This window comes from Saccopteryx leptura, chromosome 13 (assembly GCF_036850995.1).
Source record: "Saccopteryx leptura isolate mSacLep1 chromosome 13, mSacLep1_pri_phased_curated, whole genome shotgun sequence".
Taxonomy (NCBI): Eukaryota; Metazoa; Chordata; class Mammalia; order Chiroptera; family Emballonuridae; genus Saccopteryx; species Saccopteryx leptura.
The window spans coordinates 8,975,511-9,117,647 of NC_089515.1; the positions used below are offsets into that span (position 1 = coordinate 8,975,511).

At 49.9% G+C, this 142,137-nt stretch overlaps 1 protein-coding gene across 12 annotated transcripts; it reads left to right on the plus strand.

Moving 5' to 3' along the window:
- Nucleotides 1-1,433: 1,433 nt before the first annotated feature.
- Nucleotides 1,434-104,683, plus strand: FGFR2 (fibroblast growth factor receptor 2). Of its 12 annotated transcripts, none has more exons than XM_066355711.1 (18): nucleotides 1,434-1,919; nucleotides 5,823-6,102; nucleotides 27,332-27,598; nucleotides 28,659-28,736; nucleotides 39,147-39,316; nucleotides 51,112-51,235; nucleotides 66,764-66,954; nucleotides 68,033-68,180; nucleotides 71,671-71,873; nucleotides 80,781-80,932; nucleotides 83,770-83,891; nucleotides 86,447-86,557; nucleotides 89,544-89,734; nucleotides 96,662-96,784; nucleotides 97,566-97,636; nucleotides 99,285-99,422; nucleotides 100,964-101,069; nucleotides 104,383-104,683. In XM_066355711.1, exons 2-18 carry the CDS (start codon nucleotides 5,940-5,942, stop codon nucleotides 104,545-104,547), a joined length of 2,523 nt encoding a protein of 840 aa, XP_066211808.1. In that variant the 5' UTR covers nucleotides 1,434-1,919; nucleotides 5,823-5,939; the 3' UTR covers nucleotides 104,548-104,683. The 12 variants fall into 12 exon arrangements, with proteins under 12 accessions (XP_066211808.1, XP_066211810.1, XP_066211809.1 ...); XM_066355713.1 differs by having other exon boundaries at nucleotides 71,671-71,867; XM_066355712.1 differs by lacking the exon at nucleotides 68,033-68,180 and adding an exon at nucleotides 69,444-69,588.
- Nucleotides 104,684-142,137: the final 37,454 nt, after the last annotated feature.

Sequence of the window (142,137 nt, forward strand, 5' to 3'; positions counted from 1 at the left end):
CATCTAGGTTTAATGACCTTTTCTGAGGAAAAATAATGAAAGGTTTTTCTTTTTTTCTTTTTCTTTTTAATCTGTATTGTCTTGAGTTTAAGCACCACTATTTAGGAGCTAGATGAGCGAAGAGGGAGAGAAAAAGTACATTAAAAAATGAATTACCCTGGCCAGGTGACTCAGTGGTAGGGTATCGGCCTGGTGCGTGGAAGTCCTGGGTTTGATTCCCAGCCAGGGCACACAGGAGAAGAGCCCATTTGCTTCTTCACCCTTCCCCCTCTCCTTTCTCTCTCTGTCTCTCTCTTCCTCTTCCGCAGCCAGGGCTCCATTGGAGCAAAGTTGGGCCGAGTGCTGAGGATGGCTCCACGGCCTCGGCCTCAAGCGCTAGAATGGTTCTGGTTGTAACGGAGCAATGGCCCAGATGGGCAGAGTATCGCCCCCTAGTGGGCATGCTGGGTGGATCCCGGTCCGGCGCATGCGAGAGTGTGTCTCTTTGCTTCCCCACTTCTCACTTCAGAGAAATACCAAAAAAAGGAAAGAAATGGTCCCACGGACACAACCAAGTGTAAAAAAGGTAATGGAAAATATGAAATTTAACCCGTTATAGCTGGGCGTTCAGTTGAGGAATCTAAGATTGAGGGAGGGATATTGACTTGCTCAAGGCCACACAGCTGTTTATAGCAGAACTAAGTCTTTAGAATCTTTCAAATTTGTTTTTATTAATCCAAATATACATTACTATGCAACACATTTTGGGTTGCAGTTTTTGACTTTTTCTAAGAGTCAGGTCCAAAGTCAGGCTTCGCCAGTAACCAGCTCTGTGGTCCCGGGCAAATCATTTATCCTCTCTCCTTCTCAATATCCTCATCAGAAACTGAGACTACAGTTCTGCAGGGTGGTTGTGCGGATTAAAAAGTAGAACCTACTCAGCGTGCCCTACCCCTAGTAGGGCCTCCGTGAAAATTCATTTCTTCTCTCATTGCTATTGTTTTGAAGGGCAGAAAAGTGCAAGGTCCTGCAAACATTTCCAAGTTGCTTCCTCTCCTCCCAAAGTTTCAGTTGCATTCAATTTCTCCCTCCAATACCGTGTAGAAGCATTTTAAAGTCTCCTTAGGGGTAGGACAGGCATTGCCATTTGTTTTCTGACTTGAACTAAAATAACGTAACGCAATTATTCGGCAAACCGTTGGTCAGTCTAATTCCAAAGGAATGGAAGGGACGAGGCCCGATTCACAGAGGATGCTACTGCATCTCTCGGTCCCGATCGTAGCCCGGCCCCTCGTCTTCCCTGCTGGTGTCTCGGACGGCTGGCAGGCACCGGGAGCCGCGCGGAGTTGGGGCAGCCGGCGCACGGCGCTGATTGGCAGAGAGGGCGCCGCCGTCCAGGAAACGGCTCGGATTTCAGCGGGGGCGTGACCCGCCGAGAGGGGGCGGCGGCGGCGGCGGCCACAGCGGAGAGCGCCGCGGAGAGTCGAGCGAGCGGGCTGGCTGGCGGGCGGCGGGCGCGGAGCGGGCGAACGAGCGAGCGCGGCCGCCACAAAGCTGGGGCGCCGCGAGGTCTGCGCGCGGCGTAGCTGGCCCGGCGCAGCGACTCCTCTCCAGGCTGGCGGGGCCCGGGCGCCCCGAGGCCGCAGCGTTCCTGCGCGCTCTGAGCGTTTGCAAGTTGCGAGCAAAGTTTGGTGGAGGAAACGCCAAGCCTGAGTCCTTTCTTCCTCTCGCTCCCCAAATCCGAGGGCAGCCCGCGGGCGTCATGCCCGCGCTCCTCCGCAGTTTGGGGCGCGCGTGAAGCTTCGGAGCCTTGGCGCCGGCTTGGACACCAGAACCACTTTTTCCTTTTTGGACTTTCCCCGGAGCTCGTCGCTGGCTCCATCCCGATCCACGCCGGGCGCGGGGACAGGACCGATCGCCCAGGAGCGTTGCCATTCAAGGTAATCGCCGTGTCGGGCGCCTCGGGGAGCCTCGCCAGCGGGGGGCATGGGCTCTGTGGGAGCCTGGGACGCCGGGTGCACGGTTTCCCGAACTGAAGGAGCGGGGGACTGGCACTAGAGGCTGCTACCTGTCCCCCTTCTTAGGCTGCAGAGGTGATGGGGGACCTGGCTGCGTGCTGGCGGCTGGCGCTTGGGAAGTTCTGCCTCTGCCACCCCTATCTAGATGCTGACATCTCCCCCTGCTGCTGACGACCCCCTCCCTGTCAAACTCCCCCGGGCTCCGTCCCGCCGGCCGGCACTATCCTCCGATCCAAGAGCCAGCAGGCGAGCAGCAGGGCTTTATCGCTGGTGGCACAGCCCCGCAGGTCTGGGGCTCAGAAGGGCATCTTCGGGGTCCTGTCCCATCGAGGCCCTGGCAGGGGACCCTTCCTCGAAAAGGAACCACTGGAGTGGGGCGGGCGACGGCGCCCTAGGGCTGATGATGCTCGGGGGTGGCACCTTTGGGGAGGGGGCTGCTTTGGTTCTATGATTTCAGTGCCGGGCTCTCCTCGTCCGCAACGCGCCTGGGGCTAGGGGGCGAACTGGACCCACTTTTTCGAGATCGCTGCCTGCTGCTGCTCGGAGATGTCGAAAGCGCAGGCGAGTTCTAACTTGCGCGCTCATTCTTTCAGCGACCGGGCTGCGCCGGGGAGTCCGCCGAGGGCCCTGCCAGGCGCTGGTTCCGACCCTCGCGGCCAGAGGGCCGGGCACAGGGCTCCGGCCCGGGGCTCCGAGAGGCTCCGCCGCTCCCTTCGCAGCCTGCTCCCTAGCAAATTCTTCTCCGGCCTCCTTCTTCTTGCCCTATTCAATAAAACCTGCCCTTAAAGGCAAACCTGCTTTCACACTCGGGGTGCCCATTCTGTGTTTGGTGTGAAACGCTATGAACATTTAAAATCCTATTGTCCCCTTCGGTCCCAAATCCCTGTAAATCTTCCTCTGGCCTCGACTCATTTTCATCTGAAAAGCCTGTTTAGTTTGAATAGAAAAGCAATCAGGCGCCCCTCTCCCTTTCCCTGGAATGTCAATTAAAATGCAGATTTCTTTGAGCTCTTTAGCACTCGGAGACGGGAGAAAAACAGGATATTTCAGGCAAAGAAATGAAGGAAATATTACAATGAAACTGGGTTGGTGGTGGTGACAAGTTCCCTCGGAGCTGCTGCAAGTGGGCTTCTGCTTGCTGGCGTTGGTAGAGAGGGGACTGTGGTCCTGCGGCAGCCTGTAGTATGTATTTTTTGAGATTTTAGTATGTTGAGTCCCACCCTCCAAATCTGACCCGTTGATAGCACCCTCTCCTACTCAGCCCTGGGGAGAAGGGAAGTGCCTGGGAGGCTTTGAACCTGGGGATAGATCTGCCCCTTTGGAGTGGGAGGGGGATCCAACCCCACTCAGGAGACACTGTTGACTTTCCTGATGTGAAGTCTACGCAGAACAAAGCGCCCAAGTGCTTAGCTAGAGCGGGCAAGCCAGCGGAGGACCGACAGATAACTATCATACTTAGAGATGGGAGCGAATTAAGGCGGACACTGTATTGGCTTGCCTCCTTGGAGCAAGCAGTTTGAGAATGTTCTGGTAAATTGAGGAACCCCGTATAGACCCGGCATGGGGATCACTCCCCAGCCAGGGGCTCTCTCGACTGTCACTGTGCCTGTCTTTGGGGGCTGGCTTGTGTGGAGGTGAAAATGGGCCAGGGGAGCCGGGTGGTCACGAGGAGCCAGCCATCCATCACAGGGAGGGTGACAGCTCCTCCCACGGCCGGGCTGAGAAGAGAGTTCCCTTTCAAGGGGAAAAATAAACACGCTGGGGCTTTCACTGAGGCTCCGACTCCGGGAAGGATTATGGTATTGAAGGCAGGAAGCCGGGATTGTGGCCGCCGCGGCGTGCTGGGCCTGTGTTCCCAACACCGAGCCTCGGGACCTAATTACCCTGTCTAGGAGGTCCCCCCATACTTTCGTCCACTCTGGTGAGAAGCTGGTGCAGACCCACCACCCTTGGCCTCCGCCTTCCAGAGATTTTGGGGAGAAGGCTGCCATGGGGGCCCGGACCTGGGAATGGCTATAATTCAACTTTCTGGTGAAATCTGATGGGACGAATGAATGGTTTGATATGGAGCTGAGGTCACTGTCCACCTTCCTCTGCCTGAAGTGGAGGAGGCCCCCCCTGGGCTGGGACTGGTGGGCAAGGAGACTGGAGAAGCAGCCTGGGTTGAAATCTACTAGGATTGAAGTTTGTTGGTGAAGTTGTCAGAGGCAGAAAATTCCCATGCATTCTGGAAATGCTTAGTAAATCAACGAGAATGCTTGTGTACTTACCTCCCACGTGTATGTAGAAATAGATATGGAGTTATCTTTGGAGGCTTTTAATTTTAAGAGTAAAGAAAAGTTAGGAGGGGGAGTCCTTCAAGCTCTCTGAGAACACAGGGTGCGTGCGCGCACACACACACACACACACACACACACAGATACACACTATGAATCACGGTATTTCACATGTATTGTCTTTGAAGCAGAGATTTTCTTTTCCTCCTGGAAAGGGTGCTGCACCCTCCTTTTTCCTTACCCATTTTAACCTTTAGTTACTGCTAAAAGGAGCACTTTCACTGAGATAGCTTTGGGGAGGCTCAGGCAGTGTTGAAATCCTCTGTCATAATTTGAAACACAAGTTACAAGTTGGCATGCAAAAAGCACCGGGTTTTAAGATATTTTTATATTAAAAGTCTCACTCCCCCCTTCCCCCCCATCCCCAGTCTTATAAAATATAGTTCATTCATAGGGTTCATAGAACCTGCTTGTTTTAATCAAATCCGCTAAAAGTTTGTGCCTTTCGACTCTATGCTTAGTAATTGAGGATACGTGAACAGCTAAGTTCTTTGACTGCTTTAAACTTGGAAAATTCTCTTTGCCTCTGGATCAAATGGATGAACAGACCAGTATGTTGAGCGCCCTCTTGTAAAATTTCTACTCTGAAATTTTAGCCAGTAGGTTAGCATATTGAAAGTTATTGGCCCAGTTGCATACCATGACTGTCATTTACATGTCATTATCATTAATAAACGCCTGCGTTTACCGGAGTTCACGGAGGCGTTTTTAACCCACAGTGTAGGCCGAAGGCAGTTACTAGGCCTGGTCACTAGCTGCCACTGGTCACAGCGGCGGGGCATTCAGGCTTCGTGTCTCCTTTTAGATCAGCTGCTTTGCATGCATTGCAGTTGGGTTCAGACTCTCCCAGTGGCCGCTTAGTGAAAGAGTGCAGTCCATTTCTGCGTTCGAAAATGAGTCTTGACAAGTGTAAACTGGTGGGAATTTTTGGTAGCTTTCCTGGGATTCTTTTCATTCTGCTACCGTCCTTTCTCGGCCCTCCAGAGAGGGTGGGGTGCTCCGCTGCGCTCCGGCCCCACAGGAATAAGCCTGTTACATAGCCCCCCCACCTCCCATTCAACTTTCTGAGGCCCCCTTGGCTGAGAGGAAGTTATCGAGGCTGGTTATGTCAACCCGAGCATTGTTAACTTGCTTTTCTAGTTGTCCTTGGAACTAAGGGCATGTGGCTTCTGCATTTTGAGGGCGGTGAGGGGAATCTGGGATAGGAGCACACTCTGCCTGTCTGGCGTGGCTGCGTGGATCTGTGTCCTGTAGCTATGCTTTTTATCTGTTTCTTAAAAGTATGTTTTTACCAAGGTCAGCCTCACATGGTTCATGGACCCGTCTGGTGGAAACAGCTGGGACTCTGAGACGGGGAGGGAAGGCATTTGCGGATAATGGAAAAACACCGTTTGCCAGTAGTTGGGAAGCCGACACTGGTCTGACACCTGGGTTTGATGAACGGGCATTAGGGAGGATGGCACTGATTCGCCGAATCTCTTTCCTCCAGAGGCTGCAGCGGAAGCCGCGGCGACACCATCAGCGGCAGTAGCAGCACCGCGGTTGCTGAGCCCACCGCAGGCCGAAGGCATTGCTGGCAGTCCATGCGCGCAGGGGAAGTGTGCAGATGGGATTAACGTCCACATGGAGATATGGAAGAGGACGGGGCGTTGGCACCGTAACCATGGTCAGCTGGGGCCGCTTCATCTGCCTGGTTGTGGTCACCATGGCAACCTTGTCCCTGGCCCGGCCCTCCAGTTTAGTTAAGGAGACCACGTTAGAGCCGGAAGGTAAGTTATTTAATCTCACTTTCCGGGTAGCAGGTTGGTTTGGGGAGTTTGTCTGGGGAAGTGGCACTTAAGTCCAGGCCTGTTTGAGAATCAGCTGCCCTTGCGAGGGGAGGGTGCTCCCTCCTCTCCACCCCCCCCCCCCCCTGAGTCAGCGATGACCAGAGGCGGTCCTTTGCCGGCAGACTGCAGGCAGAATGGGATGGCCTGGTGTGTTCTCGGCGGGAGTGTTTCTCTGTGCTGGTGAGGGAGGCTGGCAGTCCACCCTCGTCCAGTGCTCTCGTCCAGTGCCCAGGAGAGCCGTGGAAGGGAGCGCCACCTCGGGCTCCCTGCTGTGGCGGTAGTCTTCCCTGACGGAAGGTCTTGCTCACAATGTAAAGAATTGCTATTTCCTGACAAAAGGAGCAACTAAGAGAAGCTGCCAACATCTGAAATGCTGACATTTTACTTTCATTGTCTCAGGACAAAACCAAGCTTCTCAAGTTCAGCCCAGAGATGCTTGACATGTCCGATTGTTTTTTTTAAGCCATTGTAATTCATAACACTCAAGCTCCACGTCACAGCGGCCAGCAGCCAACTCTGTTTTAGGTAAATTTGAAAGCACGTGGACCTGGGCGTCTCCCACACTTGTGAGAACTTCCAGACCTAACCGCGTGCACTGGTTGACTCATCATTGGAAATTCAATCGGAAAGGCCAAAGGCCCCTTGTTTTGAGCACAAATTGAGGCCGAATTCGTCCGCTGGGCAGATTGGACCCACTCTCCCAGGTCCTTCCGTGACGGCGGTTAGCCGGGCCTCTGCTTGGTGCAGCGTGGAAATCTGTCATCAGTAGGGAATATTGGTAGCCGAGTTATTTTTCGAGTGGTAATCCGAGACTAAAATGGCAGATCTCAGCACTCATCGCCACTTAATGAACCTGTTTGCTGTGAGCCCACCTGGTGCCTGCTCCGTGCTGGGGGCCCCGCCGCGGTCCTGAGTGGTCTGAGGTCAGCTCAGCGGTTCTGGGAGAGCACCCTGTGGGGCAGGTGGGTGAGGACAAGAAAGCCCATCCGGGGGCAGAGTGGGAAGGCGGGGCAGGTTCCTGTGGGGGTGAAGGTGCTACGCTGAAGGGCACCAGCCCCTGCGCGTGGACTGTGAAAGGATGGGGCAAAGCTTTTCCTAACACAGACATACTTACTCCCAACCTGGTCAAGTCATCGTGAGTGAGACCCTGCCCTTTCCCTAACACTAAAGCATGGAGGCTCCATAGCGAACAGGAGCGGTGACATCACAGTGGTTTCCAGGTCTTCCGGAAGGGGCTCCGACATTCAGAGCTGTGACGCCTAGAGGGACCGCCGCTCTGGCAACATAAAGCCAGCACAAATGTAACTGGCCACGGTGGTGCATTTTTTTTTTTTTTTTTTTTTTTTTTTTTCTTTTTCATTTTTCTGAAGCTGGAAACAGGGAGTGACAGTCAGACAGACTCCCGCATGCGCCCGACCGGGATCCACCCGGCACGCCCACCAGGGGCGGTGCTCTGCCCCCCAGGGGGCGATGCTCTGCCCATCCTGGGCGTCGCCATATTGCGACCAGAGCCACTCTAGCGCCTGAGGCAGAGGCTACAGAGCCATGCCCAGCGCCCGGGCCATCTTTGCTCCAATGGAGCCTTGGCTGCGGGAGGGGAAGAGAGAGACAGAGAGGAAAGCGCGGCGGAGGGGTGGAGAAGCAAATGGGCGCTTCTCCTATGTGCCCTGGCCGGGAATCGAACCCGGGTCCTCCGCACGCTAGGCCGACGCTCTACCGCTGAGCCAACCGGCCAGGGCACGGTGGTGCATTTTTTAAAGGGCTTAACAGGTTCCTGGTTTCTGCACGTCATGCCTGTGCTCCTTTAATTTCGCTAATAATCAGAATGGATGTTTCCCTAATTGCTGGTTTTCCCTTGAGTGCGTGGCTCAGCGCGCACGGAGGCCACAGAGCTGGGACTTCCAAGCGTGCGAGCCCAGCCACGGCCCAGGTTGGGGAAAAACTGTCATTCTTCATTTGGACTTTGAGGGCAGCATTCTTGGGAGTTGATTTCAACATAAAGTGTAAAATGGTCCTGGAGGACTTCTTTTATCGTGTTTAATTATTGAAGAAAGTCTAAGATATGTGTGTACATGCAGGGAGAAAGTGGTGAGGCAGAGAGGGGAGAACAGTGGGCAGGGGTGGGGTCCCCCCTAGTGGGTCTTTGCATAAAAATTTGTACCCAGCAATACCTTGTTGGAAGCAGATCTTCCCCACCAGGGAGCTGAGGGTGTATTGGGGGCGGGGGAAGTCCGGGAATTCTCTGAAATTGTAGGTCATATTTTGCAGAGATCTTTCTGTGCATTTTCCTGGGTTCACAGCTTCTGTGAAGTTAGCATCTGGGGTTGTGAGAGGTTATTAGAAAAAGGGGGGCTTAGTAGAAAGTGTGTAAAGCCTGCAAAGAAACAGCTCTGAAAAGCATACAAAGCCCTGGACCTCAGTTTCTCTTTCTGTTATCTGAGGGCTTGATAAAGCCATCTCTAGGGTCCGTTCATTATTGTTGGATGAATACTTATCTCCCCGGAAGCCTCTGGTTATCTTCTCGAAGGTTGCTAGAGATACAGAGCAGTGAGCCCCGGGACCTGGCGTCTAATACACACCCAGGGCGTGTTCTCATTTCCCCAGTGCGCCGGCCCCTGCGTGCCTTCCCAGTCCTGGGCACTGGCCCTGTCAGTTGCCAGTGTCAGGAAATATCTAGGCTTTTGGAGATCCCTGAGAAGTTGTCATAATGGAGGAGCCTCCCTGGTCCGAGGCAGCTGTGTTTGCTTTCTCTAGAGTCCGCCCTTGGCCTCTCGCGCTGTTATCCCACTCCTGGCAGCCGATTGGAGTCCTAAGGTGAGCTCTGCCGTGCAGGAGTTCTGCTTTGGTGTCAGCTTGTTAGGAAGCAAACCTAATTATCGATGAGAAAAGAGTTTTTAAGGATTGGAAGCAGACCACTTAAGCCTCCAGCATAGGCCGTGGCCATGCTGAGTTGGGGGGAGAGGAGAAAGAGGCACTGACCCCATCCATGTATGTCCGTCGGTGCCTCTTGTCCTCCTTGGTACTACAGTTGTAGCTCTGATGAACGGGAACTTCAGCCTTGACCTCCCATTGCACAAGGCCTAATCTTGGAAGGCTTTGTGCTTTGCTCTTTGGGAAGCTTAGTTTAGATCCTGTCTTTTGGGTTGGACCAGAGGAAAATATGTCCAGAGAAAAATGGGGCTAAGTTCCAGAAAGGGGCCTGAACCCTAACACCAGAGGATCCTTTCCTGTTATCTTGATCTTATACAATATCATATATCATGATATCATATCATATGATATATCATATCATATCATATACCATCATATATCATATCATATATCATATCATGTATCATATCATATGTATCATCATATCATATCATCTGTCTTCTGGACACTTTCTGAAGTGGTCACAGTACGGTTGGGTCTACTCAACTGATTTAAGAAGAAAACCATCTCTGCAAGATTTTAATTGTTAATGTTCCAGATTAAAAATGCATATTTTCAATTGGTCATTCATTGGAGGGGACCAGCTGGAGGGTATAAAATTCAGTTTTTAAGGCAATGGAGGACAGTCCTCAATGCCAAGTACTGTTCCGTTGATTAATATTCTAATTATTTAAAGGATAGTCCAAGCTTGATTACCCTGGGAGGAGGCAACTCTTGCTTTCAAGTTCTTCCTGACTTTGTCACCTACTCCTGGTTAATTAAGTCATTGTTGACATTAATGACATCTTTGTTTACACCAGCCCAGTAGGAGCTAAAATAAAAGGGCTTTTCCAAGCCCAAACCTTCAATTACTTTCCCACCCTCCACAAAGTATGGTTCTGAAAAGCAACAACCTGGGAAGAAAGTCGTTTGCACGTTTTATTTTGTTTTTAAACCACTTCTTTGTCACCCTTCTAAGAGGTGATGCTGTCCTCAACTCACGTTGGTCCAAAGTCCATTAGTGGAGAAGTTCAGTGAGGAATCCACACAGGGCCACCCCTCCCACCCCCACCCGGCTCCCAGATCATCCCAGTATGGTGCTCGTCTTTTGTGAGGGTATCTAAATGCTCTACCATCAGCCATACGCATTTAATCGCAAGTCAAGAGAAAAGAAAAGGAAGAAAGAAAAAAAAAAAGAATATATCCGCATACCAGGAGTGAATGATTTAAAATAATCTTCTGTTTTGTATTATCTGCATCTTTGTTCCTCAGTGTGAGTGTTAATATTTAAGAGTTGACTGTAACTTGATAGTTAGCTTAGGAACAAGGACTTATTCTTGGTCAATTAAACCAAATGCAGGCTTATGCAGTTAAATACACAATGAGGTACACATTCTCTGTTAGTATATAAAGTATTTCACAATTCGGAGACAAAGAGCTGTGTTTAATATTACTTCTACAGCAAAAATTTGGCAAGCCTGGGGAACTGGTATTTGTGTGTTTTCTATACTGGTTCCCTGTGACCCGACTTCAGTGTGTGGGTGTTTTGCTTGTTTATTTTTAACCAGAGTACCTACTATGGGACCAGCCCCCCACCCCCCACCCCTTGCCCCAGTAGGCTATAAATTAAGGACTTCCAAGTTTTCCTGACCCAGTTAAGAGTGAGAATTCAAATAACCAGAGCAACCCAATCTGAGATGTCGCCAGTATTAGACTTAATGAATAATTACATGGTTAGGAAATAACTGAGGTGGTGTTTAAACAGGCAAAGTTTTCTTTCATGTTCACATTCTCCATAAAATGTATCTGGTAGCCCTCGCTTGTGCAGTCTGTTTGGGTATTTGTTTATCCAGGGTAATTGTTAAATGGCTACCACCCCCTTGAATCAGACTGTGGCTTCGTTTTACATTTCCATTTCCGCTGTCTGATTTTAGCCTTTAAAGGAAAATGTGGGAAATAGATTTTGGGGTGCCGGTGTGTCAGGGAGGAAGTGCAGTAGGTAGGGGTGCTGCTTCCCGCAGGACTGGTTGGATTCTTAGCAAGGTGCTGTGTCTGGGCAGGCGATTCGGGAATGACTTGCTGAAGGTATTTTAGACTCTGCCCAGACGGCTTTGATCCAGTGGGTTCTCTGTGGCTGTGCATAATGGTCCTCATTCTTGTTGTGCTCTCCTTGAGGGGTGATGTTAACCTTAGGTTTTACATTCTTTTCATCCTTTTGCTACAACATATCCAGGTGAAATTTACAGATGGCTCTGCATTTCCAGCTTCCCTGGCATGGCAGTGCTTGATGTTGCTAACCAAGCCACACCCTACCCTACCTCTTTCTCTCTGTCTTGCCTTTTTTAGTGTAGTTTCTTTTAACTTTTGGTGACAGTGTTGAAGGTTCTAGCAGGCTGTTATATAAAGGGCTGAAAGTTTGGCCTTAGCCGAAGACATGGGTTTCTTTCTGATCATTATATCCAAGATGAACAGACCGCTAAGAACTCAGCTTTGACCTGAGTAGGGGCTCTTGAACTTGGGTTTTTAATGCTATGTGTAACACGTGTTCTGTGTTGGGGAAAACATTTATCTTCATGGGAAGGCTTAAGGTTTCCTGGCATCCTTAGAGTCTCCATGAACTAGCCACTTTCTTCTGCTTATCTAGGTAAACCAGGAAGAGTGACCAGCCAGGTATAGCTCTGGCTTTGTTGGATTAGGGCAGTGGGAGTCAGCCTGGTCCCTACCGCCCACTAGTGGGCGTTCCAGCTTTCATGGTGGGCGGTAGCGGAGCAACCAAAGTATAAATAAAAAGATAGATTTAACTATAGTAAGTTGTTTTATAAAGATTTATTCTGCCAAACTTAGTGAAAATCTGACATAAAGTACTTGGTAAGTAATTATTATTATTATATGCTTTAACTTGCTGTAACTCTGCTTTATAAATTTTATAAAGTAAAGTTACTTCCCTACTTTATAAATCACCATTACTGTGGAACCGGTGGGTGGTTAGAAAATCTTACTACTAACAGAGATACAAAAGTGGGCGGTAGGTATAAAAAGGTTGACTACCCCTGGATTAGGGGGTCGCAGAAGAAGGTAGAAAGGGAGCCTGAGGCTGAGTTCTTTAACGAAGTCTGCTTGGTCGAGCTGCTGGGCATGGGCACTTCTCGCTGATGGTCCAGCATGTCTTGAAGATGCCTCCTTCTGAAATTAACAAAGGGTACTTTCCCCAAGGTCGTTCTCTCTCTCTCTCTCTTTCTCTCTCTCTCCCCCCTCCCTCCCTCCCTTCTTTCTTTCTTTCTCCCCTCCCCCCTTGATCTGTCACTATCCCCTTTTAGGGCATGATAGGAAACCCAACTGGTAGCCTCACCGGTGGCACGTGGTGTTTGCAAACTTTCTCTGCCCCCCATTTCTGTTAACTTCAAGCTTTTACTCTTTATATATTCATGCAGATGGATATTTAATTATTGGGGCAGACCGAGGCCATCTGTGAAGACTGCCTGTCAAGTAAAATAGGCACATTCTAGGTCCTCAGTAATTGTGGTTCTGGGAACTTGCATCGTGACAGAGTTCTCACACGTTGGGAGGGTGCTGCCACCATTCACCCCACTTTGGAAGACTGTACGTGACTATGCCCCATCCTGGACTTCTGCCATTTCATGTGCACTGAGTATTAAAAACTTCAGATTCTTTTTGACTCGACTGAGTCAGGGAGCCACGCAGTGGCATACTCTTTCCTGTAACTGGTTGTTCAACGGAAGAAGGGTAAATCCCCAAGTCGTGTCTGAGCAGAATGCAGAAATATAATCGAATTTCAGGTTATGGTGAACACGTTTTGTGAGGAGGTCAAAAGATAGCCTGTGAGGAGATACAGATAGATTCAGAATGAGGACGATGGATGTATTTCTTGGTACGATTTATACAACTCCTTGCCTTGAAAGAGAACTGAATCTATATCCTAAAATGTTATAAATGTTTCAAATTTAAAAAAGACCAAGAATCCCGTATACAATTAACCTAAATTCTGCATCTGACATTAAAATATATATCTAAATGAATACAGTCATTTTTAATGGCAGGCAGTATGCTTTCTGGGGACATGAGCTGCACAGAAGGAACTTGGCCTCTGGCTCTAGGCAGGTCCGGCTTGAATCTTTTCACTCTCTCTGGGTGCTGTGACCTTGGACAAGTCCCATAACCTCTCCGAGCCTCCCTTTCTTTATCGAACACGGGGCTGATAATATCTGTCTTGAATGGGGGCTATGAAGATTAAATGTAAATGGCATAGAAGGCCCTGGTGGTGTGTGTGCTCAGTAAGTGATCATTTCCGCTCTGCCCCACCCCATTTCCTTGTCAAGGTAAAAACCTGATAATAGGAATTAAAACCAACCTTTCCAGGATGTTTACCCTACAGAATACAGTGATAAATCTGCATTTACGTTCATTGAAATAGAAAGGAGCTCTAGACCTTTGGTTTGTCTAACCCTTTTTATCATCTTGGGCGTTTACAAGTCTGAAATTTAAAAATGTGACCGGCCTGCAGTCTGCAGTCCACATGGTTCAGGGTTGACATGTTCCTCCCCCCGCTGAAGAGAGTCAGTTGCATCTATACAATAACAGTGGGACACACAATCTTGAGAGGCAGTGTATTTTGGCAAGGAGAGGGCATTCAGTCTGAGGCACCCCACAGACTGTCCTCAGGCCCTGGGAAGGCTTGTGCAGAGGAGGTTACGGGATTGGTTGGGGGTGAGGTGGATGTGGCGTTCTCTGCGTTTGTCCTGGCCAGTGAGAGGAGCCCATGGCGTGTCGCAATCATCCCCACCATGTTTGTTTGGAGTGATTTCCCCTGGTCAGTCTGCTGGCCGCTCCTTGGCTCACAGAGAGCTAGGCTTCTAGTCTGCATGAAAGGGAAGTCAAGAAATTGTTCCAGAACCCACACACAGTACTCCGGGGGCGGGGCTGGGCCATCATTTGGATGCTACGCCCCATGGGGTTACTTACTGGACAGAATGGGGGAGGGCAGGGATGCAAGTGGGGTGGTCAGTATGGAGGGGGTCATGTTCCTTTAGCCCATTCCCTGCGAGGATGAGGACGACTGGGCACAGTAACTCTCATGACCATTTATTAAGTGTGTGCCATGTGTCAGGGACTGGGCTGGGTCCTTGGACATATATCATGTCCAGTTTTAATAATCCAGTCGACTCCAGGTATTTCTAGTTCCATTTTATGGATGAGGTAACTGAGACTGATTGGAGATAAAATGATTCCTTGAAGACACCACAGTTAGTGAGTGTGGGCCCGGGCCTTTGGGTGAATTTCTTAGGGCAACAAACATTTCCCAGTTGACTCCTCCTCTTTCCTGAGTCTGGGGGTAGGGGGGTTATGGCCCTCTCTTTCTTAAATCTGTCCCTTCCCCTGCATAGCCCCATGGCCCCCCTAAAGCTATCTGAAGAAGGGTCACAGGCAATGCAGACGTTCCAGTAATAATGACTCCGTGATTCTTCTCGAATGGCCTCTCGTGGCATGAAGCTGATTGGGAAAAAGCTGGTCCTCTCGGCTGCCCAGGAGACAGGAGGGAGACTGCTCCTGCCCCGTTCGTGACCCAGGCTAAGCCACATGGCAGGAGTTCAGGGCCAGAAGGACTGGCCACTCGCTCACAAGACACCTCAGGGAGAACAGGAGCAGGTTGTCCTCCCGTGTTTCCTAATGGAGGTTTGCCCTGGGCCCTCCTACATGCTGTTGGCCCTTTTGGTTGTCACTCTGATGCCACATCAAGCTGTGACCCTCTGTGATTTGCAACTGGATCAGGCTCCCCCCCCCAAAAAAAAAATCAAGAAGGAAAGGGCAGAAGCAGCGACACCCACACGTCCTCGAGCCTTGGCCAGGAAGGGTGTCCCCAGGGGAGAAGGGGCCATTTTCTATAGTTTGGCAGAGAGGAGATCGCAGAATAACGACTGTGGCTTCTTTGAGTTTGTTTCCCCAGATGAGTTTTTTGAGAACCTACTATGTGCCAGGTTCTGGGGGGTGGGGGATGAATGACAGGCGGAAAGCGGTCTCAGGCCTGTTGGGTTGGGGGGACACAGGCATCGGTCACAGAGCGGCAGGGGGCAGGGCCGCTGCAGTCCCAGGTGAAGGTGCTTGGGAGGTGGAGCATGGCGTGTGGCAGGGAATGGGGGGCCCTCGGGGGAGCCAGCCTTCTGGGACGAGGGGAGGGGCTTGAGAGAAGCCTGAAGGAGAAGGCCGGGTCAGGCCGGGGGTCTGTGCGCCCTGTTCCTCTGGGAGCTCCCATGAGGCTGGTCTTCCAGGTGGTGGGCACACCCACCTTGACTCTTCAGCAGACCCACCACATCGCATCAGCCTTAGTCTGCACCAGTGAGACGTGCCACCTTGGTTGACCTGTGTGCCCAGTTAGGGAAATGCCCAGCGCCTGGCCCCTCTGCTGCCCACTGTCACTTGTGACGGAGAGGTATCCACTGTTAACGGCATGGCAGGTGAGGAGGTGGGCACGGGCGGCCCGCCCTTGCATGAGCCATTCCAGCCTGCTCCTTGACGGACTCTTTGCTGGGCCTGCAGTTTCTAGTCAGGCCGGGGAGGACTCAGGGAGGTGGCCCGAAGGCAGGGTGGGGGGGGAGGAAGCCAGGTGGACCTGGGTTGGGCAGTGATTCATCTCTGTTCTGGGAAGCCTTGCCTGGGGGCACCCCTCTCCCTGGAGAGACGGGCACCGTCTTGGTTTAAGAACGGCCAGGCTCACCCTGTCCACAGGAAGCCCCCCCCAGCAGCCCTTCTAGATCAGTGCCCCTCGGACTGGACAGGTTTTGAAAGGGGCTCTGAGGAGAGCGGAGAGCAGCGAGGGGCTCTTCAAAGTTTGTTTTGTTTCTTGAAGCTTTTACCTCTATGCAAATATGAGGCTTAGGGCAGGGGAGAAAGGTTAACCCTGGCGGTGCCTATCTTGATTTGGAATTTCCTGAATTAATGTGGTTGTGGTCCTCTGGCTCAGGGTCCCCCCAGGGGGAACTTTTCTTTTCTCTGCAAATCACCAGGAGAAAGAAAAGCGATCCCTGTGGCCTCTTGGGGCCCAGCGGGGCAAAGCCAGCTGGGGCTGTGTCCACTCCGCCTGCCCAACTTCGATTCAGGGAAGACTCTCCAAGAGGTCACTCCAGCTGAGAGACCCCTCGGGCTGCAACTCGGTGCCTCCAGCCCGACAGAGCTCAGCGCAGCCAGCCCCGAGCAAGCTCCTCGCAGAGGCCAGAGCTGCCAGATCTAACCCATTCAAATGAGGAGGGCCATCTGTTTCCCAGCGTCCAGCTGCTGTCCCTTCATTTGCAAATGGCTGGGATGCTGGTGGTGGGGGGACCAGTCGGAACGTGTCTGCAGGCCGGTGAGTGTTGGCGCTGGGTCCTGCTGAGCGGAGAAAGGCTGAGCCCTTTAAGTAAACTTGCTGAACAATACCCCCCCCCCCAGTCCCCCGTTGAAAACGCTGGAGGCATCCTTGCCCTCCTGGACTGGCTCTTGCCCCCTCCCCCCTTTTCTTTTGTCTCTGGGGCTACTTTCAAAGTACTCATTTATTCAGAGAGTTCTTACCGGAGAAGGGCCTGTTCCCTGGGCTTAGGGAAAATGTCAAGTAGGATTTGGATGTCAATCTGACCTCTGGGGGCTTAATAGGGAAAATGTGTCCACCAGGTACACATCCTTTACGGACTCTTCGCGTCAGCATCTGGGAGGCGAGCTGGTCCCAGCCGCGGCTTCTGGGAGGCCCAGGTAACACCAAGTACGCAAAGGTGACTGTCTCTGAAAACCTGCTTCTGGAATGTGATCGGACTGCCGGCTTGGGGCACACTCTCCAGAAAGCAGGCCAAGTACCCCACTTGCTATATAACCCAGGTCCTGCAGCCTGGGAGCTAGGTGAGGGCCCCTGGCCCCCCACTCTCCAGGGTTTGGTGTTTAGGGTTGTTCAGGGTTATGCTAGGCATGCCGTCGGGCTGTGATAAGTCACCCCTGAGCCCTGCTGGGATCCTGTTCTCAAGGGAATTCTGTGGGGGTTACCGTGCTCCATGCACAGATATCATGTATCTCAAATTTGTTGGATGGGTAAATAGAATGCACTTTAACAAGCCACAGGCCTATTTTCTTACTAAAATGATCGAACAGGTGTTGTACATGGGTCCTGCTAATAGACGACTCTCATAAGATCCTTGGATGTTTAGTTCTATTTGGGAACAATCCAGAAATCTCCACTTAGGTAACTTACATATATTTGATGTGACAGGTTTGTTCATTTGAAAGAAAACCGTGTGTTTTAAAGTCAGAGGAATGCAAATTGAAGTTCCCATGTGGTTGGAAAAACCAGTCTGCTGATCAGTTAGCATTAACAGGGACCCCGGCTGAGGTGAGCGGTGCTTTCTCTCAGATGTGTCCTCCCCATTCCCAATAGAGGGTGTGCAGAGGCCTTCCCAGGCAGCCTGTGGTTTTGTCCTTGGGGTGACCTTGACCGGCAGTAGGCTAGCCTGTCGGTGTTTTCCTGTTCTATAAACCTGGACCCGAGGTTCAGCGATGTGTAGGGACCGCCCAAGTTGATGTGGCTCGTCACAGACCCTTGTCCTTGGATACCGGAGCTGACCTTCTCACCACGTGGCCCTTGGACCAGCACCATCAGCATTAGCTGGGAACTTGGGGGACATCCAGATTCCCGGACCTCCTACCAACCCAGAATCTTTGGAAGTGGTGCCCAGGACACAGTGTTTTAACAAAATGTGCCGATGGTCTTTATGCAAAATTAAAGTCCGAGAGCGCTGCCCCGGCCCCCCCTCTGGAAGCTCTCAGTTGGAATAGGTGGGTGGGCGGGGGCAGGAGCCTGAGTTTGTCTGTGCGTGGACCAGATACGGAGGCAAGAGCCAGGGCACCTTGAAGATGGGAGCAGTGCGGTCTGTCTGTCTTAATGGGACTCAGGGACTTTCACAGAGGAGGTGAGATTTGAGCTGGGCTTTGAAGGCTGAATAGGAGCTTGCCAGGCAGAGTATCCAAACAGGAGAGGCAAGTAGAGGCAAGCCCAGTATGTGAGGGAGGGGGGTAGGGATGGGGGGGCAGAGCATCCAAGGCCTTAGTGCAGTGGTGCTCCTGGGTTTTACCTGTCAGAGTGTGGGGGCTCTGTGCCCTTTCTTTTCTCTCTCCTTCCTTTTGTCCTTCCTTCCATCCTTCTTCCTCCCCTCCCCCCTCCCCTTCCCTTTTCAGATCACTCTGGTGGGCCATGGTGGACCCTTGGGCTGGCCCACGGGGGCTTGCAGAGGTCATTTGGAGAGATGGTGGAGGTGTGGCGTAGACCTCGCCCGTGCTCTCTTTAGAAAGCTGCTTCAGAGGCAGAATGAGAGGGGGCGGGGATGTGGGGACTGATGGGATCTGTGGCGAGAGGGGCCTTCGAGCCGCTTGGGACCTTGGGTGGATATTACGTGCCACTCCTGCAAGAGACCAGAGGAGGAGGAGGAAGGAGGAGGAGGAGGAGGGTGAAGGTCACTTGCTTGTTTTGGATAAGGCTCTCTGGAGACATTCAGGTAACACGTTCCCTTGGGCAGGTAGAAATGTGAACCTGCAAGCAGCGACTTGAGTGGCATTGATGTGGAGGGGGTGGGGAACTGTGGAAATGGGGAAGATTAGGGCGCAGGGAAAGGAGCAGGTTGCTGGGGTGGAGTTCTGAGCACACCAACAGGGACAGGACAGGTACGATGGTTCCCAGAGGGGCAAGAAGACCTCCGGGAAGCATTCCTGTTCTTAGTACATGCACGCACACGCAGAAAACAGGGTGACGCTAGGTAATTCAGCACTCAATTCGATGCCGAGGCTCTAGAACTGTCGCAGAAGGTTCCTCTTTCTAACACCTTCCTCTTCCCGTGTAGAGAAGAGCTGGCTAGGTGGCTTTTCTGCATTCCGAGCCGAGTCCGTGTCACCAAAGGCTGACAGTTTCAGCTTCCCGGTGCCTGATGCGTGTGCCACGTGGGTGCTTTCTGAGCGCGATCTCATTTCTTATTGTTCCTGGTTTGCAGGTGAAGAAACGTGACCTGATGAGGAGACCTGTCCCAGGTCACACAATTTGTCAGTGGCCCCTTTGGGACTCAGGTCTGTTCTGAGCCTACCCTGTAACTTCCCAGCCATCAGGGAGGGGACCAAAATGAGACGAGCCCTGACGCTCCCGTCTCCGTGAAGGGCTCAGGGAACAGCTGTTGGACCCGAAGGAGCTTGTGATTAGAGAGGTGGTGACCACAGCCTGTGCAGCGAAGAGAGATGTCATCAGGGACGGGGGGTGTTTTTGAGGATGAGGGTTAGGTTTTTCAGACCCCGTCTGATCTATGTTCCTTTTACACTGGATACCTCTGGAAGGCCACCCTTGACCTTAAAGATTGTGTTACTAAAGGCCAGGCAAGTCCTGTTCATCTCTTCAACAACTTGTGAGGCCCACTCTCTGTCCCCAAAGTCCTCTCCCGCTTGGGGTGACACTGGGGTATAGAATCTCCCCACCAAGAAGGAGATTCCCAGTGGCCCGTGGAGGTCTGCATGGCCAGCTCTTGGACGATGGGCTGTTCCCTAGAACGGGGTGACCTAGGATGCCCTGAAGAGGCCGAGAAGTGCCAGCTTCCTCTGCCATGTCTGGCGGGCGTGTTTCTAGGAGGCAGGAGGCTCGGGGCGTGGATCAGCAGGCAGCCAAGCACGTGGGCTCCTCATTGCGCACTGGACCGGGGGTGGGGTGTGGTGGGGGTGAGGGTGGGTATGGGCCCCTTTGACATAACTTTGGAGTACCAGGTTCTGTGTCTTGGGCACCGGGTCATCTCATGGCCTGTCTCTTGGGGACGTGCTTTGCAAACAGAGGGCTCAAGTGTGAAGTTCTTGCTCGGGCAAAGCGATGGATATCTAGTTTTAGGCAGACGACACTGGCTCACTACCTGCATCCTAGTGGTCCGGTGGGAATTGTGCTCTGGCGAATATGAGAGTCTGATGCAAGGATTGTGACCAGGGAGAAAACCAGCCTTTCTGTTCTCTCTCTGTCTCCCTCTCTCCCTTTTGGAGAACAATAACTAACGTCCTAAAATGTCAGAATCGAAAGGAGAGGGGAGCTGGCAAAACAGGGCGGGGGCCCCTCTTCGAGGAGCGTGCTCTGCAACACCACACTGTTCTTACATTTTTATTGTCTCCTTTCAGACTTGAAGAGCTAGCTGCTCACCATGCTTCTCAAAGACAGACCGAAATTATATGAGGGGTGTGCCTAAATATGTAATTTGTAATGGTTACCATATTGGAAACATTAGCCATTATTCCATCTGATCATCAGGAATGCGAGCCAGGCTCCAGTTTCTGGAACAGTCAGGCTACTGTGGCAGAGGTAGCTATTAGCGGTGGTTACGGCCCCGTGATCCTGACAGGGAGAGTTCTTAAGTCCTGACGTCTGTCCGCAAGACATTCTGACGGTGGGGTTGCGGGGAGCAGGCCGCGGTTCAGCCCCTTCACCGATGTGCATTTCATGCTCCGACTTCTTCTTTTTTTGTCCCCCAGCCTGATACTGGCAGGATTTCTTGAGGTAGAGACCTTTCATCTTTTATATTGTGCAGAGTACTGCCCCCCGCCGCCTCCCCCTTTAAGAACAAGTAGTACCTAAGCCTTATAAGGCCGCCGTTTGATGTCAGGGCTGTTTTCTTCTGCAAGTCTATTCTTGTAAAGGGGAAGCTTTGAGGATGTCTGAGCTGAGACAGTGGCCACCTTCCTTGTCCGTGTGTCTGCAGAGCCCCCGGCTAGCGGGCACGGCATGCCAGGGTGGTCCTCTTTGAGTCGATGGCGGGGACCTCAGTACCTTTGTCTCTTTCTGCTGGTAAGTTTTGATGCCAACTAGGCTGAAACTGTGCCAGTGAAAAGTGGGGGTTCCTCTCTCCCAAAGCTCTGGCCCTGTAAAACATTGACAAGCTGCTGTAATGCCAGGTGTCTGTCTGTCTGTCTGTCCAGGCTCCCTTGATTCAAGCTTGTGAAAAATGGCTCCAGGCGTGCTGGGTCCACGAGGGTTCTGTATTCTCTTCCCGTGGACAGAAGGTGGCTGCTGGCCCATTGAAAGTTCTTACCAGGACTGTGGCCTGGCCCCTACAGGCCACCAGAAGGGTGAGTTCAGGTTTACCGGAACAGATAGGATCAGCTGCCACTTACTTGCCATGGGTTTCGTGTACTGTGACATTGTGGTGACATTTGCAGCTTCACTCTGTGTTTCTTCTGTCAAGACCTTGGCAGTCCCATGGCCGCGATGTTTATTTCTCTTGTCCCAGGTGGCAGAGTACCAGGGAGGCACCAGGAAATGGGGCTGTCTTACTGCTCTTGCCCCAAATGTTCAATTAGAGTTCCCGTGGGAGCCCCGAGCTATGCCAAGAGGTACAGGCTTGTCCCTGCAGCCCACACCTCCAAACTGGACGGGCCTCTGCTGCAGTCACACACCTGCCTGGTGTTTCTCCTCTCCCCTCCTCTCCCCTCCCCTCCCCTCCCCCTCTCCTTTCCCCTCCCCTCCCTTCCCCCTTTCCTCTTCCCTCCCTCCCTCCCAGAGTAATCCATTTCTGGGTTTCTCTCTCTTTCTCCCTTTCTTCCCCTTTCTGCTGGAAGGAGTTGAGGGCTTGAGCACCCCTGACTTTCTGGGAGGGGAAAGCCTCAGAGGGACATGTTCCAGGGGTGACCCACTGTGTCCTTGAATCCGGGGGGTGGGGGTTCCCATTTCTTAGCAGAGATTAATCTTGACATTTGAAAAGACACCGTCCAGAGGAAGCCCCAGAAAAGGCTTAATTTGTGAAACGTGATACGTGAGTTGTCCCCTTGGCACAGACCGCCTTTTTCTTCCTTAACAGTTTAAATCTGTCGTCTGCTCCCCACGAAACGATTGGCCAGGGCAGGACGCGGGTTTCCCATCTGTTCTCTGTTTGCATTTGGGCGCCATTTCAAAAACCACACGGGAAAAGTTTATAGGCAAACATTATAAAAAGTGACAGTCTGAAGCACTGCTATCGCTGGTTTGGCAGCACCAGGTGTTACCTGAAATAGCTCGCGGTGCCAACCCCCCACCCCGCCCCCGCCCGCTGTCTCGGGATGACAGTGGCGAGGTATTCGGCGGGACGTGTGCGGCGAGGTCCCACAAACCGCAGCCTTCTCCGGATCTCACACGCGTTCCCGTCAGGGCTCTGCGCCCACACACAGCGAGAACTGGTTTCCCTGCGGGTAGTCACCGAGAGGCAACTTCACGCACGTGGCGTGGGGCTAGTGACGTCGGTGTGACGTCACGCCAAGACGCATGGCGGTGACCTCTTCTACCTTGATCTGCTCAAGGACTTGGAAAGTAGCCCCGGCCTTGGGTCCCTCCTCTTTCCTGTTGGAGGCCCCTCGGTTCTGAATCCCGTTCGCCTCCCAGGAGTGACGGCCGGAGGAGTGTCCAGGGAGGGCAGGGGACCCAGCTCGGGGCAGGAATTACACACGGAATGTGCAAGTGACTCAGACCTGTCATTTTAGACCAGCTAGGAAAGCGCCCTTCCCTGTCTGCCGTGTGTAAATATCAGAGTAGTCGGTTTGTTGAAGAGAAGCCGTGAGTGAGTCTGTGCTGCTGGCTCCCACCACGTGCTTGGAACCCCCGGGGACCAAGTTCAAATGGGTGCAGCCGCTCGCCGTCTGCGCAGCTGTGCTCCTCCCCGGCCGGCGGTAGCGAGACGAGACAGTGCACTGAGCCCTCCCAGAAGGTCAGTGCTCGGCCTTGTTTGTCCAGCAGTTTTAGGGAACGGAGAGACGGCGAATGTCCAACACGCCTGTGTGTGTGTGTTTTTCTGTGTCCTTCCTTTCAAATTTCAATTTATACCTGTGTTGTGGGAGCCTCTGAAAGAGCAGTTGCTGTGTAGCAAAGTGGCTTCTGGAACCTTCTTCCCTCATTGTGTTTTGGCAAGAAGGGCCCAGGGAATTGTCAGAAGGTGCGCTTCAGGGCTTCTCTCTGCTCCATGCTTCAGAATGGTGGAAAGCAGGACATGGCACCAGGACAGAGAAACCCAGGGACTGTTTGTATCTCTGTAAAAAGGTATCGTTTAACATCGTTCAGGGGGTGCTTTGCTCTGTGTCGGCTGTCGGCTGTGACAGAGCCAGGTGTACACCTTGGCAGAGGCGTGGAGAGGCCCGGCCTGTGTCGTCGGCGGGAGGCCATCGAAGTTAGGGAGGTTGTCCCGGCGCCCCACAGACCTATGGGGGTTAAATCCTGCTGCCCATGCAGGGAGCGGGCAGGGAGACACCTCGCAAGGGGTCAGGCACAGAAGAGAAGCCTGGAGGGGGAGGGCAGAATGGCCTCGCCTGCGCTGTCTGGGTTCCAGGCTACTGTGCCAGCGTTCCTGGCACCTTGGCCTGAGTCATCTTGGATGTGGGAACCTGGAAACTGGGTGACGTTCTGCCCCTCCCCCTATGTGTCCCACACACTCTTCCTGACCCTGCTCTTCCTTCTCTTCTTGGTATTGTTTCTCTTTACCCCCCCCCCTTTCAATTGCTCTCAGTGGCCCACTTGCCCTCCCCTGCAGGGTGCCCCCAGAGTCCTCCTGAGAGACCCAGGGATGTTTCTGGGTTCTGCCGGGGTTTCACAAGGACACCGACCCCCGATGAGCCTTTTGTGACATGATCACTCAGGCGAGACAAGAGCGTACACTCTCTGAACTTAACCACGGCAGCAGTTGCTGGTTTGAGACTTTGAAGGTGGATAGCTCAGTTTTGTGGGTGAACATCGTCTAATTGGAAAACTGGGCAACACTGTTGACCTGGTTCTACTGGAAATAAAAGCCACCTTTAGTACATCAAAGTCAGCTTACCGGGCCACTGGGATGCTCATGTCCTGTTCAATGCCTGGGTCCTTCTCGGGGCCCTTCTTGGGCTGTGTGCCTTTGGAAGTGTCCCCTTGGAAGCCCTAGCCTTCCGTGTTGGCTGTGGATGGCGGCGGTCAGCAGGATTTCTAGAACCTGGTGGATCTGTAGAGGTACGAATCCAAAGACCCTCTGATCCTCTGAAAAGATTGGTGCTCAAGGTCATGGTGAACGTCTTCAACCTGGAAGAATTGGAAGAATGACAGTGATAGTGACTGTCATGGGCCCAACGAGTTGTAGTTTGGAAGATCAGGTTCTTATCGGTTGCCTGCCCTTGAGATATCACAGTACTGTGCTCCCCCTCCTCCAACCCGCAGGGGGTGGTGTCCTGTTGGCGACACCAGTCCAGCAGCATCTCAGACACACTGGTTTCAGCAAGGCTTGGCGGTTTACTTGTTGCAGGTGAAGGAAAAGATTCTCGGAACAACACCTTTCTTTAAAAAAGGGAGAAGTCACAGCTCCACCTTTGTTGGGAGAGATTTCTCTGCATCATAATTGCGAGTGTCTTCCTTCTCTTTTATTTTTTTCAACAGTCTTAGAGCATTCCACCACATCCATGACATAAGGACATGGCTTCACCTTATCCGAAGGCCAGGACAGAGCCAGGTGGCCGCACGGGCCCGGTCTCTCCTGGAAGGGAGGGAGGGAAGCGTTGCTTCCTGGTCAGTCATCTCTTGATGACCAGTATTCCATAACATTCTTGGAGGCTTGCTGAGCACATCACATAGCCCCAATAAATATTGTTTTATGACCCGGGCTAATTATCGTAAATTGACTCTAACATTGTGGCTGTTGTTTCAGTAATTAGTTGTTGGAAATGGGGGACCCAATGACATCTGATCTTTGCTTAAACCAGCTGCAAAAAGAGCCAGGCCAGGTGGCCTTCGGGGCCCTGTCAGTTCTAATGTTGTATGAACCTGTGATTCTGGGATGCTGAGAGATGGCCCGGGAAGTGGGGTCAAACTGAATTCATTCTTCCTCCTTCTCTTCCATCCGCTGCCCTCTGTCCCGTTTTTGTTTCCCTCTCCCTTTTCTGCTCAGAATCCAAAGTTCAAAATATATCTCGTTAGTCACTCAGTTCAATTGCGTAGGGACCGAAGTGGCTTCGGGAGGTGTGGCCCGAGGGCCTTCCAGCTGAGTTCCCAAGAGCATCGCTTTGCCCCTCACTGTAGAGAAGCCGACCCTGACCGTCCTGTGCAGAAGGTGGCAAACTTTCTGTCAAGGACAAGGCTGTAATTATTTTAGGGTCTCTTGTAAGGACAAGAGCCCCGCTCAGTGACAACAAACAATTTTCATTATGCAAACAATGAGCCTGGCTGTGTGCCAGTCACTTTGTTTACAAAAAACAGGTCCACGTGGCTGGGGTTGGCCCAGGCCGAAGTTGGCCAATGGCTGCTCCTCACCCTCTGAGTCTGCAGGTGCCCCTGTCTGGCTGTGGTCTTCTTAAGACCAGCTCACATACTTTGTTGTTGTTTGGTTGTTATTTTTTGTAGATTATTTATTGCCTGTCACCCCCACTGAAATGAAGGCCCTACAACTTAAACTGCAGGGGCTGGTTTTGCTTCTTGTTCTTGCCTGAACACCCAGAATGCAGTGCGACCCATAGTAGGTGTTCAATAAATCGTTTTTGAAGGGGAAAAGCAAACTTGAAACTTAACCGGCTGGTCCACTGGGCTTTCAGGCCCTAGTTCTGAGGTGTGTTTGTCCATGTTCAATTTGACTTGTTTTTTTGTTTTGTTTATTTTTTTCACTGGGGTTATTTCTTTATGCTCATGTCCCGTTCAGTACCTGGGCCCTTCTTGGGGTGTCCCCTTGGAAGCCCTCGCCTTCTCATGTTGGCTGTGGATGGTGGCGATCAGCAGGATTTCTAGAACCTGGTGTATGTGGCCTTTGCTGTTCCCTCCACAGTGGGGCTGAAACGTGAAGCGACTTTATTCCGATCTTATGTGGGAGATTTGTGCCAACCATACACAAAGGACAGAACAGTTGTGACGTTGCCCAGATTTGGAGCCGCCCCAGCGCTGTGAAGCCTGTGCTCTCCGGGACCTGGGACTCTGGGTACCACTCACGATTCCCGCTGGAAGTAATGAAAGCCGATTGACTCATGGACTCCTGTGGGTCCCAATCAGCGGCTCTGGACGTTCCCCTTAAAGGATCACGGTTGCTTGTTCTGCTCACAGAGGTTGCATGGTCCCATCCTGCGCTGCATATTTGGGGACCGTGGTTATTATGTTCACCATGGGCTACCTTCCATGTATGGCCCTGGGGGAGGGATGGACGTACAAATAGCCCCGAGACCTGAGCCCTCGCTCTAGGATCTTGCAGTCTTCTCAGGAGACAGGACACATTCAACAGGAAGGTGGCATGTCCCCAGGAGCTGGTGTAGTGGGCAGACATAGGAGGAGGGGAGGGGACCATTGCACTCTGGGGCGGGGTGACTGATAGAAAGCATCACTCAGGAGGGACAATGGGATTTGGGCCTTGAAGTCTGCGTTGGGTTTAGGAGGAGGAAGCGGGCCTAAGGAGACGAAGGCAGAGGCCTCGGGAGGCTGGCCCGCAGGAGGTGCGGTGGGGGTGGGCAGGCAGGGACCCCGATTTTAACTTGGAGCGTTGGACAAGTAAGGTTTAGCAGCTTTGTATCAGGGTCAGTTTAAGTACTACAGAGACCTCCTCTCAGCTGTCTGGTAGGCGTTTTACTTTTTGGTTTTGGTGTTAAGGGTGCTAGGCTTGTTAATAAAAACAGTTTGTCCCAGCTCACCCAGCACAGAATTCAGTCTTCAGTCCAGCAAAGTTCTGATGTGACCCTGGGAGCCTGTGAATGCTCAGATGGCAGCTTTGTGGAAGGGCCCATTGGTTTCCCTTGAGTTTGAGGCATTTTAAGAAGCTTGGCTTGGTGACAACAGGCACAGTCTAGCACAATAAATGTGTGTGTGCGTGCGTGCGTGTGCATGTGTGTGGACACATAGCCATGCAGTCGTGTTGAATGAAAAAGTTTGTAAAACACACATTCCTTACACATAAAAAAAAAAAAATAGCCACACTAATGGAATTTCTTCGTGATTATATTAAGCATCAACTGAGAAGTTTTGTTGGTTGGTATCTTCCCCTGCCAGGTTCGGGGTCGCGGGGTAAAGCCCTGCGGTGTGTGGTGACAGAAGTGGGCAGCTCCTGCTCCGTGCATCCTCTGGCTCCTGCTTCGGTGCCCCGCTCTGTGCCTGAGGGCAGCGTCCTGGCTTCCTGGGGTGGCGGGGAGAGGCCAGCCTGCTGGGGCCAGTGGCAAAGCAAGAACTGCTCTCCTGGGAACACAGGGGCCTCCACTGACCTTTGTTGCACGTTCTCTCCTCCTCCTCCCCCTCTGTCTCCATCTCCTCTCTCCCCCACCTTCTCTGCAGAGCCACCAACCAAATACCAAATCTCCCAACCAGAAGTGTACGTGGCCGCGCCCGGGGAGTCGCTAGAGTTGCGCTGCCGGTTGAGAGATGCCGCCACGATCAGTTGGACTAAGGATGGGGTACACTTGGGGCCCAGCAATAGGACAGTGCTTATGGGGGAGTACTTGCAGATAAAAGGCGCCACGCCTAGAGACTCCGGCCTTTATGCTTGTACTGCTGCTAGGACGGTAGACAGTGAGACTGTCTACTTCATGGTGAATGTCACAGGTGAGTTGGCCTGCGGTCCCTCCGTCCACTCTTTCCTCTGTAGCCAATTTCTGGGTGACATTTTACTGGGCAAGTGGGGTCTGCTTGTGGGTGCCAGGCACAGAGCTTCATGGTTTGCTATGACCGCTTTTGAAGTTCTTCCTCGGGACCTGGTGTTATCAGAGAGGCTGGTCGTTAAAAATTAAAAAGGAGGCCTGACCTGTGGTGGCGCAGTGGATAAAGCGTCGACCTGGAAATGCTGAGGTCGCCGGTTTGAGGCCCTGAGCTTGCCTGGTCAAGGCACATATGGGAGTTGATGCTTCCTGCTCCTCCCCCCTTCTCTCTCTCTCTCTCCTTTCTAAAATGAATAAAAAATAAAAAAACAAAAAAACAAATAACTCTATTAAAAAAAATTAAAAAGGATTCTCATGTGCAAAGTACCATTTTTCTTTTAAGACAGCACACTTTTTTATAAGTAAAAGCACATCTCCCCTCCCCACCCCCCCTATACCACCGGCATCCTCGGTATTTAGAATAGAGGATTGAAATTTGGATGCTGAACATTCCCTATTCCTTTTATTAAAATTTGAGTTTCTCTCCCGGATTATTCTTCCATGCAGTAAGTGGGGGGGCTGCACCGGCCCCCTTCTTGGTGGCCGAGTTTAAAGTTTTGTTTTTAGAATGTTAGTAAACGGTTGGAAGGCCACACAGGGGGCCGAGTTTTTCTAGGGACCAATTCCAATTGTGAAGGGGACCCTGGGTGCTGAAACATTTTGCTGGAAAGAATCTTTGGCTAGTGTGCTATCAGTAAATTTGTTGGGGACCGTTTATCCAGTTTTATAGAGTGTTTGAATAGTGTGAAAGCAGAAAAACATTGAGACTCATAATAGAGACCAACTGTCACCATGGAGGGAAAATGGAAGCCACTGAGACCGTCTTAACGGAACACAGTCTCAGACTTACTGCGTGGGTTCCTGGGCTGTTGACGTCCCTCTCCCGAAGGGCTCTGTTGTAGTAGGTGATGGCGGCCTTTTGCTTGGAAAAGAAACAACCATGGGTCTGTTCTTTTGCTTGCACACAGATGCCATCTCATCCGGAGACGATGAGGACGACACAGATGGCTTTGAGGATTTTGTCAGTGAGAACAGTAACAGCAAGAGTAAGTAACGGCCGTCCCCGAAGGTCCCTGAGAGAGGAGAGCCTGGTGGGAAGTGCTGACTCTGACCTGTCTTCCTGTTGACTCTTCACGACGCCGTGCCCGTGACCCTCCCCTCTCTCCACTGTGTCCGCTTTTCCTGACTTTCTGATCTGAGAATAAACCAGTGCTACTGAACACCCTTCTCTACTGTTTGTCCTTTCTTACTGTGTCAGTAGTTAGGACTTTTCTTTCCTTGTCTTCTCATTTCCTTTGGTGTGTGTCTCACTGTGTGGGGACGTAGTAGGACCACATAACACCCTGGTTTTCTTTATAGCCATCGATGGTGCTTGGATTACCCGAGTGGTTCTGCCCTGGGTGTGGGGAGGGCTTCTTCTTCTTCCCCTCCCCTGGGGGACACTGGGACATACTTGGTTGTCATAACAGGGGTGGGAGATGTTGATGGCATCTTGTGGGTAGAGGCCAGAGGTGTTGCTGAAACATCCTACAATGTACAGGACTGGCCCCGTAACCGAGAATGACCTGGGTGGTGCCGAGGTTGGGAAACCATGGCTTTTAAAGTATTCTTTCCTGTATGCTGAGCAGAGATAAGGAAAGTGCCCCTTACTCTGCAGATAGAAAAGGGGGCCAGTGAGTGCTGTTGGCTTATTTAAAGACAGTTAATACCAAGCATGGGCACATAGGAGGCCTCTGCTTGGTGAGTGAGAATGTGGCTGCTCGGAGCTGGGCAGCCTGGGTTCAAATCCTGCACCACCCCTTCTGCGTTGGGTAACCTTGGGCAAGTAATTTAATTTCTGTGCCTTGTGCCTCAGTTTCTTCAGCTGTAAAATGGGAGTAATACAACTCCTGACAAGGTTGTAATGAGGATTATTTGAGTTTGTATCTGTGCAGTGCTCAGAAAAGTCCTTGTGAGTATTCAATAACGAAGATCAACTGTGGAGTTTTACTATTTTTCCGATAACATGACTGGAATGTTCCCAGAGTGAGTTTATGTTAGTCACTGGCATTTGCTGCTTAGATTTATAGTCTGCATTTACTTAGAAGGATTTTTAGTCAGTTTAATAAATATAAACAAGGCCTAAATTGTAAAGGCAATCAGTTACTGAAATAGACCCTGGGCTTTTTAGAGGAAGAAGAGAAAAATCAATCTTGTCAGGCACCTGGGGTAACATGTTTCTTGAGTGGGGAATTGGATTTGTCCCCAAGTCCCCTGGCAGCCTGGGCAAAAAGGGCAATATTTTGGTTTATATAGTCTTTACTTTTGGGCAAGAGAAAACTTGGGGCCTGGATCACTGGCCTTGGCATCACCAGGGAACTTATTAGAAATGAAGGTTCTCAGGCCCCACCCCAGACCCACTCAGAAACTCGGGGGGTGACTAAAGTGTGAGAACCGCTGGCTCAGGGGTTCTCATGTACAGATCTGCCTTGAACAGGAGTTTACTGTTAGAGACGTTGCTCATAAAACTGGGTAATAAGGTGAGTGAAAGTGTTTTCCACTGTGACTTGTCCTAACCTTCTAATGAGGTTATTTGTTTGAACAATTAAGCCTGGTGCATCAGAAGACATCACTCGCTTCTTGTTAGTTTTCTGGCTCCGGCAGGGGAGGCAGCGAATGACCGTGGCAACGAGGAGCTTTGGGCAGGCTCCGTACTGGCTGCTGGCTCAGTCGGGGCCCACAGCAACTCAACGGGGTGGAGAGAAGAGTTATTCCTGTTTTATTGAGTGGAAATACATGAATCAGTGGGCAAAAGCAAAGCTGCGAGTCAATCGTGAACCTCTGGTGTGTCAGATCTTAGTGCATCTCAGCCAGGACCCAGGCCGACGATGGGGGTGGAGTGGTGAGGCTGGCACTGTTGTTTACGGCTCTGATGTGGTACCCACGTGTGGGTGTGATTGCTGTTGATTGGGGGGACATCAGATTCCGTGGGCTTGGTTGTGTTGGCGTGCCTGGGAACCGCATTTTACTGGAGATCAGCGCCATGCTAATGCAATACTTGGGAAATGCTGACATGCAACAGCAAGGTAGAAGTTACGTAACAAGTGGGCTGAGTGAACGGAATCTCTGTCTCCTGATTCAGAAGGACTTACCTGCCCATAAAACCTCCAGGTTTTCATCCTGCTTGCCCCGACCGCCCAGTGCCCATGTAGAAGGGTAGGGGAGTGGGGGGCTCCATTTAATGAACACCAGCCCTTCACTAAGCGAATTGTCATGCCTTCACCTTGCCACTGGGGTTCTTTGTAATTAGCTCTCGAATGACACCGGCTCTGCCCCACAATGGGTGCTCTGCAGTGATTCAGGGCCAGTGTTAGCTGTACCAGGGATACTGCTGTCGGGAGCTGCCTCCGTAGGGTGCCCGTGAAACATTAGACGTGATTTAAAGTGATAGCAGTTCTTAGCTGGCGACTCGGCCCCTGCCATCTGTTCGTGTGATTAGGCTGGTCTGATTCACAGGTGCTGCCCGGGGCAGCTGAGATTAAGCAGCTGTGGCCTGCGTGGACAGAGGAATGCCACGGCCAGGGTAATTGGCAAGGCGGGGAAGGGGATGTTGCCATTAAAACAATTTTTGCCACCTCAAATGTCAAATGCCTGACCTGATTAATAGGGAAAATTGGAGAAGCACTGAATTCTTTGCATTTTCAGCCACCTGGAAAACACCCACGTGTCCAGTCTGATTCTGCTTGTCTGGAAATGCCACCGGGGTGTGTTTGAAAGTTCCTCTTCAGTGAGGTTAACAAATGATGCTCCAGTGACCCTGGGCTGGCGGTGACATTGCTGGGCTTTTTGAAGTTTTTTTTCTCTTTCTTGGTGGACAGATGTTTGCCCTGTAGCTTGTATAGCTTGAAAGCATACTGCAGGTGATTCCTTCTGCTGCACCGCTCGGTGATTGCTTAATTATTTTTGGTGGTTAATTGTAAAAAACGGCAAGCTTATCTGCCAGGTAGAGCTCTTAGCCTCTCTACAGAGTACAGAAAGCATGGTACCATGGCAAAAAGAAAAGTAAAAAATTAAAAGCAGGATTGATGAATTTTGGCCATGATGCTGGTGTCTATTAACATCAGGATCTGATCTGATTTCTGTAGGGATGTTTGGCAGTCTTCAGGTTGATGGGAACTTCTATTTCATTAGATGAAACCCAGGTCAGAAATGGGCTCATCTGTGGTGGAGTTCCTTGTTTTCATTGGCTGGTTGAGCCGCGCTGGGGTTTGAGGATCGTGTCCTGTTCTCTGACTTCACGGGCATTGTCATGCAGTGTCTCTGATCCACCTCCTCTCCCAGCGGGCTGCTTTGGGAAGGCGAGGATCAGCCTGGATGGTGAATAAATGTTTTGTGGAGTTACAGTCTTCACGTACATCATTGAGGGTCTCATTAAAAACGGGCACCTGCATTAAGAGAGTAAGCTAGTCCATAATACTTCTCTGCTAAAAATTATTTTGAAATAAATTTGGAAAATACCTCTTACCTCCCGGGACCCTTTTGTGGAGACTTGCAGGGCCCCGTGGCATGATCTAAGCTCTGGAGTGTTCTGTCCTGAAGCATGTTTAATTTTGTCCTTTCTCAGGGTTTTCCAAGCTGATTGACCATGAGACCTGTTCCGATGGACGGCATGCTTGGAAACCCCTGACATGAGCTGATTTGATTGGTCTGACCTTCCCCACCCTCTGAAGCCACGTTCTTCCATCACAGCTGTGAGAAGGGCATTCTCAGGTCCTATTTCTGCAGCTGACTAGTGATGACCTCACATCTTAAGGTGCTAGATACGTCCCTGAGCAGAACAGTCCTGTGACGGCCAGGAAATAATGCTGCTACCTATGACCATTAGTGACACAGACTTTCTTCTGGACAGAAAGTTGCCATTCAAAAGAGAGAGAGAGAGAGAGATTTGTTTCATTTAATTTATGCCTTCATTCATTGGTTGATTATTGTATGTGCTCTGACCGGGAATCAAACCTACAACCTTGGCGTCATATTGGGATGATCCTCCAACCAACTGAGCTACTCAGCCAGGGCTTAAATGCTAGTTTTTGAAATGCATCCAGGTTGAGGGTTTTGAAAGGTACTGATTTTATCCTTCAGCGTGGGAAAGCTTGATTTAACTATTCCTTGTTCTAGGTAACTTCATGGGTTATCCAGCAGCAAATAAGTAGGTCTAGATGTCCATTGGGGAGTGGTTTTTATTACCTCTGCCTTCTGTTGAAGTGATTCATGTTCCTGAAGGATTGGAGACTTTGTTCTTGGGAAAAGCGTATTGACAGAAAGCTCAGGTTAGCTGCTTAGCCAGAGGGAAATGGGAGCAAGATAGCCGGGTCAAGACTTCGGCTGCTGAAGTGCTTCTTTCTCCCGAGTGAAGAGAAAGACAAGCTAATTTTCTATTTTGGTTTCATGCCTGTTGAGACCTGTAGCAGATGCCCATACCTGTGTCAGGGAGAAAGGCAATTTGTTTTTTGGAAGTAACTAAGGAAAATGAAAGACCTTGGCCTGAGATTTCAAACTCTGTTCATTGATTAATCTGCTGATAATAGTTTATAGTCACCTTTGCTCTAATTGGGATTTTCAGTTTGTAGAGATTCTATCTAAGTTGGTAAATGTTGGTATCTTAGTTATGTTTAAGTTTCCAAGAATTGGAAGAAACCTCCAAACAAAAACAAAAACAAAAAACAACACAGCAAAACCAAAGTGCATGGGCTTCCTGCATTTTTTGAAGTTCCTTTGTGTAATGAAGAGCCCATCCTGAACTAGTGTGGGGGTTTTATCACGAAGGCCAGCAATGGTGTGCCATCCGGGAGCTCGGGTGAGTATTTCTTCTTTCCTGGGTTCCCCTCTGGTCAAACAGCACCACAGACAACTGGAGGGGTTTCTTTTGAAGGAAAGTCCTGGGAACTGTCACAGGGCACCTGGTCTCCCATTGGGCTCTGGCATTTTACACGTGAGTAACTTGCCTGGTTTGGTTTAATGTTTTCCTCAACGGATGCCTGACTGGTCAGCAAACTAGTTGTTTTAATAAGATTTCTCAAATAAAGCAACTCCCCTCCCAACCCCCATAACCACACCCTCACTCATATCTCTGTATTTTGTCAGCTTTGTTTTCTCTTAGTTTTATGAAAAACTGAAAACATATGAACTTCAGTCTCCTGCAAGGATGGGGGAGGGGCAGGGGCTCTCGGAGACAGCCCTCCACCCAAGGGTCAAAGCATTCAAATGCCCTGATTTGTGATATTTTTAAAGGCCCTAATTATAGACTTAAGACAGAGGTCTTAGTAGGGCTTTAGGGAGTTTGTGAGACTTAATCTAGGAGCTGAAATGGGCTGTGGGGTTTTTTGTGTTTTTTTATTTTTATTTTTGCATCAATAAAAATACAGTTGGCAGTCATCAGCGTCCACGGCTCACGTAAATCTTGAACTTTTGACTTAATTACCATGGGAGAGTTCAAAGGGCAGCCTGTAGTGGTTGAAAGAGCCTTGCTCAGGGAGCTGGAGACTTGGTCTCTCCTCAGCCCGGCCTCTGGCTGGGTGACCTTGATCAAATCACTTAACCTTTTAAGTGACATTGATCACATCATCCATCGGGCCAGATGGTCACTGAGGTCGCTTTTGGTACAGTGGTAATATGATTCCTTGTTTTCTTTTAAACTGCTGGGCTGGGTTCTCTCTTTGATTTTGGAGAGAGAGACAGAGACAGAGAGAGACAGAGAGAAGACCACAAACCTTAGATGTCAGCATTTGCATACGTCAGGGATTTTGTAGGGCCGGGCTCAGCAGCCCATTTTTTCTTACTGAGTTTAAATGGCAGGGTCAAAATAAATCTTCTAACCCTACCATTTGTTGACAGAATATCTGCCTAGAATACAAATACCTGGAAAGAATGTTAGAGCCGGGAGGGACCTTCTCAAAACACTCAGTTCAACCCCCTCATTTTATAGCTGAAGCTTTTAAGAGTTGTCCATCTGGTCTGTCCATTTATCCATCCATCCATCCATCCATTCATCTATCTATCCATCCATCTATCCGATACTCCATAGGCTGATGTCAACTCAAGTTGGACCTTCCAGGTGCTGTACTTGTGTTAACCAGCAGGCATCGAAAGGAATATTTTTTGCTATGGAAACAGCCCAGTGATGGAAACTGAGGTCAATAGCAGAGGTGGCCAGGGAAGGAATGATGAGCCTTTGCTGTGGGACAGAGGTGGTGAAGAAAGCATGTGTTGAGGGATCTTTGTGAGAAGTTCCTGTGGGGTTATAAACAGTGGTAGTCAACCTGGTCCCTACCGCCCACTAGGGGGTGTTCCAGCTTTCATGGTGGGCAGTAGCGGAGCAACCAAGTATAAATAAAAAGATAAATTTAACTATAGTAAGTTGTTTTATAAAGATTTATTCTGCCAAATTAGCGAAAATCCGACATAAAGTACTTGGTAAGTAATTATTATTATATGCTTTAACTTGCTGTAACTCTGCTTTATAAATTTTATAAAGTAAAGTTACTTCCCTACTTTATAAATCACCATTACTGTGGAATGGGTGGGCGGTTAGAAAATTTTGCTACTAACAGAGATACAAAAGTGGGCGGTAGGTATAAGAAGGTTGACTACCCCTGGGTTATAAATCTCTTGTTTAACCAGCCACATCTTAAGAGACGTCTGTTATATGAAAGTGTGAAAATGGTAATGAGTTAGGGATACTGCACTTCGTTGATGGGATTGATTAATTGATTGATTGATTTTGGCAAGTCTTGCTGTTCCTTTACCCTCATTATTAGTCTTTCGTGATTAAGGGCATCATTCTTTTGCTACATATTCCATCAGAAGATTCACAGAGGTCAGAGCAGAGCGGGCAATACCTGTCACCTAGGTCACCTTGTTTACTCCTGATTTAGTACCATTCATTTTCGGTGCCCTGGAGGGTTATCTCACGTTCCTCCTCTATTAATTGGCTTTAACCCACTCCTCATCCATCTCTAAAGTTATGGCAGGAAAGGTATACAACATGGGTGCCACACATTCCTTTCAAGGAACGTGATGTGACCTTGGCTTGCAGATTCATTTTAAATAATGTTGTTGAGGAGACATCTTTTCTGAGCCCCTACTGTGGGCAGGGGTTATTCATTTAATGAGTTCATCCTCCAGCTAAAAGTTAGGAACGCTGTTCACCAGCCTCGATGTGAAAGAGGCCTCCTTGGGGCGAGGATTTTGTCAGGAGCCTGGCCCGTTCCTTACCTCCTGCATTGTGTTGGGGGGTGGGGAGGCCAGGCTGTGAAAATAGAAGTACTGGAAGCAGGACGAGTTTGCCGAGGACATGAGGCCACTGATGAAGGAAACACAACAGGGCCATTATTCTTCTAGACCTTTTGGGTTCTTCAGGCATCTCATAAAACTAGTTGATCTCAGGAAGAACCATTATGAAATAATAAAATAATTCCTCCCCTTCAGAATCATGCTTGTTGAAGAAGTTCATGAGCTTGACGTCGTAAAGGGAGGCCTAGCCACAAAGAAGCACAACCTAGCCCGTCTGACGTAAGCGCTCGCCCAGAGTGGGGTTGGGCCAGGCATCACTGTCACGCGGGAAACCTGGAAAACTCAGCTCGACAGCCCTTTCTGTCGAGTCAAGACTAATAGTTGTCCATTTAGGTTTCGTGCGATAGCCCTGCAGGTGATCTGTTTCTTCTGTCTTGATCAGATGGGGATCTCGGGGCCGTGGCTGAGGAGCCCTGGTGCCCACGCCCGGTGCCCACGCCCTGGTGCATGGCTGGGCTGTCTGTTTCCTGGGAGCACATCTTAGATGTACAGTTGTGATGATTGAAATTTTACCCTCAGGGAAGTGGACACCTGCCAGAAATTCCAGCAGAATTCTTCCACCCTCGTCCTTATGTCATTCTTCAGGTGCCAAGACAAAGGTGCCGGTTGCCAGGTCTGTGTGGGCCCGTATGGTCTGGGCGATCCCTGTGTGGGCTGCAGCTTCACGGTCGGCTCAGCCCAGCGAGAGAGGAACAGAGAGGGCAACATTCCTGGTGCCTTAAGTTAAGCCCTACTCTTGGACGGTTCAGGGAACTCAGAGTCATGCCTAGCGGTCTGTGAGCACACATCTGCTGATTTCTTTTATGCAAGAAAGAAGGGCCGTGCCACGGGATCCACTGGGCTGTTACCGATGCTATCTATCTCCGCAAGCACTGCTGCATTAATATTTAGCTAATTCACGTGAATGGGCTTTTGTGTTGACATAAATAGATGACATGAGTGCGGACGCCCGAGGCAGGCTTTTTCATTTGGGTCGGATTCGGAAAAGTCATTGTGCCCGGTGACAAAGCTCATTATTTACTTTGTGCTCTGAAGGGTTTCTTTTTTAGTGGCCGGGGATGGATGTTTTTTCCTAAGTAGAACCTTTTAAGATGAAATGAATGGTGATTGAAATTGTTTCGGTGGCTGCCAGGCGCTGGGTTTCTGGTGATAGATAGGGGTCGGGGTCCCCCTGGTGAACCCCACGGAAGAGCAGGTGTGTTTACGGGCATTGGATGCCTGAGGCCGAAGGGCTACCACGTTGCAGATGGAGCTGGGTTCAGAGGAAAGACTGCAGCCCCCCACTCCCCCCCCCCCAAGGCTTTCTGTCGCTGCACCTGTGACTGACCAGTTTTGCCGCACTTGGCTCTGTCTTGGATCAGGCGGACACCATGGAGTCGTCCATGATGATACTCAGGAAAGCAGAGGGGAGAGAGCGCACAGCGCGCCCTTGACGAGAGGCCCCAGCTCCACCTTTCGTAGGGAGTCCAAGAGCAGGAGGAAAGCGGACAGGGGGAGGCGTTTTGGGTGCAGTCGTCCCAGTTCCTGACTCTGCCTGTGAAGGGGGTCGCGCATCCACGCGGGCACTCACCCCCCCCCCCCAGCGTGGGCTGTGCTGTCCACAGAACACAGCAGGGGCTGTCTCGTTCCCGTCGGAGGCCAAGCTTTCCACCCAGGGCCCCCGCCGCCTCTGGTGTGTGCTGTCGCTCAGTCTCACCTGTACCAGGAACAAAGCAGCTCTGAATCCATCTTCTGCAATGTCAGTGCTCTAGAACGTTCTAGAAGGTTCAAGGCCTTGTTGATGGATGCTTTTAGGGAGGAATAGGAGGGAAAAGTTAAATGCTGTACAAGAGACCGGCCGACGTTCCAGGCAGGAACGAAGGAGGCCGCGTCCCCTTGGCCCGGACTCGAGTCTCAGACTTTGGCGCGGTTGGAGGTGTGGATTCCAGCCCCGTGGAGGAGCTGGTTCTTACCAGCCGTGGACCAGAGTGGGGGTGGAGGCAGGGCCTCTGGAAGCAAACTGTCTGAGCTCAGACCCTGGCTGCACCTCCTCCTAGCTTTGTAGTGGCGGGTGGGCTACACAGTGTCTCTGTGCCTCAGTTTCCCTACCTGGAAATGGCTTGTAATCAATAGTGCCTTTCTCGTTGGATTGTTGTCAGGATTAATGTGTTTGACACGTAGGAGCTTTTAGGGCTGCCGTTTGTCACATAAGGCGCATTCGTCCCATAGTGGTCGTAGCCCTTGTTAGCGGGCGTGAAGACTTGACGGCGGAAAGAGGAGAAAAAGATTACAGCAGTCACCGAGATGGATACGGTGGCTCTTGGGCAGAAAAATTGTCCTTCGTTTGGCAACTTTCATAAACCACACGTCTTTTCTTGAGTTAGAAAAAAGAAAAACACAACTTTGAGGGTCATTCAGAGGGTACAAATTTATAAAACATTTTATCCGTAGCTACCGATCAAGTTATCCATTTAGACACGGTGGTAGACTTGGGGCCTTCACGACCACCATTGGAGAGGGAAAATAAAATTTTCTATTAAAGATGTTAAAATGTATTTAGTGACACGGTCAGTTGGCTGTCATAGAAAGCGCTGGGCAGGTAACGATGCCTCCGTGAATTTCATCCGACGAGGGTGACGGTAGATGCTATCCACAGTCTTTAAAGTGAAGCCTCGATGGGTAGATTGATGTGGGTTTTTGAGCACACAGCTTGTTTTTAATGGTGTGTAGACATGATCATTTCATAGGAGTGGCCTTCTAAAAACGATACATTTTGGGGAGGGCTCAGCTGTTCTTGTATGTGTTGCCATGGTGTGGAGAAAGGAGCCTTTTAAACACATGATTCAATCCACATTTAAATTCTGGCACTAAGAACAAGGGGGAGAAGGTGCCTGCAAACGGGTTTTCCCTTCCCTGTTAATAGACATAAACTAACAAGCCGTCTGTCTCCAGGGACCTCCAGCTGGATCAGATGTCAGAAAATATTTTCCTAATGTAACTCTTGCCCCCTCCCCCAGGATTTTGGAAAAAATAAAAAGAAACGTCAGATGGGTCGCATACGAAACAAAATGATCTTACCTATGAGGAGTTGAACCATGGAGCTGAAGCTGTCTGTCCCAACAACACTGTAATGTTGTTTTCCAAAACAGGAGCGCCTTATTGGACCAACACGGAGAAGATGGAGAAGCGCCTGCACGCCGTGCCGGCGGCCAACACTGTCAAGTTCCGCTGTCCAGCTGGGGGAAACCCAACGCCGACGATGAGGTGGCTGAAAAACGGAAAGGAATTTAAACAGGAGCATCGCATCGGCGGTTACAAGGTAGGACCACGCTTTCAAAATCACACTTTAAAAAAAAAATTTATTCATTGCCTAAGTTGTCCAAAGTGAGCGGAAACTAGAAGGAATTAAAACACAACTCGGTAATTAATCATAATTGATCATTTCCATGTTTGCTATTAAAAAAGTAAAAAGAAAAAAAGTTAGCCTGGACTCGCGTGTAATTGTAAAGTACAATCCCCATTTGCATTGTTCTTTATATGAGGCGAGTTTAATAACAGAAGGGTCAAAAGTTGAGAGTCTGTTTTCTATATGCTTTATAAGTCTATAAAAACCAACACTGCCGCAGAATTTGAGAAGTGTAAGTAGGGTTGCTGTGTTTGGGCGGGTCTGTGTGAAAAGCGGGACGGACCTGGGGTAGAGACCGGAGCACGAAATATTAAATATTACGTATGGAGAAAGGATACGGTGAGATGACAGGAGCAATCTCCCTGTCTTCCATCTTCGAGGATCCTAAATAGGCCATTACCGACTGTGGTGAAATGTCTTACCACTTGCTGGGGGTGGGGTGGGGTGGGAGGATCAGAATGGACAACCGTCTCCTGGAAGGTGCCTGTAGATGTTCGTCCAGGCCGTGGTTCATCCATTCAGCAGATGTGGATTGAGTGCTACCCTCTGTGTGGCGGGCACCGTCCTAGGCTCTGGGGCAGGCGCGGGTCCAGAAGGGAGGGCGGATAACAAGCCTGGTAATCCGGGCCTGACGTGGGTGAAGTCAGAGAAGTGTGCAGGGAGAGGTGATGCGGGCTCTTTGGGAAACTGGGAAATCCCGAAAGGATTCTGGGCTGAGTTTGGAGGAAAGGCAAGAGAGATGGCATCTCCAAATTATTTAGAGAGAACTTGAAGAATGGATTGTACGAGGAAGACTTCAGGAACCTTATGATGAGATTCTTTGGTGCATTTGGAACATGAATGAGCATAATAGTTACCTGCTGCTGTGTAACAAATTACCCCAAGACGTAGTAGTTTTAAACAACAGTGTTTATTACCTCACGCTTCCAGGGTCAGGAATACAGGTGCGTCTTAACGGGGACCTTCCGCATCAAGTCCTCTCACGGAGCATAATTGAGTTTTCAGTAAAGGCTGGGTTCGTATCTGTGGGATCACTTGTGGGGGCGGCGGTGGAGCTTCTAGACCAGCGGTTCTCAACCTGTGGGTCGCGACCCCGGCGGGGGTCGAACGACCAAAACACAGGGTCCGATGGCTTTAGGCGACCCCTGTGTTTTGGTCGTTCAACCCCCGCCGGGGTTGCGACCCACAGGTTGAGAACCGCTGTTCTAGACTGACCCACGTGGTGGTTGTCAGGGTCACTTCCTCGCAGCTTGTCGGACTCAGGAGCCCTCAGTTCCTCACTGAGTGTTGGCCGGAAGCCACCCTCCCGTCCATTGCCAGGTGGGGTCTTCCATGTGGCAGCTGGCTTCCTGTGGTGAGCAGACCAGAGGAGCCTGGGAGGAAGTGTGAGGAAGACAGACGTCACTGGCTTTGGAACCTAATCATGGATGTGTCTCCCACCACCTTTGCTGTGCTCGGTCATTAAGCAAGTCACTAGGGCCAGGATGACCCAAGGGCATGACTCTCAGGAGACATGGGGATCACAGGGAGCCGCCTGGGAAAGAGGCAAGTGGTCACGGAGAGAACGCTCCAGCTCAGACCGTGGGTCCCGAAGAACCAGGCAGGAGGGCTTTCTTGCTGGCAGTGAGACACGGACTTATTTCCCTGTTCCTCTCACCTGCGTGCAACGGCCATCGCTGCTGTGGAGGGCGCGTGAGCCCCTGCCCTCCACTGCCGTGGTTAAATGGGCCTTCTCGCCACCCACAGTGCCCTGCAGCCCTCTCCTGAAATACCACATACACTTACGCATCTTTAAAGAATTGTTTCCCTCTGCAAAAAGTTTTGACTTTTAACACTGAAAAATTAAAGTCTAGAAGCCCAAACCCAGAGAATGATTGAGAAAGCCCAGAGTACATTTCTAAGAGCATTTATAGGTAGTTTACGTATGACATCTGCTGCAAGGGGGGCGTGCTCTGACGCTGGGGAAGGGGACATATTTCAAGTGTATTCCATGACTCCTGCTCCTCGGTAGAAGCAGGAGCCAAGAGGGCGGGTTGTCTCTTTGTTCTTAGTTCAGCCTTAGACCAGGTACACTGAGACCGGAAGGTTGGCTTTTTTTCTTTCTTTTATTTTTTTAAGAATGAACAAATCTTTCACTAGCTGATGCTGCTTGTAAAGGAAGAGTTAAGTGATGAAAATCGTGGCTCCTGAGATTCTCACCCCCAAGTGAAAACATCATTGCTGCACCCCCAATAATTTATTTAAATACATCTTAAGTATAAGAATGATGGTCAGAATCCTGTGGTCAGTGCATTTCCTCATTGAGGACGGCCTTGGAAATAAGCACGAAGGGCCGATGAGCCTCCAGAAAGCTCCAGGTCTCAGAAGAAGTAGGAACGGCTTCCTGATCATGGGGGGTGGTGTTTGCTGATCGGAATGAGAGATTGCGAAGGTGCTGGAAGACTGAGGCCGCCTAATGAGAAAATGGGGCTTGATTTTTAACAGGTGCAGGCAGTTCAGTTTTAATTACTGATGACAGCATTCTGCTAAATGCCGAGCCCCATGTTCTAAAAGTAAAATGAGGACCCGCCAGCAGAATGCCTCCTGCCCGGCCTCACGGAAACCCAGATGACCAAAGCATTCGCGTCGTCTTGCATCTTGCGTCTTTCACGTTTCTTGGCGTGAAAGAGATGTGGAGTTTCAGTGCATGGGAACAAAATTCTCAAGTATCTTTTGCTTTTTTTTTTAAAGAAAAATAAAAGGCCTAGCGTGCGGAGGACCCGGGTTCGATTCCCGGCCAGGGCACACAGGAGAAGCGCCCATTTGCTTCTCCACCCCTCCGCCGCGCTTTCCCTCTCTGTCTCTCTCTTCCCCTCCCGCAGCCAAGGCTCCATTGGAGCAAAAGATGGCCCGGGCGCTGGGAATGGCTCCTTGGCCTCTGCCCCAGGTGCTAGAGTGGCTCTGGTCGCAACATGGCGACGCCCAGGATGGGCAGAGCATCACCCCCTGGTGGGCAGAGCGTCGCCCCTGGTGGGCGTGCCGGGTGGATCCCGGTCGGGCGCATGCGGGAGTCTGTCTGACTGTCTCTCCCTGTTTCCAGCTTCAGAAAAATGAAAAAAAAAAAAAAGAAAAAAAAAAAAAAAAGAAAAATAAAAGGTGGGGGGCAAAGGGAAAGGTCCCTCCCCTTTGGAAGGGGGTGTGCTGGCTGGCAGTGACCAGGGAGTGTTTCTTGCCCTGCTGGGCGTTCTCCCTGGAGCAGAGGCTGTGGCCGTTGGTCTCAGTGGCCTGGAGGGGCACCCCATCCAGTGCAGTGGGAATCAGCCTGGATTCACCACAGTCGCCGTCTGCTGGAAACGTAGGAACTGCCTTGAGCCCCAGAGGCTTCTGGGACTTGAAAGGGAAAGACAGAGATCTCTCATCTGGGAAAAACGTAGTTACCTTAATGTATAAGTTGCACTAACAATGTGTTAGATCCGCCCCTGACCCCTGGTCATGAAATCACTGGAGGTCAGAGAGACTGGTGCCCACCGCACGCCTCCTGCGCTGGTCCAAGCTCGATGGCACGGGGCCTGCGTTGGACCGTCAGGGCCCCCTCCTCGGGGCCTGAGCCTGGCAGAGTCAGGAGCATGGTCAGCCATGTTTGGTTTTCCCTTTGACGTTTCTTTATCACCTACGTGAACTTTGAAAGAACCATGCTTCTGTACGTCTCACCCGAGGGGACTGTCCTGGACTGGTTACTCGCTTCTGTGGCCGGCAGCCTCCCGGAAGCCAAGGGACCTAGTGGACACGCAAGGGCCTGCTGTCCGAATGACCTCTCCCGTGACTGCCGCCTTTTGCCACCTTTTTTAAACGAAGAAGCAAGGTGTCAAGTTTTCCAAGATGTATTTTTCCAGAAAGCAAGACCCGAGAGCTTCTGCAAACAAACGTGTTATTCCTGCGATGATTTTTTTCCTGTAAACCATGGCGGGGCCCCTGGGGCCCTGCTGTCCGCCTGGCTCTTTTTACCCATTGGCCCTCGCCCATTGCCTTTCGGCTTGCTTTGAGATGGTACACACATGCAGCCAATGAGGAGAGTAGGGAACAGAAAAAACCCCCAAAACACCCCGAAAACCAAATCAAAGGGAGTTATGGAGTGGAATAGAAAGCTCATTTTATTTCATTAAAATAACCAAGAGAGCCATTCGGGAATTCTGCTGTTCAGTCTTATTTATTGAAGAACTCGTGCTGAGCCATCCTTAGGTGATTAAGAGTCAAATTATTGTTTCTCTTAGCATGTGGGCCAAGGCTGGTTGGATGTTATTAATTTATTTAGAACGATGAAGCTTGACTTGAAGCAGAACTGCATCTTCCTGATGGCACGGAGGCTGGGGCTGGACCGTGGGGGCTGGACCGTGGGGGCTGGACCGTGGGGGCTGGACCGTGGGCGCTGGACCGTGGGCGCTGGACCGTGGGGGCTGGACCGTGGGCGCTGTTGTGAAGCCTGTGTGCTTCAGGTCACCTGTCCACCAAACGAGAAGAGTGACTCGGTCACCCTGCACATCTGACCCCTTCCGGCTCTGAATGCCGAGTAGCATAACCGTTGTCTGGCATCCACCATTTTTCATTTTAAACAACAGCACAGATGATTATTATTTTTTTTCAATAAAGAGATCGCCTTTAGAGCTAGATATTTCATAGGGCTCCGAACAGTTACGACAGTTTAATGCAGAGAAGCAGGAGGTGACTGAGATAATTAATGGACCACCTCTGTTCCCAGCTCACTCTTAGGTAGTGCTTTAGGCATGGGGGGAGGGTATTCTCAAAAACCATCTTTCACGCCATTGCCGAGCATGAGGGAACGAGATCACCGGAGAAGCCCTCCGTGGAGTTGGCTCTCGAGCCCAAGGCTCCGGGTCTCCAGGAGGTTGGGGTTCCCACGGAGCCTCGCTGGCGGAGCTGCCGTTTGGACCCGGTCGGTTTTGCACCGTATTCACGCTCTTACTAACTTACTTTATTCCAGTGTGGGTTCACGTGCTACAAAAACGGTTATGATGAATGAGGAACACATAGATAATAATGGTTTCCCCAGAGCATGAAGGGCCAGCTATCAGATGGGCCAGCGTGTACCGTTGAGAGCAAACCTGGGGCTATTTTTTTTAATAAATAAATTTTTATTAATTTTAATAAGGTGACATCAATAAATCAGGGTACATATATTCAAAGAAAACATGTCCAGGTTATCTTGTCATTCAATTCTGTTGCATACCCATCACCCAAAGTCAGATTGTCCTCCGTCACCTTCTATCTAGTTTTCTTTGTGTCCCTCCCCCTCCCCCTCCCCCTCCTTCCCTCCCCCTGTCCCCCATAACCACCACACTCTTGTCCATGTCTCTTAGTCTCGTTTTTATGTCCCACCAATGTATGGAATCCTGCAGTTCTTGTTTTTTTCTGATTTACTTATTTCACTCCGTATAATGTTATCAAGATCCCAACATTAATTATGGTAAAATACACATAACATAGAATTTGTCATCTATTTTAAAAACATTTTTCTCACCCCAAACAGAACCTCTGTATTCATTCAACAATAATTTCCCAATCTTCCCCCCCCCCCCACTCCAGGCCGTAGAAACCCCTAATTTAGTTTTTGTCTCTATGAATTCTGTCTCTGTTCTAGGTTTCTGAAGTGGACTCCTAGGATATTTGTCCTTTCTAACCCGGCTGATTTCACTGAACACGCTCAGGGTTCATCCAGGTTGTCCCATCAATCAGAACATCATTCTTCTTTTATGGCTGAGTAGTAGTCCAGGCTGTGGAGAGCCCACACTTGATCAGTCCATCTGCTGATGGACACTTCGGTTGCTTCTGCCTGTTGCCTATTGTAAACCGTGCAGCAGTGAACATGAGTGCCTGAGTTTGTAGGAATGCTTGCTTTCAGTTCGTTTGGGTATTATACTAGGAGTGGAGTTGCTGGGTCATAGGGTAATTCTGTGTGACAAGGCAATTCTTTCTTTTCAGAAAGGGCCTGAGATTTTTAAAGTTCAATTCAAAGGCAGCGGATGCCCAGTTGGTCCTCTGCCTTTAGCATCTTCAGGGAACAGCGTGTAAGGGAGCAGACAGCCGTGCGTTTTGAAGGTCCCGTCCCACGTCCTCTGGCGGAGGTTCGTGGATGGTGAACGGAGCGGAGGAGCAGAGTTCGCCCAGCCCTGTTCTGTGGGCACCTCCTGAAAAGCAAACTTCTTGGCGTTGAAGCATTAAACAGGCGTGGTTCCCCGTCTGCATGGGGATAAGCAGCTGTAAGGGCCACAGCCCTTGACACGTGTAAGCTCACTGTGTGCACGCAGACCCGGAAGGGCTTGGAGTCCCCCAGGAACCTGCTGACAGTTGGGGCCTGGCACGGGATGATAAGATCTTTGTGCATCCTGATGACAGTCGGTCTGTGTGTTGAATTGTAGTTCATGGGGCACCTGGAAGGCCCAGGTTAAAGGAGCTGCTGTCTGTTGGGGGTAAATCAGGCCCTGACGCTGGTGGAAGGAAGTCTTGGCAGTCTTTATCAGCACATGGACATAGCATCCACCAATTTGTACGGAATGAAACTTCCCTTCCAGCCTCTGGATGTTTACCCTGCCGGTTATCGAACACCTGGGTATTTGGAAACATCTGGATATTTTTGCAATGTGGAAACCGAACTTTGACCTTTCACCTTTCACCTAGGAATTTTGGTGTCATCATACAAACAAAATCTACATTCCCAGTTGTCACCCGAAGGTAGCTGGGGGCTTAACGGGGCACCCTGGAAGATTTAGGTAACAGAAGAATTCCACAAAAACCTGTCCGGGCCACCTTTCGTCTTTGTGATGACAGGGTGTGGAATGTTTGTGGAATCCAGTTTTTGTTTTACAAGTCAGAGAGTTTAGGCTATTAGCTGCCATCTGCTTTGTTTTGGCATTAAAATGTTATTTTTAAAAGTCTTTAGTGAGCATAGTTTTGAAGCCTTGTGCTCTCAGTCTGTTCCTTGGCAGATGAAAAAGAAGGATGAATTCCACCGAGATTTGGCCCTGGGCAGGATGAAAAGAGAGGGTTGGGCATGTGCTGGTCGGTGTGGGATCTCTCTTCCCTCCGGCTTTCGAGTTCCTGCGGGAGCGACAAGTTCTGCGGCAGAACAGCCACTACTGAGGGGGCTAGGGAGCTGTTTCAGCCCCCTTTGGGGGGGGGAGAGGAAGGGAGGGGAGGGGAATGTGTGCAAGATTTCTGTTTAAATTTGAAAAGTGAAAATGAGAAGTAAATATTTATAATCCTACCACTTAATTATATAAAATATGTTGCTAACAATTTAAGACATTTTTCTTTCTGATTTTAGCTGTGTTTCTGTAGACATGCTTATAGATTCAGGCCTATATACACCTAGAGGGCTGTATATGTATGTGTGTGTGTATTATTTTATTTTATTTTTTATAAAATGGGGCCCTGGTCAGTTTGCTCAGTGGTAGAGTGTTGGCCCGGCATGTGGATGTCCCAGGTTCGATCCCCAGTCAGGGCACACTGGAGAAGCGCCCATCTGCTTCTCTACCCCTCCCCCTCTTGTCTCTCTCTCTCTCTCACTCTCTCTCTCTCTCGCTCTTTCTTCCCCTCCCGCAGCCATGGCTCGGTTGGAGCAAGTTGGCCCTGGACTCTGAGGATGGCTCCATGGCCTCACCTCAGGCGCTAAAATAGCTTAGTTACTAAGCAGTGGAGTAGTGGCCCCATCAGATGGGCAGAGCATTGCCCCAAAAGGGACTTGTTGGGTGCATCTCGGTTGGTGCACATACAGGAGGAGTCTGTCTCTCTGCCTCCCCGCTTCTCACTTAAGAAAAAAAAATGGGATCATGAACATATTTGATTCAGCCCACACTTTTTTTTTCCCATTTATCAGTAACTATTGATATCTTACCAGGTTGGAATATACAGAATACCTCATTTTTTAGTGACTATATGCTATTCTAGTGGGAAAAGCTACACAATAGTTCATACAGGATGAACTAGACATTGTTAGTGACTCTTCTTGACGGAGTCCTGTGTTTTGCTGTTACGAACAGTTCTTGAAGCCACAACAGTCTTGCTCATATGGCTTGAAGTTCATCTTGCTATTTTCTGTATAGGCTAGATTTCTAGAAGCAACATTAACTGGGTCGGAAAAACAGTGTTGCTAATTTTAGTAGGCATGACCAAATTATTTTCCAGAAGGGTTTTTCCTCCATTTATGTCCCCATTTGCTGAGCCTCTGTTTCTCTGTCACCCTCACCCAAGTACTCAGTGACCTTGATCTTTCTAATTTTTTTGTTAATCGGCTGGTGAATAACAGTGTCTCATTATTGTTTTAATTTGCATTTCCCAGATGTTAATGAGATTCAGCATCTTTTCATATGTTTATTGGGTGTTTACATTCCCTCTCCTGGTAAGAGTGGAGCCGGTGAATGGAGCTGGTGGATGTGCTTATTGCGTGATTGACTTCACTGGCAGTGAAATTCAGGAAAACATGTTGAAGACGATCTGACCTTCTTGTTGGAAGGGTGGTTTCTTTAGATTTACACTCTATCGTGGTACGGGAACTGTATTTTTTAGAAGAACTCCCCGAATCTCTATGCCTTTGCTCCCCACCTTTATAGACTTTATTGTCTGTAGTCTTAGCTTCCCATTAATAAGCCACTGTTGGTGGTAGGCTGTCCCCTCCAGAAGTTAGCCAGCAGTCCCACCGCTGGTGTCTCCATGGGGCATGGGCCACAGCTCAGAAAGGTTGGGGCTGGTGGTATGTCAGGGCATGGTACTGAAGGAGTGGTCTAAGAAAATAAATATTAACAGCCCTGCATGGGGCAGTATTGATTGAGTACTAAGGTCCCAGGCAGGGCAGAAACGCCTTGTTTGGTGAGTGTGTTTCCTGTTGTGAAAGCGTCTTACGAATGTTAACGTACTAATACTTGTAGTGCATCTCCGGGAAGTAACTGTTCAGAGGCATGTGCCCTTGAAGAGGACTCTTACGTGGCATATCACGGCCCCCGGGGAGAGACTGGACTGCCCTTAGGCCCTGGGTTAAAAATGGCTGCAGTAATGCCAGGCTGCATGTGCCAAGATGTAATGTCTTGGGCGGAGGCCGATGATGCCCTCCCTGTCAGTTCAGGCTCAGCTCCATTTGGAGCTCCGCATGTGCCAAGTCTGGGTCCAGGCACAAGAGAGACATCGGTCGTCTGGGTGGGGTCCAGAGACAGGCACTCACCACGATTAAGGGCTTATGGGCCTGACATTTGAGTAGGGGCTCAAAGAACTGGATCCCTTCAGCAGGGCTAAACGCGGGATTACGGGCTTGGTGACGCTGGGGCCTGTGGCTTCATCCTGAAGTTACCCCTCCATATGACTGGTTCCCTAGAGGCCAGGAGAGTTGTCCCGTTCCCGATGTCCCTGAGAGCTGGAGGATTGGGGGTGGTCTCATCATGGGCCCGTTTGCCTTGAGTTAGGTCAGGGCGCTGGTACTGCTTCTTCAGGCTTGGAGCTCGCAGCTGCCGGATAGCACCCAGGGGCCGGGATTCAGATAGAGACTTTGAATTGCACTGGAAAATTGAGCACCCACATCTTCTCCTTCAGAACACCCCATTCGATGCCTTCTGCACTGGAGGTGCCCATCTATCCCTAGAGCAGACCGGAGCCTCTTGTTTTGGTTGTGCTGGGGGCAGAAAGGGAGTCTTCTTCTCCCGTGTGGAACACAGACCCTCTCCAACGCGGGTCTGATGCCTTCAGGTTCATTTTACAGCCAGGCGTCTCCCTGTGACAGTGAGCGTGTGTGTCTGTCATCCGCTCCATGATGTTGGACTCACACACAACCTACATGGTTATCCAGGGGGGTTGGTGACAGGCAGCAGCTGAAGTGTAGGGACCGCCTGCTCAGAACTCGGTCTAAACCCATCGCTTGTGCTCTCGTTCAGAGGAGTCCGGCCTTCACCTTCGTGATCCTCCCCCTAAGACGGGTGGTGATGGGCAGTGGTCTTGTGTTTGAACTCGGGCATCTGCAACTCCACTCTGCCGCAGTGGCGTGCATAGAGCGGGCAGCCTGACCTAACAAGGGTGGTAGGGTGGCTGGCGCGCTCCTACAGTTGCGGACCTCTGCTGGCACTGCTGTTCAAAGGGGACAGCTGCTTGTATAACAGAGCACTCACAAGACGGTCTGGTTCTCCAGTTTAGTTCCTTGAATCACTCGTGTGCTTGTGGGGGCTCTCCCGGTATTAGCGGCTTTTCATGTGATTAATGCCAAACTCCCTTGCGATGCTCAGAGCATCATTCAGAAGGTCAGTTGAAATTCCTGAAACAGTAGTTAAAATTAGCAGGTCCTGGCTTTTTCTTCTTCTTCTTTCTTCTTTTTTCTTTCTTCTTTCTTCTTCTTCTTTCATTTCTCCAGAGTACTTTGTCCCAGATACCTTTAAAGGATGATCTGGAATCGCAGAGCAATTCTAAAGCCTTGAAGCCATAGATGAAATCTGCATTTGGTCCTCCTAAGGAAAAAGCATGCTTGCTTGAACATTTGAGTCTATGGAAATATTTTAGAAGCAAGGTGGGACCGTTAGCATCCAGGCTGTTTGCATGTTGACAGAACTGTGGGTAGGAATCGTGATGACTTCTTTTCGCATGTGCTGCTTATCTTTGAAAAGTCTCAAGGAGTTTGTAAACAGATGAATATACAACTTAAGTTTCCTAAGGATTCATTGCTCCCATAGTTGTCATTCTGAGTCTGTTTCTCAGGAACATGTCACATCCGTTCGTCTGCCACCAATGATGAGAGCTGAAACTTCTTGGGACTGCCAGACAGCCTCTGGGGGCTGTGGGGGTAAAAATGAGAGGTTGTCAAACCAGGAGGTTCCAGAAACAAGGACAGCACCTCCTTTGTGGACTCCTTGGGAGAGTTTCATCAGCTGAGACGGACGGAGTGCCCAGAACAGTGCCTGGCATGCAGAAAGTGCTCATGAGCATTGGTCCTAGTTAGCTCCTTGGTACCCTGGGGACGAGTGGGTGAGCATCCCGGGAGCTCACCTTCCCTGGGCACGGCTACCATGTGGGCTAGTGCTCAGGGTTGTCTGGCCATGTGGCTGCCCTGGAAGGGACTGGGTATTCGAACATGTCGCTTCCCATACGCTTGACATTTGCCATGATGATGCTCGTTATTTCTATTTGTCAACCATTCTGAGTCCTTACTATGAAGAAAATGTAGAAATCAGGAGATCCTTCTCTTTACTTTCCTTGTCTCCCCCAACTTTTTCTTTTTTTTCTTTTTTTTTTTTTTTTGTTTGTATTTTTCTGAAGCTGGAAACGGGGAGGCAGTCAGACAGACTCCCACATGTGCCTGACTGGGATCTACCCGGCACGCCCACCAGGGGGTGATGCTCTGCCCATCCGGGGCGTCGCTCTGTTGCAACGAGAGCCACTTTAGCGCCTGAGGCAGAGGCCACAGAGCCATCCTCAGTGCCCGGGCCATCTTTGATCCAATGGAGCCTTGGCTGCAGGAGGGGAAGAGAGAGAGAGAGAGAGGGGAAGGAGAGGGGGAGGGGTGGAGAAGCAGATGGGCACTTCTCCTGTGTGCCCTGGCCGGGAATCGAACCCAGGACTTCTGCACGCCAGGCCGACGCTCTACCACTGAGCCAAACCGCCAGGGCCTCCCCCAACTTTTTAAATCAAGAAAGCAAAGTACCCAGCAGATGGTTAAATCACTGCCTTGGCTTTGATCTTTTTAGGTACGCAACCAGCATTGGAGCCTTATTATGGAAAGCGTGGTCCCATCCGACAAAGGAAATTATACCTGTGTGGTCGAGAATGAATTTGGGTCCATCAATCACACCTACCACCTCGACGTTGTCGGTGAGTTGGCTTCAGCCAGAGTGGCAGCGACGTGTCAGCCGGCTGCGGCTCGACCCATTTGAAACCCTGAGAGTGAGCCTTGTGTCTCCCCATGGTTTAAAAAGGAGAGTCAGCTCGTTTATGGAGAAGGAGTTTTCTGTCATTTGACCATGCTCTGTTTCCTGGTAAGCCAGGTTGTGTGTGTTTTGTGTGATCCTCCTGGCTCCCAAGTCTCATCTTGTGTAAAAGGGACGTGGTTTGGAAGCTGCTGACTGCTGGGAGTGGAGGTTACTCTGGAAATGTGAGCGTGCGTAGGAACGGGGTGTCAATGCACAAGAAGAACTTTGTTTTTAAAAGACAGGCAACATTAGCCAAAGGGGGGCAACTAGTATGATGCTGGCTGAAGAGCCAAGGAGAAGCTGCTGTAATGACTGAGCTGGTAGTTGGCGGGTCGGGCTCCTCAGGTCCGCCAGAAGAAATCAGTGAGACACTACATGTTAGTAGTCTCTCCACAGAGGCTGTTTCTTCTGTGCAAAGGGAACTGTGTACATGGGCTTATAAACGCCATTTATCAAAGTGCTCGTTTAATTAAGTTCCTTAGGACCACATAGCCCATTGTCCCGGAAACTCAAATTTCTCCCCGCCTTGCCTGTTACGATGGGTCTTGTGATAAGTGATGCAGAGAAGGTGTTTCCCTGTCCCGTTTGAGGGTTGATAACACAGAACTATGCAGATTGTGCCTCGTTGTTGCAGGGGTGCTGGGCTGAGAGCTTTTTATTTTATTTTTTTATACAAGCCATTTTTTCCCCTGCCCCTCAATATTGCCACCTGTCCTTGAGTCCTTGCTGTAGGTTACCTAGTCAGATTGTCCTCCTCCATCTGCTGGTTGTTGACTCCAAGTCAAAGCTCACCTTGACTCGTTTGGCCAGTGGGATTCCCCTTTGTGACTCTGCAGACCCGTGTCCACCCACTGTGTGTCGGTCAACGAGGCTTTCCTCACTCATGTCGCACGTGGGCGTGTGTCGTCCTTCCACAGAAGATAAACTCTCTGAAGAGAGAGACCCCAAGATATTTGCATTGCCCAGGAGCCATTAAAAATCTTCCCCAAAGCTTGAGCAAACCAAGTTTCCATAGATTCAGTGAACTGAAGTTTTAGGTAAACTGAAAACTGAACAGAAGACCCTTTTGATTTTCTATCAAGTTAAAGTAGATGAAATCCATCAGAAACTCTGCACGATGGGGTCTTTATTTCCGGTTCTGTGTCAGCGTTCTGTGAAAGTATCAGTGACATATTATTTTTGTTATTTAGGGGGTTTTGGTGTGATGTAGGTCCTATGGATATTCATGACAAACTGGGTTTTGGAGGCCTCTTGTCGAGATATTTATGGAATGTTTCTTAGTGGGAATGTCTATGTCCAGCTATGTTACAAAACAGGCACAAAGAAGAGTAACCCTCAACTACGAGAAGAAAATGGTTAACTATTTTTTTTTTTTTTTTTTTTTTGGCATTGATGGACTATACATCGATTGTTTGAGGAGCATGTGACTTGGATTTCAGTTTGGGCCTCATGTATCCTGACTTGGACATGAAAGTGTTTATATTTAAGGAAAGAAAGGTTTGGGGGAGGGGGGCTAAACGTTCTAAATACCTAATTCCGAAAAGAGGTAATTTATTGTGGGAATAAAACAGTCACGTTCTAGCAGTTTGGTGGGCGGGGGCTGGGGCGGGGGGTGGAGTATGGCTTTCGCTTAGGTCTGCCAATCATTCAGTCAGGTTTCAGATTGGCTGGGACCGTTCCAGGAACCGGGAGTCACATCTTGGCCACTTTGGCCCGGGATGGCTTCTTGCTCAGAGCAGGTTGAGTGGTTATGTAAAACATTTAAAAAGCCCCCCCACCACCACCAAACCCCCCCACCATCCCTTGGAGCTTTCTGGCAGCTCATGTCTCTGCGAAGCCCTTGAAATCTCTCTTAGAGTTGAGGCTTGGATTTGAATTGGGCTGCTGAATAATGGAATTGTGCTGTCTAATGTTAATCCCCCGGCAGTCGGTCTTGTTGAAAAGAGCGTATGATTCAGTGGTGTAATGCACAGGGAGCGTCGAGTGTATGGGGTAACGCAGAGAAAGGCCTGATTATGTCACAAAGTTGGGAGCGTGCCCAGCTCAACGTGGGCCAATAATGACACAATGCTGGTTGGGAATATCCATTAAAGCTCAATCCTCATAATTTTCCGAGCCTTGAACCCTCTTTATAAATAGAAGCCAAGAGTCAGTTGAGTAGGAGACATTTTCAGGAAAGATGGAGGTGCGAAATACTCTCATCTTTGCTCAAAACCCTAGTAATTGCTTTGAGAAGCGCTAATAAAATAAGCAGTGAGTCAGCTAACACGTCTCACGCCGGCTTACAGGATTGGCAGCCAGTCACTCTGAACATCTCAGCAAGAAGACACAAAGGCGATTCAGGCTTGAACAATGAATGGCTGGTGGCCCACCGGTCCCAGTTTAATATATGGCTGTGTGATCACAGCTTCTCGGGCACGTCTCTGTTTCACAGAAAATCGGACCGCAGCAGCGGAAAGCTCGTCCTCTCCGAGGATTTATTTGCGTTGCTATGATACGCAGGCTTGCGGTTCAGATACGACGAAGCGTCCAAATGGGCGAGATCTTTTTTATTGACATTCTTCCTCGGCAAGGCATTCCCACATGCGCTTTCACGTTAAGAGCCGTGTAATTTAAGTGACATTCTTGTGTTCGGGAATTAAACAGGACACCATTGTTGTGTGTGAGGGAATGGCTTTCGTGTTTGTGGGATCCCCTTTTAGGAGCCTCGCCTGAGCCTCATTAAGATCAACACTGTTGCTTTTTAGCCGGTTTCTCGCCGGAGGAAAATGAGCGTGAAGCTCCTCCTTGCAGTCATTGTGGCAGTCATAAAACTGGCTCCCTTCTGGTGCTAGGTCTTTGCTCTCGTCTGTCAGTGAACGAGGCCAGAGCGCTGGATTCCGACCAGGGACCTGCCACCAAGAGGCCGCAACCTGGGATAAGTCATTTAACTTTCGGTCTCATGATCCTCCTGTCTCCGAAGGGAAGGCGCTGGGGCTCGCTCATGTTGGAAAAAGCCAGCCAGCCTGGTATCGTGGAGAGAGGAGCAGGTCTGTCAGCCCACACCCTGGGCCACCATGTGAATCGGACACTAGGCGTTTCTGAGCCTCTCTTTCCTCATCAGGAAAGTTGGGATGGCCCTGCTTCCCTCTGTCCTGGGGTGGTTGTGGTCAGGATCCTCGGGACTGCTCCAACAAGTGATCGCAAGCTGGAAGGCCTAAAACAACAGAAGTTTTCGATTTTGGAAGCCAGAAATCTGAAGGTGCCCACGGGGTTGGTTCCTCCTGGAGATTCTTGAGGGAGAGGCCGCACAGGCCTCTCCCCGGGGCCTGGTGCCTGATGTCAGTCCCTGGCTTGTGGACGCCTCGCTTCCATCTCTGCCTCTGCCTCCCTGTGACCTCCCCTCTCTGTTTGTCCCAAAGCTGCCTACACCTTTCTCTTTAAGGACACCTGTCATTGGCTTTAGGGCCCACCCCAAATCCAGGATGAATGTACCCAGAGATCCTTAATTATGGGGACCTTGTTTTCTAATAGGGTTACATTTGCAGGTTGCAGGGTTTAGGACATGAACTTACCTTTTGGGGGGCATAGCTCAACCCACTACCATGGTTATGAGGAATCAGTTGTGTTAGCAGATGAAAACACCAAGTTGGCACCCAGGTGGCCAGCAGCAGATGCCGGCATCTTCCCTTCCAAATGAACATACGATATTATATACGCTTCAGGTGTACCGCATAGTTTTACACACCTATGTATGTAACTTATGAAGTGATCACCACTATTATATCTGGTACCATGTGACACCATTCACCTTGAATAACTTTTCTTAGACTCAATGTGAAGTTCATTGAAACAAACCCAATGCTGCGTTGGGACCCACAGCAGCGGCCAGCGGCCCACACTCACGTGCCCGTGGCGGTTTCCACCATTGGTCAGCGCTGTTGCCAGGGCTGCCCCAGGGCTGATCCGGTTGCTGGACTGAGAGGGGAGGCACATAGGTTTTGAGAGCGCCAAGTTCATTGAGTTGGCCTCCGTCTCCGCCTGTCACCCCCTTTACAGTTGGGGGAACTCAGGTTTGGGGATGTGGCAGATAGGCAGTTTGCTAAGGACATGAAGGAACCTCAGAGCCAGGGCCTCCCGCTGGGTTTTCTCAGACCCTTGACTGTGGCTCAGTGGACCGAAGGCTGATGTCTGTGTTTTGGGTTGACTGTGGTGGGGACCAGCATCGGCTGCGGCAGCCAGACTCTAAAAAGGTCTGCTCTTAACCTCTACCCCATGCTCAGCTCTTTGTTGCCAAAAAAATAAAACAAGAAGTGAGAGAGGTGGGGGAGATAAAAGTGTTCAAAAGACCAGTTGCTTCTTCTTGCTCATATGGAATCTTTGGCTTTGGATTATGAACTGTGTGTGTGTGTGTGTGTGTGTGATCCATTCTGCATTCCCGGAGACCAAAATAACTTGGGAGCTTTTCACCTGACATTGCATCTTTTGGGGGACAGAGCACAGGGCGTGGGGACGGTGCCTCTGGGTTTGCTGTGACTAGTTGTGCGTTGTCAGTCTGGCTTCCTAGAAATGCATCCTGCCCTGCTGGGACAAGAGCTGTAAGCAGCCGACAGTGTCTCAGGGGCCGGCAGCCCTCTGGCTGCATGGAGATCACTCGGGTCTCCTCGCCAGCCTGGACTTGCTCAGCAGCAGCAGACCAGCATGGCGCTGTCGACTGGCCCCTGATGTGAATCCTCTGTAACTCAGCTCCGGACATAATGGGACGCGGCCCGAAAGCAGGAGGGCCCCCTTCCCGGCGCAGACGCCCCTCAGGTGTGTGTCGGGGAGGAGGGAGGTGTCTCTGTTCCAGCCCCTGACTGATAAGCCTGACTGTGGGGTTGACACCTGGCACTGAGCTGCTGGCAGCCCATCCGCGGTCGGAGAGGGAGCAATTGCGTAAATTGTTTACTGCTTGGGGCAGCCCCCGGCCTGGGAAGACAAAGGCTGCAGTGTGAGCTCCGAGCAGAAGGAAGGGATGGAGCAAGTTAGCGTCCTCCAGCCACACGCCCCTAGTTTGAATTTTTGACTCTTTTTTGGCTTTGGAACAAAGTAGCATTTAAGTCGATGAAGAAATGGTGGCCTTGTTAATTAATCGGTTGGTTTGTTCCCGAAGCTGTCAAAGTCACGGTCACTCCGCTCTCTTGCTCCCTCTGGAAGACCCCTCTCTGGCCCAAAGTCCGTCACACCACGACTTCTAGACAGAGCTCTGGTGTCTCTGTGATGAGGGTGACTGTCGGCAGCAGAGATCTGCACTGCCCCCTGCACCGGAGATGTCCGTGCCTCGGATGCCTGACCCTCACCTTACGTTGCAAAGCTGCTGCGTTTCCTTCACACTCGCCAGGCCTCAGCTCCACGGAGCCCCCTCGGGGTTCTGAACTTGAGCATCTTGACCTACAGGCTTCCTGGCCAGGCCTCGTTTGATTTTCCATGTTCATGCTCTTGCTGCCAAATCATTCTTTCCCACTTCTTGCTCTGAGTTAAGACTTGATGTTTATCCTGAAACTGGTTCTGCACGCCAGCTCCAGCGTTGTGAAATCTAGCTGCAGGGAGGCATAAACCCCGCCGTGGAGAATGGGTTGCGGTGCCATGCCAGGTGATGGGTCACAGCGAACGCCTGGGTACAGTGGGTGTTTAGCGAACACGTCACTGTGGAACTGGAGCCGGGATTGTGCAGGAAGCAAAGTCCTGGTGCCGCTTTTGTGGCTCCAGCATCCATTTCCTCCTCTTCTTTCTGATGATGCTCTCTCATCTACCCTCAAGGGTCTCCGTCCTTGCTGCTGGGTAGTGCCCTTGGACGTTCCGGTGCAGGGGACCAAGGGGGACAGTTCAGATTCTCATCCCATCCTTTGCTAGCTCTGTGGCCTTGGACGTCATGGGACCTCTGAGCCTCAGTTCTCTCATCTGTTAAATGGGGGTGATGACAGACTTTTGTAGCCCTTTAGGGGGGTTGGGTAGGAGAGCAGTGCTTGTAAATAATAATACCACGTTGGCCCTGGCCGGTTGGCTCAGTGGTAGAGCATCGGCCTAGCGTGCGGAGGACCCGGGTTCGATTCCTGGCCAGGGCACACAGGAGAAGCGCCCATTTGCTTCTCCACCCCTCCGCCGCACTTTCCTCTCTATCTCTTCCCCTCCCGCAGCCAAGGCTCCATTGGAGCAAAGATGGCCCGGGCGCTGGGGATGGCTCTGTGGCCTCTGCCTCAGGCGCTAGAGTGGCTCTGGTCGCAACATGGCGACGCCCAGGATGGGCAGAGCATCGCCCCCTGGTGGGCAGAGCGTCGCCCCTGGTGGGCGTGCCGGGTGGATCCCGGTCGGGCGCATGCGGGAGTCTGTCTGACTGTCTCTCCCTGTTTCCAGCTTCAGAAAAATGAAAAAAAAAGAAAAAAAGAATTAAAAAATAAATAAATAAATAATAATACCACGTGGTCGTTAGCTGCTCTCCTTGGGTGGTCTCAGACCTCTCCGACCTCTAGGCTGAGACACAGGCATATATAGCCCAGCCCTGGTTAACAGAGGGGCTGTTCCTCCCCTCTCCTCTCTTCCAGAGATCACAAAGCTTCCTTTGGTAGCTACTGTTTTAATGAGCTTCTGGTTGCTACTGAACAGTTTCCCATTCCTGTTTCAGAAGCGAGATTCCAGGGGGCCAAAGCTGGTCACTGGGCAGCGGCATCGCCCCAAATGCACTGACCAGCAAGTAAGTGCCTTCCTGCAGAGCGGTACCAGCCAGAAGGCGCTGAGAGCAGGCGGTGCCTGTGGGTGCCCGCTCCTGGGGTTGGCGCGGGCACCACGCCCGCCAGTGTGGACGGGGCACGTTAGAACTTCGCAGTGTCAGCATTTTAACCCCGTTGTTTGCAAACACCAGTCGCCCTCTGCCCCACAGTTGAGGAAGGAAGCTTCATCTGTTGCTTTCTATTCTGGAAGGGAGCCTGGCTCAGGTGGCTGGGCAGAGGGCTCGTATTTGTTTGATCTTTGACATTGAGTCTGTGGCATGGGCAGAGAGGAAGTGGCAGTGTGGCAGGCCAGTTAATGTCTTACAGCATTTCGTAAGAAGAGGGTCTGGTCCCCATACCTGGAGGTGATGCAGGTGGGGACTGGACAGAGGACAGAGAATGCTGCTGCTTTCAGAGCCTGGCCGAGTCAGCTTGGCATGCAGACGTGACTTCATTGACGGCAGTCACGGTGCCCAGTAATGAGCTACCACGTAGCGAGATGTCTGTTGCTGTGTGCTGAATGGGAATAATAGGGAAAAAAAGTTGAATGAGTTACTTATATTTGGAATTTTGTGGTTCTTAACCTATTGCAATTTTTTTTCCAATTTTTTAAATTGAATGAACATATTGCAAATTTGAAAGCGAGACATTGTCAGTGTTTCTCTCTAAACTCTTATCCGTACAGTTTCCATTAACAGTCACCTTTATAAAGCGGAAGAGCTCACTTGGGGTGTATTGTGCCCATTCTCATTAAGACGTGAATGTAGAAACACCGTCATATTCTCCTTTTCCAGCCATTCATCCACCAGAGCGTTTTTACGGGATTCCCTCCCTTAGAACGCCCCGCTCTTGCCTTCACCTACTTTGTCTTTGGTTTAATTTCACAGTCAAGGAGCAGGGAAGACAGAAATGGACCAGTTTTGTAATGAGATGTAGCCCCACCTTCGAGGGCAGGTAGCTTCTAGAGTCACTGTCATCTTTCACTGAGGTCCAGTGCAGGAGGGAGGTGGGGAATGGATGTTGCCATGGGGAAGTTTTTCTGTTCTGGGAAGACAGAGGCGAAGAGGTGAGAACATCATGGCCTTGATTTGGAGAGAGAAAACCGAGCGAGCACTGGAGCAGGAGGTGTCTGTGTTCAGGGTATTGGAATATTAGATTATCTATGTAGGGAGCGCCCTGTACTCAGACTAGAGGGTGACGTGATAGCTGAATGGAACGCAGGCTTTGTCCCTCTTGGGGTTCCCGTGTCCCAGCGCAGAAGACCCCTAACTGCCACATAGATAAGGCGGTGATTAGGGCTGGTGACACCTGGATCTTGATATGATTTTTTTTTTCTTTCTCCCTTATAAGATTCTCTCAAATAAGGCCTGTAGGAATTCTGTCTAGCCCAAATAAAGGTACACATCAAAAGGTCAGATTGTGCCCCAGACTCCGTCTCCTCCTGTCACGGGTGAACGTGATCTTTGGGAGACAGGCGTTGGCTATTATTCTGGAAGGATTTTTTTGGGATTTTACTTCTATTTGAAAAAGGAAGTTCTTATGTTGTTAGATTTAGTGTATTCGCTGGGCTGAGAGAGAGAGAGGAGGTGAGGATTTAGTCCTTTACATTTTAATTTTTGGCCAAAAGAAAACCATGCTGTGTATGACAGCATCACCGAACGTCCAGTGGGGAGCGGGCGGGCCTGCAGACTGGCTTGAGGCGTCTGTCTGGCATGGGCAGAGAGAAGCTGTGTTCAGGTCGCAGCCTTTTGTGAACCAGCCGGCGGGCTCGTTTGAAGCTCTTCTTTTTAGGTGATGCCCACAGCAGGGGCTACCCAGAACCACTCTTATTTTCAGTGTCTGAGTTCACCTCGAAGAAACAACATGCAGTTTTATTGTGACACGTTCTCATGCGGATCCGACCAAAGGGAGGCACTTTTTTTTTTTTTCTCGGTTGTTTGCTCAGATGGGCTGAAAGCTTTTGCTTCTGCTCAAACCACCCCAGGAGCAGAGAAAGCATCCGAGAGATGAGCATGATGGATTTTCCCAACTTCCTCTAGAAATAAGACTCATTGAAAAGGAGTTGGTGAGACCCGTCGACGTTATGAACCATGGGCATCTTTCCGGGTCTGTACTCCGCTCTGACTAGTGGCCCGTGGGCTGCTCTGTCCTGGGCACAGGATAATTTATTCAGTCATCCCCCTGTTGGTGGGTACTTGGGTTGTGTACATCTTTAGTTTTCCAGTTACAGAAGAGGCTGTAGTGCCACCTCTTTGTTGGGCATCTGGATGACTGTTTTTCCTAGGACCCATTTCTAGAGGTGGACGGATGGATTGTGTTTTCATAGATACCAGCGAAACATTTGCAAACTAAAGAGCTTCCTTCTGTGCCCTGCTTGCCTTTGGAGACTGACTCCCCAGGGGGTTTGGTTTTTATTTATTTATGTTTTAGCTTCTTTGCAAACCGTTTGAGAGAAGAGCCTCTTAATTTGGAGTACAGCCTTGTTCACTTAGAAGGCATGCTTAATTCCTGGACTGTTTTTTTTTTTTTTTTTTTTTTTTTTTTTAACATTTACAGCCTGCTCTTCCCACGAAGGACACCCAGGTCTGCAGACGCTGCTGATAACAGTGCATTCCTGAAGGATGTTGCGCCCCGTGGCAGGTGGCGGTCCGGACGTGGCTCCCAGCGTGACCGCCCTCAGCTGTGTTTACCCCATCTCCTCGGGAGGGGGCGGGGGCCGCTGACGTCTGAGTTTTACATCAGTGAAAGCCAAGCACAATGTAGGGAGGGACCTTGTGTCAGGAGAGAGAAAAGCTCTCTCTCACTTAGTAAGCTGGGCAAGGTAAATATACTTAACTAATTGGGAGGGCAGGCTTTTCATAACCCTAGGAATGTGTCCTGTTCCCTCTGTGAAATTGTCACTTTTGCCAGGTCTCCTTCTCTTTTCCTGTTATGGTGGAATGGACATCATGTAAAAGGGACCCTGCTGACCGTGTTTCGACCTACCTTGAGCTCAGTGGCGCTGAGGACAGTCACACGGTTTGCGCAGCGATCATCACTGTCCAATCCCACTTTTCATCCTCCCCAAGCCAAGGGTCCCCTCTTAACAAAAGGAGAGGCATTTGTGGGTATTGCAGACAACATTTGGGGGGTGTGAATAACCCACGGCCCTGTTCCCTGTAATTTGCCCCAAAAGACCTAAATTGACACCCAGCTGGTAGAAGCCATTCAACCCCCAGCCAAATAGTGGAAGCCTAGGATGTTAATTATGGGGAGGCTCTTGGCCTCCCTGCCTGGGTTCCCTGGCCGCCCGGCCTCATCGAGCAAGCACAAAGGAATTCGTGGTGTTTTGCTTTGAGCATTTCGCACGGTGCAGCCTCCGTAAGTCACCCAGGGACTTCGGCGCTGGAGGGTAGACACGCAGGCCTGCCCCGGACAGCCTCCGTAAGTCACCCAGGGACTTCGGCGCTGGAGGGCAGACACGCAGGCCTGCCCCGGACAAGCCTGTTCCCCACACACAGACTCTGCCGTCTGTGCTGAAACACTTGTGTTTGGAGGAAGCTGGATTCCCAGCCCAACTCCATAAGACTTTCCAGAGTCAGGCGTCCAGGCGGGAGGAAGATGAGGCAAAGCTTAGGACAGAGAAAGACTAGCAAACCAAGTATCTTCTACAAAAATGCTTTTTTTCCCCCCTTAAAAAATAAGTTAAAGGAAAGAAAAAAAAATTCCTGGTGCTCGGCACCGCAATCCTCTCCCCCGTTCCACAAGAGGACAAGCCAACTTCTCAGTGATGCTACTTCGACTCTTGCTGATATCGTAAGGCTCCTTCTCCAACCTGTGTCCTAACCTTGCCTTTTTCTCCTGATCGTCTGTAGTACTGGCCTCCTTTTGTGCCAGGCTCTAGAGGCTGGAGGAAGCTTAGGGAAAAAGCAAAACTCAGAAGCCAGCTAGATTTAGCCTGTCTGGTTTGAGTGCATTAGGCAGAGTCTCGACAAGCCAATGAACTCATTCCACTAATTGTAATTAGCATGAGGTCTTTAGCAGGTTATTGGGCTCCTCCAACTTCAGAGGGCTTAGATGGGCCTCCCCCTAATAACCATGCTTCATGCTAACTTGTTTAGCGCATTTTTATGCAACAAAAGCAACCACCGCCTACTCTTGAGTTAAAAAAAAGAAAAAGCCGGGCTGGGCTTTAGAAAAAGAAATCTTGGTTGTTCTCACTTGTCTTCCAAATCGCTGTGTTCTTTGTCTATTCAGCCCCCTGGAGTTGCTAAGAAACTGCCATTTTAGAGGAAGGGTAATTAAATTTTTATTTTAATTTAAAGACCGGGCCGGCAAGGTTCTCTACACTCCTTAAATGAATGAGTGCCCAAGAGCAGGGCCCTCACTGGCTGTTACCCGATCAATACCCGGCACTCGGTGTGATTTGAGTCTCATGATGTTTTTCTGTCAGACAGAGCTGCTTTGAAATGGTTCTTTGTGACCAATGCCGCTTAACTTTTTGGGGAGAAACAGAAGACCCACCGAGTGCCGGGAAAGCGGCAGCAACCCTGGGCTTGATTAGTTTACAGGTATAATTTAAGAACCCAGTTCTCCCTCTGACCCCGGGGAGGTGTAGTTACCCAGCCTGTAGCCACGAGGCCTCTCCGCTCAGTGGGCGTTGTTTATGGCCTTGGCTATGTCGGAGCAAAAGTTGTGGCTCTCTTGTGAGCAAACATCATGTCCAGAGGAGGGCTGCCCTGTTAAAAAGTTTCAATAGTCAACAAAGATTTATGTTTCTCATCACCCAGGCATTTGCTCTGTCTCTGTCTGTCTCTGTCCCTCTCTCTGTCCCTCTTCTCTCTCAGCAGGACTTGAGAGAGAGTCAGTCTTGATATCTAGACTCGTAGCAGCTGGGCCTTCTGTCATAGAAGCGTGGATTCATCTGGAGCCCTTGACAAGAGGGAGTGAGGGAGGCGGAACGTGGGGGGGGGGATTTTTCTCAGCACTTCAGTCTGTGTTTACTATGTGTTTATTCGGAGGAACCTCATTCCAGCCGCCCAGCCAACTGTCCCCTCGCAGCAGCTGCACCCTTCGGGCTGCTTCCCATTCGGTCCACACAGGGACCTCAGCATCCCTGTTTGAAAGGCTCCCCTCCCCTCTGGTCCACGGGCCGTACAGCCGCAACCTGTGGGCTCAGAGTATGTATTTTGAAAATTTGCAGTCAGGACACAGGTGACGTGGTCGTCAGCTTTCCTGCTTGCCAGGTGTTTATTTCACTTCCCTGTCAGAAGAAGACATTGGAGAGTTAAACGTGCCGGAAGAGAACCTTGCCTAAGACTGTAAATCCTGGTGGAGAAGATGTGATTTTTTTGTCTGTTTGTTCGGTTACTACATTGAGGAACAAGAGGTGAACAAGCCCTGGGTTATATTCTCTCATGATTCATTGACCAATCTTTTTATACGCTTGCTTGCCCCGAAGCATTGAAAACCTGAGGGGTTCGACTTGCCCAGGGCCTTGTGACGTTCTGGGAAGCACATTAGCTGTCAGAGGGCCTTTGTGCCCCGCCTGTCACTGCCCATCGCCCACGGGGACCGGCCGTGGGGGCCGCCTGCTCCGCCCATCCCTGCAGGACCTGCCACGGAGCCAGCTCCCCCACTTGCCGGCTGCACCCGGTGTTCACCCCAGTTTTTCGGAAGTTAGAACAGGAGGCCAGGCGTTGTCAGCATCCCCTACCTCTGATCACTGTTCTGAATGGGCTGACAGACACCAAGCGAGAGTGGTCACGGAAGGATTTGGGAAGAGGCGCGCCGTGCGTGCAGGCGCTGGCCCCCGGGACCCTTTCCAAGATGTTCGGGGCAGAGAATAAGGTTGCAACGGAAATCAAAGCCTGATGTCGAGAAACGAAACATGAGGCCTACTGACTTTTTAAAAACATTTTAAATAACATTCTCTAAGGTTTCATTTTATACCGAAGCCAGCTGTAATAAGTTTTGGAAGATGGTGTAAGGTTTCGATTACAGAGGGATCCCGCTTACAGTTTCTGTGCCCAACGTGAGAAAGGGCTGGAGGGAGTGGCGGGGCTGGTTCAGAGGCTATTTTGTCGAAGGTGAGAAAATTTGGAAGAATGAATTCAAGACTGCAAGTGGGCGACCTTAGGCATGCAGTAATTTGCAAATGCAATAACATTAAACCATTGATCGCAAGTTTTTTGTGGTCTTTTTTGTTGTTGTTGTTTCTTTTTAATAGTGCGGATAGCAGTAACTTAATAACTGGAGCTCAGCAGCATGTTGGCCACAAGTAAAACAAGGCTGCGGCTCTGTAGTGGGCCCTGCCAGGGTTGCCCCAGTGACTCAACTCCCTGCCGAAGGCTGGCGCGGGCCAGAGATGTCGGGCGGTATGAAAGCGCCCATTGTTCACAGGGCATCGTGATTTGGTATTACACACACAATGTTTGCTTGTGAAAAGATTTATTAGAAACAAGCATGTTTAAGAGAGAGGACGTGGTTTGAAATTCCTGTCGATCTGGCTTAATGACATTTAAGATTTTATAGTACCTTTGTTTCTAAGAATAAATATTTAGGCCCACTGTAAATATTTATCTTTGAACACGCAAACACATGGCGCGGGAAGTGGAACACGGAGCCAGAGAATGAATGGGTCCCTCAATGTCACTTCTCTGTGGAAGGGGTAAACCACCCCAATATTTGACAGGTCCAAGGAGGCCTGGTTTGTGAGCTTGGCTGGCGTATCCAGCCCAAAGGACAGCTCCCTTCACACCGCAAAGTCTCTTGGGAAGGTGTGCATGGGCTTTACCTCTTTCTTCTCCCATGGTTGGGGCTGGCCAGGTTTAAACCAGATCTTCATCCCTGCCAGCCCTGAGCAAGTCCTGTGGTATCCGGCTGCCTTCCCTGCCTGACCAGGAGGCTCACAGTGGCTCGTTACTGGAATGCTGTGTCAGCCAAAGCGTGAGGGCTTCTGGTGACGTTCGAAGGGATCCCAGCGTTGCAACCGTCTGCCCACAAAATTTAGGTGTTTCATCTTCTGGGTTCTTTGCTCAGCCTATCTGGGTGGTGATGTTGGGGCAAATGAATGACTTCTCTGGGGCTCTGCAATCCTTATCTTTTTCATGTGAAGATGTAGGTAGGTGTCTGTGAAGCGATGGGGGATTCTGGAACGCCATGTGCTAAGTAAGAGTCACCACTAGCACTGTTTCTTTGGTTTAAAAAAAAATTTTTTTTTTAAAGATCAGCCACAGGCTTATGCAATAAAATCAATTTGCACATGGTCTGGCTATGGTCCAACAAATTCCACTACATGACATTTTAATCCGAAGGGCGCAAATAGAGAAAGGCTTAGATAGCTGTCATTCTAATGTGCTGTTCCCAGCCCAGTGCATGGGGAGACCCAGGTGCAAATGTGGAGGCGTCCTTGGTGTGCTGACCAGGTGGGGTCTCCTCACTTCCCTTGGCAGTTTTGTTACGTGGAAGGTAAAGGCAGTGGTACCCACTTTGTGGGGAGGGAGACAGGGAGGATGGCTGGTGTGTGCAGGTATGTGGGGGTAGAGTAGTATTTGTGAACCCCCAGTGGATGACTGGGTATGTGTGGCTCTTGACTTAGCGGCCACGTAGGGAGGTTCCAGTTAGTTTGTAATTACAAGCGAGTGCCTCGTGGACAGGGTCCTACAGCAGACTGGCCCGTGACCTGATTCTTGGGGACCCTTGTGTCTCATTGCTCATGCACTTTGACGTGGTCACCTCTCCAAGACTTCTGCAGAGCCCACCTCTGAGTTAGAAAAAGACCTTTCCAGACAAAAGACAAGAGGAGGGGTGTCCCTTGTTGAGAACTTCTTCCCTAGAGAGAGAGATGGGTGGCCAGTGGGAGTGGGATGGGACCGCTAGCCTGGCCTGGATGGGGCCTCCGCTAAGACAGGCTAAGACCTTGCCAGGATTTGGGAACTGGTGTCTCTTTGTTTTTTTGTTTTTTTTTCTTTCTTTTCTTTTTTTTTCCAGTGCCACATCTGAATAAACCAAGGAATGCTTACTTGTGCATCTAGCGTTTGGCACGCAGTAACACTTAATATTTATCAAGGAAATGACTGGGGGAATGAAAAAATGAACAAGTGGGGTGAATTCCACAGCAAAGAGAGAGAGCCATTTGTTCGTTTAATCTGTTTATAACTTTGGGCTTTAACTGTTAATTTACTTAAAAAAGAAAAAAAAGTGATAAAAGTCTTCTCAGAGCATCATAGAAATGTATTGGGAGACACTGCACGTTATAGGAGCCATTTTTGGTATTCACGGTGACATTAAAGTAAATCTTGTCACCTGCCTGTGATGTTCAAGTTATGGTCAAGGTGAGTCTTTGGTCATTGTCCCACATGGATGAAGTGGAGAGGGGCCCACATCCCTGCCATTTGTCCTTTCGATTGTCAAAGTATTCCCCCCCCCCCCCCTTGTTCATTAGGTGGCCACGAACCACCAGCAATTTGAGCTATAGTAAGTTTTTTTCTCAGGTTTCTAAATAAGTATTACGAGGGTCGCTCTCTCGCAGTTTCCTTTGAAGTCGTTTTTTTTTATGAGGCGTTGGGCAGCCATGCTGTTTCAAAGGAGTCAGCCAGCAGACTTGAGACCTTCTTGGCTTGAGTTCACAGCCTTCTTCTGGACAACACACCTTATTTATTCTTCTCCTCCCCCTCCCCCACTTCCCATCCCGACTCCCGCTTATTCTACCCTCTCTCCACCAGAGCGATCGCCACACCGGCCCATCCTCCAAGCCGGACTGCCTGCAAACGCCTCCACCGTGGTCGGGGGTGACGTGGAGTTTGTCTGCAAAGTTTACAGCGACGCCCAGCCCCACATTCAGTGGATCAAACATGTGGAGAAGAATGGCAGTAAATACGGGCCCGACGGGCTGCCCTATCTCAAGGTTCTGAAGGTGAGGACTTTCTGAAGCCGATGGTACCCCCAACATGAGTTCTTTGATTTCCTGTTGCATTTGAGGGAGGATGCTTCTCTTATTTGACCGGCTGGTATAGAGTGTGTTATGGGGTTAGGAGATATCATTAAGCTTGCTAGTAAAAATTCAGAAGGGAACTTTGGGGTGGTGGACAGAGGAACCGCTGAAGTTGGAGTCAGAGTAGTTCAGTTATTTGTCAGCCCTGAGATCTGCAAGATGTTGAGGCTCAGCTGCATGTCTAGAAAAGTGGAGATCATGGTATCATCTCCCCTCCAGGGGAGGCTGTGCAGAATGAATGGGTGAAGTATCCAGAAAGCTTTATAAAACTCCCAGGAGTTGGACTGATGTTTATTATAACACTGTTGTTGTTTTCTCTTAATGTAACATTAGGCTCAAATTTTCATAGCCACCTTTTAGAAACAATGTAGAGTTTCCTTTTCAAAGAAATCCCTTCACCTCTGAGATTCATTCACATAAGATATAGATGGGAAACTTTAGAAGATGCTTCTGCACTCATGACATGTTGAACAAGGGACATTTTCTACTCGTGTCTCTTTGGCTCCTTGCAAGTCCCCATTTTAACAGCATCAGCCTTTTTATTTTTTTTAGCTCTGTCTTGCTGTTCAGGATGGTGACAGCAAGCTAAGCCTGTGCCACATCCTAGTCCACTGTCCACCATTACCTCCCACATTGAGTTGCTCATAGAGCAGGTCCTTAAAAAGAACAGCCTTCCAATAAAACCGTAGGCGGTTCCATTAAGAACTCTCAGCCCACAAGGTGTTCTCTCCAGCCGAGGACGCTAAGGGTCTAACAAGCTGGAACAAGGTGACTAACCTGGGGCACTGCTCACCCATCCTAGGTGTCTGTCACAACCTTTCACCCCTCTCCACTGGGTCACTTCCATCCACCATTGACTTATATTGCTCTTCCATATCCCTTCAGTACTGCTGTTCACATGTAATGGAGTTGTTTTCTTGTGGTGTATTGGTGGTGGGACCCTAGACGATGCGAAGTCCTTCCTGGTTGGCCGTTATATTGTTCTCTGTGTCTGTTCCAGCACTCGGGGATAAATAGTTCCAATGCAGAAGTGCTGGCTCTGTTCAATGTGACTGAGGCGGACGCTGGGGAGTATATATGTAAGGTCTCCAATTATATAGGGCAGGCCAACCAGTCTGCCTGGCTCACTGTCCTGCCCAAACAGCAAGGTAACAACGTTTTTGTTTTTTGGTTGTTGTTGTTGGTTTTTTGTTTTATTTTTTTTAAGAAGGCTGAATATAGAAGCTGAAAGGACTGGTGCTTTGGGAGACTGCAGGCAGCTTGTAGGATAACTCTGTGGCCTCGGTATATTCATAATCATCTCTCTCTGGTGATGTGGCTGGTATGATACCAGCAGCCATGGAAAAATGCCCACAATGTTCAAACTGCTTGCTCTAATTTCTTCTAAAGATTACCCTCCACCCCACCCAGGTTTTAAGTCATTCCTTCTGGTTTGTCTGGTTTGGGCTGCACAGTTCCCATCATCACTGCACAGACACCATGGTGAACGCACACCGGTGATGCCTATTGTTGCAGCATTGCATATCAGCAGAACCCCTACCTCCTTCTGCCCCCGACTGTTAGAGAAAGAATTGGCACCGTGTAGTTTGTCCGACAAGCCATCATTTCTCTGGTTTGTATAACTGGTGCTTATGAGGTGCTGCCCTTGACCTTGCCCTCCCAAAGCTGGGGGTAGTCTGCTTCATGAATGTACGGCTGGAAGCTGTTGAAGGCAGCCTGTTGACTTTCTTAGTTTGTCATGACTCACATTCAAATGCTTATATTTAAAAAAATAAAATAAAACAATGGGGGGAAGCGCAGTTCTCTGCGATCAAGATTGAGCTTCACTCCATTCTGTTTCAATGCGACGTAAGTCAAGGTGGTTTCGCAGGAGCGAAACTAACCAGGGCCCGGAACCAGGACGAGCCTCCGCTCTGGCGGGTTCCCACGGGGTCAGAAGGGCGTGACAGGAGGTCTGCTCGGACTTCCCTGCCGAGTTTTCTTTCACAGCACGATAATTGAGGCAGAACCATCCTTTGCTCATGGTGGGAGTCTGCAGCCCACAGAACCAGAACCTGACTTGGACTTTCCGGGTGCTCCACTTTAGGAAAACCACCCTAAATCCAAAGCCAAGCCGAGCCGAGCCATGGCCAAAGAGACCGGCTCTCTGTGGGTCGATTTTTCCATGTGTTTCCTTTGCATGCATCTCTAGGTGGTGAGGCGGTGTGGTGATGGGCCTGCACAGGTGAGCTGCTCCGTGTCGCTCAGTGTCTCTCGGTTGTGGGCTTTGTGGACGGCTGCAGTCGGAATCTCCCCGCGGCCGGCACCCGCCGGAGCCCCGGGGTGCGGGGCCTCGCGGCTCCACGGCCCCCTCCGCAGTCATTCCTGTGTGTCGTCTAGCCTCTTCTTCTCTTGCTTCCCTTGTTTTCTAGGCTGCCGGTGTTAATACCACGGACAAGGAGATTGAGGTTCTCTATATTCGGAATGTAACTTTTGAGGATGCTGGGGAGTATACGTGCTTGGCGGGTAATTCTATTGGGATCTCCTTTCACTCTGCATGGTTGACAGTTCTGCCAGGTATATACTGCTCTTTCTCTCCGTGGTTTGTTGTTTGTTTGTTTTTTCCTTTCCTTGGTTGATTGCTATACAATTAACACAGCTTCTGTTCTCAGAAATGGCCCCTTTTATCGTTCCATAAAGATTAAAAAAATAAAATGGTTAAAATCACCCCCCCCCCCCCCCCCCCACACACACACACACATCCAGGGATAAGAACGTTGCCTTGGAAATTCACTTACAGTGAGATCCCACACTCACATTTATGATAAAATGAAAAGTCACTCTGAACACCCAAAGGGATCTTCTGTTGTCATTGAGTCGATGTATAAATTTGCCCATGCCCACTTCTCTTGAGAAGCTGAAATTACTTTGTAAAATTCAAAGTAATTTTTCTTTGCTCATTTCAAATTCCACGTTGCGAACCCCTCCCCTCCCCCATATCCTTTTACCCCACATTCTAGTTTGAACAAGATGTAAACAGATGGACGTGAAGTGGAGGTGCCCAGGAGAGGCACCTGAATGTAGGGTGTACAGAAGCGGTGTGGTACCTACCTCGGGAATCGGTGGCTTGCTGCATGTGGCGATAGAATGGACTGTCAGTCTGCTTTTACTGCAAAGCATGCTCTTGCCTTCGTGAGCTTGATGTTATTTCTACCCTACGGAGAAATCAACATCAGCGAAGCCCTGTTGCCTGAATATGGCTGCTGTCTGAATCTTTAACCAATAGCTCTCTCCTGGTCAAACATTTGTGAAAAGCACTGTCTACTTGGATGCATCTGCCTCTTTGTCATTTTTATTGTGAAACTGCATAGACTATGATTTGCTAGCTCCTTAATGTTCCACTCCAGTTGTTAACGCCTTATTTTTAGAGTACGGTGCCTACCTGCATGCATATTTTATCTTTAGCAAAAATGAATTGATCGTTGTATTTTGTGCTGTGCTGCTGAGAGTTTTGACTGTCTTGCAAGCATTTTTCTGATTACAATGTGCAAGCTATAAATAATACCATTGCATCCATTTTTCCTTTTGTCATGGATCTGCTTTGTGAATATTTGCTTCGAGACAGTGAGATGCCTCTTAGCTCGAGCTTGCTTGTACTTAGTGGCCCGGCATTCTGCAAGTGCCTGGTTGGCACTCTGTAACCAATTTGCCTGACAGTACCAGCATATTAACTAAGAATGCAGTTTGAGAGAAGTACTCTTTGGAAATACACTGCTTGTTGATTGACCATTGAGGACTAAGGAGGGAACAGACTTTATTGGAAGTTGATATAAGAATGTGCTACCTTGAGTAATTATGCACAGACTCACATGCAATGCCGTTTCTATTTTTTTAAGAGAAAAAATCATAGTGATGTATCAGTGTAACCGGATACACACAAAAAAATTGTAATGGTTATTGCTTAAGCAGTATTGTAAACTGTTTATGGTATGGCTATAACGATACTACATTATAAGCAATTCTACATTAAAAGCAGTTGTTTGTTTAGTTAAATAATACACTGGGCTATGTTAAGGAATTTGACACTTGAGGGGGCAGCCTACTAGATGAATCTTTATTTCATTTTGTATGGGACTGTGTTCATGTGGGTTAATCACTCTGTCACCTCTTCCCTTGAAAGAGCTTGCCCACGTAAGACAGAGGCATCGTCCGCTCAGGAACAAAGTGGGTCTTGTTCATTTTTAAGAACTTGGTCTGCATCAGAGACCATCATGGAACACAGTCCTTTTATTGTGGGTGCGGCTGGCTGTCCCACACTGCCCAGGTGTCTGTGGTCTCATAGCCTGCCCTGGTGCCTGGTGGCAGCTGACCCATCACGGTCACTGGGTTGCAGAGGCCCACTGCAACCCAGTGAGGCAGTGGACAGTGGCCACCTGGGCCCTGGTGGTAAAGTGAGGAGCCCTTGGGTAGCCACCCTCATTCCAGAGAGGCGCATGGCAGGCCCACGGCCTGTGCCGTTCATAGCCTTGAGTCCTCAAGAGCCCCTTGCCGTGAGCAGTCATTGCCTGTCGATGCCTCTAGTTGTGCCAGAATGCATCAATCCAGTGTCCTAACTCTGTGGCCTGCTTATCTCTTCCTCCCCTGTGAACCACCATCCAGCCCCCGTGAGAGAAAAGGAGCTCACAGCTTCCCCAGACTACCTGGAGATAGCCATTTACTGCATAGGGGTCTTCTTAATCGCCTGTATGGTGGTGACAGTCATCGTGTGCCGGATGAAGACCACGACCAAGAAGCCGGACTTCAGCAGCCAGCCGGCTGTGCACAAGCTCACCAAGCGCATCCCTTTGCGGAGACAGGTAACAGAAAGTAGATAAAGAGTTTGAAGAAATTGACCCCTCCCCCATGCCCCAGCCAGCTCTCCGGTCTTTCCCTCTGCCTGGGTGCCCCCTGCACCTGGGAGCGTCCAGGTGCGAATGGATTTAGCGTGCCTTCCTGCGGCCCTCTCATGAGTGTTTGGGGCTCGGAGAGTCAAGCCCTGATGCGTCAGTGGGGTCAACCGAGTCAAGTTCCCAGGGCAAGAGAGCACGAGGGTGTGAGACTCAGAGAGCTAATCAGCAGGACTGGAAATAACGCGGGGAGGCAGACCCTTGTGCGTGTGATGAGACTGAAGAGTCGCGGTCTCTTTGAAGCATAAGCTACTTTTGTTCCTTGTGAGCTAATGCTTCCTCCCTTCCTCCCTCCTTCCTTCCCTCCCTCCTTCCTTCCTTCCTTCCTTCCTTCCTTCCTTCCTTCCTTCCTTCCTTCCTTCCTTCCTTCCTTCCTTCCTTCCTTCCTTCCTTCCTTCCTCCCTCCCTCCCTCCCTCCCTCCCTCCCTCCCTCCCTCCCTTCCTTCCTTTCTTTTCTCTCTCTCTCTCTCTCTCCCTTCCTCCCTTCCTTTTTGAGATAGGCTTATGCCACTAGTTGGAAAGGGAGGGACTGTAGTTCTCTTGGATTTATTTATTTATTTATTTATTTATTTATTTATTTGAAATCAAGGTCAGAAGCCTGTACCCATGATGTCTTTCCAAACTGAATTTTGGCTCAACGGCTCTGATTCTTAAAATAGAATTAATTGTATGCCTGTGTTATGTTGTTGCTAAGTCATTCACAAGTGTGGCCATGGGTTTGGTGCGTGAGTGATTGCTGTATTGAATAGGCAACAGGTTGTTGTTAACTTCATGCTTGGGCTTCCACGGTTTCCTTTTGCTTTTGCGTGCCTGCTGATTGGTTTAATTTTGCTTTCCGGGGAGGGGGGAGATGGAGGGAGCTAGAGCCTGCACCTCTGCCTTAAGCCAAAGCCCCGCCCAGCTGAGCCACGTGGGACAGGAAGGAATGGTGTCTCCCTTCTCTCAGCTCACAAGGGTGGGAGGGGGAGACAGATGTGAACGCAAAATGTTTACAGAACTTTTTGGAACTTGGTTCCAATAAAGGTATTTTTTAAAAAAACAGCAAGTAAAATGGCTAACACAATGGCTCTAATTCGAGGTGTATTTAGTAGAGTTTACAGGTGCTTGTTAAAATTGCAGGGTCCTTAGTCTCAGCCCCTAGAGGTCTTGAATGGGCCCAGAAATCTGCATTTTAAGCAAGACCTCAGGGGATTCTGAAATGGACTTTGAGAAACTGTGGGTTCATCCCAGCCCTGCCCCTCCTGGGACTGAAGGCGGCCATGACATTTTCTGGACGAGGCGGTGGAAGGATTAGGAGCCAGATGGTCAGCAGCAGTTTTGGCACCGATCTGGCTGTTCTCAACCCAGCTCCTTGTTGACTTCTTCGAAGCCATGCTTTACGCAGGTCTCCGTTCATGGAATCTGAGGATAGCGTTTGCAGTGTATGTCAGGTGCGGGCAAATGCTGAAATTGTTCTAGGAGCGAGGGAAAAAGGTCTCTACTGGGACACCCTTGCCCCACGAATGCTGTGGTTATTTAAAAAATGACACCACTGTCATTCTTGAAGCCGGAAAGCAATGATGGGGCCACTTACCTGGACTTGGGGAGAGTTCAATCCTGAAGTGACTCTTAACATGTCCAGGGACCTTCAGGTGGTCTAGCTGCCCCTTCCCCTCCCTCTCCTTTCCGCTTATCTCTGGGCCATTCTTACAGCCATCCTCATCAGAACCTGGCCTTAGGAAGCAGAAAAAGGAGTTGTATTCCCATCTCTATTATTATTATTTTTTCTAATAGGGAAAAATGCTTTCTGGAGGAAACCGATCCAGGCAGAGGTTCTGAGGTCTGTTCTTAAGTTGAGTTTGTATATAAGTTGGAACTTATATATAAGTTTGTATATAAGTTTGCCTATGAAATGCAACTTAGACAGATGCTTGTCTTAATGCAGTATATATTTTTACCTTTCCGTGCCTATATAAATAAGTAAACATTTCAAGTCTACAGAACCTAGCTCATTCATAACCTGGGGACTGCCTGTAATTTGGTGTTAGCCAGACATGGTCCCATAATTAATTTATCAACTTTTTTCCCCTGCAGCTGTTACAATGTTCTTCTTTTTACTTACCATAAAAGAGGCAGGTGCCCTTAAAATCCCCTTGACTCACTCCTAGCCACAGTTTTTATTTCTGGCCAGCTCGGGACTGGTCTTTCTTGACTGTCTGTCTCCGCCTAAGTTGGTCACTTTTCCCACACCCGAGGGAACTTTAGGATTCCTCCTCCTGCTTTCTCCCTCCCTCTTTCATTTTACCATCATAATTTTCCGAGTGCTTGGTCTCCACCCCCATCCATGAAAGACATGGTCTGCCACCTTTGCCAGTGGCTCCGAGGTTAGGGGACGGAGGGTTCATTTGAAATATAATCGCCTGTGGTTCAGTAGGATCAGTTCGTGTAAGAAAAGCAGAGGGAAGTGGGCACATTCCACTGGGAGATTAATTAATCTAGGAGATTAATTTATTTGGGGGGGACTGTTGACATTTCTTCAGCTCCTCCTAGATGTTAAGACGGGATGCGGGATTCTTCACAAAGAGCACTTGGTCCCTGAGCCCGGTCCCTTTGGTGGAAGGGGAGATGCTTATCAGGTCCCTGGGTAAAAGAGGGTTAGTGGACTGTAGCCGGAATGAAATCCCCAGAAAGGCCGGCAGATATGTTGATGAAAGAGCAAATACCACAGGGATGCCAAGCGTGCCTTCACCTGGCGGCAGGTGAGCCTGTAATCAGATGCCTGAGGATGGCTTGGCCCTAGGCAGTTACGCTGGAGGCCATGTTTTTTGCTGCATTGCCCAGCATTGCCCAACCTTCTCCACCGTATGGGTAGCACTTGCTCCCTGTGATCCCGGCGGACTCAGTTTTATCTTCTGGGCCCCGCCCCTTGCCCCCCCCCCCATCAAACCGCATTTCAGTCAACTCAGTCAGTTATTGTTTTTAGAACAAAAGGTGTTTTTTCTTTTTTCTTTCTTTCTTGATCCTATGGTGAGTTTGTCCTTCTTGACATTACTAATCTGTACTGGACTTATGGTACATGATAGACGTTTCAGTTCACTTTTTTGTCAAAAGTCTTTTTCTCCTGTCCGGAAGAAGAACTTCCTTGTGCTCATTTCCCAGTAACCATGAGGTGTTTTTGTTTTTTGTGTGTGTGTTTTGTTTGTTTGTTTTTTGAGCCTCTTGATGGGCTTTGGTATTTGGAGAAAGAAACAATTTCTTTTTTTGGTGGGGAGGCGGGTGGCACGTGGTCTGCCTGCCAGACCCCACCTGCTGTGCTGGGGCTGGGACACCGTGCCCCCGCGAGAGCCAGCGCGGGGCGGGGCATCTTTGTGAGCTGCTGGCGCTGGTGCGGGTCTGCAGTGCCGCGAGGGGGCAGTGTGGCTGTGGTACAGCAGGCTCTGCACACGCATGAGTGGAAGAGAGGGCTTCCCTTTCCATGTTTTGCACAAATCAGTTAGGGGCGGGGGGAGAATGGTGCAAAGGGCACTGAAGATATTTGTTCAGGAGGCATGTGGTGTTGGCTGGGTTCATGGCATCAGCTTTTCAGTGGCAACATCAGGTTCTTTCTCTGAGTCAGAGGTTTCCATAGGGCCTGATAGAGATTTAGCTGTCCCCACCTCCTGGGTGAGGAGACACCCGTGGGTGCAGTGCATTGTCATTTCAGAGGAAGCTGCAGTGTTTTTTCCCCTCAGACTTTGGTTTCTCCTTTTGGTTACTCATTTAGTAGATTGCAAGCCAGAGAAAAATCAAGGACGATCAAGGCCACGTTTTATAACAAAAATCTTTGAGGCCGGTGGCACGTCCCCAAGGGCATCATGGACAGGACCCAGGTGGAGGGGGGTTGGTGGAGCGTGTGATGCGAGAGCCAGTTCTTGGGGTTGTGTATTAATGGCTATGAAACATACACCAAGCTCCGTGAAGGGCAGTTTCACTTGTAGGAGCTCGTTTACACCCTAGCAGCTAAACGTCATGATCTCAGAGCATTTTCCGTAATTTGGTCAAACGGTCTCATGGACGCTCACGGGTTCCAGAAAACATTCGAGTCATTAGAGCGGTCATGGATGGCTTAACTGGAAATCTGCCCTCTTGTGTGGGCGCCTTGCCCTCCCCGGCCCCTGCAGCCGTTCTTGCCTCTCAGCCTTGGAAGGACCTTGACTGAGATCTGACCTGGAGTTTGGCTGATGTGATCTTCTAAGAACTAGTCCGTCTGGGACTGGTGAGCCATTGCTCTGATAGGTTTACCTTGCTCTCAGTCACCTCCAGGTGGTGAGAGCGTTTTGTATGGCTGGAGGGAAGTGATGGGCGGGGCTTATGGAGATGGTATGTTAACTCCAGAGCCTGGTGTTCTGGTTTGGGGACATGGATTCCCAGCCCGAGTCCGAGGGTTTCTCTGGCTGTCTGTGGTTTGGGGGTGTTTGTCAGGCCTCAGGAATAAATCCACAAATACCGTCTCTTGCCCTGGCATCTTTGACTACTCACCCTGTTTTCTGAGAGGTCCCCTCTGGTTGGGCATTCTAATCTAGTTACGTATAGAGAGATAACACAGTTTCTTGGGGGCCCTTTAAAAAGAAAAAGGGGGGAAACCCCAGTTCCGTGCGTAATCTCTCACATGTTCGGTGGAAACACACAGAAAGCACACTGAGCGAGAAGCCTGAAGTACGGCACATGGTAGAGAGATTCTGATGGTGAGCGGACTGGACCGAGACTGCGAGAATCCGCGCGAGAAAGCGCCTGGCAGGGCTTGTGAGTGGAAGACGGTCTGCTAGCGTGTTGGTGTTTGTTGTTGATCAATTACGTAATTGTCACCATCAATGGAATATTTTTAAACGAGATAAACAGGAAACCTTGGAATTGAAAAAAAACCGGGATCTGATGGCGAAGATGATGATTTGTGCTGCTCCCCCCCCCCCCTCGTAAAAAAAAAAAGAAAAAGAAAAAAGCATTAGTCTGATAGTGCTGAAGGATTTGGGGATTCCTCAGGGGCCTGGGTGGGAGGGGAGAGGCTCTGGTGAAACATGGCATCCGTCTGAACCAGGGGAAGACCCTTCTGTGAGAGGTCCTGCCAAGCTTGGACACGCGCTCGCTCCTGGAGTCAAGCGGAGTGAAGAGAAAGCCAGTTGTGCTTTACGGCCCCAGAGGGGGTTTTAAGAGCATAGTAAAAATGAATGGAGGTAAAATTAAGATATACCTCCGTAGACAGAGCGATTGAATTCTGTCGTTTCTTATACATTGGGCATTTTCTTACCTCCGCCCTTAGTGTTTTTTTTCCTTTAATAGAAATATTTTCCAGATTGGTCCATGGAATCTAAACCTCTATACTTAACAGGAATAAAGTTGCTGTAAGTCATCTTTTTCATAAACACGATTTAAAATATTTAATGATAATGACAGCGACCAAGTTTGGAAAGGTTTCCCATTTCCAAAGCTTTTCACGGGCAAACCTTGTTGGGACCCTCTGTTTGGGGAAGAGATGTATGTGCGTGAGCTTTTGCCAGGGGTCTGTGGGCAAAGAATCCTTTTGGCTCGTAGGTGAGCCGCAGAGCAGTTTACTCATGATGGAGTGTGTGTTTAGCTTTTCTGTACGTGAGCTGGTTCCAAGCTGCATCTGTCATTAGGACATCCTGAGGCTCCAGCTTTTCTCCTGTCCTGGACTGTCCCCAGGTCCTCTTGTCCTCTGACTCCTAGATGCTTCATTTCTGGGGTTTGCTCTGTTGTTTGCTGGAGCCCCAGCCCTTCCTGGCTGTGAGCAGAGGGTCAGATTGGTAGGTCTTCCTTCCGGCACATGGTGTGATAGTATCTCACATATAAAACAGCCCAAGGCTCTAGATGTGCCAGGTTCCTCACAGGGAGGTGCCATCATAGGCACCCTTGAATCTGGGCAGCAAATGATTCTAAAAGAGTGGCCAAGAAAAATGGTGGTGGTTTGGGAGCGAATATGAAAACTGAGCTCGTCGCAGGAACCAGGCTCAGCACTGAACACTGGACGGTGTGACCGCTATGCAGCCTCACAGTCAACACTGTGGGGAGAACTAGCCTGCTTTCCTGCGGACAGATAAGGAATCCCGAGTGAAGGAAGGTTAGGAGACTCCCTGGCGGTCTCACAGTGACCGAGCGTCAGAACTGAGACGGGGACCCCACCAGTCGGCTCTGTGGCCGCAGCTGGGTTGACTGCTTGGGCTGGGGGACCGTCACGGGGGGGCCCCGTGCAAAGACACAGAGATGCCACAACACTCCACGTGGCACACAGGGAAGAGACAAAAACAACGGTCTCATCATTTTTAACTCATTTGAGAAGTCAGTATATTTTAAGCGTGTGCTCTGTTTCCCCCTGCCCCCCCCAGGCATGCCTCAGTTCAGATTCTTGTTATTCCAAAACATATATTTGTTACAAAGCTACTTTTTAAAAACATAAAAGAGATGTATTCATGGTAATACAGTTTAAATAAGTTTAAGTGGTAATTCAGAAAGTTCTGAAACGGACAGATTCTGATCCCTCCCTCATCTCCCCACCTTTTCTCCTCCAAAACTGTAAGTGTCTTATATAGCCTTCCTGAAAGAAATGTTTACACGCGTGTTCTCCCTCCTCCCTGAGGGCGGCTGCTTCCTCACATTGGAGTCCGTGAGCCTTGCTGATGGGCGTGGCGACTTTGTTTTTGAAGGACAAGTCAACGAGCCCCGGACACTGCTCTTCACCTAGAACTGCGTCCCCACAGGCTCCTCCTCCTCCCCACTGAGCGTGGTGCACCCTGCCCGACAGTGCGGTTCTGGGGAGCCCGTGGGTCCAGCGGACCGGCTGCCCTGCTGGCCCTGGAGAGGGTGTCCCGGCTGGGCCTCCGCCCTGTGGGGCCCGTGTTGTCTCGTTCCCTGCGGGGCGGACTTTGACTTCTTGCCTGTGGTCGTCAAGCACAAGTTCCCAAAGCAGAGAGCGGGGATTTTGGTTTCTTCATGTGGGAGAACCTTCTAGAAGACTTTCTGGTTTTTGAAAACACCAGCCTCCTTTTGCATCCACGGCACATGGCCCAGACACACAGAGCATTAGGAGTTGAGGAAGTATCTTGAGGCCAAACTCGTTGCTGCACTCTTTCTGGGCTCTTCTCTGTGGAGGGAGCGCCCGCTGTCTGTGTGGCTGGCGGAGGCTGGAGATCCTGGTGGCGGTCACGGAGGGGCCCTGCTGCTGAGGTCAGCGCCCTGCCATGAGGTTGGGGCCCACGTAGGTCTGTGCAGGGGTCTTTGAAACCATTGCCTTTTTGGCCAGGGTAGGGTCCCTGCCTAGTCACCCCATGTCATTAGTGGGGACTAGGGGTAGATTCCACAAGAGTTCCCATGTTTCTTTTTTGCTTTTTGCTCCTTGCTTTGGCCATTTGTCTGTGCTGCTCGGATACTTGGATGTGCGGCCTAAGCTTGACCTATCCATGAGGCCTTTCTTAACTCCAAAATGAATAATTCTTCAGTTTCTTAAAAAAAAAAAAAAAAAAAAATTTTTTTTTTTTTTTTACCATGCTCAGAGCAAGTAAACATTGCTCATACTCTCTGCATCATAAAATTTAGGACTAGCTCTCTCTTCCAAAGGACTTCTCAGAAGGCTCAGAAATGTACGCACGTACGTTTTTAAAGATAATAGAAATTCTGCGTTAAAAATTGCCTTTTTGTTTTTAATACGGACACCAATATACTATTTGTAGAAAGATCCTTACCCTCATACCTCCCCTTATATTCTTGGTCATCTTGGGCTTCCAATTAAGGGCAGTCTGGGTCTACGAGGGGGAGAGTCCAGGTTTCCCGAATGGTATGTCCCCCAGGGAGCCCAGGTGCTGTGGGGGGGCCAGGCTCCACCTTGCGGAAGTTCATCATCAGTTTGCTCACCTGACTCAGCCTCTGCTCCTTGCTGTGCAGGGTGTTGGCAAACCCAGCTGGGGAGGGTGGTTGATCCGGGCAGTCCCGCGGGTGAGCTGTGCTGACGGGTCATGTTTGACTCTGTATTCCAACTCTCTTCGGCCAGTCTCGTTCATGGTTACAGTCGGCTGGTCTTCAAGACAGCCCAGGGTTGGACCAGACAGAGTCTGTAGGAATCCCCAGAGGTGGCCCTCAGCGGGCTCTGCACGTGCTTTATCCTTCATAGGAACCAGCACGGGCAAGATGATATTTAAGAAATGACCATTTTTATCAGACGCAGACTGACATGGCTGAGGGCCAGTGAGTGACCGCAGTGAGGTCCCGCCTGTCGCCAGGTGGGAGAGGAGCTTTCCTCGGGGAGGATGGATACAGATGTATTTTTCTTTCCCTCGACTCTTCGTCCCACGTGTTCCATCCAGCCACTAGCTTCTGACACTGAAGTTGACAAGAGGCAGTTGATTTTCACCCGACTGTCCAAAAGTTTTTATGGAATTTCCTAAGCACGACATTGATTCATGATCTGGTCTCAGGGAGATTGCTTTTCTGAAGCCCTGGGACAGGTGATACCGAGGCAGAAATGAGGCCCGTGGGGGCTGTTTCTAGTCCTCAAGTGACTGTCCTGGGGAATTAGGACAGAGAGAAGACTTATGCTTTGATCAGGCACTGTGTACAAACGTTGGAAAGCCTGGTCTTAGGAACGTGTTTGGATGAAATTTAGTCCCGTGTCGGTGGGGGGGGGGGGGGGGGGAGGCAGAGGAGTTGGAATCAGTGCTTTGGGTCTTCAAGTTGTGACTTTGGCGAGTCCCTGCTTTTCTTCCTTTCTAAGAGCTGACCGTCTGGCTGGGCTCTGGCCAGCGTCCAGCCTTCTCAGGTGGAGCCAGGATTACATCTCTGTCTGTATTTTGTATCCAGGTGTCTGCTGAGTCCAGCTCCTCCATGAACTCCAACACCCCCCTGGTGAGGATAACAACACGCCTGTCCTCCACGGCGGACACCCCCATGCTGGCCGGGGTCTCCGAGTACGAACTCCCGGAAGACCCAAAATGGGAGTTTCCAAGAGATAAGTGAGTATTCCATGGGGCGCATCCCTGAAGGGATGGAGATTGGGAATAAAGGGATGTAGGATTGACATTTCCTTTTTCTGACCCTTAACTGCAAAGATCTTGCTGTGATGATGTCAACAGGAGTGCGTGAGGTTATATTTCAAAATAACCAACTCTCAGAAAAGAATTAATTCTCTCTTCTTTCTCTCTCTTTTTTAAATAGTTCTTTAAAAAAAAAAAAGAGCTACTAAGCCATGGCTGGTCCCCAAACAAGATGATACCTTGTTAGCTTTTTTTTTTTTAACTTTATAACAATTGAAACCCGGTCAAATGGAATAAAAGTGGAATTATCCCATTTATAAAAAAAGTTCTGGCATTTCCACCTTCAGCTTACTAGAGCATGATTATTCTGTAGTTCACATTTTGGGGGGGGGGGGGAATTTGGCCTAGAAGAATATAAGCCTCCTTTAGAATCTTTGTCCAGTGTTGCCGTTTTCAGTGGTTATTAACGCACTATCAGGCTGAGAAGCTTCAGCTACGGTATCTGACATCAGATTTCCTGTGATTCATAGTATCTTCCTTACTGGATGGTATGAAGGTGTTTCAATCACATTTAGTTCGAATCACGGCCGCCTGGGCTCTGTTGAAGGCATTGTTGGGAACCGTTCATCTCTTGGGCTGGACTTGAACCCTTGCTCTGCAGGCCAGAGGCTGGGCGGCCTTTCGTGCTCCAGACTGCATTCCTCTAAGGAAAGGTCCTGGGACACCCCTCCCGGGGCGGGGCGCAGTTGTCGGCACCTGTGAGTGCACGTGTCCTTTTGTTTCCCTCCATGGATTGGCCACCTGGGAGCTCTGAACCGCAGAGCTCAGCAAGATGGCTGTGCTGGGCAGAGAGTCGGCGGAAACGGTCTTGGGCTGCCGGCCCTGTCTTCCAGGCAGGGACCAACCCTCACACCCCCTTCTGAAATGAAGTTCAGTGGCTGCTGAAGGGCCATCAGCTGTCTGCTGGTAATTAGGAGTCCACACAGCTTGAGAGTAAGGGAAGGTGGAAGTCTCTGACTCCACATCTACATCAGATCAACCGGAATAAGCTCTTGACTGGCTTCTGTATACCCACCCTCTCTGTCTCGACATCCCTAGTACCGCCCCGAGAGTCCGTCAGAGGAGTGTTTAATTACTAAAGAAACTTGTACACAAATCTGGAAATCCTACAGAGATCAGCTGTTCCAGAGACGAGAGCGGGGGCTTGGGAAGGAGGGGGAGCCCGACCGCACACCAGCTTTGTTTCCCAGCAGCCAGTGGAGAGGTCTCCATGTGCACCCTGAGCTAGCACCAGTTCGTTCTGTTGGAGTGTCTACTGACACTCCTGCTCATCTGTGTACTGTAGTGGAAGGACCCTTCATCCATGCACCCATTCATTCATTCAGTCATTCAGGACTTGTTTGCCAAACACTTACAGGCGAGGTGCCGGGGAACACGCAAAGAATGGTTGCTTTTCCTGTAGAATGTGGAGAGGGACGGGGGCGTCCCTCCCGGCTCCCTGGTTTGATTGTACAAGTAGGTGGGTTCACGAGTACATTCCTGTGTCTGTGGGGCCGAGTTGGGGAGCCGTGACCGTACTCGAAGGAACTGCCGCTCTCGGGTTCAGTCTGTAGTGTTTGCCACCTGCGACACCGCCGTCGACAGTGAGAGTCTGTCCAGAGGAACGGTTAGCTCCCACCCGGGGGTACCCTGAGTGTGGAAAATCTGAGCGCAAAGGATTTCCAAACAGTATTGAGCACAAACGTAGGTGGAGCGGCTTTCCAATGAATGAAGGCTATTTAGAAGCCGTTTATTAGATTGGAGGCAGACGTTATACAAAGAAAGGATTGTTATGCTTGTAGTAGCAGGGCAATAGGACATAAATTAGCCATTTTTCCAATGCAAATGTTTATTTTCTGCCAAGGTATTAAATTTAATTTTAGTTCGTCATAGAAACAGAATGACCTCAGCGTAGCATATGTTGCCCTCTGTCTTTGCTTAGCTTTTGCGAACCGTGGTGGACTTACCATAAATACTGTTCACTGAGGTCAGCTCAGTACTTCGCTTAAGTGGAAAACCACATTCACACGTATTTCAAACACTGCTTTATTCTCCTGGTTCCTGTAGCGCCCAAGGACAAGATATGGCTATTAACAGGATGTGTGCATGGGGCTTAGAAATTTAGTTGGATCTGTTCACTTTGGATTTTCTTTATTATTAATTTTGGGTAGTCATAATGAGTTCTGGACTGTGATGTGAAAGAAAGAATTTCCCTCGGTTTTTAGAAAAAAATGTTTTTTTTGCCTTTAGTGAACAATTAACGATTCCTTGAAATGCGTTTAAGATTCATATCATGTATCTTGGCCCCAGAATGTGACCGTAAAATCCATTGGTGTTTGAATAATAGCAATTTTTAAAGACTTCACACTTCAAGGAGACAAAAAAAAAAAAAGTAAGAACAGCTTTCAGGGTTTCTTTGAGACGTTCCGAGGGATGCATATTTGACAGGCTGGGGATCCAGTGCCCCTCCTTGTTAGCCCTTAGGAGCGCTGACCACCTCATCTGCGGGGATACCGTCCGTAAAAGAAAATAAACCTGGAATACAAATGTGAAATCTAATAGCTGCTCCACCAGTAACTGACGTCTCCTAAAAAAAAAAAATGTCACTAAGAAAATACTCAGGCACGCGGGTGCACCCCGTGTCTCATTAGTTCCATAGGATAAATGCTCCGTGCTCCGCGAGCCGCTGAAAGATTTTTATATTTAGTTCTGGAATTCCCCTCGCTGCACCCCCTTCACCAGATGCCGCGTGCTAATCCCCTCTTTATACAATCTAGGCTGACGCTGGGCAAACCCCTGGGGGAAGGTTGCTTTGGGCAAGTGGTCATGGCTGAGGCGGTGGGGATCGACAAAGAGAAGCCCAAGGAAGCCGTCACTGTGGCAGTGAAGATGTTGAAAGGTGAGTGGGGAGGGGGTGGGGGGAGGGGGAGGGGTGGGGCAAGGGTGGACAGCCTTATCAAGAATGTTCCCTTTGTGGCATGTGACCTCCATCATGGCAGGGGGGGTCAGAGAGCACATAGTTGACCTGGGGGTTGAGGGGCTTTCAGTATAAATCAGCGTCTCAGACGGACTATTTATCTTGAGCTCTGTGCACGTTGAGGGGTGGGGGGTGGAGGGTGGAGGAGGGAGTTTTGTCCGAGTGGTAGCCGCCTAGACTTCACTCCTCGGGTCCCTGCAATGTCTTCATCCCCTCTGCACCTGTGTGTAGGTGCGTAGAAAATACCATCCTGAGTATAATTACTTCACTGAGATGAGTGTTGGTGGCTTGGTTTCTGGACCCAAACCTTAATTTACGAGGGAAGGAAAATTGGCATTTTTGGAAGGAGCTGGAGGCGTACGGAGAAGCCATCCTGTCGGAGCTTCTGTTTGTGAGAGGAATGAAGCAGAAATGTCCCTGGCCTGGCAGAGTCCCTCAGCAGGCCGAGAGGGGACGGGTGCAGAACCTCCGGGACGGGTAAACAGTTGCCCCGAGACTTAAACGCTGAGTGGCATTCGTGGGAATCGGCACGTTTCTGAATTAACCTTCCAACCCAGCATCGTGTCCAGGTCTGGGGAGCTTCAAGAACTTGTAACCATTAACAGCTTCCTCCCACGGTATTCTCTTCTGGGAGGCGTTGCAGGGGAGGGGCACGTGGTAGGTCCGACTGTCCACATCTCAGGGAGGACAGCTCAGGATGAATTTTTCCCACGGGTCCAGGTAGAGAGACCTGTTCTCTGGACATGGTGTGCCTGGCACATTGTAGGCACTCAGGAATTAGACTTTTTCTTTCTTTTGTGGGTTCTCCTGGGATAGTGGTCATGTCCCTCCCTGAGGGAAAGTCACAGGCTGCAAACAGCTAAAAAGATGCTGATTTTTAAAGCTATCAATCTGAGAGTCTCCCAAGGAAAACTAGGGTGTTTTGAGCTGCTCTCTACTTTGGAGTCTGATGCCAGGGAGGGCTATGAACCCTTACCCCATGTATTGGCTCTACCAGCAGAGGCAAGCCACCTGCCGGCGTCCTGCGTGGCCTGGACCTGCCTTATGTGCCCTCACCTTCCTGAGTGGCAGTCGTCATGGGAGGAGTGCCCCATGCCAGCCGGCCTCGCAGCCCCTGGCCACGAACCAGGGGGGCAGAGGGGGCGGCTCAGGTTTCCTGTCTCTTTCAGCAGAACTTCTGATGTGGGTTGTGGAGCTTCGAGTGACCTGGAGATAAAGCGGGAAGGGAGGTCTGGGAGTTCTTTTCCTCTGTCACACCCGGGCCAGCCTTCCCTGGCTGAATGGGGGAGAACGTTAGCCCCAGAGCCCTTGCGACATGCACTTTTTTGTGACCAGCGAGCTCCCGGACCGCAGAGGGGAGACTGCCTGAGCCCCTAAGTGTTTGTGAGCACAGGTGCGGCTGCGCCCGCCCACCTGCCCGGCAGGAGCTCAGCAGTGGGGGTGTCACACTCCAGCGCAAGAGCTCTCTGCACGTGGCTCCTAGCCATGCCCCTGTCTAGCTCTTAGGAAGCCCAGGCTTTTCCATAGTGAATGAGTTCAGAGGAGGGGCACATGGGGAAGAGGCTTGCTACCTATTAGAAGCAAAGGATGAGCCCATGGACGAAGGACCCAAGCCATTCTTGCTTGAGAGGGTAGAGCAGAGGTTTATAAAACCATAGACATGGCCGTTCTCTCTCTCTCTCTCTCTCTCTCTCTCTCACACACACACACACACACACACACACACACTTGTACACAGTTACAGGGTTGCCCCCCACTCCGGAACCTGTCTATGAACGCCTTAGGGGCAGTGAGGGCTTGCCTAGGCAGCACTGGATCTGGAGAGAGTCTGTAGGGATGTGAGATTCCTCGTCTTCCTCCTCCCCCTCCCTCTCCCCCCTCCCCTCCTCCTCCTCCTCCCCCTCCTCCTCCCCCTCCCCTCTCCCTCCCCCCTCCTCTTCCTCCTTCTTTCTCCTCCCCCTCCTCCTCCCCCTCCCCTCTCCCTCCTCCTCCTCCTCCTCCTTCTTCCTCCTCCTCTTCCTCCTCCTCTTCCTCCTCCTCCTCCTCTTCCTCCTCCTCCTCCTCCTCCTCCTCCTCCTCCTCCTCCTCCTCCTCTCCAGATGTTCTCACAGTTGCTTCAGGCCCCCTGAAGTTTGACGTGGGTCCCAGAGGCACCTTCCATCTGCCAGAGGATGGAATTATCTCACAATAGAGTCAGACACCCCATAAGCGTGATGTTTCCCAGAAAAGAATTGGGCTTAGTGTCAGAGGCCCAGACTTCTTCCTAGTTCTGACTTCTGATCCTGTTGACCCCACATTAGCCGTTTGACACGGAGCCAGAGAGTTCCCTGTTGGGGCCTTTGCCCCCGACCAATAAAATGAGAGAGATGGTTTGGAAAAATCTTTTCTGGTTCTAAACGTCAATTTCATGCCTCACGGCCACCTCCATTGGGTGAGAGGAAACGCACTGATTTTTTTCCTGTACGCGGTGTTTGTAGATGACGCCACGGAGAAGGACCTTTCGGATCTCGTGTCCGAGATGGAGATGATGAAGATGATTGGAAAACACAAAAACATCATCAATCTCCTCGGAGCCTGCACTCAGGATGGTGAGTGGGAGGGAACACGTGGTTATCGGGATTCTCCACGGGGCAGGGTTAGCCTGGGAAGCGCCTGGACTTCTGGGTTTGCCCCCAGGGCATCTCAAGTGCACGTATGAAGTTCTCTAGAGGGTCTCCTGAGGAAGGTGTTCCTGGCCCTGAACACAAAGGGCGCTCTGTCACCGCGCCCGGGGACTGGGGAGAGTTGGGTGTTCGGTGACTTTGGGTGCGAGGACCTGTAGGGTCCTGCTGTGTCTAGAGCCTGACCCTGCGAGGACCTGTAGGGCCCTGCTGTGTCTAGAGCCTGACCCTGCGAGGACCTGTGGGGCCCTGCTGTGTCTAGAGCCTGACCCTGCGAGGACCTGTGGGGCCCTGCTGTGTCTAGAGCCTGACCCTGCGAGGACCTGTGGGGCCCTGCTGTGTCTAGAGCCTGACCCTGCGAGGACCTGTGGGGCCCTGCTGTGTCTAGAGCCTGACCCTGCGAGGACCTGTGGGGCCCTGCTGTGTCTAGAGCCTGACCCTGCGAGGACCTGTGGGGCCCTGCTGTGTCTAGAGTCTGACCCTGCGAGGACCTGTGGGGCCCTGCTGTGTCTAGAGCCTGACCCTGCGAGGACCTGTAGGGTCCTGCTGTGTCTAGAGCCTGACCCTGCGAGGACCTGACCCTGTGAGGACCTGTGGGGCCCTGCTGTGTCTAGAGCCTGACCCTGCGAGGACCTGTGGGGCCCTGCTGTGTCTAGAGCCTGACCCTGCGAGGACCTGTGGGGCCCTGCTGTGTCTAGAGTCTGACCCTGCGAGGACCTGTAGGGCCCTGCTGTGTCTAGAGCCTGACCCTGCGAGGACCTGTGGGGTCCTGCTGTGTCTAGAGCCTGACCCTGCGAGGACCTGTAGGGCCCTGCTGTGTCTAGAGCCTGACCCTGCGAGGACCTGTAGGGCCCTGCTGTGTCTAGAGCCTGACCCTGCGAGGACCTGTAGGGCCCTGCTGTGTCTAGAGCCTGACCCTGCGAGGACCTGTAGGGCCCTGCTGTGTCTAGAGCCTGACCCTGCGAGGACCTGTGGGGCCCTGCTGTGTCTAGAGCCTGACCCGGGTGGGTTTGGGAACAGGCCGTCTGTCCCCCTTAGGTCTTTGTTTTGTGAGTGGTAAACATTTCTCAGAATAAGGTCCTGTGTTTTGGTTGACACGTTCTCTTAACATGGGGATTGAAGATGCCGGGTCTTGCTATGGGCAACAGATGGCTGGGCTCCCTAAAAGAGCTTAAAAAGAGGTATGAAGGGACCCATTGTCTTCCTCAGGGGCAGGAGACCCCGGCTTCTCTCATCGGAAAACCGACCAGCACTTTGGGGATCAGTCTGACGATAGTGAATACACCCGAGAATGTCTGTCTTTGCCTCTGCAGTTTCTCCTTAGGTCAAAACCAGGAGTCGGGAGACTTTTTCTGGGGAGGAAGACCGTCAGTGTTTTCAGCTTTGCGGCCACTATTGTAGGGTGAGGGCAGTCACAGAAATGAGCGGGCCTGGCTGCGTGCCAAAAACAATTTTGTTATAGAAACAGGCAGTGGGCAGGGTTGGGGCAGTAGTGTGCCAGCCCCTGGGCTATGGTATAGCTGGAAAAATGGATACACATGTGTATAAGGAGACATGTCCAGGAGTGTTCATTGCATACTGTTCATGATGGGCAAAATCTGGAAGCACCTATAGAGAAAAGGATAAATCCAGTGGACAGTGTTTACATGATAGCGTATACAAGCATATGTCAGAGACTGGGGGTTCCATTCCAGACCACCGCAATAGAGCAAATACTGCACTAAAGGAATTCACACAAATTGTTTGGTTTCTCAAAGTGTATAAACATTATGTTTACACCATAGGGTAGCCTGCTTCAGTGTGCAATGTGCACTAGCATTACGTCTAAAAAAAAAACAATGTATGTCCTTTAATTAAATGAAGACTTTATTGCTAAAATATGCTAACCATCATCTGAGCCTTCAGCGGGTCGTAATTCCTTTTGCTGGTGGGAGGGTCTGGCCTCGATGTTGAGGGCTGCTGACTGATCCAGGAGCAGGTGGCTGTGGTCATTTCATAATGAAAGACAGTCTGCCACACCGACGGACTCTTCTTTTCACGTGACGTCTTAGAAGCCACCATAGGGTTCTTAATTGGCCTAATTTCAATATTGTCGTGTCTCGGGAAATAGGCCCGGGGAGAGGGAGAGAGTTGGGGGAAGGGCCGGTCAGTGGAGCAGTCAGAACACAGACAACGTTGACGAAGTTCACCGTCTTATGTTGGTGTGGTCGCTGCCACCCCAGACAATGCCATTTGCAGCCTCGAAGATTGCCGGTCCCAGATCAGCATAAGAAATGGAATGACAATGAAACATTTGAAATACGGGGAGGATCACCAGAAGTGGGATGCAAAGAGAGCAAATCTGTTGGAAGGATGGTGCTGACAGGGTTGCACAAGCCGCCCCTTTGCACAAAAGCGCAGTATCCGTGAGAACAGCAAAGGGGAGCTCAGTGGAACAAGGGGTGCCCGCGTGGAGCTGGGACAGGGAACGGTTTAGATTTACTTTTATCAGCCTGGCCTGGTTTCCCAGGGGCAACATGTAGTGGGAGAATGTTGTAGAGCTATATACCTTTGTTACTCATTTAGGTGATTAAAAACAATGCACCGTTTACAGACACACATACGCATGGAAACTAGTTACAATGAGCAAGAAGGAGCAAGTGTTTAACAGTCATTGCTTTCCAGAGGTGTGAGCACGGGAGTGACCAGTGAAGGACACTCAGTGGCATTTGAGGTTCTCTTGACCAACTATTGACTATCATTTGGGGGAGATCAGAAAGCGGCTGTTCTATTTTTGTGTGCTTTTACTGTGTGTTTCAATGAAAACGAACCGAAAAGAAGTCCTGGGTTGTAATAACTACCACTGCTTTGCTGAGCTGCCCGAGGGCAGGTCCTGGGTTCCCTGCCTTCAGGAGCATGTCTCATCCACCCACAGGGCCCCTCTACGTCATTGTGGAGTACGCCTCCAAAGGCAACCTCCGCGAATACCTCCGAGCCCGCCGGCCGCCGGGGATGGAGTACTCCTATGACATTAACCGAGTTCCTGAGGAGCAGATGACCTTCAAGGATTTGGTGTCGTGCACCTACCAGCTGGCCAGAGGCATGGAGTACCTGGCTTCCCAAAAAGTGAGTTCTTCACATTCTCCTCGGTTGGGTGGGTTCCAGTTTAAAATGTCTTTGAGGAAAACAGGCGATTTGAACATGCCCATTTGCTAAATCAAGCCCTTGCCTGTCTGGTGCGGCCTGGAGAATAGCGATTGCATTATTCACGAGGTCTGAAAGCCAAAGCAGCCTCACAACCTTGAGCGACACCGGCGGTGAACAGAAGAGACTCCTCTTCTCTGAGACAGGGCTGGGCGCGGTCATTCTAGGAGTCAGCCATCCCGGTAGAGAACAGCTGGCTTAGGGCACGCCTTTTTGATTCTGGTGGTTTGGGGGCTTTATTTGCTTCATGATTATTGAGTTTTGGGATATAGCCTCCGGTGCTGTGTTTATGATTTTGAGTTTGAAATAATGTTAAAAATACAGATCCAGAGGAGGGATGTTTTAGTGACACTGAGTCCTGGGTATTACCTGGGTTTATTTTGTCTGATTTGTCAGAATGGGTCGAAGTGGGCCAGGTCCCCTGAGGTGAATCTCCTGCATTCCAGGAATGCCGCTTGCAGCGGAATGCTAAGCATCCGAGTTATTCCGAGAGCGGTGAGACTGGTGCCCAGATGTCCTCTGGGGCATTAGGATGACTCAGGATGCTCGTTGTTAGGCCGCACTTGGATGGGTGGTTGGGTGGGGGTTTCACAGTTACCTCGTTGGGCATAGATGGGGTCAGATCTGACCTGCACTGGAGCCTAGTGCAGCCTCAGAAATTCTTTGGGTCCTCAAAGAAAAGAGAGAGCCTCTAGAGCAGGGGTAGTCAACCTTTTTATACCTACTGCCCACTTTTGTATCTCTGTTAGTAGTAAAATTTTCTAACCGCCCACCGGTTCCACAGTTATGGTGATTTATAAAGTAGGGAAGTAACTTTACTTTATAAAATCTATAAAGCAGAGTTACAGCAAGTTAAAGCATATAATAATAATTACTTGCCAAGTACTTTATGTCGGATTTTTGCTAAGTTTGGCTAGTTAAAATCTATCTTTTTATTTATACTTTGGTTGCTCTGCTACTGCCCACCATGAAAGCTGGAACTTCCACTAGTGGGCGGTAGGGACCAGGTTGACCACCACTGCTCTAGAGGGCTAAGTCTGCGGTCGCCTGGGGGCCAGGCTGGGGCGTGGCCAGGTCAGTCACACCAGTGAGCAAGGCAGCCCGGTCAGGGGTGTGTGCTGTGTCTCCGCCCTTGCTGTCTGGGGCACGGGAGCATGGCCAGAGCTGCCACGTGTGTGTGTGTGTGTGTGTGTGTGTGTGTGTGTGTGTGTGTGTGTGTGTGTATGTGTTACTTTTCAAGAGAGTCCAGAGTTGAAGACTTTTCAACATAGAGATATTAGGAAACTCAAGCACGGTTTTGCGTTCCGCAGAGGCATGTGTGTGTGTGTCTGTGTGGGGAGCTTGCCCCAGAAAATGTCAACGGGACTTCAAAATGTCAGTGTCACAAATGACAGGAAAAAATGCTGGGGAGATGGTTCCAAGGAAAGGACCGCCCCACATCCATGGGTGATCCGGACTGGGTCCTGGTGGGGGTGCAGGTGGGGGCACAGCTTTTACAAAGGACGTTCACGCAATTGGAGATCTGAGCGTGGCCGTGTGTGCGACGTGACGCCCGTGTTCAGCCGGGGCGTGGCGGTCATGGTCTCATGTCGAGGTGAGAGGCACACGCCCAGGTGTTTCCTGGGCAGTGTCAGTGAGGTCCGCAGCTCTCTCTTAATGGCTCACCCTCCAGAGTGAGCGTGTGTGTCCTTGTGTGTGTGTGGGGGGGGGGGGTGGAGAGGGAGAGCGAGGAAACGTAACAAACAAGCACCAAACATTCTAGTTCACCTTCTCTGTAGCTTTCAAATACTCCCAAGTAGAGCTCTGGGGAGGGCAGCTCTCTGCAGTTACCCTTTCTGACCCTCTGGTCTCCCTGTGTGGGGGAGGGGAAGATGCTGCTACTCATACAACCCCGGGCGCGGGGGGGGGGGGGGGGGGTTGTTGGCCTGAGCCTTTTACTAACCCTTAATGAATATTCCTGGGCATTCCTGACTCAGACGCCCGCCTTGTGCCCTGGGTCAGGTTGTCACACGGGGTGGCTGGAATGGGCAGAATCCTTGACCTCTTGGAGCAGGAACCCTGCGTGACCACAGGACAGAGCAACAGTAATTGTGGGGATAAAAATATATAAATACGGGAAAAGGCTGAGGGAGGTCCTGTGGAGGGAGCAGATGGCAGGTCGGGAACGGCGGGGACTTGGGTAGTTCGAGAGGCCAGGTAGACGTGTGCGGAGACACAGGGGAGCAGGGTCAGTGGGGTGGCTGGAGACTGGCCGGCCTGCCCACTGAGGGCCTTGGACCCGGGCGAGGACTCTGGACTGCCCTCGTGGTGCCGTGGGAGCCACCCGTGGGGACCCATGGGATCGGGGTCATGCTATCAGTACAAACACAGCAGGTTGGAGGCAAGTCCTGCGGAAGGGGTAGTGCTTCGGGCTAGGGCTGTGGGCCTCAAACACACTGGAGACATGGCTTGATTTTGGATATATTTTCCGCCCTCAGGATTGTTAATGGATTGATTGGCTACGGGAGGGAGAGAAAGAGGGGTCAAGGATGACTCTTGAGCTACTGGATGGTGGTGGTGCAGGTGGCCAGGGTAAGGGAGACTGGGGGGCGGTCAGTCAGGGAGGACAGCGAGGTAGACGTTACTGGAAATGCTGATGTGTATTCAGAGCGTGTCTGAGGATCACTCGCGGCAGATGTCGGCCAGGAAGCCACAGGCTGGAGCTCGGCTCCCAGTGCCAGGCTGGGCGCCAGGAGCCAGCGGAGGAAGGTGTCGCTTCCAGCCGTGGGAACGAGCGAGCTCATTCGGTGGGGCCAGGGGATGAGGTTGAGGCTGAGAGGGGGGGACTAGAAGCATGGAGTCAAATCCTGAAAGGGGCATGGTGGGTGGAGGCTGAGGACTCAGAGGCAGGAGAGATCCAGGATGCGGCTCCCAGAGGTCACCGGAGGCGTTCCTGGAAGGCCAGTGGTCAGCTGAGCATTCGGCTCGCGGAGCCAGCGGCAGCTCCCGCGTGGCACCCCAGCCCCACAGGCTCTGAGGGCCTCCCTGAGTGGGAGCTTCCGGGTGTGGAGGAGAAGGGACAGAGAGTGGAGTGAACTTTGCAAAACAGGGCCGATGAAGACACCATGTAATGATAGACTGAAATGTGATGAGGGTCATCACCGTTACTGATCACTTCCTTCCACTTTTTGAGAGCTTAACGTCTGCCAGCACACCAGCAAGCATGTGACGTACAGTCTTGTCCCTGTAGCTGGTGTGACGAAACCCCCGTTTACGTAGCAGAGTGCTGAGGGCCGTCAGGAAGCGCCATGGAGAGCTTTGAGCCAGGAGTGTGGGAGTCACTGTCTTCATTCCCGAGATGGGGACTTCAGGTCTACAGAGTAAAGGGCTGGTCCATACCTGGCCTTTGGGTCTACATCCTCCCCCCACCCAGTCTTGCTTCCCAGCCTCCCCTGCTCTCAGGTAGTTCTTGATGCCCCGTGTCACTTGCGTGAGGGGGGTGGGTAGGAGGGCCAGTCTGGTTTCCTTAGGGCTTTGTCGGGTTCCAAAACCCCTTGCTGATGGCCACCTGCAAGTTAGGGACCTAGAACAGGTTTGAAGATCTTTTTTTTTTAAAAAAATTTTATTTATTCATTTTGGAGAGAGAGAGAGACAGAGAGAGAGACAGAGAGAGAGAGAGAGAGAGAGGAGAGAGAGACAGGGGGAGGAACTGAAAGCATCAACTCCCATATGTGCCTTGACCAGGCAAGCCCAGGGTTTCGAACCAGCGACCTCAGCATTTCCAGGTCGACGTTTTATCCACTAAGCCACCACAGGTCAGGCAGATTTGAAGATCTTAATGGTCCCTTTGAAGGGGACCTGCTTCTGAAAATGGAGGGCTTATTCCCAAAGATGGAGATCGGGGAGGCCAACAAAGAGCTCGATCCTGGCCCCCACACTCATCCCCTGACGGTGGGTGGTGGTGGGCTTGCCAGAGACCTGCCTCGGGAAGGGAGGGGCAAAAAATAACCACAAAGAAGTAAATCTGATGCCTGAAATCTCTGGCTCATTGCTAGGGAGTATGACTATGAATTCATCCCCGTAAACACTTGCTGGGTCAGGCTCTGGCCCAGAGCTGGGCATGTCGAGGTGACCTTGGGCAGCTCTCGGGTATGTGTGGAGGAGGTAGACAGGTGAAGAAACACTGTGGTGTATGCAGTAATATTAGCTAATGGGGTCTTTGAGCCTTATACAAATTATGAAAGTTTTGGTATTTTTAGTTCAAAGTCTACTAGTTTTTTTTCTTTCTTTCTTTCTTTTTCTTGTTTTTTTTTACCAAATCCCAAGAGCAATACACCTGAACAGATTTTTTAAGCTTCCCCATCTCTCAGGTTGCCATGGGAACTGAATGTGGTCATCTATGCAGAGGCAGCCAGCACGCTGTCTGGGTCAGATGGGTGTTAGTCTCCTTCCCGTCTCGATGGTGGACCTTTACTTACTAAAGAAACGGAATACTCGAGGGCCCTCATTTTGTAAAGCAGTCAGCTCTGCACTGGAGAATGACTCAGATTTCTGCACAGGCGGGAATTGGGCTTGACTATTTTTCTTTCTTAAGTTTGGTCCCAACTCAGCCCAGAGGGTGGGCGTTGGCATTCCCTAGGACCCTGGGATGAGGGAGGTGGCTGCTAGATTGGCTGTCACCGAGAAGGTCGTGGACGTCGCTGTTGTGGGGTCTCTGAGCTGAGCCCTGTGTGTGGTCAGAGCCCAGCACGTGGGAACCCGAATTCTACTGACCACACGCTTGCCAAACGCACAGAGTGGGTATCGGCGGGGAGCTCACCGCCCAGAGGGTTTGGCCCAGGGTTTGGAGGTTCAATTTGAAGAGGGACACGGTCCCCAAGTGGCCACTGGGGGCTCTCACGTTTCCTGCTTCGGTTCTGGCCAGGGCTAGCAGGCTGGCCGGGCTTTCTGTGTTCTGACATTAGTCCGTTCATTCAGGGGGGCCACAGAAGCACATAAAGACAAAGAAGTATGGGGTAGGGTAGGCAGAAAAGAAATTCCTAATTATTCTTCAGAGAGAGCTTGGCTTGCTGTGTGTGTGTGTGTGAGAGACAGAGACAGAGATAGAGAGAGGGACAGATAGGGACAGACAGGAAGGGAGAGAGATGAGAAGCATCAGTTCTTCGTTGCGGCATCTTACTTGTTTATTGATTGCTTTCTCATATGTGCCCTGACCAGGGACCTGCAGCAGACTGAGTGACCCTTTGCTCAAACCAGATGAGCCCACGCTCAAGCTGGTGACCTTGGGGCTTTGAACCTGGGTCTTCCGCGTCCCAGTCCGATGCTCTATCCACTGCGCCACCACCTGGTCAGGCGGCTTGCTCCTTTTTTAATTGGCTATTATGTGGAGTGCCCATCGACAATCAGCCCCACTTCAGGCCGAATCGAAGGGACTCTCTCCTTCATGGGGTCGTTAACCTTTGCCAGTGACCTGGGTAAAAGCATTTGCTAGAGGTGCTTGTGTACTTCTTCATACCTTTTCCAGAAAGAGGGGGTGATAATTTGAGACCCTTATTACCATGTGTCTGATGAAATCTCGGTTTGTTACAGTATAGCTAAAATGCTTATATAACAACGTGTACAAAGCATATCCTTTGCAGAAAGGAAAAACAGTTAAGATAACTAGACCTTTCTGAGACCAAGGCGTTGGTGTTAGGACTAAATCAGCTGCCCCCATGTGTGTAGCAGATAAAGGTTGGGCCCTTTGTGGGGACCAGGAGTTGGGCTAGGACTGGGCTGAGCGTGTGGACAGACGGGCATTGGCCATGACACAAACAGGAAAGGACACGGTTCGTCCTTTCAGAAACACCCCTTGCAGGAAGCCTAGTGTGTACAGTAGAGCTGCCTTTGGGGACATGGCGACCTGTGAGGTCAGCAGTGCCGCCATCTGTGGGTAGGAGGGGCCAACCGTGGCGGTGGCCTGGAATAAACAGTTAGAATGCCGTGGTGCACAAGTTGGAGAAGTGTTTGCGGGTTGAAATCAATAGAACTTGGAAGGAGTGCATAAAGAATTCTGGTGTATGCCTCTCTGACTGAGAGAGACCAAGAGGATGAGAATTCAGGGACTGGAGACCTAGAATTTGAAGTACCAAAGGAATATCAATGTGGAAAGGTTCCATGGCATGGGTCTCAGGAGTGAGGTCACAGATGAAAGAGGAATTTGCTATCTTTTGTATATGTCCAAGAATGGAAGCCATGAGGATATAGGGAAATACACAGCATTGATGGGACAATTATTCTTCAATCTGGGGTGGGGGGCAGATGGAAAGAGGGGGTGGCTAAGAACTCTGGAAGGGTGGGGAGAGGAGGGATGGGATGGAAGGAACTCAGTGTGGGGACAGTTTTCAGAAGTGAGCAAGAATCAATGGTGCCTGAACCTGCAGAGAGGGGAACACTGGGCGGCAGAAGAGAATGTTCGGGTCTGATGTGAAGTTCTTCGTGACCTTGAGGGGCCGGGATGGGAACAGGTTGGAATGTTTGAGGAGTGACCAGGGGTGAAGACCGTGTGATGTTGGAGTTGAACCAGCTTTTCTGAAAATTTGTCTTTCTAAAGGGCAGGAGAGCAGAGCAAGGCTCGAGATAAAAGATTTTAGGATAATCTAGTCCAGATCTGTGTGAGGCATGCTGGTGGTGTTGGTCAACTGCAGATAAAAGAAGAGACTGTGGTTACTTGGTTGGCCTGCACTCTTTGAAAGGGTTGGGGCCTTGGCTTTTTAAAATTTATTTTTAATTAGAAGAGAAATATGTGTTTTTGACTTAAGTTCTAAGAGATGAGTGCGTTTCCTTTTTATTCTTGAAGCATTTTAAAATGAGATTTTCTCTTTGTTTCAGTGTATTCATCGAGATTTGGCGGCCAGAAATGTTTTGGTAACGGAAAACAACGTCATGAAAATAGCAGACTTTGGACTGGCCAGAGATATCAACAATATAGACTATTACAAAAAGACCACAAATGTAAGTCTATGGCAATGATATGGCGATGATTCTGGTGGTGATGGTGCGGTGACATGGAATGTTCCAGAAGAAAGATGTTCACTGCTAGGAGTACTGATGGGGCTCATTCCTCTGCCCTTTGTCTCTGTTCTTTTGCCCTACTCTTCACGAACTTCTCAGTAAGCAAGGTTAGGCTACATTTAAGAAATTTTTAGGGTATGTACGGAATAGTCAGCAGCTTCTGGCAGCTCTGGAAGGTGCTTTGTCTCGAACTTTTCCAGCAAAGATTATAGAGCTTGGGAGTTTCTGGCTCAGTTTTTGTCTAGAGCCATGTTTTTCAACTGCTGGTCCACGGACTGGTCCACCAGAAGTTTCGTGCCAGTCCGCGAAATAGCTAGCCACCCCAATGTTATATGGAAGTCATAGACCCCATGATCTTTAGTCAGTTTCATTTCTGCTCGGTGATTTCTGCCTTAGCGGTCCCCGAAATAATTCTTCGATTTTCACTGGTCCCCAGTGTAAAAAGGGTTGAAAATCACTGGCCTAGAGGTTGGTCAGGGTGCGTCTGCGTGCTAGGGAGCTCGACGACACTGGGAATCCAAGGAAATGGCGTTTTTAAAATGCACCCCAATCTGCCTCTCACACATGAGGGACAGTCCCAGTGGGAGCCTGTTTCTGCCCCAGGGCCTGACCCATGAAAATCATTAGCCTCTGCGTTTTTAAGGCGGGGCACAGCCTAGCTGAGCCTGCTCATGTAAACTGATTATAATTGTTTTTTTTCCCATTTCTTCCACACTTGCAGGGGCGACTTCCTGTCAAGTGGATGGCTCCAGAAGCCCTTTTTGATAGAGTGTACACCCATCAGAGTGACGTGTAAGTAGCTCCCTTTTCCCTGGCTCCTCCCTTGCGGTGAGCTGCAAAAACAGACACGCCGGCTGCATTTCACACATCCAGAGAAGGTGCAGGAGCCGGCCGTAGAAAGGATGGAGTTTATAGTAGGCTGGTACCCGGTGCTCTGTTGCTAATCTGCCCATCTTCAAAGCGCACGGGACAAAGCTCACCGCCCCGACTCAGAGCCGAGGTCCCCCACTCCCAACTCTCTTGAACTTATTCACGCTGTGCAGCTACAAAGCTGCTGTCTAATCTGCCAAGCTGTTGGCATGTTCTTCGCTCCCTTAACAAAGGAATCCTGAAACTTTCCTCCTTGAGGGGGGTTTGTAGAATTTTCTCCCATCCCAGGTTTGTCCTTAGAGTGGTGGCTGGGTAGGGCCTGGTCCTCCTCAGGTGACCTCTACAGGGCCTACTTGCTCTGTGTATCCTTTGGAGACATTCTGGTCTTGTCTGAGCATCCTTGCTACTTACAGGACTATAGTGAGAACTATATATAGTATTCCTATTACGATGCACTTAAAAATGTTATCAGGGTCAGCTCCAACTGGTATTATAGAATGGTCAGTTTGGCTATTGGGTTGAAAGATAACAGAGGATTTCTCTGTACTGTTTTGCGAGTGTCTAGGAGTCTGTAATTATTCCAAAATAAAAAGTTAAAAAAAAATAGTTGAGCTACTTTTCGTGTGAGCAGAAGGATGTTTGGGGATGTCATGAATTTTGTGCTGTGAGAATGGCTTCCTCAGCCATGGGGAGGGGGGTGGGGGGGCGCACCGTGGTTGCCATGGTTGCAATGAGCACACTAACTGTGTGTTCTGTCCCTGCTTTGGCTCCGAACAGACGGGCAACAGTTCCAACTTAGAAACTCACCCAAATAGAGTCGGAAAGGGCGTGTTTCCTGAGCCACAGTGACGTAGATACACGTGGGATTCTCGACTTGATCATTCCAGGGACTGAGCCTCATGAGTGAGGCTCAGAAAGGGCCACTGTGGGTCTCGGCAGGGTCAGGGGTCAGTTGTGCCCCGTGAGACGTTTTCAGCTCCTGTTGGATGACACTCACCTGGATCACAGGATTCATCCTCCATCCTAACGCCAGCACCGGTCTCACTCCCTTCATGGCCTTAGTGACCCAGGGACCTTTGTGCCCTTGATGCTCCACTGGCCACACTGGGCATCTGTTATCTCCCAAAGTACGCTTGCGGGACTGGCCTTATCCTGCCCACTGCCCCTCCTGGTAGGTCACAGTCCTGCAGGCACATAGGTCGATGGAAGAGTTAGACAGGAGCTTAGGATTTGAGATCTTCATGTTGCTGACACTTCTTTAAAGACAGATCACTTTGAGAGTAGCAGAAGGAAAAAAACCAAAAACCCAACAATCTCAAACCTCCACCAAAAAGAAAATAAGAGTGATGGTTTGCCGCCACCCGGCTGTTGGTGGGAAATTCCACTGGACATCTCCCCATCGACGTCTTCCTGCCCGGGGGGAGCAGGGAGGGCCTGTAGGGACCTGCAGGAGGGCACGGGTTGTTGGTCTTTGAACGCAAGAAGGGATGGGTGTTTATTGATTAACAGGACACGTCTGACTGCCTGGGGTTTGGGCGGGTTAGTAACGCTCTGTTCTCTCTCTTTGCAGCTGGTCCTTCGGGGTGTTGATGTGGGAGATCTTCACTCTCGGGGGCTCACCCTACCCCGGGATCCCCGTGGAGGAACTCTTTAAGCTGCTCAAGGAAGGACACAGGATGGACAAGCCGGCGAACTGCACCAACGAACTGTAAGGGCCATCGTCTGTCCCGACGCGCAGTGGGCCCGCCACGCCGATAGCATTTCTGACTTATGTCAGTTTTCTAAGCCCCCCACTCTTCGGCCCCCAATTTTCTAAACATGCTCTGAGAAGAAATGCTGAAGCTTTCTGGGCTCAATCCCAGCACTGAGATAGATAGCTGTGCTGACAGCCAGACCTGTCTCGGAGAAAGAGCATCGTTCTGAGGTGCAGGCAGTGAGCTCTAAATCACAGAGGGTGTTGGGCTGCCTGGCGAGGTCTCCCTACTTCACCGAGGGATAGGCGGTGATCGTCCTGGGCCACTGTGCTGTGCCTTGCTGTGGTCCTTCCTCAGAATGACGGGAAGATACAGCTGGCCCTCCCTCACACACAAGCTAGAAAGCTGTGGGGCTGCCCGACAGAGTGTAGGATCAAAGGGCCAGCAGGGCCTCCTCTCGCTGGGTGGGCTGGCCCCATCACCACGCATGGAGAACGGTGGGCTTCTGCAGCCCCCGCTTCTGCAGCCCCCCGCTTCTGCAGTCCCCTTGTGACCACTGAAAGCGGCTGTTAGAGTTTGACACTGACCACGTTTCCTCAGTGCAAAGGATCTCGGGTCTGGTTACCTATAGTTTGACCATTTTAGCACAGAGAATTAAAAATGCATCCAGGTGCGATCCCCACAGTCCCAGATCTGACTCTAAAACCGTGAGCTGGTTTCTAGAGAAACCGACCCCACGCCATCAGTGGAATTATGTTGTGTTGGTGACATGTGTCTTGTGCGGTGAAATCAGCGCTCTGCCAGGGAGTCTGTCCGCCCTCCCCGCTAGGATTAGCTGAGAAGAGTGATTGTCCTGGACGCTGCGGTCTGTTGTGTAGCGTTTCATGGGGATTTTATATCCGTAATGCCGGAGTGCTTTCTGGTGTATGGTGGACGTCTGATGAATGGCCACGTTTTATAGCACCTTCTATAAAGGCACTTATTGTGCTGTTTGTCTTTCCTGTTGCCCTCTTTCTAATATGGAAGGGCTGTCGAAACCTATCAAGATAAGGCCTGGGAACCTGGGCCTGTCCAGGAGCTAATCAGGAAGTTCACGGGCAGCCCCGCGATGGCGGATTAATTCAGAAGAACCTTAGGATTAATTCAGAAGAACTTTACCTTGAAGTTGTAGTTTGCAAACTTGATTTTTTTTTTTTTTAAACTGAGGGACCTTTGTTCACTCGAGTCATTAGAGGAAAACCCAAAGACTCCCGCGTAGATACTAGCGATCCCCGTGACAATGAGAACAGAGACGGGCCTTCCTCGGTGGCCGCGGCGCCTTCCTCAGACATGATGGGGAGAGATGTTTCTGTAAACCAAATTGCCCTTTTAGCGAGTCCAAGCAGTGACTCTTTTGGAGAAAGTGAAGACTCCTTCTCTGATTTAGTTGCTTAATAAAGTTCTGATACCTTCTCATGATGTGGGGCACACCTCCCTGTGCCCATTAAAACCAAGCGATCGCCATGTTCCCCATACTTACAAAGTCGGTTCACCCGGGAAATCCATTTCTGCCCAGGTACATGATGATGAGGGACTGCTGGCACGCGGTGCCCTCACAGAGACCGACGTTCAAGCAGCTGGTCGAAGACTTGGACCGGATCCTCACTCTCACCACCAACGAGGTAAGGCGCTCCCGCCAGAAGCCAGGGGTCCTTGCTCGGGGACCAGCTCGCCTTTGTCCATGCAGACTGCCCCCTGTTGGAGTCTGTGGTATCGTTTATCCTTTTGTCCCACAGGGGCCAGACAGAGTTAAACTGTGTGTTCTTCCCAAGCCCTGATTTTCTCAGAACTGCTGCATCTTGCGAGCCCTGACCCACGAAATCAAAGATTGAGGCCCCCGCGGGAGGGTGCCCCTCACCGTGGCTCGCAGGGGCTGTGCTGGGTCCAGGGTACACGTCGGCGAGTGGGGAGGCGGAGGAAATGCCCAGCTGCAAGGCTGGGGTTTGTGTGGGATGGAGCCCCCCCCCAGTGGCTTCTGGTAACCCCCGCAAGAGCTCCTGAGGTGCGGGCACAGCTAAGCCTGGGTGCCCTCCAGTCCGGCGGCCACGTGGCACGTGACCCTGCCCGGTGACAGTGTGTGGCTTGCAGTCTCTGCCTGGGTGCATCTACATGGGCACACCATTTCTTAGAATGAGTGACTTATATCAGTGGTCCCCAACCCCTGGGCCGTGGACCGGTACCGGTCCGTGGGCCATTTGGTACTGGTCCACAGAGAAAGAATAAATAACTTACATTATTTCCGTTTTATTTATATTTAAGTCTGAACGATGTTTTATTTTTAAAAAATGACCAGATTCCCTCTGTTACATCCGTCTAAGACTCACTCTTGACGCTTGTCTTGGTCACGTGATACATTTATCCATCCCACCCTAAAGGCTGGTCCGTGAAAATATTTTCTGACATTAAACCGGTCCGTGGCCCAAAAAAAGGTTGGGGACCACTGTCTTATATGGTTCTGAAAGGGAAACTTGTACCTGTTGCTATAATGTTCATTTTTTAGAAAATATATATAATTGGTACCAACTGTCACTCGCTGTCCGCTGTCTGGGTTCAGCCATGCCATTGGTTGCCTCAGTGTGCACATTAGAGTAGACTCAGGGCCGGAGGCAGGAGCATGATTCAGGTGGGAATGGGGTGACACACCACCCAGGCCCGAGAGCCCAGCATGGAGAGAAGTGGTTGGTGAATGAATTTGAGATACTTGGCTGCAGAGCAGTATTTCTTTAAATGGGAGAAAGAAAACAACACACAAACATTTCCAAAACACAGAGTTGTCTTAACACCACCACCACCAGTTAAAATTGCCTAAAGATTTTAGGCGGAAAAAAAGATGTTGAATTTATTCTTGAATAATACATGTAATCGTTTTAGAGAGATTGAAAAAAAAAATTAGATATGATATGAAGCCATAAGCAGCAACATTATCTTGTGAGTCTGACTGGCTGATAAAGGCAGAGATTGCGTTTAAACGAATACAGCTGACCTTCAGAAGTTGAAAGGAACAGTTCAAGGGGGGAGAAAAAAAACCCCAACTTTCTTCTTCTGCCAAAATTGTTGTTTCTAGTATAAGTTCCTTTAACCCTAAACTTGGAATCCACTGATATTCCTATTTTTTCCTATCAGATCTGAACATTTATGGCTTCATTTAGAAACTGGGAAATCACTGATGTTCCATTTTAATGACCTTATGTCCGTGCTCCATGCTTGATATTTATGTTTACATTTAGTGGGTCCGTTCATACTGAAATTTACATCCAGCATTCTAAAATAAAATAAAAAAACAGAATGCCATATTGTCTAACGGATATAAAAAAAAAGTCGAAGTTTTCTTTCCTTCTGAAAATCATTACCATATGCTCGAGAAAAATGGTTCCATTTAGGACAAAATTTCATTTTTATCATTGTAAGCAAAAAGTGCCCTTTGATGTGGTGGGCGGGCTTGTTTCCAGTTGTGTGGTTAATGCTGATGTTGTTGGAACTGACACATCCCCCATTCGAGAATGGGGGACTCATTCTTTTGCCAACCCCTACTGATGAATTATAGCGGTTTTGGGGTTTGTTTGTTTTTTGTTTTTTGGGGGGGGATTTTTTTTTTCCTTTTCCAATGAGTCACCAACATTCTGTGGGCTCTTTTGTGATAACACTGAGGGCATTTGCGCTGCGGTCTGCACTTTTTCCTCCCCCTCTCGGCAAAGCCACGTGTGCTGGAATGGCTGTTGGCTTCCGGGCGTGTGAGCAGAAGCACCCTCGTGCGCTAGCCCGGAGGAGGCAGTGAGACCCGAGAAGTTGCCCAGTTTAGAAAGCTTTCCAGTGTCAGAGCAGGGGTCTGCAAGCCTTCTCTGGAAAGGGCCAGAGGAAATATCAGTATTTGCGGCCCTGGGGGCCATATGGCCTCTGTCGCAGCAACTCGACTCCTCCTCACCCAGAGAAAGAGCCACAGACAGTGTGCAAACGGGGTGTGTCTGTGTTCCAGAGAAAACTTGATGGACCCCTCGTGTTTCAGTTGTATGGGAATTTTGTCATTTTATATCATTTTAAATGCCATGAGATACTCATTTTCTTTTGATTTTTTTTTCCCTAACCATTTTTAAAATGTTGAAAACCACTGTTAGCCCACAAACCATCCAAGCACAGACTGGGTTCTTCCCGCGTCCCAAGTCAAGAGAAGATGTTAGTTCTTCTGGGGCCACCCACAGGAGTTGTAGCAGCAGAAGGGCCTTTCTGAATTTCAAACCTTCAAAACATTGAAACTTTAACCTCTGTTTCCCTAAACTTTTCTTTAACAGTCCGTTGTGGATTTAATCTACACAAGCCTATCCAAGGTTTTTGTGAACTTGTTTACATTTCTAACTCAGAGAGCTTCTGAGAGTAATGAATTGCATCTGTGAAATTACCCACTGAATGAAGACATCTTGCCCTTAAATTAACCTAGAAACTACAATAGTAAAATGTAATGCATAGAATAAATACTCGTGGTCTAAACTATTTAGAGGGGTCCTGGGAATCCACATCTTAATGCTTTTTCACTGTGCTGGGGCTCAAATTTGAACCCTGTGCTGTAGCGAGGAGGCAGGTGGTGAACAGGTCATCTGGGTCTGAGCACCTCCGGTCCAGCTAGGTTTTAGCGGTCCCTCTTTGGCAGCCGTTTATTCGTGACAGGTTGTAAAAGAAAAGTTAAGGGCAGTCTAGAATAAATAGGTTGGGATCTCAAGGAGGTCTTTGTGCAGCCAGGGGGGGCTGGGTCTCCACACCTTCAGGGGTGCCCCCGTCCAGTCCCAACTCCCGTAGCAATGCCCCCGAGCCTGCGTTTGGAATAAAAGTCTTCTCTTCCCTTCTTTCAGGAATACTTGGACCTCAGTCAGCCTCTCGAACCGTATTCACCTTGTTATCCTGACCCGAGATGAAATAAAAACGTCTTCTCTTCCCTTCTTTCAGGAATACTTGGACCTCAGTCAGCCTCTCGAACAGTACTCACCTAGTTACCCCGACACAAGGAGCTCTTGTTCTTCGGGAGATGACTCTGTTTTCTCTCCGGACCCTATGCCTTACGAACCCTGCCTTCCTCAGTACTCACACATAAACGGCAATGTTAAAACATGAGCGAGCCGGTCCTCCCGTCCCCAAACAGGGCGGCGCCAGGAGCCTAGCTACACTGAGTAGGGAGGCAGTGCCTCTGGGAGCGCGCTGTCTCTGCTTGTATATATGGATCAGAGGAGTAAATAATGGGCGAAGTAATCGGCACACGTGTAAAGAATTTATACAGTTGGAAACTTGTCATCTTCACCGGAAGAAGAAGAATGTTTCTGGGGCGATGGACTGCCATGGGCCACCACGTGTCCATGACCCGCCGTGGGTACTGGCTGGGGACCAGCTGGACTCGAGGCAAAACATACACTTTGCCTTCCTTGTGAATTTTGTAATAATTGGAGAAAATATATGTTGGCACACACTTACAGAGCACAATGGCAGTATATAGGTGCTGGATGTATGTAAATATATTCAAATTATGTATAAATATATATTATATATTTACAAGGAATTATTTTTTGTATTGATTTTAAAAGGATGTCCCAGTGCACCTAGAAAATTGGTCTCTCTCTCTTTTTTTCTTTTTTTGTTTTTAAAGTAGCTATTTGCTAAATGCTGTTCTTACACAGAGTTTCTTAATTTTCACCGAGCAGAGGTGGAAAATACTTTTGCTTTCAGGGAAAATGGTATAACATTAATTTATTAATGGATTGGTAATATACAAAAACAATTAATCATTTATAGTTTGGTTTTTTTTTTTGTAATTTAAGTGGCATTTCTATGCAGGCAGTGCATAAAAGACTAGTTAATCTATTGCTTGGATTTAACTAGTTATCAGATCCTTTGAGAAGAGAAATATTTACAGGATAGGACTAATTTGGGGAAGAAGGAAGTTTTGGATTGTGTTTAAACTCTGCTGTCGGAAGATTGTTCTTCAACCACCTACATGCCCATATTATTAGAGCCCATGTTGTGTTTTGCTGGGCAGCTCTGTCACTGGGCCCGTGTGACCTTTAACTGGACTTCCCAGGGCAAATGGGACCAGCGTTCTCTTAAAAAGATGCCTTAATCCATCCCTCCAGGATGGACCTTAGCTGAGATGATAGCAGAACGTACCTCTCTCCAGCCGCTGGCCGCTGCTCTGGAGTTGCACGGTAATCAGATTAGCCTGTATTCTCTTCGGTGAGTTCTGATAATGGCTTCCAGATTTATTGGCATCCGAGAAAGCCTTTTAGGATCTTCACGACTCGTTGTAGAAAATTGAAACACTGAGTTCTTCTTCTGCTGATAGTTTTGAGGGATGCTTCCATCTATTTAAGGGATTGCTTCCGTCTCCTGGCAGGACCTCACCAGCAGATCCGGCCTTGATACCAGCGTCAAGACGAAGCATTGCCATGCTGTGCGTTCGTTTGAAACTCTCATGTTTAGCTTCCTGAAACACCCGCTCACTTTGCCGTAGCCACGCACCACGGACGCGGAATACACTGATTTTGCGTGTTGTGAAATTGGAGAAAGTATTTAATAAAACCTGTTAATTTTTATACTGACAATAAAAATGTTTCTACAGATATTAATGTTAACAAGACAAAATAAATGTCACGCAGCTTATTTTTTTAATACTCGTGTCTCTCGCCAAATGGTTTCCTGTGCTCAGAGGCGCAGACTTGGTGCTGTTTGTGTGGTTGCAGGAGAAGGCGGGGCTGGGAGGTCTCGTTTGTTACTAGTGGCGGGCACCGCAGGACCTTGGACATGTGGAGCCCATGGGAAATCACGGGGTTGGTTCAAGCCCTTAGCTCTGTTGCTTACAGGGGCCGCAGGGAGTCATCGTACCTTTCTGGGCCCCAGCTGCTCCCAGAGGAAGAGAGAGGGCAAATGGCGTGGGAGGGAGCTTTGCAGGTGGGAGGTATTGCAAGCATGGGGGTTGCTCAGAGGGGAGACATTCAGAAGACCCTGATACCAGGGGACCTTGAAACCTTTCAGCTGGCCCCCTCATAATGTACAGAGAGTCGAGTTTGCTTCAAAAGTTCAAAAAAGACAACGAACAAATTAACTTGACTCATTCCCACACCACCAAGCATCAGAAATGAGCAGCAGCGCTTTGCCTGTTGACGGATGCGAATCTAGGACCCTTCAGGTTTTCATTGTATCTGCCGGCCCGTTCCCACCCCAGGAAAGGGAGACAGACAAAGGGCCTGGCGTCTCCCAAACCTCAGCCATGCTCTCAGAACCTTATAGGGTGATTGGTGATGAGAAAGTGTCCTCGCTGGGGTCTTTGCTGTGTTTGAGGGGTCAGTAGTGGAGTGAGGGTCATGCCAGCCATCTAGAGAGTGACTTCCAGTCTCGGTTCTGCATTGGCCAATCTCCTGTGCCATGTACCATTTATTTCCTGTAGAGAGGGTTATCATTCCACCCCAAAGTAGGTGATTTTTAAAAAATAAGTGAAAGCTGGCCCTGGCCGGTTGGCCCAGTGTGTGGAAGTCCCGGGTTCGATCTGCAGTCAGGGCACACAGGAGAAGCACCTATATCAGGGATCCCCAAACTTTTTACACAGGGGGCCAGTTCACCGTCCCTCAGACCGTTAGAGGGCTGGACTATAAAAAAAACTATGAACAAATCCCTATGCACATTGCACATACCTTATTTTAAAGTAAAAAAAACAAAATGGGAACAAATATAGTATTTAAAATAAACAACAAGTAAATTTAAATCAATAAACTGACCAATATTTCAATGGGAACTATGCTTCTCTCATTGACCACCAATGAAAGAGGTGCCCTTTCCGGAAGTGTGGTGGGGGCTGGACAAATGGCCTCAGAGGGCCACATGCGGCCCACGGGCTGTAGTTTGGGGACCCCTGACCTATATGCTTCTCTAGCCTCTCTTTCTCTCTCTCTCTCTCTCTCTCTCTCTCTCTCTCTCTCTCTCTCCCTCCTTCCCTCCCTCCTGCAGCCATGGCTCCAATGGCTCAAGCAAGTTGGCCCCAGGCACGGAGGATGGCTCCATGGAGGCTGCCTCAGGCGCTAAATAGCTCAGTTGCCTGAGCAATGGAGCAGTGGCCCCAGATGGGCAGAGCATCGCCCCAAAGGGGGCTTGCTGGGTGGATCCCGGTTGGGGTGCATGCGGGAGACTGTCTGCCTCCCTGCCTCTCACTTAATAAGAAAAAGAAAACCAAGTGAGAACAGCCTTTAGCCACATGTGTACAGGAGAACTCTCCAGCCCTGGGCGTTTTCGCCAGTGGGATCCCGTGGCCAAGGTGAGGATGGACTTGCTGGTCTGCAGGGGTGTGTAAAGCAGAGCCTCCCATCCATGTTCATCCTTTGAGGATCCGTCGTGTGTATTCTCTGCTTTTGAGACTGACGGGATAAGGAAATGGCTTTTTAGTAGACGGTGTAGATTACGGTCCTATGTTGTTGGCCATTTTAGTTTTAAAATTATTTTGAGCGAGAGATTTGCCATCAAGGGAGAGAAGGAGGTGCGGTCCATGAGAAAGATGGGAACTACTGTTATTTTTGCGACCTGCCCTAAATAAACAGAAGCGGGGCCTGGTAGGGATCCTGCAGTTTATGCCCCGCCCCCTTCTCATCCTTACACCTAAGAAAGCAATGGGAATTAGTTTGATGGTGACAAGCGTGTGATTGTTGAGACCTGACATCAGTTCATTTGCAAAAAAACTGATGGTGAGGAAAGGGTAGGGCCTGGCCCTGCTGACTCCGCCTGGGAAGGGGGTGTTCCAGGGGCCACCTCGACAGTTCAGCTGGTGGCGGCAGGCATGGTGGGGACGACAGAGGAGCAGGGCAGAGAGGAACGGCATTCAGGAGAGTTTTGTGGATCCCCTAGGGTCCAGGTACCTATCTACTACTCGGCCTTACCCCTCCCTCCCCTCAGGAAGCGTTCCTCCACCAGATTCTGTGCGGCCTTTGATCCCAACCCCTGCCCTCAGGAGCCAGAAACACGTGGTTCCAGTAGAATGTGGCAGACTTGGCTCTGGATCGCGGACCCAGCCACCAACCCTGGAAACAAGGAGACGGTCTGCTACCTTGAACTGTATAATTGAGGCTCTAGAAAGGCAGGGGTACAGAGGTTTCTGCTCTGCCAGATGAGGAGCTTGAGGTTTCTGAGGGTCATGTGGCTGGGTAATGGTCTAAATAAACAAGACTGCCGCCTATGCAGTATCAGGAGAAAGACGGTAGACGCCGGGTTGGGACAGAGTTGGATTCGTTTATTTCTCATAGCTGCGTGATCCCGGGCAAGTCACGGATTCTATCCGGACCTTCATTTTCTCATCTGTGAAACTGGCTGTCACCAGCCTTGTGGTCTTGCTGTGAGGGCTACCTGTATGTTGGAGCTTACTTAGCTCAGCTCTGGTAGGCCATAAAACTTTTTCTGAAGAATTTGTATGTTTGTGATGTGTGTGTGTGTGTGTGTGTGTGTGTGTGTGTGTGTGTGTGTGTGTATTTATAAGGATTCAACCATTGTGTCCATCTACTTCGGGAAGATTTTTATCATTCCAAAAAGAAGTCCTGTACTAAGGAGCAGTCACCTCCATTTTTCCCTTCCCCCAGCCCTTTCAACCACCTGTCTGCTCTCTGTCTACAGACTCGCCCATTCTAGCCATTTCACATACATGGGATCATAGAACACGGCGTCTTGCATCTGGTTTCTCTCACTCGGCTTAATTTTTAAGATGTGTCCGTGTTGTAGCGTCTACCAGCACTTCATTCCTTTTTAGTTGCCAAATCATACTCCACTGTTTATGTATTCCTCAGCTGATGGACATCTGGGTTGTGGCCACTCTTTGGCTACTAGGGACAGGGCTGCTGTGAACGTCCGTGTACCGGTTTTTGTTGGACATGCATGTTCACTCTTGGGTGCCGACCTAACCGTGGAATTGCAGGGTCTTAGGGATACTGTTTAACCTTTTGAGGAACGGCCAGACTATTTTTCCAAAGCAGTGGCACTATTTTACATTCTCACTAGCGATAGAGGAGGGTTCCAGTTTTCCATATCCTTGTCCGTCTCTTGTTATGTGGCCCTAGTTATGACAGCCTTCCTGGTGGGTGTGAAATGTCTTTCTAAGAATTTAATAGCTGAGATGCCATTCGGATCATGGACCAAAGATACATAATACCTTATTGGGTTTTCTGGAACAAAATACCTGACTTCAATGATTTGGCCCAGCTTTTGCTCTGATATAATGGCCAAGGTAGCAAAGAGGGCTCAGTGGAGCCTCGTGCAATAGAGGGGCTGTGAGTGGATCAGTTCCATGTCTTCTTTCCTGTTGGCTGAGAACAGGAAGCAGTGCCCGGTGATGCAAAGGGCAAGTGATTCTTTCTGGCTGGAATTGGTGTGTGCATCTCTGCCTCACGTCCCCAGCTTTACTACAAATCAAGCCCAGCGAGTGTGAGCAATCCACCGGCCCTGATTAATGCACAATGACTTATGTATGCATGTCGGAGCCCTCCTCCTCCAGCCTGCGTTTTGATGTGATTTGTTTTTGGATGTGTTTAAAGAGGAATGCAAAGTTTATCTTCTCTCACTTTTCATCCTCAGGAAGCCTCGCAATGACTTGGCTGGCAGAGGCTGCAGAAGCCCTCCAGTATTAAGTGACGTTCTGGAACGGGGCCCTACTTGTGTCTTTTTTTCCTTGGGGTTGCCAGGTGGTACTGGAGGGGTTGATGTGCCTCTTCAGATTGCCTCCAAGTTGTGTCTCAGAGGTCACACGAGGTCGGTAGGAGAGTGAATATGAGATGGTCAGTGTCAGCCATTTAGGAACTCCAGCAGGTTGGCCATCCTCTGGGGACTTTCAAAACCAGAGGTGGCGGGTTTCTTCTCAGGTGCACAGCTGACTCCGAGTGTCAGAAGCAGGCGTCAAGTCCATATGCAGGTAAGTGACTTTTCCCCGTGTGGCTCAGGACACTGCGTCCTTTCGGGTTGTGCCTTGGTAGGCTTGTTCTTCTAATCCCTTAGTCCTAGGCACTGAGACTGGATCTTGCCTGTTTCTCCCCCAAGTTGGAATCCTCAGCCTGGTGTACTTGCAAAGGGCAGAGAACCCTTATGGACTGATAAATTAAGAAGAACTCTGTATGGTGCCACGTGGGCACTGGGAATATCAGAGGGAACACTCTGTCGAGTACGTGGTTGTCTAACCACCCTGGCATACACCTGAAACTAATACAACCACCGCCATCACTTCTGGCTTTGTTTCAAAACGAACAGAAAAAAAAAAAAGAATAAAGGAAGAAATGTTTCCTGTAAGTGGGGTGACAAATAATCTCTTTCTCAAATGATTATGGAATTAAATGAGAATTTCTTTGGGAAGCCCTAACCATAACCATGGTGCCTGCGATGTGGCACTCAAATACAGTGTGTCCGTAAAGTCATGGTGCACTTTTGACCGGTCACAGGAAAGCAACAAAAGACAATAGAAATGTGAAATCTGCACCAAATAAAAGGAAAACCCTCCCAGTTTCTGTAGGATGATGTGGCAGCATGTGCGCATGCACAGATGATGACGTAACACCATGTATACAGCGGAGCAGCCCACGGCCATGTCAGTCAAGATGTGGATGGTACAGAGGAAAGTTCAGTGTGTTTCTGTGGCTCACTAAATTTGAATCCGTGACCACAGTGCAACGTGAATATTGGCGTGTTTATAACGAAGTGCCACCACATAGGAGTAACATTACTGGGTGGGATAAGCAGTTGAAGGAAACCGGCAGTTTGGTGGAGAAACCCCGTTCTGGTAGGCCATCAGTCAGTGATGAGTCTGTAGAGGCTATACGGGATAGCTACCTAAGGAGCCCTAAAAAATCTGTGCATGAGCCCACATTGAACTGCACTGAATAGGTATGAAACTGTGAGAGTTTTTCTTTTATTTGGTGCAGATTTCACATTTCTATCATCTTTTGTTGCTTTCCTGTGACCGGTCAAAAGTGCACCATGACTTTACGGACACACTGTATTAGCAGCTATCCTTTCTACCTATCCGTCGATACAGACATACACAGAGATGCAGATCTAGAGATAGAGTTAAAGGAAACTCTGTGTGTGTGTGTATGTGTGTATATGTGTGTGTGTGTGTGTGTGTGTATATATATATATATATTTATCTATAATGGTCATTACTGAAGAAATCTATGGAAATTGCTAGTCATTTGTGTGTGAATTTCACTAGGGTCATGTCTGGGCGCCCCCCCTTTACACAAAAACTTTTAATAAATTTTAAGTCAGTAAACATAATGCTCAAAATGAACGAATGAACCAAATAAAGTAACAAAATAAAACCAGACTCATAGAGGACAGACTGACAGCCGTCAGAGGGCAGGGGCATTAGTGGGCTGGGTGGAACAAGGTAGAGGGAGGAAGGGGAAAAGAAACCATAGATGGCAGTGTGGTGATCACCAGAGGGGGAGGGGTGGGGATGCAGAAGGAGGGGAAGGAGGGATAAATGGTGATGGAAGGAGACTTGACTTGGGGTGGTGAGCACACAATGCAATATTCGGATGATGTGTTATAGAATTGTACACCTGAAACCTATGTTATTGGATTAAGCAATGTCATGCCAATGTATTCAATTAAAAAATAACAAAGGAAAAAAATGATTAAAAATCATGAAATGACGTTTGCCACATTCAACCTGTTTCCTTTTTATGATATAAATAAGGGTTTGCTGTACAACCGCTGCTTGGCAAACCCCTTATGGGACAATCCAACCACTTTAGAACTGCACCACTCCAGCTGTGACGGGGAGGAAAAGCAGACCAGCACAGAAGCAGAAGTTCGGGAGGGTGTTTACAAGGGAAGCTCCTCTCTGGCTCGGGGTACCTCATTATTACACGCAAATCAAAACAGGGACCATAGCCCTAGCTGGTTGGCTCAGTGGTAGAGCGTCGGCCTGGTGTGCAGGAGTCCCAGGTTCGATTTCCGACCAGGGCACACAGGAGAAGCGCCCATCTGCTTCTCCACCCCTCCCCCTCTCCTTCCTCCCTGTCTCTCTCTTCCCCTCCTGCAACCAAGTCTCCATTGGAGCAAAAAGTTGGCCCGGGTGCTGAGGATGGCTCCATGGCCTCTGTCTCAGGTGCTAGAATGGCTCTGGTTGCAACAGAGCAGCACCCCAGATGGGCAGAGCATCGCCCCCTGGTGGGCATGCCGGGTGGATCCCGGTCAGGCGAAAGCGGGAGTCTGTCTGACTGCCTCCCCGTTTCCAACTTCAGGAAAAAATACAAAAAAACAACAAAAAAAACCCCAAAAAACAAAAAAACGGGTACCATGACAAATGGGAATGTCACATGGAAAAATTAGAGGAGGTTCGATGCAGTGTTTGCAAAGGGTATGATGGTGGATTGTTCAGGGGCCGTCCCACGGCATCTTCCGAAACCATGACATTTGCGTGTTACTGGACAGGGCAGAGAGGTTGAAATAAACTTTGTCCATTCCACGGGCAAGATCGTGAGGGGTTCTGGTTGGCCGCCAGGTATCCCATTCCCGAGTGTGGACTGCAGAGGCTTAGGCGGGAGAAGATGGCTGGCGTGTTCTGGAGGGTTGATGCAGTTCACAGAGCGTGGATGCAGTCCGTGAGGCCCTGTGTCGTTGTCCTGTGACTTGGCTTGCTGCCCCTTCTGGGAAAAGTTTGGTGTGTCTCTGCATACACTAACACAGCAGAAGAGGAAATCGGAACCCTGACTCCTCCTGGCATCGTCGTTCCACCCCATGAGACGAGCCCTTTGGTTGCTTTGTCCTGAATTTAGATTTAACCAAAATGCAGAAGGTCCTGGTTCATGGCTGGCCGTCACCCAGCAGCAGCTGGAGCCAGGAATGAAAAAGGCTAAGTCAGAACATTAAACCACAGAAAGGACAGTGATATCACTGGGGTTGGGGCTGAGGCTGCGGCTCGTGGGGGACGTGTCCAGTTCTTGGGTTCAGAGGTCAGGGGTGGACAAGCTACCACCCGCAGAACAAATCTGGCCTGATGGCCTGCTGTTTGCTCTGCTCGTGAGCTGAGAAAGAAAGGCTTTTACATTTTTAAATGGTTGAAAGAAAAAAAAAAGATAAATTTGGTGACATGTGAAAATGATATAAACCTCAAATTTCAGTGCCCAAATATGAAGTTTTATTGCCACACCTCCATGCTCATCCATTTATGTATTGTGTGTGTGTGTTGTGCTAAGTAGTTGCGACAGAGACCACACAGCCCACAAAGGCTGAAATTATTCCAGTCTATTGCTTTTTACAAGACAGCATGTGACCCCTGGCTTAGAGAATGAGGTGCCAGTTGGATGGTAGGCCCATGCAGGTGACTTGTGGGCAATGACAGTAGCAGATAACAAGGTCCTGAAATAGGGTGATGCTTTCAAGAAGGGGGTCGACTTGAAAGAGAGGCCTGGGGGTGGGGATGAAAGTCGTAGAAGATAATACCCTTTGGCCATGCGGGATGTTTTCAGATCCTTTGGAGACAGTTAGTGGCCAACATGATGTGTCTAAACGGGCCTTCCTGGCGCCCTTTCTGCCCCGGAGCGCCATGTAGCAACATGCCCGGTGTTCTTCCAAACAAGGTTACCACAGAGATCCACAAACCAAAGGCTAAATAAATAATGTGGTTCTTCCAGAAGGAGGGAAGGTGAGAGGTTGACATTCGGAGTTGAATGATGCTTGTTTGGCAGGAAGTAAATCTGATCTCTCCCCGCGAAGGAGCACCTTTGTACCGTAACGCGCTGGAAGCCGCGGCCCGGCTGGAACACCCCGTTCAGGGCAGGCAGGGTGGCTCTCTTCACAATCGTCTTGGCCAGGTTTTGTTTTCCCGTCGCTCCGGTATTCTTGCATGCATGAAGGTTTTCATGGAAGAGAAGGTAGGCACACATCCTGGTCCAGACCCTTCTCTGAACACAAAGGCACTCCCAGGACAGATCACGATGGAGATGCCTTCCCTCACCTGGGCACACAACTCAGTGTGACTGTCTTATTTGCTTCCCAGTAACTGGAGTTCAAATCACCTCTCAAGGTCAGATTGCCAAAAGCTTGAGATGACAGAGCCACTCGGTCCGCACATCGGGGCGCAACTCCCCCACGTAAACAGATCTGGAGGGCAAGAATCTACAAATGCAGCCAATGTGTACAGCAGGGGTCCCCAAACTACGGCCCGCGGGCCTCATGTGGCCCCCTGAGGCCATTTATCCGCCCCCGCCGCACTTCCGGAAGGGGCACCTCTTTCATTGGTGATCAGTAAGAGGCCCATAGTTCCCATTGAAATACTGTTCAGTTTGTTGATTTAAATTTACTTGTTCTTTATTTTAAATATTGTTTTTGTTCTCGTTTTGTTTTTTTACTTTAAAATAAGATATGTGCAGTGTGCATAGGGATTTGTTCATAGTTTTTTTTATAGTCCGACCCTCCAACAGTCTGAGGGACAGTGAACTGGCCCCCTGTGTAAAAAGTTTGGGGATCCCTGGTATACAGGGAATGGAGACTGGGAATAAAAATACTTGGTCTGGTTTCTGCTTTTCCCTTGTCTTCTCAATGAGGTTGAAAGCCAATCAAGCATTATGGCCCTTACTTTTCTGACCTGAAAGCAGGTGAGTTTAGTCAAATGCAGGAGATGGGAGATGAAGGAGACCCATGAGAAGGGAAACCAGGTGGGCATCGCTGCAGATCCCCGGGGAAAGGCCGGTGTGAGTGCTTGTGTGTGTGTGTGTGTGTGTGTGTGTGAGAGAGAGAGAGAGAGAGAGAGAGAGAGAGAGAGAGGGTAAGAATGTAAGGGGTGTCCCTTGAAAGGTACACATTGTTGGCTCGGCCTCATTTACATGGCTGGCATCTGTAGACCCATGGCAAACCTGAGAAGGGGCCCTGGGCAGCAGCCAGGCAGGTATTTGTGGTCGCAAGTTTGTGTGTGTGTGCACACAAGCCATTGTAGACGGGGCTTTCACAGCTTTTCAGAACAATAAAAACATTTAGTTCTTCTGGTGGCCCCATGACATAGGGCCTTCTGATTATTTAAGATCTCACGTGCCCCAAGTGCATCTTAGAAGGAGCTTTCAGACCGGCTCTGCATCTATGGGCGAGTGCACTAGCTGTTCAGAAAGAAGGAGAGGTGTGGACGTGGATAGTTCCAGAAGATCGTTAGAGTCAGGGTCTGAAGTTGGCCTGGGCGGGGTTTGGGAATCGGGGGATGGACTTCAGGCCGCTTTGCACAGCCAGCACACTGCTTTTATGTGAACCGTGGTTTTGTTGTTGTATTGTTGCATTTGAGGGAGTGGCGGTTGGACGAGGGCTCTAGGGCAGGATCTGTCTTTGCTTCCTGCAGCTTCTGGTGGCCCCAGGCATTTCTGGGCCTGTGGCTGTGTCTGTCTTCACCGGGCCTTCTCCTCTTCTCCATGTGTGTCTCTGGTAAGGACACCTGTCATTGGATTTAGGGACAACCCACATCTTCCAGTATGTTCTCATCTTGAGATCCTTAACTACAAATGATATCTACAAAGATTCAGTTTCCTAAAAAGGTCACATTCATAAGTTCCAGGGGTTAGGACATGGACATATTTTTAGGAGGGGCTGCTATTTGACCTGTTATATAAGTGGAGGGTGGGATATTCGAAACTTGGTGGCCCTCTCAAATAATTCGATGAGCAGGTTAACCGAGAACAAGGTTGGTTCTCATAGAATAATTTGCCAGTCACTTCCATTTTGTCCAAGGGCTGTCGGTGCTAAACCTTGTCTCTCCAGGCCAGTGGGGGTGGGGTGCTGGTGGTGGTCTGAGTAGCCACAGGCTCAAAGCCAGGCTTGGTATCTCCGGCCTGCCCTCACTGTACGGACCACAGAGAGCTCTCTCAAGCGTCCGAGTGAGGCTGGGAAGGTTCCCAGCATGGCCAGGCAGCCTAGCCCAGAAGCCAGACTTGAAACCCAGCTCAGCCCTTACCTAGATGGCCCTGGGCAAATCTCTAGTCCCCTTAAGCCTCAGGTTTCTCATGTACAGCATGTGCCCTGCTGTGCGGCCCTTTCCTGACTGTCAGGTAACCTTGGGAAAGACCTGGGAGGAGGAAAAAAACAGTACAGGTGTAAGGGGTAACTGTGAGCGTGCGTGTAAATAATAAACCACTGGGTCTGGGCCACAAAGAAGATGGCTATGCTTGATCATAGCTTCCCAGCTGAGCTGCAGGCACCAGGCAGCCGAGCGTGGGGGCCCAATCGGGCACATGCCGTGGGCAGGACTCCCTGCCCCGGACGCAGATGCGGAGGTGGAAGGCCCTCGGGCCCATCTGGCTGCTCGAGGCATGTGGTCCTGCAGAAAGAGAAGCCCAGTTCTCTCCGGGCATGGGGGGATTTCATGTCTCTGGAGATGAGGGCATGCTTACTGGGCCTTCTCTAACATCAGGATGCCCGGCAGAGGGGGATGGGCAGGCCTGGCCCCTGCCGATGTCAAATAGATGGAGACAATAAACTCTTGTCTTTTCCCACATCTGGGGTTCTGAAAGAAAATGCCATCAAAGCGAAAGGAGAAAAACCCATTTTCTTTCCAGGTAATAAATCTGATTTGTTTTTAAACTGAGTTATGTGGAAGGGGGTGCGGGGGACTTCGTGGTTGAAGAAAGACTTTCACAAAAACAGAAATGCAGTTGGGGATTGGGTAGACTGCAAGTCAAGCCTGAGGCGCAGGCCCATGCTGTCTTCATGGCCGGGGACAGTGCCCTGGGGTGCTGTAGAGGGGCAACTTGAGAAGATGCTGATAATGGCCCATTTGGGTTTTTATTGCCCAGAAATGGGCTGCCTTTCCCCACAGAGACCAGCCGCAGGTTACCAGGGCCTCCTCTTGGCCTCCCACTTGCTGCGTGACCTCGGCTAAGATGCTTAGCACGTCTGGGCCTCCATTTCCTCATATTCACAATGCAGGCAAGGGACTCACCGAGGCTGCCCACCTCACAGGCTTATTGTGGGGTTGAGGAGAGGGGAGGGGACAGAGTCTCGGCACCTGTGCCAACCCCTGTGGGTAACCCGGATGGGAAAACGTCACCACGTCCCTGCTGCCCCCGTGTGCCTTCGTGGGTCAGTTCTCTTTCCTTCCGGAGGTTAGGGAGGCTCATCCCGAGAAATCACGGATACCTGTGAGGGGGGTACGGAGGGCTTCCCCTGCCAGGATTCCCGAACTGACCCTGAGCTCCCGGCTGCCCCTGCTTTCCAGAAATGCCTCTTTGGTGGTGAAGGGCTTCCCTCAGCAGCTGAGACCATAGACTCTTAGGCAGTAGGGACATGAGTCCTGGGGGCTCACCTTGTCTTATCCTTCCTCTTCACAGAAGGGAGAACTGAGGCCCAGAGAACACGGCGGGCGGCTGGCACAGTGACACACAGAAGGTTGATCAAAGAGCTGGGGCAGGAACCCAAGTCCCGGGTCTTCCATGAATCGAGATCATGCACAACAGACAAGTTCTCTCCCTGCCCCCTCTGACACATGGAAACCCTGCCTCGCCAGATTCTCCACGACGAGGCAGAGCGCACGTCTCAGCTGGTGCCGGTGAGCTGCCGCGTTTGGCCCGTGTTGTGTTTACAGTTTCTGGAACTGATTCTTAAGGTTAACATTCAGAAGATTTCACATGGATGTGCTGATTTCAACCTTCTCTTAGAAATTCAGATATTGGTGCCATGGGTGCTGTGTGGCCACTGTCACTAGAGTGGATTAGCATTTGTTTTCCTTAGGCCAGGTACATGAGCTCCACCTGGCCAGCCTCACTCCTTGATGGGCCTGCCTGGGGTTACTGGGTGCCAGAGCCTGGGACACCTGAGTAGAACTTGCTCGTCCAGGACAGTTAATTGTCCCCAGATCGTCCATTTGACAACACTCCTGGACAACAGGTGGTTCCTGTTTTTCCTCCCCTCCTTCTCTCCACCAGTTAACCCAGCTTCAGGTGAAAGTGAGGGCCGTAAGACATCCCACTCCAGAAAGGAGTAATTTTCCTAACGTCCATTTGAAAACCACAGGCTTCCAGATGAAACTCTTGCTTGCTGCCCTAGTTGACCTAGCTGCAAAGGAAAGTCTTATTTTCTTAAAAAGCTGAGATGTTGCTTGGTGCGTGTGGACAGGCCGGTCAGCGTTTCCATTAGGAACACTTTCCTGGGCTTTACAGCCCAGCCATAAAGATGTGTTTTGAACCAAAATTGGTCCTCCCCCAGTGGAACCTGGGAATCTTTATTTCAAGGGCTCTTTTGAAAGCTCTTTCACTCTTGAAGTACAAATATGTGCGGTTTGCGGCTCTCCAGACCGTATTTGGGGTTTGGGATTTTGCTGCATGACATTTTTCCAACCTCTCATTTTAAAGCCACCATCTCTTATATTTATTTCCATGGTTCAAATGAGTATTTTCTCTTTTTATTATGAGGAGAGGGTTGCATAAAAAGGGGCTTTGTCTGTCATTCCCAGTGGCCTTGGCAGAACCCTAGAGTGGCTGTCTCTTAAGTGTGTTAATTTATGTGAACCGACAGAAGTAAGTGGACATGATTCAAGTGTGAATGAAGAGGAGTCTGTGTTCCTAGTGGTGCTGTGCTTGTTACTCTCGTTCTGATCTTTGCCCGGCCTTCGTAGGCCCTTGTGATTTGTCTTGGTTATCTTGTTTTAATTATGCAGGCTTGATACATTTGCACTTGGAAAATTTTTGAAAATTTACTCTATCACTTATTTACTTTTTTCAAGAATTAGTGGACGCTTTAGGTATGAAGGGGAGGCTTACAGAAAATACAAACTTAACTCGCCCAGTATGTATTCATTTGCTCCATTCATGCTGATCTCCTCAAGTTGGCTTCCCTCCTAGCATTTCCTGACTTGGTCAATAACAACTACTCAGTCCCCAGGCTGGAGTCTGTCGGTGTGGCCATGATTCCTCCCTCCTCCCCTCTCTCTTATCTACTTAGCCACTTTCTGTCTATTGTTCTGATGAAATACCCTGACTCTGTCTACCTCTTCCATCATCATCACTGTCACCATCACCACCATCACCACCATCATCATTACCACCACCACCACTATCTTCATTACCACCACCACCATCATCATCATCACCACCACCACCATCACCATTACCATCACCATTACCATCACCACCATCACCATCATCACCATCACCATCACTATCACCATCACCATCACCACCACCACCACCATCATTATCATCATCACCACCATCATCACCATCACCATCACCACCACCACCATTATCATCATCACCATCACCACCATCATCACCATCATCATCATCACCATCATCACCATCATCACCACCACCACCATCACCATCACCACCACCATCATCACCATCACCATCACCATCACCATCACCACCACCATCACCATCATCACCACCATCATCACCAGCATCACCATCACCATCACCATCACCATCACCACCACCACCATCACCATCACCACCACCACCATCATCATCACCATCACCACCATCATCACCACCATCACCACCACCATCAACATCACCACCACCATTATCATCATTACCATCACCACCACCATCACCATCATCACCATCATCACCACCATCACCATCATCACCACCACCATCACCATCATCACCACCATCACCATCACCATCATCACCATCACCATCACCATCACTATCACCATCACCATCACCATCACCATCACCACCATCACCATCACCATCATCACCATCACCATCACCATCACTATCACCACCACCATCATCACCATCACCATCATCACCATCACCACCATCACCATCACCATCACCACCATCATCACCATCACCATCACCACCACCATCATCACCACCATCATCACCACCATCATCACCATTACTATGGTCATGCTTGTGTCCTCACCATCTTTGGCCTGGGCTCAGTCTCCTGACTGGCCTGGCTGCACCAGGGTCTCGCCAGCCAGTCCAGCCTCCACTCTGCTACCAGTTTTAATTCTAAAAAAGTCACATCTCATCCCTATTCTCTTGCTTAAAAACGTGTTGGCTCTTGCTGTCTCAGGATGAAGTCCAAACATGACAGCATGCTATCCTAGCCAACTTTCCCGCCCCTCCTACACCACTTCCCCTGAGGTGCCTTATCTTACTGCCACCGGAACCCATTATTCCATGGACAACCAGGCCCTCCCCTACAATCAACGCTCTGTTCTCTATATGGAGAAGGGCTTGCCGCAGATACCTCTCCTTGGCATACTCACTCAAAGCCCAGATCAAATGTCATATCCCTTGGAAGGCATTCTTGATCTCTTCCAGGTGGAGTTAATAACTTTATTTAAAGCTCAGGGAGGGTATTAGCCATAATGCATTGTGTTTTATCTTTCTTTGGGTCTTATCTTCTCTTAGACTATGAACACTTTGAAGATAAGGGCCTGGATCTTTATTGATCTCTGATTTTCTGTCATCAAATGCAGTGTCCGACCCACAGGAGATGCTTGTGAATCAATGTCTTGTGAATTAACTAATCATTGCTAATGTTTATAAAATGCTTGGATTCACCAGGTACCATTTCAAGTGCTTTATACATTTTAATTTTCCTAAACACCTTTCAGGTATAAACACTCTTAGCAATGCATTTGCTGATGAGAAGAATGAGGCTCAGCGAAGTTATGTGAGTTACCTAAGGTCACACAGCCTGCACTGAATTCAAGCTGCCCTCATGAGTACAGAGCCTGTTCTCTGGCTGAATCCTATCATTGTTCAGTTTTCCATTAAGTGGGTCCCAAGTCAACTGCCTTGATCAACCTCTGAATAGATTTGAGGTGGAGGTTCCAGCAGCGACTCAAATCCAGGATCCATTCCTGGCCCTAAGATTTTCATCTCTTTGAAGTCTGTGGGCTCTAGGTTTAATCACTGTGCTCTTTGCCTCCTTGGCAACTAGTCCTGGGGGAACCACAGGCGGCTTGGTGGCTAGGTTGACAAATGGCTGGCTTGCCTTTGGGAACAAGTCATCTAAAACCTGAAGTCCTGATCTAAGCAAACACTTTGTGGGGGATGTAAACTTCAGGAACAGGCCCTGGCCGGTTGGCTCAGTGGTAGAGCATCAGCCTGGCGTGCAGGAGTTCCGGGTTTGATTCCCGGCCAGGGCACACAGGAGAAGCGCCCATCTGCTTCTCCACCCCTCCCCTTCTCCTTCCTCTCTGTCTCTCTCTTCCCCTCCCGCATCCAAGGCTCCATTGGAGCAAAGTTGGCCCAGGCGCTGAGGATGGCTCTGTGGCCTCTGCCTCAGGTGCTAGAATGGCTCTGGATGCAACAGAGCAGTGCCCCAGATGGGCAGAGCATCGCCCCCTGGTGGGCATGCTTGGTGGATCCCGGTTGGGTGCATGCGGGAGTCTGTCTGACTGCCTCCCCGTTTCCAGCTTCAGAAAAATACAAAAACAACAACAACAACAACAAAAAACAACTTCAGAAACAAAGGCCCCTTCATCACCACCCTCATTATTTGGGAGTCTCTCTGAGGTCAGAGGTTGACTTTGTGCCAGTCTGCAAGCCCAAGTGTAAATGATGCTCTTCTGTGCTTTTGTCCACGAGTGACCCAGCGTGACTGTTCTGCAGCTGAAGTTTCCCCAAGAACACCGGTCAGCAGAACCGCGGTAATTACTTCCTTCCCAGAAGGACCTGGACGGGATTCATCTGTCTGGAATGTGGAAGTACAGTCAGTCTTCCCTGGGTGTGGGGACCTGAGCTAAGGCTCTTCCTAGTTATTCACCTGGCTGCAGGAGCCTTGGTCAGGTGAACGTGGCCCCTTGCATGAGGGGGGAGGGAACTAGCCAGGTGTATTAGAACAGAGATGAGCAGGGGGCCTCACCTGGGCTCCAGTGCCGGGGGTCACCATGACAGGCATTTGTTGCTTGTCCTTCCAGCATAATTCCCTCCCTGACCCCTTCCAATGGTCTCCACGTTTGGTTTTCATGATCTTTGTGGACCTGGGAAACCGGACTCACCACCTAGCCCCAAGCATGGACCCCGAGGCGGGGCTACAAACACCTTCTGGCTCCCCCAGCAACAGTCATTGGTCAGGAGTGGACGAGAGAGCACAGTCTGTCCAATCAGAGGACTTTGACTGGGAATCAGGACAATGAGATTGTCTTTTCCCTCTGAGTATACTGGAGGAATCCTGCCACCCTGGATGCTTGTCAGAAATGCAAATTCTCAGGCCCTGCCCCAGCCAGACCTACTCAGTCAGACCCTCGGAGCCAGAGCCCCGGAAACAAGCCCTCCAAGTCATTCTGATGAAAACTCCAGTTTAAGGATCTCTTCTCTATTTCGTTCAATTTGCAGATGATTTTAAAAACCAAAACCAACCAACTAGCCAACCAACCAAAAAAAACCAAAAAAACCTCAAAAACACAGGCACAAAGAAGCAAGGTGACTTGCCCAAAGCCACACAGCTAGTCAGGAGTCAGAACACCCACCCACACCATTTAAGGTGGCATCTTTGTGTTTCCATTGATTTGTAAAACTCTTCCAGCAACAGAAATTGCTTCTCACCTTTTGAAGGTCCTCCCAGACCTGGTCCTTCTCACCAGGTATGGAAGTGAATTTCATGCACTCTGTGGTCGTGTGGGGTGAAGCCTCCCTGGTACTCACAGGTCTCCGTGCCATGTCACAGACTCAACATCAGCAGCACCTAGGAGACCTTAGGATCGGCAAGGACCATGTTCTGCCCATAAAGGCAGGTCCACCTTGGCCCAAGACGCTGGGCAAGCTGGGAGAATGGAGGTTGCCATCATGTCTGGGGTCAAGTTATTGGTCTCTTGGCTGACTGCTTCCAAGTTGATCTGGGCTCCCCATGTTGGCTGACCACCCCAAAGCTCTGCGCTGTGTATGTGTGAGGGTAGGTGTGGGGGGGGGGACTGGTTCCTGGCCAGAGTCGTGGCTCCAGTCTGAAAGTCCAGGCATACCTAAGTCGTCTCTTGTGGCTCCCAATGCCATATTAGGCTGCCCCCTCTGAAGGGTGGAATCTCTGACTCATCCTCCCTCCTACCCCCCACCTCCTCACTCCTGCCAGTTTTGGCTAAGATTAGATTTCACTCAAATCTGTGGGTTCTAAGGTTTATGTGCTATTTCAGTTTGGCAAGTGGCTCCTTGTTTCAAGTCAGAAAAAAAGAAGCCCTTTCTCAAAACGGGGCTCAGGAAGGCTTTTCTTGGTGACTTACTGTTTTGTGCAGCCGAAAATGTGGTGGTTTCAGTGCCTGTGAATCGGAAAGAGGCTGATTTCTCTCTCCAGTTCATCCTGGGTTAACAGATCGACGGGAGGCAAGCGGAGTTTCTCATCAGAACGACAACAGAAACAGCCACCGACCCTCCCCAGCATCCTGCAGGTCCCCCAGCACCCGTGCTAGGCGCTCTCTGTGCGTTTTAACACCGACCCTCCCCAGCGTCCTGCAGGTCCCCCAGTGTCCTGCAGGTCCCCCAGCGTCCTGCAGGTCCCCAGCACCCGTGCTAGGCGCTCTCTGTGCGTTTTAACAACCCGTTCCCCAATCCCGTCAGGTAGACAGACTCTCCCGTTTTAGGGATGAGGAGTCAGGTCCCAAGCCTGAGGTCACACAGCTGACAGGTGGCGTGGGGACCGGAGCTGTGGTCTCACCCGTGGCTTTGCCACGCCGGAGAGCCCGGTTCTGGGCAGAGGCAGGGGTCCTGCCTTGAGGTGTGTGGTCTCTACCCCTTCGCCCTGAGATGTGGAGCGTGAGTCAGATGGAGCTTCCTGGATGTGGGCATCAGGATAGGAAACCGAACAAGAGGCTCAGAATTGGAGAGACGGTGGAACTGTTAGGGCGAGGGGACGGGAGCCCGGGCTGCTTGGTGTCGCCTGGGAGAAGCTGATGGGGTGGACGGGCTGTCCCTGTGTTGCCACTGGGACAAGGGACCGGCCGTTGCCTGCTTCACGGTCTCTGCTCACAATTCGGATTCCAGGGAGAGCCTGTGCTGTGGGCTCCGCTGGGCTCAGGGGCCCCTCTCTGGGCTTGGGGAGCACAGGGCATCTTGCATGTCGGTCTCATTAGACCGCATCCAAGTTTGCTTGATATCAATGGATATCAGGGTGCTGTTGGTGAAAGGAAGGGCGGAGAGTGGCGTTGGATTGGGTGCCAGAAAAGCCAAGGACACACACACCACGGGCTGCTGGTGGGGACACGGGAAAGCTTCGGCCCTCTGGCTGTGGGGGTGTCTTTTTCCTCCTCTCACTAACATTGTGAGGCCTCGTTGCATTTCCAAGCTTGGTAGACCTGAAGACACCGGTCTGCTGGGCTGACCAGTCACCCTGAAAGGTGGCTTTGGGAGAGAGGGGCCAGTGTGGTGACAACGCTGAGAATGACAGCCTCCCGGGCCCCTCCTTCAGAGCACCCCCCACGGGAGGCAGCCTGCGGGGTCTGCGGGCTGTGGAGGGGCGTCATTCACATCATCTAGGAGAACCCGCGCAAGGTCTCCACACGCTGACGTTCTGGGGCGTGAAGGGCCAGCAGACAGTGAGTGAGGGCTGAACAAAACCGCTCGCCTCAGCCTGCCAGGGCCGCTCCTGGGGGCGACCGCTGGCCTCAACCTGCCAGGGCCCCTCCTGGGTGTGAGAGCGAGGACGCGGACCTGCCAGGGCCCCTCCTGGGGGCGAGAGCGAGGACGCGGACCTGCCAGGGCCCCTCCTGGGGGCGAGAGCGAGGACGTGGACCTGCCAGGGCCCCTCCTGGGGGCGACCGCTCACCCTCAGCCTGCCAGGGCCCCTCCTGGGGGTGACCGCTCACCCTCAGCCTGCCAGGGCCCCTCCTGGGGGCGAGAGCGAGGACGCGGACCTGCCAGGGCCCCTCCTGGGGGCGACCGCTCGCCCTCAGCCTGCCAGGGCCCCTCCTGGGGGCGAGAGCGAGGACGCGGACCTGCAAGGTCTCAGGGTCGGAGCCGAGCTGGCCTCAGAGACATCCCAAGTCAACCTTTCTACTTTAGAGAGGGACACCGAGCCCAGGAGCAAACGACAGTGGCCAAGGTGGTACCATCACCTGACTCAGGGTCTCCTCCCAGCCACCATTGACCAAGCTCCTCCTGTGTGCACAGCTCTGTGGCCACACTGGGACTTAGAGATCGGCCCTAAGAGGGAAGCAACAAGGAAACAAAAAATACTAAAAGGTTGCCAGTGAAGGGGTTTAACCGCAGGGGACTCAAGTGGGCACCTCTCTAGCCTCTGATGGACCCAAAGGCTGGCGGCATCTTTCTTCTGAGAAAAATGGTCAAGCGAGAATAATTGAAAAGGTCGAAGCTGCAGAGGGAGTTGGGGGAGGTTGCTGTGTACACGGGCGGCTGAGGTCTTGGTGAGACCTTTCTCTTCCTCTGCGGCGGGGGCTGCTGGGCGCTGGTCTCAGCGGAGCACCTGCGTGTGGGAGGCGGATGTTGACAGTGCTTTCTGGGGTCAAGTGTGCTCCTGTGTTCTTGGGTTGGCCAATGTTTTTAAGAGGGAAGAATTTAAAATTCCCTGGCGATGGCATTCCAACCCAGACCTTGGCTGCTCTGTGCCCACTGGCTCCGTTGCCTTTGTCTACGCCTGTCCTCATCCTCATCCACATCCTCATCCTCATCCACATCCTCATCCACATCCTCATCCTCATCCTCATCCTCATCCTCATCCTCATCCTCATCCACATCCTCATCCTCATCCTCATCCTCATCCACATCCTCATCCTCATCCTCATCCTCATCCTCATCCACATCCACATCCTCATCCTCATCCTCATCCTCATCCACATCCTCATCCTCATCCTCATCCTCATCCTCATCCACATCCACATCCTCATCCTCATCCTCATCCTCATCCACATCCTCATCCTCATCCTCATCCTCATCCTCATCCTCATCCACATCCTCATCCTCATCCACATCCTCATCCTCATCCACATCCTCATCCTCATCCTCATCCACATCCTCATCCTCATCCACATCCTCATCCTCATCCTCATCCACATCCACATCCTCATCCTCATCCACATCCTCATCCTCATCCACATCCTCATCCTCATCCTCATCCTCATCCACATCCTCATCCTCATCCTCATCCTCATCCTCATCCACATCCTCATCCACATCCTCATCCTCATCCACATCCTCATCCTCATCCACATCCTCATCCTCATCCTCATCCTCATCCACATCCTCATCCTCATCCTCATCCTCATCCTCATCCACATCCTCATCCTCATCCACATCCTCATCCTCATCCTCATCCTCATCCTCATCCTCATCCACATCCTCATCCTCATCCACATCCTCATCCTCATCCACATCCTCATCCTCATCCTCCGGGTTCCGGTTCACAGGCCTGTCCCAGGAGCCTTCTCTCTGCTGATCCAGAGGGAAGTGCCCAGGGCCGACTTGAGACTTTGGCTCAGCATGGACACCGTCCACCAAGAAAACTAAAGGATGAAGTGTGTTTTCTCTCCAGTGGACCCACTGCCCTCTCCCAGGCTAACGATCAGACTGCACCTGACATGCTTTGTGTGTCTGCTGGGCACATGTCTCAGTTTCATTCTGGGGTCACAGGATCATCAGAAGTGGAAATGAGGTAGAATTTGGCAAGCACGTGATGGCAGGGGCAGTGTGGTAGGTTACTACGTTCTCTGGATGAGAGTCAGGTTAGGGGACAATTGATCAGGTAGGTTTGAACTTGAAGTTCAAGCCCAGATCTCTCACTGGGCCAGCTGCTGAACTTTCCCCAAACCTTAGTTTACTGATTTGTAAAATGGATAGAATTCTGATGCCTCTCCCCCTAGAAGAATCTGAGAATCAATTAAGATGGTATATGTGTATATATATAAAGATAGTGTGGTGTGTGTGTGTGTGTGTGTGTGTGTGTGTGTGTATAAAAGTACCAGGTAAGCCTCAAAGTACTAACTAGGCAAATACTAGCTAAAAGGGGGTTTGGGGGAAGAAAAGGAGAGATTTAGTAACCCGTGATCCTCGGCTGTTTTCTCTGGAAATGAAGTTAGACTCCAATAAGAAAGGCCTTGGCAGCCTGACCTGGTCAGAGAGTTTTCCAGTGGGGGGGCCCCACCCTCCTGGGGAGGCCCACCCCCTTCTCCAGGAGGGTGGGCATGTTATCTCAGGGCCCAAACAAAGCAGGTGTTGACCTTTCTAGGGGAGTATTCCCCCACCCACAGAAAGACCTGGGCTGGAGGGCTTGCCGGCTGATGTTATCTGCAGGGTGTGCCTGCTGCGGACCAGAGGTAGGGACCCGCCCATCCAGACAGCAGAGGCAGAAACTGTGTGAAGGCGGCCAGGTGGCAACCGGGCGTAGAAACAGCGGGCACTTTGCCTTTCTTTGAGGACTCCCCCGCATTCCAGGAGCAGGGTGGACACTTAAAAAATTGTCCCCTAACCTGACTCTCATCCAGAGAACGTAGTAACCCTTCCCAGTATGTGAAAGATGAAGGCCATGAGGAAGGGGTTCACACCAGTCCCCCCCCCCCCGGTCTGAGGCTGGCAAGACCAAGGGCTTGGTACTATGAAGAAGGTGAGGTCCTCTGAGCTGTCCCCAGGGAGAATGGAAGTGTTGACACACAGGAGGGGTGTGGCAGGAAGAATCCCCTCATCACACGGGAAGAAGGTGGGATTGAGGGACATTTGGACTTGGGTGGTTTGGCTCTTTTCAGCTTTGAGATTTGGGGTTAAGATCCTAATGGTGCCTTGAAGATGAAATACACCAGGACCCATGCTCCTGTGCCCAGTAGAACCACCAGCACTGGGACCTTGGTTCTCTGATCTCCACTGTCCCCAGTTTCTCCCATAGGAGCTCTGCTCAAATAATTATTAGTTGAATGATCAGGAAACGATCAGAGTCCAGATGCATAATAATTGCTCAGAATCTTTCTCTGCCCATCTGAGCTGGGCTGACATCTTCCATTGGCCCCTCTGGGACTACTCCCCACCCTCCCTATCCTCTCTGTCCCCGAGACGGACACCTATGGACATACAAGCAGCCCATTGGCTTCCACCAGGCTCAGAACCAGAGGATGGGAAGAGAAAGTTTGGGACACTTATTCCTTCTACATCCATCCCCAGCTACCTCCCTGGGAGGTCACCACAGGCTGGCATTGCCACTTGACCCCAGGTCCCGGCTCCTCTGGGGTACAGACACTGTTCCCCGAGGGTGGTAAGGACTATGCTGTTACCATGTCTCCACACTGTCCCTTGGGTTCCCCTTGCCCTGCCCACAGCCGTTCCAGAATTATCCAACCTTGAGTCTGCCTTCCAGTCCCCGCTGAGATCTCAGTGATGTCTCAGGTGACAGCTCTCTCTCCTCCCCTGTCTCACCTCCTCTGATTTCTCTTCCCGGTTCTGCTTCTCTTGGTCACAGCCTTCTCTGCTCATAGCAGAGTGACTTGGTCGCCTCTGTGCCCCGTCTGTCCGGTTAGGTTACCGTGTGCCCCCAAAGGCAGAAACTCTCGAGGCCGCCCTGCTTGCCCAGAGTGGCCCAGACGGCTCTCCTCTGGCTGTTTGTCTGGAGTTTGTATAAAAATCCAGATGTTGGGGTCCTGCCCCAGACCTAGTGTATCCCGATCTCCAGGCGGGGCCTGGGGTTCGGATGAGCGGACAAGGGTTAACAAGCAACAGAGAAGATGGTTGGTATCTGTGTGTGTGTGAGGTCTGACACGCTGAGGTCCTGGTCATGATATAAGGATTGCAGTCACGTTCACGAATCTCTCGCTCAGTCAGTGTGTGCGTGTGTGCACGGGAGTGTGCATGAGTGTGTGTGTGAGCAGGCAGGGTTGTCTGCTCAATGTCCTGGGGAGAGCCTCGCTCACTGCTCCTTCTGAGCCTTCATTCACGCTGTCCTGCGAGAACAGGAGAGAAATTCCCTTCCCTTCTGCTCATGTAAGATCCCCCGTCTTTCGGGGCCCACCAGCCTCAGCCTCAGCGTGTACGCAGCTCATAGAGGGGGAGAAGGGCCGCTGGTTGTTTACTGTTGTTTCAAGCATAACAGAACAACCCTGCTGTGTGCGAGAATGGGAACTAAATTCTAAATTTTTCTTCCTCTTCCTCCTCCTCTTGGCTGTTTATTGACTGATGCCTCTACGCTGAGGACCATGCGGGCTGCTTTTTCATACGTCAGGTCACTGAGCTTTGCAATCACCTCATGAAGTAAACATCGTCACCATTTCACAGATAAAGAAGCCACGGTTCTGGGTGGGTAGGGGATAAATAACTCGTCCAAATAGAAGAGTGGGGTTTTCAACGCGGGTCTGTCTTGACTCCAAATCCTTTACTCTAAATCAGTGATTCTCAAACTCTTTGGTCTCAGGCCCCCTAGCCATTTTCTTTTTCATTACATTGTAAAACAGGATTGAGGCTTCCAAAGAGCTTTTGTTAATGGGGGTTATATCTATCAGTATGTATCCTATTAGAAATTAAAACTGGGAAAAACATCAAAGTATTCATTTCACAGAAAATAATAAACCCATCACATATAAAACATACGAGTTTTTCAATGAAAATTAACTATATATTTCCAAAACAAAACAAAACAAAAAAATTGAAGAAAGGGGCATTATTTTACATTTTGCAAAACTCGCTATTGTTTGCCTTAATAGGAGACAGCTGGAATCTTCTATCGGCTTGTGTGTTCAGTCTGCTGTGATAGCACAAATCACGCAGGCTCTGGAAAACTCCCTGTGTCCTTTTCAAAGAATAAGAGTGAAAAGGGCAGATAACATGTTATTATTGGTACAGATATCATTTTGGACCCAGGACACCCTGTGAGGGTTTCAGGGACCCCCCAGGGGTGCCTGGCGATACTTTGAGCACCACTGCTGTGAGTTGCTAAGCTCTGTTTTTCTTTGTGTTTTCGAAGTTTCTGGGTACTTCTTGTCTGCCTGCTTCCGCACAGTCTGGACTTCACGCACGCCCATCTGCGGTTGGGTACCGTGAGGGTTAGGACGTGGGCATCCACTGAGCGTGGCTCGGCCCTCGGGCTCCCGGCGAGAGGCTGCTATGTGTGGTCCAGCGAGTATCCCCGGTGTCCACACTGCGCAGAGGACACGGGGGGTGCCGCGTGCTCTTGACCCTGCTTCACGAGAATTTGCGAGGTCAGCTTTCTGGTGATCCTGTGACCAGGACAAATGAATGACTGCCATTTATTTTCAAGGGGAAAAAAAAGAAAAGTAAACACATTTCTCTAATGACTTGGGAGTCAAAATACATCCCTATTGGTTGGGGGAAGATAGGGAGGAATAAGTGGATCATGGGGGATTTTTAGGGCAGTAAAACTATTTTATATGATTCTATAAGGGTGGAATCATGTCTTTATACATTTGCCCACACCCATAGCATGTACATCTCCAAGAGTGAATTATGTGAGCAGTGACTTTCGTTAATAATACCGTTTCAATATCAGCGCATCAGTGGTCACAATGAACCACACTGATGGATGATGTTGCAAACAGAGGGAAATGACAGAGGGAAGGGAGAGAGGTTATGTGGAACTCTCTGTACTTTCCCCTTATTTTTCTTTTAAACCTAAACCTACTCTTAAAAAAAGACAACCAACTCTCTGCCAGACTGGGCCTTAACCAGGGCTCTTTGGGGTCTGGGGGCTGGATGGTCCAACAGAAACCCCTGAACGGCTGTCCCCACTGTGCCACGACCCTGGGAAACTGAACCCACTCACTCACCCACCTGAGACGTTCTGGGATCTTTCTCCCATGGTCTGCAGCTCCCAAAAGTCTACAGTAGCATCAGTGAGGATTTGGAGAGTGTAATTCTGGCGGTGAGACTAGTAATTAGAGGATTGTTGAAAAGACTTCTGGCGTTGTTTAATTACTTGAGAACTATCAGCCCATCATCACGGGGATAATAGGCCCTCTAAAGCACAATGAGGCAGGAATTCTGAGCGTCTGTGGCTGAGGAGTCTCCCGCAGTCAGATCTGGGTGGGATCCCGTCTCTGTCCAGGCTGCCTGGGACTTCCTAGGGCTGGGAATCCAACAGGAAGGCGTGGTGATTGTGGGATGGGTCAGAAGACCCTGAGAGATGTGAGCTGTGAGTCGATCACCAACCAACTGAGGCAGACAAGCTTTGGCTTGCTATGACTGCACACCCCCAATCTCCTTTCAAACGAGCCAGGCTGGGAGCATGGAACCTATTATTGGCATTCCTGGCTCTTGGGGATCTGGGACCCCAGGGCTGGGACTAAGGTGAGGCAAGAGAGACGCCGAGGGTGCCAGTTTTTTTTTTTTTTTTTTAAATTTTTTTTTTTAATTAATTTTTTTTTAGAGAGGAGAGAGAGAGGGAGAGAGAGAAAGGGGGAGGAGCTGGAAGCATCAACTCCCATATGTGCCTTGACCAGGCAAGCCCGGGGTTTCAAACCAGCGACCTCAGCATTTCCAGGTCGATGCTTTATCCACTGCGCCACCACAGGTCAGGCGAGGGTGCCAGTTTTAAGGAGGCACAGTAAGGGCAGGCTCGGCCCCTGAGAGAGAGGGCCCCTTGCACCCCGGGTGTGCGCTCACTGCAGCCTCGTCCTGACCTTGTTGCACACGAGGCCTTACCCCACAGCTGTTTTCCTCTTCAGAGGTGTGACCTGTCTTCCCCACCCCCGAGTGACACACACTAGAAATCATTCTCCGCGGGGTCTCCACGACTTCCCCACCTCGTTCGGGGCTGGCGGTCTCCCGACAGGCGCTTGTCTCTGGAAGGTCCCTTGCACAGCCCAGTGAGCACACAGACTCTCAGATAAGCCCGTGCTTAGGAGACAATAAGTAGTTGTTCTGAGGCTGAAAGCGGAGACCCTAGTGACAAGGCCTGCAGAGGCTTTCTTGAGTGCTTTCGTGAGACTTCTGGCTTTTGGGTGGGTTGGTGGTGGCGTGCTGTGTGTGAGGACAGGGACTGTGGTGACCCTCTCAAAGAATTTATTTGTGTTGTGTGTGTGTGTGTGTGTGTGTGTGTGTTTTTGTTCTCTCTTTGCTCAAACTTAATTGGTAATATTATAACTTTCAATTTAATCATTGACTTAAATGAGTTATATTTTTATCTCGGCAGGAGTCTGGCCGGGCTGAGAAACAGCTGTGGCAGCTGAGAGAGAGGGAACTCTTACCAGAATATTTGGGCTGGCAAGTGACATCACTTCTGCTCCGAGATAACATGGAGATTTTTTCAAGCTATGTTTTAATATCATAAAGAAACAAAAACAAAACAAAACAAACCCCACAGACTCTCCTGCCGAAGATAAAGATACACAAGTTGGTTTGGAGCATCTGGGAGCTGTAAAAAGGGGAGGGTGCTACCAGCATTACCGAGATTATTGCTGAAACGGAGATTATAAGTAATTAAGGTTTTGAAGGTTTTCTCCAGGTGCACAATGGACTGCTCAGTATCTTGGATTCTTGAGCTGGGGTCAGGTGAACTATTAAAAGAGGACAAAAAGCATTTCTGACAAAGCCTGAAGTTTATTTCCAGCTGCCCCCATTCTCGCTGCTTAGGCACATCCTGCTTTACGTCTTAGCTGTTTCCCAGGCTTTCGGGAGAGCGCACGCTGGTTCCCTTCCCTGCTGAGAGCGATGCTTAGCTGGCTTGCTCATTTTCTACTAGCGGTGGATGGACGCCTTTGGCCACAGCGTCGTCCACTGTGATCAGACAGACTCACAGCTGTAGGATAAACGGGGACCGACGTTACATTTCCTCTCTAACCTGCAACTCCCTCTGCAAGAACCAAATGTTGGGCCTGCACCGAACATTCTTGCTGCCATTCTTTTGCAGAAATAGCCGGTTGCCTTTTTCACTGCAGAAGCAGGGAAGCCATAACTTTCATGGGCCTGAAATGTTCTTTGACAGTCATCCCTTTTTCAGTATCGGATGCGGAGGATGCAGTCACATTTTCCTGGGAGGCATAAATCATCCTGAAGAACACAGAAGAGGAGAAAATGCCCTTCAATAAGTCCTCAGACCAAATTAAAAATGTAAAATTAATTATTTTGAGTCATTCCCTCATTCTTCCTTCTCTCTCCTGTTCTCATCTTGTCTTTGAAGGGGAAGCTTCCGGAGCTGTAAAGGGTCCTAGTGTCAGTTGTGTTGGCTAACCTGTATTTCAGGGGAGCTGAAATACTTCCTTCAGAGAAGGGGACTTTTCATTTGGATCAGTGGGTATGGAATGACTTTCTCAGAATCCGAGGATTTAAACTTTTTAAAATTTTGGGAAATGTTTGTTATTTTTATTTTTTTAAATGTCCTATGACACATGGATAAAGTAAACATGATACACACACACGTGCGTGCACATGCACGCAGTGGAATATTACTCAGCCTTGAAAAAAGAAGTGAATCCTGCCATTCTATGACAACGTGGATGCACTTGGAGGACACGTGCTAAGTGAAATAAGCCAGACACGAGAGACAGATACCGCATGGCCTCACTGATAGGTGGAACCTAAAATAGTCACACTCACAGAAGCAGAGAGTAGAATGCTGGCCCCAGGGGTGGGCGGTGGGGAGCGGGGGCTGGAGAGAAGATGGTCAAAGGTGCAAACTTTCAGTTACGGAAGATGAGTAAGATCTGGAGAGCTCACGTACCCATGGTGACTGTGACTGAGACTTTGTTGTATGCTTGCATTTGCTAAGGTGAATCTCACCACACTACGCGAAGGAAATGTGAAGTGGTGGGTATGCTAATTAGCTCAATTGCAGCTATCATTTCACAATGTGTACACCTATCAAACATCAAGTTATAATCTTAAATACAGAACATTCTCACTTGTCAATTGTACCTCAATCAACGTAGAAAAACTTTTTTTCTTTAAAGAAATGTTAGCAATTATTTAATCAAATGTGTGCTCGAGTGGTAAGGACTCCTTGTGTAGCAGGTGACAGAAATTTGCTCAAGAAAGAGACACTAGAGAAAAGAGACAGGGAGGGGTAACGCCCAGCACTGAAGGTGCGCTCCGCTCGCCTAGGGATGTGACCAGAGAACTAGAGGCAGGCAGTCCTCAGCGGCTGCAGCCGCCTTCTCTTCCAGGGGGGAACTGTGTGTCCAACACCAACTGGTCAGGTGACCGTGGCTGATCCTGGGGGCTGCTGCAGAATTGCCGTCTCACCTTCTAATGCCCCAGCCATCGTGTTTGCCCCACACACAGGCTAACTTCATCTTCTCCCGGACAAAATGCCCCACTCCTTTCTCCTAGGGAAAGTGAGCACAGAGGGAGAGACAGTGTAGTCACGACTAACTGGAGCCCTCAGTTAACCAGAAATTTGTTTTCCATTCAGCTTCACGGGAAAGTTGAAGAAAGTCTCGGCGTGGGGTGTGATGGTGGTGGTGGTTACTTCACAAGCTCACTCACGTGGTGTGTTCTGGGGCATAAATACATGACTTAGTCTTCCACTGCTTCCAAATGTCTTCTGTGTGCTGCTGTTTAAAAAATTATTATTGTGATGAAATATACATAACAGAACTTACCATTTTAACCATGCTAAGTGTACAGTTCAGTGGCATCAAGTGCATTCACAACGTTGTGTCACCGTCCCCATCATCCATTTCATCACCCTAAATGGAAACTCTGTACCCACTAAATCATAACTCCCCACCCCCTCTCCCCCAGTCCCTGCTGACCTCTAGTCTACTTCCTGTCTCTGTGAGTTTGACTATTATAGATACTTCATAGAAGTGGCATTGTAACAATTGTCCTTTGTGTCTGACTTATTTCACTTAGCATAATATTCTCAAGGTTCATCCATTAGCACCTCTCAGAATATAATTTCTTTTTATGGCCGAGTTTATAGAACTAGCCCCTCCATCTAGTTGATGGACACTTGGGTGGTTTCCACATTTGGCTCTTGTGAATAATGCAGCTACGAACATTACTGTACATTAAATGCCTTTTGGCAGTGCTGAATAAATATACATTTTCGTCAAAATGTTGCTGTGGTATCTCCCATGACAATAAAAAATTAAGTTTCCCATCAAAGTGGAGGCTCTGTAGGATCCTGGAGGAAAGAGAGGTTCCAGAATCCTCCAGGGTCATCTTTAACGCTGGGTTTACGATGTCTTCGTCTGTTTCCAGGCAGTTTGAGAATTCAGTGCTTCCCAAATTCACTTAGTAATCAGAAGGGCCTGTGGCACTTCTGAAAGACACAGCTGCCTGAGGCCACCCCAAGACTACTGACTGAGACGCTCTAGGAGGGAGGTCTGGAAGTCCACCTCTTTACCAAATCTCCAGGTGATGCTGAGGGAGCCAGACTTAGAGCTTGTCGCTGAAATCGAGCATGTACAGCCAACGCAAGACTTGATACAGAGTAGGAGTCTGATAAACGGGCTTCCTCCCCCTCCCCCTCCTCCTCCCCCTCCCGCCTCTCTATATGGCACCTGTGGAAAAAAGGTCAGAGGAGGGTTGCCTTTTAGGTAACACTTGCAACAACAACCATTTCAGGTAATAACAGAAAAGAAATCTAGTGGTGGGTTGGTTTCTATTCTGAGCAACTAACCAGCCACCTCTAACTCGAAATGATGTTGGCAGTTTAGGTTATAATATCATTCACTTGATTCATTTGTATGTTTGGTTACGCATTGGGGTGCAGTTGCCTTGTGTGCCGTTTAAATCTGCTAACGAAGTTGCTGGGGTGAAGGGAGGCTGGAGGAAGATGTTAGGTCGAAGAGAGAACTCCATGGACGTCGTCATCTAAACCTGAAATGTAATATGAGGAAAGAATCAGTGAATTCCTATCAAACAAACTAGACTGATGTTGTATGTGTATGTGTGTGTGTGTGTGTGTGTGTGTGTGTGCGTGCGTGCGCGCGCGCACCCTTCAAATTATTAAAGGAGTGGACAGAGGGAACACAGTAGAGGTAATTTGTCCCAGGTTCGAAAAAGTGTATTGGTGTCTTACGAAGTCTTACGAGAAAAATGGGATTCGAATTGGCTTGGAGACGAGAGCTGTCACGTAGATGGAAAGCTGGATTATCAACCAAGACCGATGAATGAGAGCCTGCGATGTGCAGGGAGTCAGCGGTGGAGGCCACGAGGGCGGGGCGAGGTCTTGCAGGGAAGGTCAACGGCCTATTATTAATTAAGGTAGCGGATGGCAGTAAATCGCAGTAAATCAGGAGATGTTTCAGGTGGCAGGAAAAGAAAAACAAAAGGAAAATCCTTGGGGCTGTTAGAAACCCCAGCAGGACACCAGCGACAGGGAAAGAATAATAAGAGCTGCAGGCCTCGCTATCGGGAATATCATGGGGGTTAGAAAGAGAAGAGGAGCGTTAGCCGAATGGCCAGGAAGCTACAGGGGAATGTGACCCACGAGGCAACAGCATCGTTTCAGGGACCCAGCAGGTCCGTTTCCTCCGTGGTCCTGAGCCGAAGGTAATACCGTTCTGGGTAAGTGTTCATCTTCGGATCTCCCCAGTCAGCATTTGCAGACAGGAAATTGCCTGAGTGGAAGGGACTAAATTGGATGTAAACTGAAGAAGTAAATTAGTCCGGGGGGAGGAAGGGAAAGCAGGTGAGATGCGAGAATCAGTGTGATCTGACCGGAGGAGGCAGGAAAGTGCTGAGGCAGACAGAAGGAGAGCTTCGGAGCTCTCCAATTGGGGCCATCATGGCCGCTCCCACCTGCCTCCAGTTCATTAATTTCTTTGCCTTTCCGAGCCCAGTTTCCCCACCAATATATAACGAGGAGGACGAGACTTCCGCTCTCTATAGGTATTGTCATTTGGGTGAGATTCGTGTGTAGATGACCTTGCACACCGGCAGGCTCCTCTCTGTGCTCCCTGCAGATGAGGGGGTCCGTCCATGCTTGCAGGAGGGGGCGGGGAGAGAGTGTGGGGAAGCTCTGGCTGGCATCTAGACAGCTGTGTCTCGGCTCTCATTTTCTACATGCAGAAGTCAGTTGTGCACCATTGCTACTACAGTGGGCCGCATCTGAAGCAAGGCTTATATATGGTCAAAGTTATCCTGGAGAATCCTTGAAAGCGTTCATAAAATACAGAACTCTCAAAAAAGTTCTTGTCAGCTAGTTTTTTCTCCAGTGTTGGAACTGATCACTTTTTTTATTTTCTTCAGTTGAACACTAGGCAAAGTAGCTGGCTCTTGCTTATGGGCCACGCTAAATGAAAAAATACTGATCTGTTAACACTAAAACGGCACTTGGATGGTAAGGTGCTCACACTGGCTGGGAACCCCGAGGCCGAGAGCAAGGCTGGGCTCCCAGTCCATGCTGACTGCATCCCTGTGCCTGGCCGGTGGAACTGGGAACTTTTTATTCTCTTCTGGGCCACTCAGAGATCTTCCTAGTCTCTTCGGGCTGCTATAGCAAGATACCACAGACCGGTGGCTTAAACAGCAGAAATGTATTTCTCGCTGTTCAGGAAGTAGAAGGTTCAAGATTAATGTGCTGGCTGATTTGGTGACTGGTGGGGACCTGCCTTTTGATTTTCAGATGTCTTCTCTCTACATTCTTACATGGCAGAGAGAGCAAGAAAGTCTAATTTCTTTCTCTTCTTATAAGGACACTAATCCCATGATGGGCCTCTCCCCCTTCAGAACCTCATTTAAACCTAATCACCTCCCAAAGACCCTACCTCCTAATCCAGGGGCCGGGAACCTATTGCTCACGAGCCAGATGTGACTCTTTTGATTGCTGCATCTGGCTCGCAGACAAACATTTAATAAAAATAATAATAACGTTAAAAATATAAAACATTCTCATGTATTACAATCCATTCATTTCCTACTGCTCATGTTCATGGTTGCAGGTAGCTGGAGCCAATCACAGCTGTCTTCCGGGATAACACCAAATTTTTATTGGACGATGCGGAATGTACACAGGTCGTTGTATGGCTCTCACGGAATTACATTTTATAATATGTGGCGATCATGGCTCTCTCTCAGCCAAAAATGTTCCCAACCCCTGTCTTAATACCACCCCATGGGGGGTGGGGGAGGGCTTCAACATACAAATTTGGGGGAGGGGACACAAACATGCAGTCCCCACAGAGTTGAACTTGACTGGCTTCTTTCACCTATACATGTCTCCAAGGTTCATCCATAATGTAGCATATATTAGTACTTCATTCCTTTTCGTGCCAAATCATATCCCATTGCCGGTACACACCACATTTTGCTTCTCTATTCACCCTCTGATGAAGAGTTGGGTTGTTTGCACTTTCTGGCTATTATGAATAACACTGCTATGAACATTTATATACAAGAGTTTATTTGAACACCTGTTTTCCACTCTCTGGATATGTACCGAAGAGTTGAATGGCTGGGTCACACAGTAATCTGAAAGTGTAAACATTTTCAGAACCATTCCACTGTTTTCCAAACTCACTGTAGCATTTCCCATTCCCACCAGCAATGTCTTGAGGTTCCATATTTTTCATATTCTTGCTAAAAACTTGTTATTTTTTATTTTTGACTTATTAGAGCCATCCTAGAGGGTATCCAGTGGACTCTTGTGGTTTTGGTTTGCATTTCTCCGATGACTAATGATGCTGAGCAGCTTTTCATGTGCATATTGGCCATCTGTGTCTCGTCTTTGGAGAAATGACTCTTCAGTCTTGCCCATTTTTTTTAGTTGGTTTACTTTGTTGTTTTTGCCCATTATTGAGTTAGAAGAGTCTTTTATATATTCTGCATACTGGATCCTTATCATGTATATGACATGCAAATGTTTTCTCCCATTCTGCAGGTTGCCTTTCACTTTCTTAATAACACCCTTTGATATGCAAAAAGTTTTTAATGTTGGTGAAGTCCGCTTTATCTTTTTTGTTGTTGTTGTTGCTTGTGTTTTTGGCGTTATACCTAAGAATCTATCGCCAAATCCAAGGTAAGAAACAGTTACCTCTATGTTTTCTTTTAAGAGATTGTTGTAGTGCTTACATTTAGGTCTTTGGTCCATTTTGATATGATTTTTGTATATATAATGTAAGGTAATAATACAACTGCATTCTTTTGCATAGCAAAATATCTGCATAGCATTCTGTTCCATAGTTCATTTAATTTTTAAAGATTTTATTTATTGATCTTACGGCAGGAGGAATAAGAAGGAGTTGCTACACTCTAGCTGTTCATTGTTGCTTGTTGTGTGTGCCTTGACCAGGCAAGCCCAGGGTGTCAAACCGGTGACCTCCACATTCCAGGTCGGCACTCTTATCCTCTGTGCCAGCACAGGCCAGACCCATAGTTTATTTAATCAGTTTCCCGATCTAATATTTGGGTTCCTTCCAAAATTTTCCTACGGGAAACAATAATACAACAAATATTCTTGTATATGATCACTTCCTATCTGGGTGTATTTGTAGGCTAGGTTCCTGACAGCACAACGGCAGGATCAAAGACTGATTGGCTAAGTGCTCTCCCTGGAGGCTGAGCGGATGTCCATGCCTTCCAGCGCTGGGTGAGGCTGGTTTCTCCACACCCCTGCTGATCCTTGTAGGTCGTTGCCAATCAAACAGGTAGTTTTAGTCTGGAATGTCCTTATTGTGAGCAGTGTAGTACACCTTTTAATGCATTTTAAAAGCCTCTTGTAATTTCTTTGCTAGGAACTTTTCCTAGCTTTTGCCTATAATTTCTGTGACAGGCAAATTCTGTTTTGTTGAAGATGTTTACACATCAAACGAGGGCTGTGTCTGCAGTTTGCTCTTGTCACTTACCTTTCAGCTTTATTAATGACGTTATTTTTCTTCTCCAGAGAAAGTGCTTTACTCTTTCTTTTTAAGATTTTGGGGTTATATGGCGATTTATACTAGCCTTTCCCAGTCTTTAATACTTTTTCTTGTATTTTTATGATTTTAATACATTATTTCATTTCTGGTACTGCTGGAATTTACTTGGTTATTGGGTATGAGGTAGGGATTCATTTTTCCCCCTCTAGGTAGTTCAGGTAGTTGTTTTTGAGGTCCTAAATCCTCAGGTTCCCCTAGCAAACAAAGCAGTAAAAAGTTCGGTCCTGACCAGAGCGACTGGTTTGGCGCCAGAACCAGAGGGTGGCCCATTCTTGGCTTTAGGTTGCTTGAAGAATCACAGAGTAGTGGTTAGGAGCAATCCTCTAAGGCAGGATAAAAACTTGCTTCCTCAACACCTAGTTGTATGAGTTGCACCCTGCTCAAAATTTTTAACCTCTCCGTTGGTTTTTTATTCCTTGTCTGAATCACGGGGATTGTAATAGTACCCGCCCGATAGAACGTTGGTAAGAAGTAAACGAAGCCCAGTACGGAAGCTCCTCAGCTCAGTGCCTAGCTGCTGTCCATCGTCATCGTCATTGTCACTGTCATCATCGTTGCCATTCTCTGTGGACACTCTGTATTGGCTCCAGCCTTAGGCCTGCCCTTTCTGACATAGCTGACCTTGGGCTGCTCCACCTGGACTGGCTCTGTCATCTGGCAAGTCCTCTTCCAGGGAAGCAAGTGGTGACACTCCAGTGCTTGGCCTAGGCCACCCTAGGGGGTTTCTGGGCTCTTTTTGTACCCCGCCCCCATCTATTTATGAATCTTTTTTAGTCACATGAAATAAAATAAAAATACTACAAATCAAATGTTGCCCTGAAGGGAGAAGAGATCCGACAAAGGGTTGGCACCAAAACTTGGTGATTTGTAGGTGGTAAACTGAGGTTCGGAGTGAGCAAATAAATAAATAACCACAAACGAATGATTTCATGGCAGAGCAGAACCAAGGGCCCTTGGACTGCTCAAACGCAGCCCCTGGCCCCCTCTCTCATCAGCTTCTTGTAGCAAAGAGGCAGGGCCCTGGGCTTCCCCTCCCTTTTAGAGACGGATACTAAAGCTACCTCCCTACTTAGAGAGGTGGCATCACCATTATCATCCCTCTGTCTGTCTGAGAAGCGCATGGGTAGTGACCCTGAAGCTTCTGAAAGCCGGTGCTGTGCTGTTCCCTGTGGATGGGGACAGTGACCAGGTGAGTGAAGCCAGGTGGGGTTTGGAAAGCATTCCTTCCAGTTATTTTGTCACCTTTGGTGAGGCATCTACTGCTTCCTCTTCCCGGCCTTAGGGCAGAGAGACACAATTCAGAGAATAAAAAAGGCAAGTTCTTGCCTTTTGAATTTAAAAAGGAGAAATAGATGAAGAGATAGGGCCCCAGGGTTGTGAGAACCTGGGAGAGACCCCAGGGAAGGAAGAGAGATTGGGATCAGTTGGAACCTTCAGAAGGGGCTCCAGCCTCCCAGGCAGGTGGGGAATCAGTTCTAGGGGACCCACGCCTCCCCTCGCCCAGGGCATCTGCATCTGGAGTAGAAATGGCTGCTGGGAAAGCCACGTTGCAGGAGGTCTCTGAATCCAGAGGTGTATTTAATTTTTTATGGAGCTTGAGGCTTAAACAATTTGGGACCTTCTTTACAAAACAATTCAAAAGGATGAATGCAAAATTAGGTACAGGCGGATTTCTCTGGAGGTGATGAAATATTCTGGAATTAGCAGTGATGATCGCACAAATTGACAAATATACGCAAAACCACCGAGGCATACACTTGAAAGGGGTGGATTTTATGGTATGCGAATAAGATCTCAATTAAAAAAAGACACTGGTAAAAAAACATTAGACCCAGGGTTCTCAAAGGAGCCGGACAGGAGAGGGCCAGATCCCTGCCCCTCCCTGGCCTGCCTCCCATCCCAAGGTCTGAGTGCCTCCAGGGACTTTGCTGCAATCCTGGGGGAAGAGGGAGAATGAATGGTGACAAGGCTTCGGCTTGGTGGGGATGGCACCAGGGAAAGAA

Excerpts from the sequence above, each read along its gene's own strand:
- FGFR2 (XM_066355711.1), top strand. The coding sequence starts at position 5,940 with ATGGGATTAACGTCCACATGGAGATATGGAAGAGGACGGGGCGTTGGC. Across the intron at positions 89,735-96,661 it reads AGTACCTGGCTTCCCAAAAA|TGTATTCATCGAGATTTGGC; the intron begins GTGAGTTCTTCA and ends TCTTTGTTTCAG. Across the intron at positions 99,423-100,963 it reads GCGAACTGCACCAACGAACT|GTACATGATGATGAGGGACT; the intron begins GTAAGGGCCATC and ends ATTTCTGCCCAG.